The sequence below is a fragment of the Colossoma macropomum genome, unplaced genomic scaffold, assembly GCF_904425465.1.
Source record: "Colossoma macropomum unplaced genomic scaffold, Colossoma_macropomum, whole genome shotgun sequence".
Lineage (NCBI taxonomy): Eukaryota > Metazoa > Chordata > Actinopteri > Characiformes > Serrasalmidae > Colossoma > Colossoma macropomum.
In genome coordinates, this window is record NW_023494791.1 from 38,947,508 (window position 1) to 39,091,686 (window position 144,179).

A 144,179-nucleotide genomic window follows, 5' to 3' on the forward strand; every position below is an offset into this window, starting at 1 on the left:
ACTCAGATTTCTTTACAGTGGTGGTTTGTTTACTATCCAAAACTGCTAGTGAGACGCCTGTCTTCTGAGTTTTTATATGAAATGTTGATGATGGTAAAATAGTCATAAATCTGAAAAAATAAGTTTTCACTGTGGACTATTTTGCCTTACCACACCTTGCATGTACCCCTCCACCATAAATGGATTGCAATACATTTACGTTCTCTAGAAGGGATAATTTTCACATCAAACCACTCTGAATGACTTTGTTTATGTCTCAACTATTTATTTACCTAGAATTTTTGAAAAATCAATAGACTTTCCCTTTAGAAGCTAGCTAGGTTAGCTAGGAACAGAAAAAAAATGAAAGCTGGATACACAAAATTGAAAAATTAAAACTGATTTCATTCTTATCATTTGTATTTGCAACACTTTTTTGCAACACAAAAAAACCTAATGTTTTATTTGTGTTATTCATTTATTTTAATCTTTTGGCACAAAATGAAACATAACATACAGCTTTTATTTGAAAATGCTGAAGAGCCAAAAGATTTCAGTTCATGAATTCAAAAAGAAATTCTATCCATATTTCAATTTCCATATTGCAATCATTAATATGTAAACAAAGTCATTCAGAGTGAGTTTACGTGAAATACCATTCATAAGAAAACTAATTGAGTCAGAATTGTTTTACAGTGGTGCTGATAGGAACCAGACGTCTAAAGTGCTTAATGCCGTACAAGCTCCTTCACAGAAAGTTATTACATGAAATGGTTCGCTAAATCACTCAGGGCCAGTTTCCCAGACCCTGATTAACCCTAATCCTAGAATAAAAAAAAAATCAAAGGAGATTCACCAACGGCACTGCAATTTAGGCAGAGACTAGTTTTAATCCATTTCTGGGAAGCCGGCCCTTGAGTTTGGTGCATTTGCACACAACTTTGGCAAGGAACACACACAGGCTCAGCAACAGCTTCTTACCCAGTATTCCTTGAGATACAAGCAAGGACCAATCAGTGAGGAGGGTTTTGTTTACAGCTGTGTGACCAACATGGAGAAAAAGACATTCAGCCAAGACTTAAAATGCATGCTTTTAATCCTAGTGGCCCTGAGGTCTTCCTTTGAGGAGGACCGAGGGATTAGGGCGTCTTCTGGGACAGGCCCTAACATTTTATGTGTTGCTATGAAATTTGGAGAATGAAAAGTTCAAACAACTATTCACATTAAAATAACATCACACTTTAAAGACAATTGGCCTCATTCACCAGTATTTTCGTATTTTTTTCTTAAATGTCTTCTTGAGAAAGGTCAAAAAAAAAATCTACGTCAGATTTGTGACGTGTTCCTTAACTGCAGAATTGTTCACATTCCCCAAACAAGAAAACATTAGTGAATGTCAGAATATTCATAAAAACTGTGTAAGTGGGTTTTAAGAATAAATTTCTTCTTAAAAACAGTTGATGAATGAAGCCCAATGTTCTGAAGAGAAAACAAAAGTGTATGGTTTCATACACAGACTAATGCATAGACCCAAACCTTGTTCACAGCAGGCACACTGGATCATGAGTTACTACATTTATCCTTACAATATTCCAAAGAACATTGTGTGTTGTTCAATCTCTGTGGATTAGGTTTATAAACTATGTGTTATATGTATAACCATCACTGCTTGTAAACAAAGACATATGCTAACTAGAATATATGCTACATAGCCAAAAGTATGTAGATGCCCCTCCCAATTATTAGGTTCAGGTATTTCAGCCACACCCATTGCTAATAGGTGTATAAAATCAAACACATGGCAATCTCCATACACAGACACTAGCAGAATGGGTCATACTGAAGAGCTCAGTCACTGTAAATGTGTCATAGATTACCACCTTTGCCATGAGCAAACTCATGAAATTTCTGCCCTGCTAGATCTGCCCCAGTCAACTGTAAGTGCTACTATTGTGAAATTGAAGGCTCTAGGGGCAAAAACAACTAACTCACAGAGCAGGGCTGCTGAGTGCTGAAACGCATATCCAGTGTTGCATCACTCACTACAGGGTTCGAAACTGGAAGCAACATCAGCACAAGAGATGTGCATTGAGATCCTCATGAAATGGGTTTCCATTGATGAGCAGCTGCACACAAGCCTCAGATCACTATGCACAATGCCAAGCGTCGGCTGGTGTGGTGTAAAACATGCCATCACTGGACTCTGGAGCAAAGGCAGGCAGCCACCCAGGGCCCCCATCAGCAAACGACTTCATGAAAATACAAATTAGATAATGTCATCTAAATGTTAAATAGCCTATTATAAAAACGTATAGATCATTCTACCACATTGATTGAGTCATTTGTTTCAAACCCATTTCAGACTTTTAACTGACTTAGACTTTAGACAAAAAAAATGCTTTTGGTCTGAATGGCCATATGCCTTAATTATGTTTATTAAAATAAATTATAGAACATTCCATTTTGTCAAAAACTAAAGGACTTGCAAACAAAGTTTCAAACAGCTGTACACAGATAAAATCACAATATTTTTCATTAAATCACAAAAAATGATTACTTAGTCTAAAGTGAAGTTTGAACCAATTCAGTAAAATGATCCGTACAGGCTACTGACACTGGTATGTTTAAAGAAACTACTTGCTTGGCATTGCTGTATTTACAGTGCAACCATGCCAACCTTCAGACCTTTTACCTCTAACTCAAGTGTAAAGTAAGTTCAAAAGCTTTTTCTTATTCACTTTGTAATGTCTTGCAGTTTGGGTTTTGACCCCCATGTTGAAAAGGCACAATTTTCAGTTTCCCCTCTGGCTTTCATTTTGTGTAAAGGCCCACATAGCGACTCCACAGGTTGTAGACTAATGGATGGAATTCTACAAACTAGCCTCAAAAATGAATTTTATTTCGAATATTCATTCTTGATTTTTTTTTTATTTAAACTCCCTTTTGACAAGGTGTAATTTATTATTTGTCATTTTCTTTGAATGTCCTGCTCAGGACAAGTTCTCTTCAAAATAAAAAAAATCGTCCAGTTATTTTTAATAATAATTATTCGAATTTGTTTCATAAGTCATTCAATGTTATTTATCTTTTAACAAAGAAAGTATTATTTTACAGCGTCCCAGACTTTTGTTTTGAAATACATGGCCGCCTGTGAGCCGAGGTCTCTGCTAGGGCTCACATTTCTCTGACCGCTAATGTGAAGAAGCAAAACGCGACATGGAGAATTTCATGTGGTGAATTTGATGAGGTTGTAATGCTTAGGAAGTGGAAATTAACTGTCTCTTAATCGAGGTATTAATTTGTATTATAAGGAAGATTAATCTGTGTTTTCAAGGTGCCCTCAGGGTCCAGCATGCAAGGTTTACCCGCCTGCTAGGTTAGTTAGCTTATGTAGCTAATTTGTGTTAAATCACGCGGATACAGTGTCGAAAATACGTGACTCTTAATTTAACTTTAATTAAACACTGAGATAGGAGCTCAGAAAAAAAGCACAAATATTCAGTTAGCTGTCTTATCGGGACAAGCTAACGTTAGCTAGGTTAAATCGGGTAGTTCGTCTTCGTTTTCTGAGAAGGTATCCTAGCTAGTCATTAGCCACAAGTGTGTGTTGTTGCATGCTTCAGTAAGCTGTTGTAGAAGCTCTACACTGAGAGAAAAACATTTCACTTTATCATTATTATATAAATTAACGCTCAGAAGATTATTTAGTCATCGCTAACACCGTCTAGGTATCTTAGCTGAATAAACAATATGTTCAATGTGAATGAACACAGGGATGACCTCTAGCAGCTTGTGCAGTAGAACACTCTTAAAAAGATTTGCTCTTCAGGGTTTTTTATTAAAGACCATTGTTTTGTTTAGAACTAAGAGTTACATATAGAACCATTTCATGCTTAAATGGTTCTTTGCTTGGTGAAATAGGATCTTCAGATTGATGGAGAATGTGTTGTACATAATTCTATATAGAACGTTTTTGAAAGTGGTTCTATATAGCACCAAAAAGGGTTCTTCTATTGTTACAAGCTTGACATCATAACAGTAGAAGAACCCTTTTTGGTGCTACATAGAACCATTTTCAAAGAAGCATGTAGAACCATATACAGCACATTCTCCATCAGTCTTTACCATTTAAGCAAGAAATGGCTCTGTGTAGAATCATGGTTCTAAATAGCACCATTCCTTTTAGTAAAAACCCTTCTTAAAGAATGTGTAGCTCACATTTAGTGAATTTTTTGGTGTGAAGTCTTGTTCAATAACTGTGCTAACTGACCGTTTTGAAAGGAGGTGTCCACAGCAGATGCTGCAGGGACATTTAAAGGGACGCTCTGGCTAAAATGAGAAATTTAACTATTGGTACCTCTGTCGTAAACGTGCATATTCATCTTCTACATTGACTGCATTTCTTTATTGCGCTGGGGGAGATTTCCAATGGTTGTATGAGATTTTGTGCAGTGCATGCTGGGTATTGTAGTGAGAGAACATTGGTGGAAGAATACAAATTTTGAATTCTGTCAAACTGATGAAGTTGAGAGATGTAATGCTGCGCCACAAAATATTACATAACACAACAAACAACATATGTTAGTTTTGGACTGGACTGCCCCATTAAATACAGAGTTCACTGTAGGTCAGTGTTTTCCGACCTCCAGTGTTCCTGGAGGCCTACTGCCCTGCATGTTTTAGTGCTTTTACTCCTCTTAATACACCTGATTCAACTAATTAGCTAAGTAACGAGATGTTCCTGGGTTGTAGTGGGTGTACTGGAGTAAGAAAAGTACTAAAATGTTCAGACCAGGAGGGCCTTCAGGACCAGGGTTGGGAAACACTGGCGTAGAAGTGTCTTAATAAGATCCAGACATGCTGACACTGAATGAATAGTTGGAGCTAGATTTTAACTTGCACAAGAGAAAAGCATGATATTTAATAAAGTAACCACCAGAGAAAATATTCTTCCTGAATCTCTTTTATTCATTGCAGCCACATGGTTAAAATGAGTCACCATCATGGTTAAATTAGGGCATGGATTCTGCCTTGGTTGCCATCATAATGTACAAAAACAGCTGAACCAATCGAAAAACTGAAAAAGAGTTCACGCCACACATATTTATGATGTGTTAATGCCTTTATTTTCTTGACAGATCAACATGGCCTTCTCACAGATAATGCTTTCCAAGATTCCAGCAGCAACAACAACACACTGCAGGTCTTTCAGGTAATAAGTCATTTTTATGCCTCGCAGCTGTTACTAAGTTAGATTGTTTGATTTGATGCGGTAATGCTAAAAATCATGAGCTAGTCAAAGTGCCAGAAATGCAACAAAATGCAAAGAGGTGCTAACATGGGCCGAAATATTTGCATGCTGTTGCATTTCTGACACTTTCAGGTACTGTTAGGGTTTTCATATATAGTTGTCTGTAAAGTGGACCTGAACAAGAACCAGCTGTTCACACTGCAATGCATTTAAAACACAACCCCCCTCCTGAGTAATGCTGAATTATGGGGTGTCATTCATCATATACAGTCATATGAAAACATTTGGCCACCCCTGGTCGAATTAGGTTTTGTTGATTTTCTAAGTGAAAATAGGTCCACACATTTTAATGTGCAACTACTGTTTAATTACTGAGTTTAACATTTAGGGGAAAAAAATAAAATATGAAATGTGGCCTGTGCAAAAGGTATGGCATGTTTTATATATAGAGATTTTTTTAATATGTTAAATTCAGACAATTGCGCTAAAATTTGCAGAAAAATGCCATATTTCTCTGTAGAGGAAGTTAACTTATTTTCAAACTCTTGCATATGTCTAAAGATGATCTGATTGTTTGAACCATTATTTATTCATCATTACATTATATTTATAATATGTTATTTGTTTCCGTTTTCTAATAGGCAGTAAGCCACACAAGGCCATGCATTACATTGATCTCACCACACATAGTTCCTGGCCTCACCCTTTAACCACAGTAAAAACACTACCGTACAGCCTCTCGTGGCTTAGTGCTGTAATATGCTAGTGTGGTTGCCTATTATTGAGACTGCTCAAACCCATGGGCAACCATTCTTTTGTGTAGTTTGTTTTTTCTTTTGCTAAGTGCAGGAAGACTGTGGATGTGTATTAGGGCTGTGTCATATTGACATAAAATGCAAAGTTTGATAAAGCTGTCGGACATCACAATGACGATATGAGAAACAAAGAATTATTATTAATAGCCTTATTTATTATCAGATTATTAATAAAAAGCCTCTAACTGGATGTGACACAAGACTTTTTGGGATGTATAACATAAATCTAACTAACCTCTTCTTTAAGCAAAATACAAAATTACAAAAGCACCTTTCATTATTTTGCTAAATAAAAATAAATACTAATAGCTACTTATTTCAGAACTGCAAGCCCTTATTTTGTGCACTGAAAGGCTGAGAAACAATAGCAGGCAGTCATCACAATACTGGAGAACAATCCTAATGTTCCAACAGTTTGTCCTGGCAATGATATGATGTCTCCCTGGCGCAATGTGCATGAGGTGATTTGATCTATTCTGTCATTGCAGCTCTTAATGATGCGTTTATCACGGAAACTCATATTGTAATAACAATAAAAATACAATTTATCCTGCAGCTGTACTGTGTATGTATGGTAAGCTGTGAGGTTCTTTAGCTGTAAAACAAGCTGCAAAGTGAACTAGGGCCATTTTGTTTTCACCATTGGCTCACCAGAGTTCATTTTTAGGTTAAAGAGGTCCAAGTTAAGTTTGCCGTGCTCACATATGCTCTGAAAACCACAGTCTGAGACCACTTGAAATGCTGATATGTTGAAGTGTGAATTGAAAACAGCCTAAATTTCAAGATTTCATACAACACTGTTATGGCGTTTCCTGTGTGGTATGTGGAACTGTTGTCTTTTTGCTCCCTCATGCAGTTATCACAAGATATCCTTGTTGTCTTTAGTGTTTCAGCAGCTGTGGCAGCTATTCAGAAGTTGACGCGAGTAAGAGTGGTGGACAACAGCGCTCTTGGGAACACCCCCTATCACCGTCCTCCTAAAGTTATTCATGTATACACCAAGAATGGAGTGGGAAAAGTGGGCGATATGGTTTTATTGGCCATTAAAGGACAGAAAAAGAAAGCACTGATCGTGGGACACAAAATGCCTGGAGAACGAATGACGCCTCGCTTTGATTCCAACAATGTGGTTTTGATAGAGGAAAATGGGAACCCCACAGGAACACGGATTAAAGCTCCCATACCAACACACTTACGCAAAATGGATGGGGATTATTCAAAGTTATTAGCTATCGCACAGCGATTTGTTTAGGTTTGTGTTGTGTGTTATTATGACTGGATTATTGAGATGTCAGATTTGTACTAATCAAACATAATTTCCTTATTAAAAGAATCTATTATGATTAAAAAACTGGCTTCCATGCATTTATAATCAATGTATACTTTCATATAGCTAAAAATACCTCTTAGCAGATAAATAGCTTCACCCTTACCAAAGCCTAAACGGAATGGAACAGATCATGCAAACTATTTGTGTTCTGTAGACTCAGTTCTTTATTCATCCACATCTGTGAATTATTAGAGCTAAATGTATTTATTTATATACAGTCTTCCAAGTATTTGACATCTAACAGGCTTTACAATGGCAACTGTGATAGTGTTCTCTGTATTTTAATGTGTCTCACTTCTAAGTAAAACATGCAAGCAGACTCTTCATCAGTCAGGTGCAAAACTACTCGTTCACTACAGGAACTTAGTCCATGCCTATTACCTCTCAAAGATAAGACCACAGGCAAACCAGGCTTCAAATATAACCTCCATTCTGTGTAGCCAGACGCTTAAATCACTTCTTCCTGAATCATGATAAACAGAAAAATTTGTGGGACAGCAAGAAACAAATGTGTTTTGATTACTGGTCAGTGTAGAGCAGGTGAGCGCCGTCTTGGAGGTCCGTATCACTGTAAAGAAGTGCACACATACATGCAAACATGCAAACTCTATGGCCTCTAATGGGGGTGGGTGGAGGGGGTGTCTCAAATTTTCTACATGTTGGGCCTGACGTGTTGGGGCTTTTGCACCAGTTTCAGGCACAAATCAGACACGTTCTGCCTACAGTGTTAGGTATGAAACTGGTGCACATGCCTAAGCATGCAGTTTATAGGCTGTGTGCGTGGCACTTCTCTCCCTCATGCATATGCATTGAATTGCATGATTACATATACTGCTCGATTTACCTAAGTTTCAGCAACTCTCAGCAATCAGTTTTGGGTTTTTCCTTCACACTTTAAAACTAGGTGCAAATTTAGGACGTGTTTTCCAGAGACTTCCTTTAACAACAGCAGAAGATGAAGTGGTTACACAGGCATGAGCCTCAAACACATGATAAGAGATCATTTACCATCTGAGTAACACTTCAAAAAACAAGTTCTTTATGTCCAGTAGGGACCAAAAGTCTGAGACCACTAGAAAAAAACGCATCTAGTCTGCATTTTTCTCTAATTTTAAAGTTTGTTTTTCATTACAAATGATATCATCAGCAAAACAATCTGAGAGAACAGTAAAATCTTTGAATTTTCAACATGAATTTCAGAATTTCTTATTGTTTGTCCCCCTTTTACTTTAATGACAGTTTGCGCTCAAGCTGGCACAGACCCTGATCTGATGAGTAGATCAAATCCACCTGAGACCTGTCTGAGCATGAGCTTCAATGATAGAAACAAGACTAAAATAAAAATCTGACCTTTTTATACAAAGACTTCTGCATGGTCAATTTTACAAATTTGCTTTAATTTGAACAGTGATCTAGAAATAGTGCACAATTTCAAATATTTCTTCTTCCTTTTAATTTTCATAACTTTTCTTTGTTCAATTTTTTCCAAAATTCAGTAATTTTGTGTTGTTTATTTGGAGGATTAAATGAAAACAATCCTAGATTTTCAAAGTGGTCTCAACCTTTTGGACAAGGCCTTGATGTGGCCGAATGTGTGTGTGCAGACTGTGTCAAAAACTCTTATTTTCTTAGCCACAGTAAAATAACACGCTTCACCCTGTACATTATTTTGGTGGGAAAAAAAAAACATTTATTAACACTACTATCTCTGAGTTTTGTCTCGAGCTTGTTGACAGCTTCATTATTTTACTGCCTCTTTTAAATCTTGCGGCTCATGAGCGAGCGGTTAGGTGTGGCTATGCATAGTTTGCGTGATAAGCTACAGTCTTAGTAAATTGAACTTTAATTTCAAGTGCATTGTGGGTGATTATTGCACTCATATCAAGGTACAGTTTGCACTGCCCTTGCATGCTATTAGCTCATTGACTTTATATTTGAATGGTAAACAACAGGTGCTTAACAAATCAAAATGTCTGCATTTTTTTACATGCATTGGCATAGTTGTTGAACTCAACGAACTCAGTCGTTCTACAGTGATGACTTGTTTCCCTGTATTTTATTCTCAGAGTGCACCAGAAGTTTGTTTTCATGTTAAAATCACTAAAACGTTCCCCTGGACGACCAAGCCTACCGGCCCACTTACAGACAAGTTGGTTTCTGAACCTTTTTCCACAGCTCAATGGTTTGCATGTCTGGTACAGTGAAGTTGACTTCAATGACTGGAACTTCCCACCTCTCATGCAAAACATGACCAGGTGCCTTCCAAAGCACTGTATACTGAGTTGCCAGGTTATGTACACATATCATTGTCCATTTTATCAGGCAAACCAATCATACAGGAGCACTTTGTAGGTGTACAAAACTAACTGTAGTCCATCTGCTGCTGCACAATTTACAGTAGTGACACTGGCATGCTAGTGGCATATCAATGTGTGTTGATCTGGTACAGGTGTTGCTAGGTTTTTCAACACTATGTACACGTACTGGCCACTTTATTAGACACACGTGTTGATATAGCTTGCTGTTAGAGAATATAGCTTATCTTTTTCATGCACAATTTGTGTTTGTCATCCTCTGGCTCTTCATCAGTGGTCAGCCTCTGACCACAGGGCCATGGTTAGCTGGCCATTTTTGATTGGTGGACCATTCTCAGCCCAACACTGGCAATGATGTATAAAAAACCCAGCTCCACATGTGAACATGCCACTACCATGTCAGTGTCATTGCGGTGCTGAGAATAGTTCACCACTCAAACAGTATCTGGTGGTCCTATGGTCATCTGTTTGCACTGACCGATGTGGTAGAGGAGGACTGACAAATCAAGCAGCAACAGATGGAGTACAGTCAGAAACTGTGCACCTATAAAGTGGTAGGTGTTTCTGATAAAATGGCCAATGAGTGTGGGTACTATGTAGGTGCACCTATTAACTGGCAACTCGGCATATTTGAAAATGACAGCAGCGTTCAGTTTTTGTATATATATATATAGGGGTTACAATGATTGTACGGGTAAAAAAAACAGCACAGCTCCAAGGCTTATGGCTTCAGCAGTGAGGCACTTTTGCAGAACTCTGGCATTTTTATGCTGCATTATCTTCACTGGTGGTCCTCTTCAACCACACATGGTAATGTACAACCACTAAACAGAGAAAGCCAAAGGGAGAGGTGTCAGAAGAATTAATTAGCGCATAAACAGTATAGAGGAGTTACAGCTGGGAAAAAAAACATGGTAAAATGGAAATTACTTCAGTTATGTTCATCTCCACGTCTCCTGTCCCTTCCTTGTCCAGCTGCTGGAACGATCCTAAAAGCAAGGGCAGATGAGTGAAATCAACACTGGGCAGAAGGATCACTTACAAAAGCAAATAACACCACTGTATGTATTAGTCTCTCTCTTTCCTTTTAATTTTTGTCAGATGACAAAAGTAAACAAATAAAATGCATCCAAAATCATGCAAAATTAGAGTTTACAGGACAGAGGACAAGGAAAGGTCAAATCATGAAAAAGCCATGTGTGAAACAAGCATGTCTTGTTGTTAGCTAGCCTAGATAGAACATATTAGTATTAAGGTAGTTACTAAATAATAACTGAATAAAAAGCCTAAGGGGTTCAGCTAGTGCTGTCCAATTTGCTGCAGTGTTCCATAGCTTAGTGTTTTCTCTGCTCTAACATCTATAACAATTATCAAACCCTTCACAAACTATGGCAGCACGACAAGGATGAAATTCCATTTTGCTTTTTGTATTACTACATACTGGGAGGCTGACTTGCATTATTTTGACTGTTTTCATTTTTTGGGATCATGTGAATGCCTTGATTCATCAAAACATCCACAGAAACCCATCTGGAACATCTGAGGTTGGTCAGAATGCTTATAGCACATAATAAAACATTCAGTGAGGCCTAATTGCATATTATTGCCTTCTGTGATTTTGGCATAGCGTCAAAATAAGGCTAAATGTTTTGAAAACCTATAAGTTTTTAATTTTTTTAAAAATTAAATAATCAACTTTTTTGTTGACAAGAAAATCCACATGCCCCTCTTTATGCTTACATCTACACAAACCCTCAAGTTGTCTCCTGCCAGAATGACAATCAGCAAGCACACATAATCCTGCACCTGTGTCTTACAGTTGGCATTAACTGTCCTGTATTCTAGTAACCCACAGTTTAGTATAGAGTGTTTACTTAGAAGCAACAACCAAGTAGCTCTCCAAGTACCACTGCTAAAATAATGCCATTGTTAAGAGTTAGTGTTGGTGTACATTTACTTTCCCACTCTGGGTTTAAACTTTACAGTGAATCTTTTAACCTTAAAACCTAATAGGCAACACATCCCTCCATGATTTCCAAAGCTAAGCTTTCTAGTGTGGGACACTGAACCAACATCAGCAAATCCCACAGAGGTGCAGGCATTATTTTGACACCATATAGTGGTGCAAAGGCCAATTTCACATTAACAGTTAACAAACGCTGTAGTGTGCAGCCCTATCATGAAATGAATTATGTGTGCCAAAGCCATTAAACTGTGTAGGACTGGCACTCAAGGACTGGGTCTGGAGAGTTGAGAAAATAAAACAATGTTAAAATATGTGCACGTTAAAAGAGACATACTGAACATGGCCTCCAGTTTAACCAGGCAACAGATGAAGTTATCAAAATCAATGGCTTCATTCTCAGCATATCTGGCAACAAGGATCTGGTTCAGTCTGTTGTTGAGCTTGAAGCCTAAACAAAAAGAAAACAGGAAGCAGCAGTAATTACAGAGGCTGAATGACTTGGGTTTGTGTATATTTACAAACCTCAATTTCAAAAAGCTTGGGACAGTATGTGAAATGCTAATTAAAACAAAGCAGTGATTAGTAAACTCTGTGTGCATTAAATACCTGTAATAAATTGGAAACAGTACTGAAAAACAATATTTGATGTTTTATCCTACGAACTTTATTGCTTTTTTGTAAATATACACTTGTTTCAATTTTGATGATAATGGGCCTTCATTGTCGTATTGTGTACTTCATAATGCACCACACGGTTTCAGGACTGGACTGCAGGCAGGCCAGTTTAGCGCCTGCACTATTTGATTCCATAGCCATGCTGTTGTAACACATGCAGAATGTTTCTTGACATTGTCATGTTGAAATAAGCATGGGTGCACCTGATAAAGACGTCATCTTAAAAGCAGTGTATGATGCTCCAAAATGTATATTGCTGTGAAAACCTTTTATCTCCATTTTTGATGTTTCCCAGTTTTTGACATAATTTGAAAATACCTGTTACTCTTTATATTGTGTGTAAATTCCAAGATGAATGGACAAAAAGAAATGGCCCAAAATGACTTGGAAAAATCTCTGGTTCCATTGACTTACATTAAAGTAAAGTAGGTTTTTACCTTCTCCTATAAAGTTATCATTTTGGAGATACAAGGTTTTCTTCAGACAACAGCGATATCTATGTTTCAGTGCCTTCACAAATGTGCAGATTACCCATGCCATGGGCACTTACACACCCCCATACCATGATAGACCCTGGCTTTTGAACCTTACGCTGGTTACAATCTGCATGGCCTTTTCTTCTTCGAGCCAGAGAACACAATGTCCATTATTTCCATAAACAATCTGAAAGATGGACTAATCCGACCACAATACACGCTTCGACAATGCATCAGATGAGCCTGAGTCCAGAGAGGACGGTGGTGTCTTGGATGTTGTTGTCTGGGTTCCGCTGTGCATAGTACAGTGTGGATGCAGCAAAAAACAGCATACCAGTTTTAAATGCACTGACATCTGAGGGATTGACAGTCACAGGCATTCAGTTTTCTTGTCCCTTACATGCAGAGATTTCTCGAGATTCCCTGGGTCTTTTGATGATATTATGCACAGTAGAGGGCGGAATACCAAAAATCCTTGCATCCGCTCATTGAAGAACATTTTTCATTGAAGCATTTTTGGTCGAACTGGCAAGCCTCAGCATATCCTTGTTCATAAAGGACTAGGCCTTTCCTGTATGCTTCTTTTATACTCAAGTATGACTGTATTAGCTATTTAAGATGTTTCACAATGTTACTAGTCTTAAACTGCCCCTTCCCAACGAGTTTACATTCTTAATGAGGGTCATCCTCAATGTATTTGAGTGAAAATAAAGGTGATTGATTGACTGATTTACAAAAACAACAAAGTTGAGAAGATAAAACATTTCATATCTTGTATTTTTGCTGTTTTGCTGTTTAAATACAGGCCAAAGTGGATTTACAAATCACTGCTTTCTGTTTTTATTTGCATTTTACATCCAACTTTTTTGGAATTGAGGTTTGCATTTGAATGATGGAATGATTTGAATTAGCCTTACCTGCTGATTCTACCGCAAGACGCATCTCATAAGAGCTCATGGTCCCTGACTTATCAAGGTCAAATTGCCTGTAGATGACCTATGTGATATGGAATTAAATGTAAAAATGAGTGATTTACATGGTAAACATAATACCTTGTGTACTTGCATCCACAAAAAAGGGAACATAACATGCAAATAGCACATTTATTTGTACGAAAAATATACGTGGTGGTTTTTAGTTATAATGAGAGAGAAAAAATACTATCATTAAACTCTTAATTATAAAAAGAGCAGAAAACCTGTTGACCTTAAAACACATTGATAGTAAAAGCCATAGGCTGTTGTTCCAGCACCAGTGCTCATCACCAAATATAAGTGAGTGTCGAGCAAATAATTTTTTGTTCTTTTACTATATACGGGGTGATTCAAAAAGATTCCTCCGATTTCAAAGCACCATATTTTTACAATCGTGAGGCGCTTAGGAACCAATCACATACCAACTAAAAGAGGGGGTACAGAGTTTCTGACAGTCAGTATGGCAGTGAACCTTCAACAGCTCAGAGCATTCGTCATTAGTACCAACAATTCCAAGAAAAAGGTCACCAGCATCACCAGATCTCACGCCGTGTGACTTTATTTTGTGGGGGTACGTTAAGGATTCTGTTTATGTTCCACCGCTCCCAATAACACTGGGTGATCTCCGAAATCTCACTGAAAGAGTTGTGAGTACAGTGACACCCGACATGCTCAATCAAGTATGGGATGAATTTGACTATCACGCTGATGTTGTCCGTACAGCTGGAGGAGGTTCATACTGAGCACTTGTAAAATTACATAAGAAAGTCTATGGTCACTTAAGCCATTTACAACCTACTGCATTGTTCTGTAATGATTTACAAGTGAAATAAATCAGTTTGAAATCGGATGAATCTTTTTGAATCACCCTGTAATATAGGAAGTATAGGAAAATATATAAAGTATAGGAAGTATAGGCAAAAAGTTATTGTCTGTTCTATTCCTTTAAGCTCTATATACAAATATTAAGTGATAAGGTAATAACAAGCCAATGGAAATTTTAGGCTCTGACATTTTGTAGCAGGAACAAAAAACTTTTTATTTACTACCTAATCGGGCCTTCGGAAAACGCTATATAATTAGGCCAGCAGGAAATTATTATATTATTAAATTATTAACATGATTAAAATGATGAATATCCTTCATTTAACATATGCTAATATGATACAGTTGTCTGTAAAAGTCTAAAGATCCCTGGTCAAATTATGTTTTTGGAATTTCTAAGTGAAAATAAGTTTTATGCAGGGAACAAATTTAAATATTGCATTTTATGGTAATTTTAGACCACAATTTATATTTATTTGCTGAATTTAACATATTGAAATAAAAATGAAAAGTAAAATATAAAATGTGCATACCTTTTGCACAGGGCAGATTTTATGCTTTATTTTCCCCCCAATATTTTAAAATCAGCAAATGAACTTAAACATGTTCTCTGTAGAGGATGTGTTAATTTCACTAAAATGACACAAAATGTAATTTGACCAGGGGGCCCAAATCTTTGCATACGACCGTATGTTTAAAATGGCATGTCTTCTGATGTTAGGGTAAAATAGCTGTGTTTAATCTTTCAAGGGTATTTTAAGTGCAGTGAATCAACTGTGTATTAATATCTAGTAGTACTCTTTCATATATACTAGCATTTGCAATAGGTTAGCTACAGCAGAGCACACAAGCTATAAAAAAGTCTGTTCCACAGCTGAACCCTCCACTGACCGCTGCTCACTCAATGGTCTCTCAAGATGTCCAATGAGGTCAGAATGTGTGTCTAAGAAACTCGTACTGAATGTTCTAAAAAAGAAAGTGCATTTCTTTCTTCTCACCAGCCATTTTCTGATCTTGTTCCACAGGATCTGAAACTCCACCAAGCCCAGGCGTGCACTGCCATCTTTCTGAAGAGTGATGGAGTTACAGAGAACAACCAGACAAGAAGAACTGACAGTGGATTTTAAGCTTACAAATCTAGTGCACTGACAGTGGGGAGAATTTTAGTGGAAGGATACATCCATGAGGTTGACCATAGTCCTGCACGACTCCATGCTGAAGCCGTCTGTCTTCAGGTCTTTGTCTGAGTGAATAAAATACACCTTTTATTTAAAATTAATAGCGAATAACAATGGCCTACTCACACAGTCCCTTACTAAAACATATATAACATAGCGTATACTGACACAGGTGGGATTTCCAAAGATTTTTCAAAATATTTGAATAATTAAATGGTTACAAAGTCATTCAGAGTCACAGAAAGCTATTACACAAATTTCTTAGGAATAGAAAAAGTTTTATTTTTTTTTTAATCCATTTATGTTGGAGGGGTACATGCAGCGTGTTGTAAGTCCCTAAAGAAAACTTTTTTCAGATTTACCACTATTTTACCATCACCAACATTACATATAAAAACCCAGAAGACACGTGTAGGTTTAATTAAAAATAAAATGGTTATATTCATGTTGTAAACATTATGACTCCTGGATCTCCACTAAAATTACTGAAAGAAATCAGTCACATTTTCTCTATAATGCAGTATTTCACATGAAAGCTTTCGTAATGACTTGAAATTTTGGTGGAATTTTCCCTTTAAAAATGAAAGAAAAACATAGGAGGCAAAATTAAAGATGGCACCTTTGTTTCGTGGTAATTCCGAGAATTTCTGTTGATTCTGGACTGGTACTTTTATATATTTAGTCCCCCCCCCCACACATACTTATGGTTTGAGAACAACCTGCCATCAGAAAACAGCCAGCGATGGTCCTGTGGTCAGAAACAGACCACTGACTGAAGGACAAAGATCATCTGTAATCTCTGACTGTACATTGGTGTTGTCAGTAAGTGTAGCTGAAGTCTTTTGCATTCATTAAATTGCATTTTGGAGGTTGTTGGTGACTTCAGTTGTAGTTGTGTATGCAGATTTATTTACAGTTATGTCAAGATATTTCAGATTATTTTCTTTAAAGATCTAAATACTCATTTTTATACTAGTTTTTCCATTGTTATTATTTATTTAAGTGAATTTGTCCCTCTATGTATGCTTACCTAATATTGTATATTAAGTATCATAAAAAAGCGCCAAATGCCAAAACAAAAAGCAATTATGCCCTGAAATAAAAGCTGAAATGTAGAAATTTTGGTTCATATTTATCTGATTATCTTTAAACTGTGAAAAAGAAATAATGTGGTTAAAATCACAATGTTTTAAAAAGAATGAGCCTTACGTCTCAACACGACTCTGTTCAGAATGGTCCTGAGTTCATGGACAGATATCTCCATATCCTATAAAAGAGAAATAATATATGAAGCAGAATTGTTCCACCCATTAGTTTTAACAGGATCAAGTATGTGGCACCCTTCGTTTATTTAATTTCCTATCTAAATTGCCATTTTCTGTGCCAAAAAAACAGAACATATATATTTAACAAAAAATGATAGAGAAGCCTGACAAACTATACATACATTTTTCAGTATTTAGTGTGTCACCCTTTACCTTTCTTACAGCTTCCATTCTTTTCAGGAGACTTGCTTTCAGTTTTTCAAAGAAATCTGCAGGGATATTTTTTCATTTTTCATTTTATGTTTCTCTAGTCCAAGTAATCCAAAACACATTCACTGTTGTTGAGGTCTGGACTACGAGGTGGTCAGTCTGCTGTTCTGATAATATAAGCGGCTTCTTTGTTTGATTGGCAAATGTTTTTTCTTTTTGTCTTTTCCTTTTTCTTATTAAGGGCTTCTTGACAGCTACACATCCTTTCAGACTCATAGCGCTGAGTTGTCTTCTCACAGTGGAAGGATGGACAAAAAACACCTGTGGATTTCAGATCCAAAGCAAGAGTGGAACTTGATTTTCTCCTCTCTCTCAAAGATGAAAGCTTTAAGTGCTGTTCATCTATTGGTGACAGTTTTGGTGGTCTACAAAGGTGTTAGGAGTCCCAATTTCTTTATATCTTTTAATCATATTCTGAACTCCAGTTTTGGAAATTTCCTCACTTTTCATTTACTTTACTTTGCCTTTCACTTTTCTTATACAAATATCACCTTAAAAATGAATAACTTGCACTTAATCGCTGTTTTGCACAATACTGTATGTATTATTGTTTAGTGTAACATCAATTACAACCATTGTATAATAGAAAGAAAATGTATTACCACTGTCATGATAAATCCTCAACTCAGAAATGGTAACTTTACAGCAGAGTTATTGGTAAAGGTAATGATATTTTGTTGTAATTAATTTTGGACCAGTGAAAAGTAAAAAACAACAACAAAAATAGTTGTGAGGGTTTGATATGATAGCATTGATATTAAGGACAGCAAAAGGTACTAACTTCTCCAGCGAGCTGAGCAAACATAGACTTGAAGGAGTCATCTATGTCATCCTCTGAGATTTCCTCCTAAATGACAACATAAACATTATATACACACACAAGACTAAATCTGCTGAATCTATATTGTACTTTAATTTAATATGATCAACGTCACACAACACCCACCTCTTCCTCCAAGTCTGCAGATATCACATCATCCAGCTCCCTGTCATAAATCAAAAAAAAATCATATCAGACAAACAGTTTTAGGTCTATATATAGGTGCCATCTATAAAGCTTATACAATTATAAAGCTTCCTGCTGTTTCACAGTGAAGTACAGTACTCAAACATCCACTGCAGAACCAGTTAACAGTTGACATATTTCCAGTTCTGTGATTTCCACTACTTGACAGTACGTCCACACTTCACAAAAACTCACTCTGTCTCAGACTGCTTCTCAGTGAAGACCCGCAGGACGAAGTCGGCCTCCTTGCTGGGTTCGAAGGTGGACGGGACAATGAGGTACTCTCCAGGAGGCAGGCGCAGTCGAGTGCTCACCTCCCTCAGGTTGATGAAGGTTTCCGAGCGAGCGCAGGACGAGTGGGTCAGGAAGAAGTTCTTCTTCAAGTGGACGTTCTGACAACCCCTGAACTGCAGCCACACAGAACAGAACTGATTATGCTGACCAGAACTGATACAAGCAGGATTAAATGATGAGCAGCCAAAATTAGAAACATTGTAAATTTGAATGTGCATGGTGGCATCATAACAGACATTCTGTTGATAGACAAAAGAGTGGACATATCCACGGTCATCACATGGAATGTGCCAAGTAACTAGGTCTTAAACACTGTAGGTCAACCTGTTGAAGGGGCAGCATAAGTCCATACCTCCTCAGGAATCTGCAAAGAAGAGAAAACAAGAGCAGTCAAGAACACACCTAAATCAACCACCAAGAGCAGAACCTTCAGCATAGACATTGTATTTGGCTCCTTATGTGGCTTAAAGGGTAAGTTTTGTGACAAACCAGATTACATTTATACTGCTAATACTTTTCTGCAGCTAAAATACATTGGGCTAACCAAAATATTGTACTATTGCTGAATTACATAAATACTTTGATTCACTAAAAACAACAGGAACACTTATCTAAAACTGTTATATCAGTGCCAGTGTTTCCCTACCATAATATAGGCCAGGCAGCCTGCATAGACAAAGCTCACATAGGATGTAACTGTCAGGCTAACATTTGTTTTGTAGTGTTTGTTTGTCTGTCTGTACATTATGGCTAAATTTCCAAAAGAAACTAGAATTATTTTTACAAGCACGGGTACAACGTAGCTCTCCAGCAAAAGATACTGAAGTCTAACTTTTAGGGTACAAGAACTGGGGGAACCGAACTGTATCATGTTCTATTGCAAATTTGGTTACACACTCCACACACACAGTTTGGACTATTTTCCATTTTTAAAAAGTTCTGTTATGAAAAGATACAAATATTGACCTTCCACCATGAAAACTGAACGCAGTATACCTTATTTAAGGTACACAATTGAACGTTAAGGGCCATTCTTGTACATTTATATTGCTTGTACCTTATACTTTAGTAGTTTCATAAGTTTACAAGCAGAGATCTGTGATCCTTGATGCTGCCCAGTCCTTACCTCATAGACGGCAAAGCCAATGGTGTGCATGTCCTGTCCATGTCGGCGATGGCGTCTTCTGTCCTTCTGCATCAGAGCCACAAGAAAGCTGCAGGCAACCTCGTCATCCTCTGGATCATCATCCTCCTCCAACAGAGTGATCTTATACTGCGGGTTGATCCAGAACGTGTCTGCAAAAGAGAAGAACATTCAGATGGAATGCACAGTTGGCGAAAGTGCAAGCTAGCTCATGTATGTCTCTACGCCTGACACCTGTTTGTCCATTTGTACATCCATTCATCCAACTGGCCACACCAACGTTCTGTGTGTCTATTCCCTGGATGCACATCCAGCAGTAAAGTGAATAAGAACCTTACCTTCTTTAATAATTCACCACATAAAAGCTACATAATGTTTTTTACGAGGACACACAGGGCGTAAGTGTACAACACCACCTATAGTGTCCATTTCACTCATTTATTATCACTCGCACTATTGCGTTTAGCTCTCATCAGCAGCATAGCAGGCTGAGAATGCTGAAAAGAGTGTGCTCATGAGAATATTAGACCACGTCCAGACAATTCACTGCTTTTTTTTCTAGCTTTGCTTGATGTAAATATAACACTCAATTTTAGTATCATGCAAACATTTGGAATATTTCACATATTAATATTTATTCCCTGGGACTTTAAGTAATTTCAAATAGACTTGCTTATGTGTTTTTTCCACTTTTCATATAGTTAAAAGCACTAGCAGCAGCCGTCTTGAACTGTGAATTTTGGCTATACTTTTGTCACCACGTGTAGTGCATGACTGAATATTTATAGTACTGATAATTAAGGTTAAGGTCATAAACTGAGAAACACAGAGCTCTACAAGAACTATTAATAAACATTTCAAGTTTTCAAGATTTTAAGATTGTTGACGTTACAGGGAGTGCCTGATTTGTAAATTATGGTGTTCTGAAACACTGAGTGGTGACAGATCCAGCAGGTCAATAGCAGGTGGTCACAAAAGGCATGTCCTTAAGCAATCTTTCCCAACACTTTTTACATGGATTCTTAAGAAGAACTCGGTAAATACCTTTGTGTTATTGTATGTCATGAGTTGGTTGTTTTTCTCACCGTTACTAAGCTCCATTGATGGATCGAACAGTCCCATCACTAGTGGATGTATTTGTAAGTGATAAACATAAAGCACTGATTTTGTCTCCCAGTGGCGGCAACTAAGTTGCAAGTTGCACACCTAAACAGTAGCTACTTCCAAACAAAAGCTAAATATATACCAGACTCAGTCAAGTCTACAACATTTTGTTAAGGAAATATGGTGAATTGTTTGCAGAAAGTATTATGTTTTTTCATTAAACATATTTAAAGATCATCCAGTTTATTTCATATGTGAACAAGGTAAACCAAAAAAGGAGTTGGCTTGTTTGAAGCACTGGCATAACTTAAGCCCTGGTACAGCTCTCTATAATACAAGCAACAGATCACAAAGTTCCACAGTGTGCACTCACTGGGGTGGTTCCTGCAGCCTCCGGCTGTGCTGCCCCTCCTCCATGATCCGTGGAACGTGATGTTATTCCAGCAGCTCATCGCATCCTCGCTCAGGGCATCCGGAGTCAAGTTACAAATCTCCAACCTGGAGAACTGCCGCAAAAACTCACTAAAGGACATCCTACAGAGAGACAGTAAAACTGTGAGAAAATATTTAGGGAATTAAGAGTCCCGTTCTCATTGCGTCAGAAGATGTTTAAAAGTTTCATAGAGCCTATTGAAGGTAATTTACAAGTAAACAGTGGGGTCCAACAGCTGAGGCCACTAATCAAAATGTGTCTTTTTGCAAATTTTGCATTCTTCTAATTTAATACAAAGTTTTTCATTACAAATGATATTAACAGTATGAGTGAACAACATAATCTTTGAAATTTTGAGTGAATTTTTTAGTGTTTATCCCTCTTTTGCTTTAATCGTGTGCTCGAGATGGAATGGACTCTGATCACCAACAGTGACAAAAACCTCTGAGAAGTAGTAGCTGTCCACCTGACAGCCGTCTGAACACGAGCTTGAAAAAAGGGAAGAGGACTAAAAACTCATAACTTAAAATAAAAGTAATAACTTGTCTTTGTTTTACATTTGGTCGAAATTCTGTAACTTTCTTTTGTTTATTTGCAGAATTAAATGAAAACAATCCTAGATTTGGTGTCAGACTTTTGGAATCTCTGTATACATAAAACAGCAGGCTCACCAGAACTCTCCATCCTCCATCTGCAGACACATATCTTCTCGCTCTGATGGATCTATTTCATCCCATTCAGGTGAGCTAGTTAAGAATAGTGGCAGACAGAGAAGTTGCCTTTAGTTGTTGTTACATAGTCAGTGTCTTGTGAATGAATTCTTTCAAGTCACCACATTAGGTTAAGGCCCAGTCTGTGGGCTTTTATACTCACTTGTCACTCCAGGCACCTGTCCATTCCACCTGACCCCAAGGATTACGTATACGAATCAGTCTCTCCGTATGACCCCTGAAATTCACCTAACACAGACAAGAAAACAGTACTACACACTCATCAAGTAACCACGTGAAGCACTCGACTCCCATACAAAAACATAATATGCTGACAATACATTATAATGTATTTTACATTTTATATATTACATACTGGATTTTCAAATGGACTCATCCATAAAGACAAGCTCGTACCTGGCTAAGGCCGGTCACTGAGTAGGCATGGCCCTTTACCAGCTTCTTAAAAGTTACAGCTTCCATGTCAAATCGACTGGTGATCTGTAAATACAGTAAAGGCTCAAAGATCATAAGTAAGATTCTGTAAGCTATGCAAAATTCTCCAGGAACGCTCTGGGTTGAGATGAGAACAAGAACTAAAGTTTCTGTGAGTTTTCTCAGATCCTTTGCCATGTGTTCCACGTGCTTATGAAGCAAGTCCAAAGTTGGCCACATCAATTTGACCACTTTAAACTAGTACTTTAAAGGTTGCAAACTTTTAACTGAAAAAGAGATGATTAAACTGTTCATTGCAATTATTTACACATCAGTTGAGCCCCTTCAAAGAAAAACTATATATTATCCATTCCAATCTTTTGGACTCGCAGTTATATTGTTTTTGATTTTACTTTGTACAGCGTTTTACATTAAAAAGCCAAATTATGTTTTATTTATGTTTTAGTGACACCTATATTTTAAATACAGGGCAGGGCATCATACCACACTTTTTTTTTTTACAAAATTTTTACAAAAAATGTCACATACTGTTTTGCATGGCAAGGGCTCTATTAATAAAATAATAGTTGTTGTCTGAAAAGGTAAAAGCCATATAATCAAGATCTTAACCTATTACAGTGTTAGTTTGTATATTTATGTTTGTTGTTTTACACTGTCAGTTGCACAGTTACACTGTCATATATCTCACATCAATGGAGCACCCCAGCAGGGAGCCTCTCTCCAGGGCTTTAGAGATGATGCGGCAGAGATCTTTGGGAGCCTCGTTGAGCTCGTACATCTCTGACACACCTCCAGTGAAATCCTCAAACCCCTCAGTGGTGGAGCCACCTGACAGAGCCTCATAGGAGCCATTCAGTCTGTAGACACAGCATGCATATACATTTTTCATTATCATCTCATTTGTGTCATGGTGCTGAAGGAGATTTTGCACCCCAAAACATATATAACAATAGCAAACATCAGCACAGTATACTCTAAGTTGGCAATTTAGAAATTTTATCAGAAACAAAAACTTTCAAATACTGACTGTATCCCCTCTATTGCTGCATTATTTATCAGCCCCCTTTAATCTGCTGATTCAAATATATATTATCTGAGTGGTGATCAATTTTCTGCATTTCAGTCATTAACATGGAGTGGCACAGTGGTGTTTGGCGCTCACAAAAGAAATGTATCTTAAATAATGGTGACATGTAGAGGATACAGCACAGAGCCTAAAGAATTAATTTCCTTTTAAATGGTAGATTTAATATTTTTATCTAAAATAATGACATGCATATTTGTAAAATTATACTGTCTTTGAAGGCTATTTATGTGATGTGCAAGCAAATTGTAAAAGTGCAACTTACTGACCCGATAACCCCTTAACTCTAAGGACCTGAACTTAAACCCCTCACTCTTATAACCACATAACATATAAATTAGCTATATAGTAGTAACAAAATAATTCATAAAAGTTACAATTAGTAATCGAATAATAAGCCTTATTGATTATTAGTATACCAGCCTATAAGTAAATATTCTAGCAAATCGTTCAAAAACAAAAGCATTCAACAACATACTTGGCATAGGCCTTTTCTATCAAAGCACTCCAGAACTCGTTTCCCTCTGCAGAGTGCACAAACATGAGCTCTCCATCTTTGACCGGCAGCCGATCATCAATCACAATGTCCACCCACTCCCCGAACTGCCAGAACTAAAGCACAAGCGACAAAATGCTTTAAGTACATCAGCATCTGAATCAACGATTATGGACAATAACGATTTGTAGCCAAATTACTTTACTGGGAAATATACTTTGAGCAAATCAGAGAAGCTATAAATATGAATCCTATACCATCTCATAAAAAGCTGAGAGAGTTTTTCTGTAACCCCTTAAAATCACAGGCTTATTACATACTAAGGCTTATTGTCCAGTAACTATAAGGACTTCAATGCAAACTGGTTGAGCTATTTTCAGGTAATAGAAGTTTGTAATAAAACTTTGGGCCCTGGCCATGTAAGTGGTTAAAGAATCATCTAATGAATAGTTCTTAAGGGAGGCAAAAGTAGATTTGCTATGGCATCACTCCAAAGAACCTTTTTAACACCTTTATGTTTAAGAATGTTCTTGCAACAGCTGTCACTTCACATGGTTACAAGTGGCCTCTGCTAAGACTGAGTGACACTTAAAGAGATTTAAAAAGTAGAATATCTCTTAGCCAATTGCACTGCAAAGTTTAAACTAACAGTGTTAAATCTCCATTATGTATGTACATAATAAAGGTTTCCATGAAGAACACTGTAGTACCTGAAAATGGAAAATCCCAGCGTAGTCATCCTGGAAGCTCTGTCCATGAGGGACAACCCTGTGTAGGATTTTTTCATTCAGGGTGAGAGAAGCAATGGCAGCCAGAAGCCAGCAATCACCTGATGGGAGTATGCGAGAAGACAAGAGAGAGGACATCATTATTATTAAGTGCTGTCAAGTTGATTACGACTGCTGGCAACCATATGGGTAGTGTTTCTCCAGAATATACTGTCTCCTAAACAGAACCTAGAGGAAGAAAAAAAAATCAAAAGAGGAAGTTAAGTCAAAATGGATCTGTAAATTCTAGGGCTCAAGCAATATTAAATATGAAATATTCTGCCACTAATATTAACTTCAAAGTTGTAAAAGCTGATTATATCATTCAATGTTATTTACTAACCTCTTTTCCAAAAAGGTTTTGACATTATGTGAAATGCAAATAAAAACAGAAAGCAGTTATTTGTAAATCAATTTTGACCTGTATGTAAACAAAACCAATACAAAGAGAAGATATTTTATGTTTTATCTTAAACAACTTCATTGGGTTTTATAAATACAAGCTCATTCTGAAACTGTGCCTGCAACACATTCCAAAAAGGTTGGGACAGGGTCATTTCAAGATTTTAAGACTTGGATTGTTGTGAAATGTTCAAAAACACAACTTAAACAGGTGATGGAATTCTACTTTTTACACTTGGGTACAAAAGCAGCATCCAGGAAAAGCCTAGTCCTAAATGAGCAAGCAAAGGTTAAGGCTCCTAACTTTGTCAAAAAATGCATCAATGAATAACCCACCTGTTTAAGAACAAGGCTCCTCAACAAGTGTTTGCAAGGATTGTAGGTATTTCACCCCTTTACTGTGTGTAATATCATAAAAAGATTCAGGGATTCCCAAAAAGTCTTTGCGCGTAAAGGGCAATACCAAAAACCACAACTGAATGGCCATGACCTTTGACAACTTGGACAGGACTGCATTAAACACCAGCATGCTTCTGTGATTGATATCACCACATGTGCCTGGGAATGCTTTGACAAACTGCTGTCAATAAAATTGTTTGTTGCTGCATCCAAGTTAACACAGCAACATCACAACACCCAGAAACACCACCAACTTCTCTGGGCTCGAGCTCATCTGAAATGAACTGATACAAAGTGGAAACGTGTATTGTGGTCTGATCCTTTCTGATTGTTTATGGAAATAATGGACATTGTAAGATAAAGAACCATCCAGATATGACAATGTAGGCCCTGTACAATTGCACAGCTGTGGATTTGTGTCTGGATCAGTTGGTGTCTACAGTGGAATACAGTCGCAAACATGCTACATTTTTTGGAACAGGTTCCAGACGTCACATTTAGAATGACCACAATAATAATCCTGTTCAAAAATTAAAACATCAAACATTCAAATGGAATTTTCTAATTACTATTTTCTGTTGTAAACAGCATTTCACATACTGTCCCAACTTTTTCCGAAGCTGAGGTTTGTAATATGGTCAAAATGTGAATATACTAGTTGAACTGCGTTACTGATGGATGTGATGAATTTTCAGTTGTCAACCATCAACTGTCAGTTCTCAATGTCAGCTTTCTTGAACTCAAATAAATTCTTAAAGGGAACCCTGACTGTTAAGACATGCAAGCAATATGGGGGACGTGTCCTATACTATTAAGATATGTAGCACAAACCTTGCAAAATACTTTATTTTTGTTGCCATTTTTGTTTTAGCATCAGATGGTTGCTTTCGCTCTTGTTCACTGAGCAAGGAAGAGCGAGCTAAATGTGTAATTTAACTCAAACATATACTTCATATTCATTTATATATGTAGACACCATCACAGCACAACAGTGATGACTAGCAGAGGTATTCTGGATATTTCTCATGTTTTTTTTTTCAATAAAATATTTCCATTTGGTTTATACATTATATTTTTAATAGTATTGGACATGTACAATATTTTTCGTTTTAAGAGTCACGTTCTCTTTAAAAAAAAGTTTCCCAGCATAGTTGTTATGTTGGTGTCTGTTAATTTAATCTCTTATTTTTCCTACAATGTTAAAAATCGGTCAGGCCTCAATAAAGTCATAACTTTTTTTTACAGAAGTAGAACAGAAATACCCATTTTACCCAGCAGGGGGACTACATCAGGAAGGACGGGGTGTTTCTTTGGCCTTCCAGAGTCACAGTGAGGCCTCTGTGAATCACTACAGAGAGAGCCCACTGCTGTTTACCATCCCTGACAGAACCCGGCCTTGGCGCCAAAAAGAATTTTCCACACAAACAGAACTGAAAAATCGTTCATGTGAGTGGCTGGTGGACTGAGTACGCATGAGTTATTGAGTTATATATTATCTGGTTGTAAATGGGTGTAGGTATGGAGTTTGTCTGCATCCATAAAAGTCCTGTCATAGGAATCTGAGACGATAAGCTGACTCAACTCTGCACTTTGAAGACATGGACTGACTCCAGGTCTGTGGGAGACAGCTGAATTATACTGAGTACAGCTCAGAACAGCTATGAGTCAGCGCCACTCCCTCTAACTCATGTTTTAGGAATCCCATTTCTGCTTAAAGTATAGCATGGGTCACTAGGAATACCATGATAAATACACATAAACAGTCAGAGCTTCTTAAAACCTTGACAAAAGCTATTTAGCATATAGGATTCACAGAAACAATATCATCTTACCAAGAGCTCCCTGACAGATATCTGTCCTTGTAGCTCCTCCCAGGATGAACTGAGGATCATCACATAGCTCCTGATGGAAAAACAAGTTCAAACCATAAAAAGCAGAACTCTTTAAGAGTTTCACAGCAGTGTAAAATGGATAATTCCAGCTCTAAAATCTGATTGGCTAAGCCATGTATGAAGTCACTGTAAAATACTTAATATATGACTGCACACATCAGTTGAATTGTATATTAAAGTGCCAGGTTATTTAAAAAGTCATTATGCTGTTCACGGAATAACTTATGTTTTTTGGCAACCATAGCCTGTTGTCAACAAACTACATGCTTGGCGGAAAAGTCGTTTATTTGGGTTATTATTGACAGTAGCCTAAATTAAATTATAAGTGCTGTAGATCTGATTAAAATAACCGCTAGACTGGTCAAAAATGACTTCTGCTAATGTATGTTTACAAAAATTCTACATTTTCTACACTCGTAGTTAAAGGAGAGTTCCTCCAAATTTTCCGCATAATTAAATGGTTAAGATGTAAACAAATTTCTTTCAGAGTGGTTGAGTGTGAAATGCTCTGTTCACATTGGTGGTGACAGGAACTAGACGTCTGAAGAGTTAAAAAAAAGTTCCCCCATTAAAAGGTTTTAGGGATTTACAGAAAAGATCTAGGGAAAGTTACCCTAACTCCAGTCCCTCACCCAAAGTGAGATCCAATATACTTTTAAACTATACATAACTGATTACATTCTTGTCTTCATTTCAAATTTAGTAACAAAATATAGTCAAAATATATAATATAATGTAATAAACTGCACTTTAAAACTTCATTAAAACATGAATCGAATTCCCCCTTATCAAACTGGATTGCTTGACAGAAGAACTGTTTTTGTACTTATTATTAATAGTAGCCAAAATTACATTATTAGTGCTCCACATTTTATTAAAATAAAGTGGATCTATTCAGTTTCTAGACAGGTCAAAAATACTTGTGCCTGTCTAAAACACTTTGGTATTTCTTTACTCCACAGCATGTAAGCTGAAATTTAAAACACTTGGACCGCACACAGTCTGTCACATGGAGACAACAGCTGCAATGTAAACAATGAGAGGAGAGGGGCCCTTAACTCAGTCCTGCGCAGTGAGGCACGCTAAGCCTCCTACACTAAACTACTGCCGAGAAGGGCAGATCCAAGTGGCATGTTAGTGTTGAGATACTCTACACGACTAGTGTGGTGTTATAGGTCAGTACTTTTAATCCTGCCAGTGATCAACACAACCTGCCCAACAGCAGGGAGTCTCACATTCTTTGCAATTGTGAATGGGCTCTGGTCTGTTTATTCAAAGCTCCATACTACATTTTTCTTCTATTTTATCAGACTAAAGACTTACTAAGTACCAAAACAGTCATTCTTCAGTTTTCTATGGCCGCTTTCCAAATCCAATCTTTTCACACTTTCAGTTAAACCGGATGTTTTTGTTACTGTGCATTCTGATATGCTGATGTAAGTAAATGGCTTCTATTCTGATTAACTTCCTTTTATTGTGCTGCAATCAAAAAGCAGGCTGAGCCTAAAATAATTAACCTTTCAGACATCTGGATCCTTCACCAAAACCGCAGTGGTATATCTGCTTCAGCCAGGAACAACATAACATCTAATCGTTTTCCCCACATATTCCACTACAATACCTCTGCTACAGACTGGCTGCAGCAACAACTCTCCTTATCACTTCAACATGAGCCAAAATGGCTGTTATGATTAAAGATTGGCTCAGAGGTTCATGGTTTGTAATTCATGTAATTCTACTGTTTAATGTTTAATGAAAAAAAAACAAAAATTTCTTTTTTCCTCTTCTGACTGACTATAAAATGTGTAGTTAAGTGATTATTAGTCATTGACATGTATGTAACACGCCACAAAACACATGCATGAGTCTAGAAGCTTATCACTCATGAACATGTCTACAATCCATCAAAGGAGTTATAACTCTCAAACAACTGGCACATTACATTGATTTATCAGTCTACTCAGGCTTTACCAGAGCTTAGTAACTCTGAGATAAATAACTGATCTTCACACTGATTTATCAGTCCACTCAGGCTTTAGCTGGAACTTCAGTGTCTGTAAACAAGCCATTTTTTAAGTTCTGCTTTACAGCATGTCTTTACATGCTTTATGTGCTGATTTTAAAGTAGTTAATAAGCAAGCAGTGATGGCAGTTCTATTTTATATATCATTGTTTTCAGAACAAAACCTCGCATCTGCAACCTATTTTACTTTTAATGTAAGTCAATGGAACAAGATTATTTTCCAAGTCATTTTTTTTTCATTTAGATGGTGAGTATTCTAAAATTATTCTCCTGAAGAATTTAAAAGTTACTTGTATTCTGAATATTGCCTGTACAAAATGTAACTTGAATACAGATAATTAATTTCTGTATTTTGAGCACTTATTAACAACACCTGTATTCCGTTACATTCTCAACCTTGGGGTTATATGAAATAGGGGTACTGACACCACAACCATTTTGAATTAAAAATTATAGCTTAGTTTCCATATTTGGACTGAGTGGCCTGGGAGTAAACCTGCAGTAACAATCTTTACATTGTACATCAATCACTGTATTTAAGAAAATCTGGCTTCTCCATGATGTGGGCCCTTAAACATGTGTGAAAATGGCTTCTATGATTAGTGAACAACTTTCAAGTTCATCAGAAAAGTAAGTGATGTTTGAACTTTGGACTAGCTCTTTCATTCCTCCTCTGTCTCTCACCGTAGGTCTCATCCACTCGACTCCACGTGTTTTGGAGGAGTAGGGTCCAAGCTCCTTGAATCCCAGTGAGGGTGGCTCAGCGGGGAAGCAAGGGTCTTCAAACAGGAAGCCCCCCTCCAGACACTCCTGCTTGAGATCCTCAAAGACCTGGTTTTGGAAGTGGACAGCTTGCTCATAGGAACCAACTCCTTCTGCCTTTAGCCTGTTAGCACTGATGTGTGCTGAGATCCCTCCGTACGAGAACATGCTAGGAAGACAAAAAAAGACTGACAGTAAGGGGTCCAGGGGGAAGAGGGGGTATAAATAGCAGTGGTGCTGCTATATGCAGCAATGGAGTTGATGAGTACTGAGTCATACAGTGGGCTGACCAACATCCACAGTTCATTCACTCAATTAAATATACTTTGAGCTCACTTTAAGAGTGAATGATAAATATCACAATACACAGTAAGCAATTCAATTTTTCTTTTATTTATTTATTTTTTTTTAGCGAAGTCAGATGCCAGGAAGGCTCTTTGTGCTAGCTGAGTGTTTTCACTTGAGGTGGGGGTGGAGACAGGGAGATATTATTACAGGTGGCAATATCGTTTTACATTATTTTGTTTTTTTTTTAGGTTTGACAAGTTGTGCAGATTTAACAAAAATACCACAAAACACACAAATACAATAATTTTTATTCATTGTTTTACGTGCTGTGCTGCACTAAATCCAACGAAACTGGACTTTATCCACGTCTGGGAAATCCGTCCTATAAGATTTAGCACTGGAGATTTTGGTTTGTGGAGATTTACTCTATATGATGAAGCAAAAGAAAAGAAAAAAATCACAATCTTTCAATTAAAAGTACCACATTGCCAAATTAATAAACTCTTTCAAAAACTGTTTGAAAACAATCAATGATGAAAAGGTGAATGAAGTAATGGTCATCCAGGAGAACAGAGGCAAAAAGGAATGCAGAAAATCTTTTTTTTGAAGACCCAGTCAAGTCTTACGATACAGACTGCAGAATGGAGATGAATTTGAATGAGTTAAAACACTCAAAAGAAATTTATTTCAATTCACTCACCTGCTTACTGCTTTTAGAACACATGTACTGAAATCACTTTTACTAATTATTTTTACTGTACTAATTTAGCAAAGAGCAAACGCTGTGTTGGACACCTGCCAGGCCCAAAGGAACGAGTGGTAGCATCTGAATGGAAACTAGTCGACCATCACAGCAATCACATTTGATCTGAGAACAACAAAGTGCAAAGTGGAAGCAACGTTACTGTTTTTTTTTTTGGTGGAACACAGAGGAAGACCTTTGGGCTTTGGGGGTCATGCTCTCCTTTGAAAAAACATAAGCTTTAGTCTGAGAGCACAGGCAACAGCTAATAACACCACAAAATCCAGTTAGTTTGTTTATGTTTTTATTTTAATGTAAACATCTCCTATTTTGGCTGACACTCTGGTATGATATAGGTTCTTGGCTATAAGTAAGGTGTCTAGTAGTTCATCATCAATCAGTGTATAGATTACTATTTTGATGTTAGTTTCAGACATAATAATAAAATGTAGCGTCTACCAGCATTCAGTCATCAAATGGAGGGAGGGGGTTACCTTTCCTGACATTTGCAAATATCAAGGATCAGACAGAAGCAATCACAATTCACAACAGTAATCAACAGTAAAATGATCAGCCATTCTTAAACATATTTTATGGTAAGCAGGTCAATTCAGTTGTTCACTCTTAAAAAGAGAGGCCCTTAATTGGTTCCTGGCTTGAATATAAAGTTCTAGGGGAAAAAAAAACTTGAACCTTTACATTATATAAGTTCTCTGAAATCCACACTCAATTTATTTTCTTTAAAGGATCATTTAAAGGTTCTGTAAGAAACTAAACATAGTTCTTCCACGGCATTGGCCAAACAACCTTTTAGCACCTTTAGATTTAAGAGTCTTGGAAAATATATGACTTAAATGAATAGTGTTAAGATTTGAAAACACTGGTGGGAAAACCGAATATTCAGGCTTGGGAGAGCCGTTCACTGAATTCAGCAACATTTATGGCACCATAAAGTCATCATGCTTTTTAAAGTCAACATGAAACGGAAGTCATGACTCATTTTCCTTCTATAGCGAAACTCTGTATCAAGGAGGGTCTCTGAGTTGGCAGCATGTTTTTAGTTGATAAGAGGTGGGGGCGGTGGGGGGGAGGTGTTGAAACATGATATTATTGGTTACTATTATTTTTCCCTGCCTGCTGGTGCTGATGATGTAATCAAACTTCATAAGATGTTTTAGATGTCAGCAAAAATCATCACTAGCGTTGTTCGATTCCAGTAGGAGTCAACTCCAATTCCCATTCTAAGTGAAGGTAACTGTTGGAGCCATTTCCACACAATAATCTAAATTCCAAAAGACACATAGAAGGACATCTGGCAAAAATGAAGAGTAAAATATTAATTGTATGTTATCTTGGAAAGGAAATTTGCAGAGCTAATGTTAGTTAAATGAACTTAGCTGACTAACAGTTGTAACTAACTAAGTTGTACCTGATTCTCCTCTGTCAACTGCTGTAGGTGGGTAGATGTTTCAGCACTGGCAATGGTTGTTTGTACACCAATGGTTCATTACAAATATTACATTTTATTTTGTTTTCCATCTTGTGTAAAATAAAACACCACTGGACTATCAATGTGTGCGTTGTGGAAGGATGCAGGTTTTCATTCAGGGTGTCTAGACAGGAACAGCACAAAACCTCTCACTCTGTATGCATGAGGGCACACGCACACTTGACCATCGCTGTGTGGAATTGAGTCCAAAGCGTTGGAGTCAACTCTTCATTCCCACCTGACTGAAATCAAGGAATCGATATCTTTTGGGATCAACTGCCAGCCCTAGTCTTCACATTTTGATGGAAGATAGCAGGAATATGGTATAGCAAGATTAACTATGCTTAAAGACCAAGAACATAAATGATGATGAAAAAAAGGTTAATTTTGATTTTATGTTGACTTTAAAACACTCCACATTCCTACAGCCTATGCAAATCTACAAACTGGCATAATATTGTAATATAGCAAAGGTAATAAAAATGGCTGGTCCTGTGCGTTCATCAGGCTGGAATCCTCCTCTATGTGAGTGTGTGTGTGTGAGAGAGAGAGTGTGTGGTTCCCCCATACAAACAGCTGATTCAGGCGGCCCTTTGTAACGCTGACAATGAAAACAGATCACTCAAGAACTGAGATCCGCTCCCCCAGACGAAGGGCCCCCCGCTCGTTTCAACAAGCAACAGAAACGCATGCTATCAGCAACAGAGGCGCCAGTGTTCACTTTGGGAACCGAAGTGAGCAAGGATTTGCAGTAAAAGTGATTGAGGATCGTGGCTGAAACACTTTTAACACCTTAAAGTGCAAGGGCCTGTATGTGGGCCTCATAACTACATTACTTACATGTTAGTTTAGTTGTGGTGACCAAATAATTCATACCAGTTACTGAATAACAGGTTTAAATTTAAGTGGTTAAGCAAACTGTTCCAAATCATCTTAATTTAAAATGTTGAAATAATTAGTGATAGTGTGTCACTACAGAGTGGCTGGTTAAGCGTAACAGAAAGTTCAGGGGAGGGCTTTGTGCAGGTGTAACTGGTTACAGTTATTTAAGAATAACTTATGCAGCAGATATACTGCTGCTGCACATGTATTGTCTGTATTTATTGTGACTGGTCATTGTCCTGAGTCAAATATATTCTGTTGCACATGATCAGTACTGACCACCTTTGCACTCTAAGATAAGCTTTGCTTTAAATACTTATGAATATGTACAATGATATTAAAACTACTCTAACCAGTATTAGGAGGTCAAAAACTTGGTCTGCCTACTTGTTCATTTTTGCAGTTTCTTTTCTCCTATACTTTTTTCCAGTTGGTTTTTCTTCCTTACTTAAGTTAATGCACTGTGGAGGCTACTTTAAAATCCTAATTCACTACAGTTTTCTGAAAGGTAGAGATAGTTTGGTAAAGGTAATTTGCTAATTTGATTCTGTCTGCAGCCCTGAGAATGTGTGATTTCTAATCAATTTAATAAGGGATAATAGTAGTAACAATGAAAATAATTTCACAAAATTATAACAGCCCAATACTCTTGTTTTTGTTCCACATCGAGATACAAAGTGATGAAACAGGAGACAAGCACGTCACACAATAAGTACTTATCTAGCAGACGCTGTAATTTGGAGAAAAAATAGGCCACAATGTTTTAAACAGTGGAACCAAACTGATTGTTAAAGCTCCACTTTAAGGACAACTCCACCGATTTTCAACATTTCTGTTAAGGTGTAAACAAAGTCATTCTGAGCAGTTTGATGTGGAGACAAAGTTCTAAAGAAACTGACCGAGTCAGAATTGTTCACAGTGGTGGTCATAGTAACCAGACACCTGAAGAGTTTAATGTCTCGAAAAGCTCCCTCACACACACACAACATGGAAATACACTGCCTGATGCCGGAGACACTGTTTTCAAAGGTTTTGAGAAGGTTTTGGTCTAAAACATACATTTTTAAAATCCATTCATGGCAGAAAGGTATGTGCAGGGCTTTGTAAGGTCCAAGAAATGCTTTCCCCTCAGATTTGCCACTAATTGGACAACTATTTTCACTACACTATTATTAATACTACATATAATTATAAATATTACTCACGAGACAGGTTCACTTATCATTTTACATAATAAATAAAACTGACATCACAACTCCTGGTTCATATCATAACCACTGCAAATTAATCTAAGTTTGTACATTTCTCTACAATGCACCATTTCACATCAAAACAGTCTGAAAACAGGCTTTGTTTACATCTCAACGATTGAATTAGGCCCAAATTTTCAGAACTCGGTGTAGCTCCCCTTTCAGTGCACTCCACACGTCAAACTCTTGTTGATTCTTTCCAATGACAGGCTTAACAGTGGGTTGAAGTTTTGCCCAGAATAAATAGGCCTTTTATAGGGTTAGCAGACACACATATAACGCTGATTCAAGACTAAGCATACAGACTTTAAAGGAATTAGCCGAATTTGTTTGGCAAAACGCCCCGTCCACTCAGCCACAGAGCCTGTGGAGATCACAGTCCGTCAGTGGGCGCTAGCAGGGCTGCTGTAGCCGTTAGCCATTCTAAAAGTAGCACAAATCAAATCACCGCTCTTCGGGAAGAAATAACACACGAACAGCAGCAGCCTTACCTCTGACGGGCTGGTCAACACCCTCGGCGGACAGTGTTAGGGGTGAGGAACAGGGCTAACCGCTGTGTTCCCCTGAATGTGAGGTATTTGCTCAGTGGCGAGACGCGGACACAGTTAGCTGTCCAATCCGAGCCACACTGCACAGCCCAGCACAGGCAGCAGTCACTGCAGCCTGGCGACGAGCCACATAACTAGCATACAGCAAAAGCTACAGAGTGAAAACCTGACAACGTGATTAAAAATGATATTTTATTCAGTAAAATCAAAGCAGCAAATAATAAAACGCGATACAGATTCGGTGAGACCATGGTTACCTACGATAGATTATAAAACGTGACCTAATGTCACTTTTATATGGAGCCTTTGAGGTGACATGGTGATTATTTTTAGTAAGGCATGACCACGAATGAATATTTTGAGGCCACGAATTACTATATTGAGGCCACAAGTTAGGTTTCTCATATCTCATGGCCTCAGGATAGTAATTCGTGGCCTCAGTATTGTAATTTGTGGCCTTAATATATTAATCTGTGGCTACAGATTTAATTTTAATGAAAAATAATCACCATGTCACCTTCAAGCCTCCGTACTTCTAGGTTAGTGTACAAGTTAATGGTCAACCAGACGTGAAAAAAAGAAGTCTGAATTGCCTTGTGTTCCTCTAGATCATGGCGCATGACAGCCACTAAAAGAAGAAAAAGAAAGAGCACATAAATCAATATTCAGAGAAAAAAATTGATTAAAAGTAACAGCACATGCATAAATTATGAGATTACCTGAGTAAGGTCCAGCTCAATGAAGCCAGTTGAATGAGCATCTATCTTCTTGAACAGCTCTACAAGGGGGAAGGTAGTATATTAGGCCTAGTTAGTAATAGCAGGCTAGTTTATGAAGAAGTTTTGAACGAAATAAGGATAAAAATGTCTAGAAATAGTCAGGTGAAGGCTGTTTTTGGATTTATTTTATTTTGGATTGGAGCTTTATTTCACGCACTAAGCTTAACAAAACTGAATGGCATGAGCTTTAAGCCCACTTAAAAAGAATAAATACTAAAAAACATCATCTAAATACATATAATAGCAAACACTCTATATGTCTATTTTTGAAATTCTCACTAGGAGTGGGATGAGTGACTATCAATTCTCATTTTTGGGATCTTTAACTGGCTATTATTTATGGATGGTTGTGTGGGCAGTGGAGGGTGGTGGCCAGTCTCTTAAGGATGAGTTTAAAAGGCTGAAGGCCAGAGAGGTAAAGCAGCACTGGAGGTAGGTTTCTACTAAACATCACAGCCTTAGTGTTGAATTTAATGTGAGAACCCAACTGCCAAGTTTAGCTAGAACCATATGAGGGGTAATCACTTTGGTTCTTCTGTACACACGGATAGAGGTAGGTAATCCAAGTTTAAAATGTAAAAATCCTTTCCAGGATTTTATTCCAACTGCCAGACTTCTCTAGTTTACTCAAACCAGCAGCAAAGGTGTTCAGGCAGTACCTTCTAGACCTGGATTACCCACCTCTGCACATGGATGAGATTTGGGTCATCCACATATTTCTAGCCATTCTCAAATTCTGTGACTCACTGAGTTTGCAAGCAAAGTCTCTTAGAACTCTCTGACGTGTCCCGTCAGGGCCAGGGGCTTTTGTGTTTTGATAGTTTTACACTTTGCATGGGTTGATCAGAGATGGCAATGATTTTGTTATCGTCTGGATTACATGTTGGGATGTCAGTCTTTACATTTGGTTTCTTTAATCTAGCCATAGACTGAATCTCATTGCATCAACATTTTGGGTTTTCATGTCTGAGGTGGGGAATGTTTGTAGAATAAAACTCTTTATTTGTTTTACTGATTTATGTCTTTGCCACAAGCTCACCCACCTGGGTCTGTGCTGCGGCCCCCATGCCCTTCTGGTTTTTGTTTTTTGTAGTCCATGCTACTCTAAGCTCCGCCCATCATCTTTTCCGCTATCATTGAGTGTGTTTACATGCACTCAATAATCTGGTCATTATCGGATTTCTGCAGTTATCTGATTATTCAAATGGTCATGTAAACAGCATACTCTGATTTCTTAGATCAGAGTAAGGTCTAGAAATCTGATTAAGAAATCCGATATAGAGAGCTGGATTTTAGCTCAGTAATCAGATTTCTCAGTGCATCTAAACTCTTACTCGGACTTTTTTCAGATTTCTGAGTCTGTGCGTGTGAGTAACAGACCGCAGAACTGGAAATAAGTAAGCAGCGTGGCCGCGAGATGCAGCAAAACACTTTTGGAGCGATGCTAACACCAACTACATGTTTGACGAAATGAAGGGTTTAAATACTCTTTATCTTCTAGATGATTGGATTACTGACAAAATCTGATTTTCTGCAGTTATACTGTATATTATTATTAGTAGCATGTAAACGCGCTCATTGTGTCCACCTGTTTCAGATTCCAACTCCATCTAGTCTTTGTATTTATACCTGTGCTTTTCAGTTTGTGTGTTCTCTGTTCTCTTGTGATGGGTTTAGTTCTCTAAGGCTTGCATTACGTTTCCTCTTGTGCTTTGTTTCCATGTTTCTACTAGTTTTGGATGTGCTTAGCTTTAGCCATTGTATCTCCATGTTTTATAACCATTATGTATATATCTGCACTTGGACCATTCTAATGACTATAAAACAAGTACATATCATACTTTACAACATAAGAATGAGAAATCCTTACTGAACATCATCTCCAGTCGTGTCATACAGGCCACAAAGTTGTCAAAGTCGATGGTCATGTCTGTCTCGCCGTATCGGGCAGCCAGAAGCTGATGGATAGCGTTGTTCAGAGTGAAGCCTGTGTGAAAACCCTAAACTGTAAATTTCTCCCTTTTTGCTCATAAATATTGTTTATACATTTGATTTAAGTTTGAGCTTCACATTACATTATAAAAAAAAAAAAGATGACACTAACCTGCTTCCTTTAAAGCCATGCGCATCTCTGGTGTGCTCATGCATCCAGATCCATCCATGTCATTTTTCTTATAGATGATCTAAAGGAGAATATGATAAAAATTCATCCTATATAGTGTACAGTAATTTTTTCCACTATTCAAGATCAGTCATATACATACACTCATGCATGTAACTGTTCAGCAAAGAGACTCACCAAGTATTTTTGGATTTTCTTCCATAGGGTTGCAAACTCACCGATTCCTAGCTTGCCATTACCACTGTCCTGTTTTACAGTTAAGGAATGATGGATTTTCAGTAAATCATAAAGTAACAATAAGCTAATAAAACTTACGCCAAGCGCCATTCATGGTCATAGTTTTATGTAGGTTTAACTCATGTTGTGGGTCCAATTTTAAAAGGATACATCCATGAGGTTGACCATGATCCTACATGTGTCTAAACTGAAGCCATCTGTCTTAATATCTGTTCCTGTGGAGAAAGTCATAGTTAGCCTTGGTTAACTTTGGTTTATATGCTTAATTCATCATTACTCGTCCCACAGAGTAGAATCCAGACTTACTTTTGCTGACTACTTTATTAAAAATGGTTCTCAGCTCACTTGCAGATATTTCCATATCCTGGTGGAAGATTGAACAGTTAGACATCTCAAAGCTTATCTTTAATGTTGTGTTTATAAAAAAGAGATAGTTCTTACAAGATCTGATTGGACAAGACACATTTGAAACCATATCATGACTTAACCATGGTAAAGATCACTATAATGACTGCATGCTGACGGTACCAGGAAAAACTGAAGATATTTGGGTTTAGACTGGTTAAAAGGCTGGAAACTACACAAAAATAACCAAAAACCTTAAGTTATTCATTGACTTACACATTAAGGACTATACAGAGTTTGGGAAGATTGCACAAAAAATTTGTGGAGATATTTTATTCAATTTACTAAAGTTTGATTGTGGATTTTAAAAGAAAGCCTTTAGGCTTTCATAAATTTGAGTTAGTCTCCAGAGCATGCTGTTAGGAGATTTCCTTTAATATTGGCAGCAGGGCCGGGTTTTTGCCGCATAACTTGTCCCGCAGTTTTCAAGATATCAACACCATTCCAACTCCAGATTATCCGGTCTGATTGTGTTTTGGGCTTGTATACAGCTTTTTGATCAGATGCACAGTTTTCGTTACATCTTTCGTTAAATTTTTTTCTCATAGGAATAAATGGGCTGAAAAATTGCATGACCATCTACTATACTGTACTTCACCGTTTTACATATACTATCTCAGGGCAGGCCCCTGAGCAAGAATTCAATGTTGTTCTGACCCGCATTCATCTGTTTGTCATTTTTTCCATCACTTGTTTCTCCCTTAGAGTCCCATTCATTTTTGCCCCAGCACATACTCTTTGAATTCATTGCGCACCAAACTACATGTACTCAAATTCTACTGCACAGTAATACCGACCTACAATCCTCTATGTGTCATTTTTTCATCCCTCATTCCTCACCTAGACTCCCATTCATCCCATTCAACAATAGAATAACCCTGATAGCTGGAAACAATTAGTAACACTATTTCAAAAGTGGTCATTAAATGACTAAAAAATTATTTTACTATTAATATAAAGTATTTAATGTATCTACATCAGCTTTGTTTATAACCTGAATAGTTATAATGATCTACCTCTCCAGCCAGCTTTGTGAATAGGCCCCTAAATCCAGCATCAACTTCAGCCTCTGACACAGCTTCCTGAGAAGACAAAGATTTATCAGTAGCATTCAATGCATTATATACGAATATACAAAAACACAGATAAAAGGAGAGTTCCTCACATCTTCAATGTCTGCCTCTACAGGGTCATCACAGATTCTGAGGGGCAGAGAGTCAGAGTAAATGAACCAATAAGACACTTATGACTAAATATTAATGGGGAACTCCACCGTTTTTTTTTAAATATATATATATGATTAAATAATTTAGATGTAAACAGAGTCATTCAGAGTGGTTTGGTGTGAAATGCTCTGTTCTAGAGAAACTTACCAGTCAGAATTGTTCATAGTGGTGGTGATAGAAACCAGACATCCACCTCTAAAAGCTCCCTCACAGCAAGTTATTACAGAAAATGCTTATGAATATGCTGCCTGATGCCTAATACAATGTTTTGTGATAATATATATTTGTGGTAGAAACATACATGCTGGGCATTGTAAGGCAAAATAGTCCCTATTACATGATAACTCATATGTGCGTAGCTTCACTAGTGGTTTTGGACAGAAAATAAAATGGCTATATTTGCACTGTAGACACCATGAACCCTGGTTCCTATCACTACCACTGTAAAGAAATCCGACTAAGTGTGTCTACGATGAACCATTTTGTACCAAACTACTCTGAATGACTTTGTTTACATCTCAGCAATGGAATCATTCCGATTAAAATTGGTGGGATTCCCCTTTAAACAAATCTGTTTTGGACTTTCAAAAAAATGACCAATGGGATCTAAATGACCAGAAGGAGTTGAAATATATTAGCCAATATCTAACAGTATCTAACTGTCACCAATAGCCATACCAAATTTAAGGAACTTCATATTCATATAACCTACAATATTGGCCAATCTAATTTTATATGGCTAAAAGTCCAACAGTGTTAGTTAAGCTGTGCTTTACTGGCTGATATGGTGGGCAGATGTCAACTGTGAATTATGATTCATATTTCACATTTCTTAAATGAAGAGGAGAAACTCCCAAAGTCGTAAATAATCTAAATATTGCAGGATGGGAGGCGGAGCTTCACAGAATTCTTTGCGGTATTGTTGGTTTCTGTTCATTCTTATTAAGTCTTATTGTTACTCTTCAGCTCTTTTAATGAAAGTATTTTTATGTTGTAAAATGTTAGCGTCGTGTTATAGGTTAGGTCCGGATGCATTTTACGTTTTTTCAGTATTTTAACAATGATTGTTAAGCCAATTAAGTGCAGCCAAAAATGCAAGACTGCAGTTGTAACCCTTGTTTTTTGATAGTATTATTTAATGATATTGTAATGGTAATTATGGTATATTATACCATATATTTCCTTATTGTAATGACACTGTTATAAACAGTACAGATGAATTCAAACAAGGAAGACAGATTTCTATAGCTGTGACAGTTGTACCACAATAAGTCCCACGCTGACACCCAGTGGCTGAAGCTGAAACAGTCACAGCAACCCCTCACCCTGCTGAGAGCCTGGACACACTTATGCGTTTATGAGAAATGGAAAAGCACAGCAGGAAGCACAAATGACCAACACAAGATTACAGGAGTTCAACAGGTTCTCATTGTGTCTAGAGTGAGGATAATACCTATCCATGTTCTGCAAAGAAATGTATTATTTTCAGCATCTGTTGCTATGTTGGACAAGCTTTATCAAACACTGGCAAAAATCCCATTTAACCTAACATGATATTGTAGCACACAACCCTAAATTTAGCATAATCGCTTGAAAATACCTACATTTAGATTGGGATATTAATTTCTAATGATATTTATTTTGCATGTATGTGAGATGTCACACTGATAAAGTAGATCCGACGTATTATTTGTCATGTAATCAAGCTAACATCAATAATGTCAGCATGGTTTATATGGATGTTGTTTCCAACTTGCCTTGTTTTCACTGGCTGCAATAAAATAGTCCAGCTTGGCAGCACAGAATTTTGAACAGGAAAGTCAATCTAAGCATCAAAGATCACTATGATTTAGGTTGAACTGGATTTTTAATGTCCTTGTCCAACTTTGCAATAGTTGCAAGAAAAAGAACACATTTGTAGGCAGAGCATGGATGGGTCAACCGGGTGTCAGACATGGTACAAGGGTCACACCAAGAGAAAACCTTCTAGTAGAAATCTTATACAAGTGTCAGAGTCAGTGCCATAAAGAAAAAATTTTATGTTAGTCATATATATATATTGATCCATAAACCAAAATGTGCCACTTGTGTTTGATTGCTCACAGAAAATGAGCTAGCACTTCCATTATAATATCACCTAAAAACAGGGATTTACATTTCCTATGGTCATAGAAAGAAAGTTAATCGTAGAAGTCACAGTTATTGCAGAGAATAACAAGAGCATGTTGTAATTTCATAACCATTATTAATCACAGAATGCAAATCATCTGTAAATGTAACTCACTATATAACTAAATGTAAAATTATGCAGTTATGTAATGAAATAAAATAGCAAAACTACCATCATAACTCGCAATTTCTAGGAGTTTAGGTCTTTTCTGCATTCTGCACTACTTCTCTGAGAATATAGCAAATATTAACAGATAGGAGTTTGTGGTCCTTACTGCATTTCGGACTGTTTCTCTGAGAACACGCGCACACAGAAGTCTCCGTTCTTGTGTGGCTCGAAGGTGGAGGGAACGATGAGGTACTCGCCAGGGGGCAGCTTGAAGCGCGTGCTGACCTCGCGCAGATTGATGAAGGTCTCAGAACGAGCTTTCTGAGCGTGGGTCAGGAAGAACTCTTTACTGAGATGGACCTCCTTCTGCCCATAAAACTGAGATGAGATGAGAAGAAAAAATTATAAATAAAGAGTCAAATCAATACACATGAAAAGAGAGCAGTTGATATTAGGAGTTGTTCTGTTTTAAGAAGGTCACTCAGTATGTGTGTGGAATCTTCTCCATGCTGACTTCCAGCTAGGATGCTAACCTCTTTAGGGACCTGGAATGACATAAAACCATAGGTTTATATTGCACTGTGATATGTCATGAACCTGACAGAAAGTTGCAGTGCCCTCACCTCATAGATGGCATAGCCAACGGTGTGCATATCCTCCCCTGATTTCCTCAGCCTGCGCCGGTTCTTCTGGATGAGGCCAATCACTACGCTACAGCTAACCTCATTATCAGCAGGATCGTCATCCTCCTCCTCTAGCTTGATCTTATACTGCGGATTCATCCAGAACGTGTCTGTGGGCGACGTTGCGAGGCAGTGTACATTTAGTGCAGTCATTTTTGTCTGTTACAGCAAATTTTACACTGTAGAATTGACTGTGGTTCTAAGTGCTAATTCAAGAAAGGATGAAATCTGCACCACTTTTTAGTGACATGTTTATCATGGTGACCAGGAATGGAGTTATTAGACATCGTCTGGAAAAATGTGGATGGAACTGGGTTGACCAAGGGCATTATAGGGCATGTGTTTGCGGCATTGCTTGTTAATTGGGCGAGAGTTGGGGTCAGTCTTGACAGAATTCTTGAAGGGCTTGTGAATGTTGTTGACCTGGTCATTATAAGATATGAAATAACCTCTGTGAGAGAGGAAGTGTAAGAGTAAGAGAGATAAGGGATGTACAGAATATGTGATGTGGGTGAGAGATGCATGTGCTAATTTTTAAATGAAAAAAATGTGTTTTTAGCTGAAGTGACAGCAGAGGAGAAGGTATCAAGCAGCAATCAATATAGCCAGATCTGTCAGTGAGTCGAGTTTCTGCTTTTTCCTCTCAGCTCCCTGCATTATTGCTCTGTCAAGTCAGAGGCTATCAGATAGCAAGGGACTAGAAGTTGATGGTTGGGCTGGTTTGGAGATAAGAGGGCACAGTGATTCAGGGAATTCAGAGAAAGCAGAGTTGAGGAAGTAAAACAGCATTTGTGAAGATGCATGGATTGATGGTGAGGAACGTGGAGAGGGTAAACAGAGAAGGATTTTAAGTATTTCTAAAGGTTGTAGTATCTATGGGAAGAAATGGGTTAACCATGAATGACAGACAAAGCCACAGAATGGGCTGAGGAGCTGGCTGTGTGAGAGCTATTTGTGTCATGTCTCAAAGCAAAATATATCATTTCCAGTCTTTTTTAACTGGTAATTATGACTAAGGGGCAATTTTCCACAGTCACCTTGAGATCTGTCAATTCCAACTTTATTTAAATGTGACAATAAACTGAACTGTCAATGCAGTTTGGAAATTAGGTCCCAAATTTAATATTTATTCATTAACATTAAATAAAAAAGGCGTAAAGTTAATATAGAAGAACATACTTACACTCTTAGCAAAAAGCACCATATACTGCAGGTTTCCCATCATGGCAAATGTACACTATATGGCCAAAAGTATATGGACACCTGACCATTACACATATGTGAGCTTGTTGGACATCCTATTTTAAAACTATGGTCATTAATATGGAGTTATGCAGCTATATTTGCAGCTATAACAGCCTCCCCTCTTCTGGGAAGGCTTTGCATAGGAGTTTGGAGTCTGTCTGTGGGAATTTGTGCCCATTCAGTCAAAAGAACATTTATGAAGCCAGGCACTGATGTTGGATGAGTAGTCCAGGCTTACAGGATCCAATTCATCCTAAAGTTGTTCAGTGAGGTTGAAGTCAGGGCTCTGTGCGGGCCCCTGGAGTTCCTCCACACCAAACTAATCAAACCATGTCTTTATGGAGCTCGCTTTGTGCATGGAGCACAGTCATGCTGGAATAGGAATGGGCCTTCCCCAAACTGTTGCCACAAAGTTGGAAGCATTTAATTGCATAAAATGTCTTTGCATGATGTAGTATTAATGTTACCCTTCACTGGAACTAATTGGCCCAAAACCCTGAAAAACAGCCCAAGACCATTATCCCTCCTCCAACAAACTTTAGGCCCCATCTATTCCAATAGGTAGCTTTCTCATGGCATCTGCCAAACCTAGATTGGTCCATCAGGCCAGGTCAGATAGTCAAGCTTGATTCATTACTCCAGAGAATGTATTTTCACTGCTCCAGAGGCCAGTGACACTGTGCTTTACACCACTCCAGCCAACACCTGGCATTGTGCATAGCGATCTTAGGCTTTTGTGCAGCTGCTTGGTCATGAAAACTTCGCTTTGTGGCTGAGCTGTTGTTGCTTCTAAATGCTTCCATTTCACAATAATTGCACCTACAGTTGACCAGGGTAAGTCTAGTAGGGCAGGAGTTTCACAGACTTGTGGCAAAGGTGGCCTCCTATGACAGGGTCATGTTTAAAGTCACTGAGCTCTTCAGTGTGACCCAATCTGCTGCTAGTGTGTGTGTATGGAGATTACATGGCTCTGTGCATGACATAATATTCCTGTTAGCAATGGGTGTGGCTAAAATATCTGCATTTAATAATTAGGAGTGGTATCCACATACTTTTGGTCATATAGTGTATATGATATCTATGTACTGTAGGACAAGAGATAATAGGGAAAGAGTTTAACTTTGAGGATTCTTACAGGGATGGTTCCTGCAGCCACCTGCTGTGGAGCCCCTCCTCCAGCTGCCATCAAATTTACTCACACTCCAGTGCTTCACTGAGTCAGAAGTAAGGGTGTCTGGGGTCAAAGTGCAAATCTCCACGCGGGAATAATGCCGCAAAAAGTCTGAGAATGACATCCTGAACACATACACAAATTAGTGAATACATGAATACTTTATTATGTGCATCTACTTTGCATCTACACTCACTGATCAACTTATCACACCTACCTTGGAGGTTTTTGGTCAGAGACTATAGCTAATTTTTTTCAGTGCACAATTTTCGTTACCCCTCCTCTATTCCTTTGTCAGTGGTCAAATTCTGACCACAGAGCTGCTCTTGGCTGGGTGGTTTTGGTTGGTAGACTGCTCTCAACCCAGCAAGGACACTGAGGTGTCACTGTACCATGTTGGTGTGACTCCTTTGTTGAGAATGGTCCACCAGCCAAATATCTGGTCAGTGGTGGTTTCCACTGATAAACAGGGTACTAGGGGGCTGACAAAGTGTGCAGCAACAGTCAGCAAAAACTGCACCTGTAGGTGTAGCTGATAAAATGGTCAGTGAGTGTAGGTACACGGTAGATATACCTAATAAACTAACAATGCAATTGAAGTCAAAGAAATCAAGATGTTCACAAAAGTCACAACCAGAAACATTGCTTGACATAATGAGGTACAACAAATCATGACCCAACTGTTCTCAGGGAAAAAAGTAGGATTATCAAGGTAGGTCAAACTAGGTATACCAGAACTCTCCATCATCAGCTTTCACGTTCTCACGCTCAGAGGCATCTACAGAGTTCCACTCAGAGGAGCTGCATAATGAAAGAGATTACACAGCCAGTAAGAAAAACTTCAAGGATGGAATTCAAGGAATCAATATTAATACAGTACAAATACAGTACTCTGCAAAAAACACTCATTTATTCATTTATTAAATATCCAGTCAAAACGGTTATTAGGCACAAATTATTAATTTTTTAGTATCTATTTCTAAGAAGATTAGATTTAAGATAATCCACTTGCATAAGGAAGGAGAAAGAGAAAATAAGTGAAAAAAAACAGGTGTTTCCAAAACTGGAATTCAAAAATGTATTAAAAGACAACAAGAAAAGTTTCACTCCAAACAACATTACGAGACCAAGTGGACTACATCAGATAAACAGTAGTTAAAGCTTTCATCTTTAAGAGATTCTTTCACCCACTGTAAGAAGACAACTCAATCCAACAAAGTCTTCTCGGAACAATGGACTGACCACACCAGAGTCCAAACCGCAACATCACTGAATGTGTTAGGGATTACTTGGACTGTGAGAAGCAGAAAATTCAACCAACTCCTAAGACTGAACTTTGGAGATATGGAAAAATATCTCTTTGAAAAACTGAAAGCAAGTCTCCTGAAAAAAGATGAAAGCTAAATACTAAATGCTGAAAAAAACTGAGGTTTCTGAGTGTGTACTTGATGGCTCTTTTGTCTTTTGACTGGAAATTGTTAATGATGTAATAAAATACATAAAGCATAAATAACAGCATTGATAAGCAATAAATAAAACACATAAAGCATAAAACAGTTCAGCAGATCTTACCTGTCGCTCCAGGCTCCAGTCCACTCCACCTGACCCCAAGGGTTACGCACTCTGATAAGCTTCTCCTTTCGACTGCGGTAGTTCACCTAACACATGTGAAATGTTTCTCTTACTAAACAGCTTTGAATGCATGTATGGAACTATTCCCACAGTGTTTGTAGAGGAAGCAAGAAGCTCAGTCTGCTCACCTCAATGGCGCCTGTCACTGAGTAGGCGTGTCCCTTCACAAGTTTCTGATAAGTGATGGCCTCTGAGTCTGCCGCACTAGTGATCTGCAGTAATAGTCAGTAATACTTGAAATGTTTGACTGTATAACTTCACACTTGACTGTATACAAATTTAAACCTACAGTCATTACACTCTAACAATATCATAAGTGATGACAATAAGGATGAGACAAACATGAGAGTCGTATCAAAGCTGTTCTTATTAAGTTTTATCCAGCAAACACTGGAATGTCAGTAAAAAGCAATTCCAGTTACCTCTGCTTTCCCTAATGAAAACTCTGTGAAAACTCTATTACCACTACGCTGATAACTTATTACCACAATTCTTTCCCCTGTAAAACTACTTCTGGAAAATCCTTCTCTGGAAGAACAAATAATACGTATTTACAGCTTAATTTACAAACACCTTTGACTGAGTAATTAATTCAAGTGCTCTGCAAAAATGTATGTTTACTGACAGAAATCAGCAGCTGCCCAGTGGCTAGTAAGTTTTGAGGGAATGAGTTTTCTGTTTTTTTCTAAATCAAGGGAAACATATGGAAGCCCATTTCCACCAGGTAGAGGAGAACAACTGCAGTTTTCTCTAATAGCAGTAGGTCAAAAATTTGACTTCACATCTCAAAAAAAAGATTTATTTTTTTTTAAATCTTAAAACATTTAAAAAGAATTACTTATTTTCTCAACATCAGTTAGTATCTCAGAATAATGACTTATTTTTTGGAATTTTGACTTAGTATCTCAAAATAATGACTTGTCAACATAATCCCTTATTTTATCGAGACTGTGACTTATCTTGAAATTATGGCTCCCGAATGAATCCCAAAATAAAAACGTACTATAATACAATTTGATATGTCATTATTTCGAGATACTTATCATTATTATGGAATAGTACATCATTATTTTGAGATAAAAGTCAAAATTTTGCTGCCAGAAACAGGAAAACAAACATTTTTCTCCTCTACCTGGTGGGATTGGGCTTCCATAGAAACACCTGAAAATTTCTCTTCAAATTGCCTGATTGTACATCACAGACGTGGCACAGATTGAGATGACTCTGGAGCATTTCTTTAACGTAAAAACAACATGCCCACAGTTTCTTCAGTCATTCAAGTGTAGGTAATGCAAAATGAATAGATCCATACATCTATGGAGCATCCCAACAGAGCTCCGGACTCCAGAGCCTTCTTGATGATTTGGAACATGTCACGTGGAGCTGATCTTAGCTCATACATCTCCGCTATGCCTCCAGTGAAGTCCTCAAAGCCCTCCGTTGTGGAGCCCCCAGAGAGAGCCTCATAGCATCCATTCAGCCTTATAGAGCCAGAGCACAGGACAGAATTCAAACAGAAAAAACTGCAGTCAGTTAAGTACAGAGACTAATGTACACACAAGGCACATTACTTTTAAGGGTGAACATACTAGTAAGTGTAGAGGAAAGATTCCTATTCTACAAACAGACTTTTGCTGATGCTGTTCTTGCTAATATAATCTCAAATTTTTATACAACAGTTCCAGTCACACAATCTGATTAGTTGAAAAGTGTTCTTAACTCAAATAATTACAGCTGATAACAGCATGTTTTATTCACCATACCTGTATCATTCCACTAACCACAGGTTGCAAACTTAAAATGATTTTAATCTTAAAATGCTACCTGTAGTGGAACCATTTTTATCAGAAGAAACTGACCCCATTACAAATACAATCTTTCATGACAAATTGGACATCCATAACAAAACTAATGAGAAGTGGTAGTGCACTTAACTTTGATAAAATAAGGAAATTTGAGGGTGGGCTGCTAATCATTTCAGAACAAGTGTAGTTTTTCAAAAGCGTAATGTTGTAAATTGGGTGCTGCTGCTAGTTCTGATTGACCACAACACAGTCCAGCTCAGTAATATAGCATTTATACTATAAACTCAATTTTATGTAGGTATTCTAAATTGCAAGCTGGATTTATTAAGTTAAATGGGATCTTTGAGGGGTCTCCCAAGTGGCACAACTATTCAAGCATTGGACCTATCGACCAGGAGATAGTGAGTTCTTGGTCAGGGGTCCAAGACAGTATGATGGTCCTCCCAACACAGGCATTTGTTAGCTGATAAATAGAATTAGCAGTTAGAGCTCTTGTCCAAAGGCACTGAGCTGTCCTAAGAAGTTGGGTGAGCAACAGTTCAAAAAGTTATCTCCAGTGAAGGACATGCTAGTCTTCACCCACCCAACTTGGTAGCCTCAAGGTGGAGACCTATCTAGCATGTGAGAATAGAAAAACTGGGTAAAAATCTTTTTTTAAAAAAAAGAGACTATTGTCAATGTTCTAAGACTGAAGCTTGTCCTACTTAAAAGCAGTTGCTATGAATCAATGTAATTGTAGGTGGAGCATGGATAGGTTAATTGCCAATATTAAACACATTTTTAATTTGTTTTAATTGTTTTTTACTTGGCAAAATCATTTAAAATAATAAATGCATGGACTGTGTTTGGAAGACAACATAAAATCACTGTCCGAAATTTCTGATGCAACTAGGAGCATCAAAACAGCAAAACAGAACTAAATTCAGTCGAGCTCACAGGTGAGACTGAAGTGTACTCACTTAGCATAGGCCTTCTCTAGCAAGGCACTCCAGAACTCTGAGCCTGTGACTGAATGAACAAACAGCAGCTCTCCATCTCTGGTGGGCAACCGGTCGTCAATAACCACGTCCACCCACTCGCCAAACTGCCAGAACTGTGGAGAATGTAGAGAATGTACAGTATACAAAATTAAAGTCCAACATTAACAGCTGATTTTACTCAGTCTCACCACATCCAGACCTGTCTGGACACTGCCTACAGTGGAAGGAATGTGCTGATCACCCTTTTAAATATAACTTTTTTCCGCTTTCACATCCTCATATTAAAGCTAACAATACATCACGTTCAGTTAAAGACACATAGACCTCTAATATGGCAGGGTGTAGAGGAACAATAAAGTCCATGTGGAAAAGAAGAGGGACATAAAACTAAGACACATTGAAAACATTCTTCCTCTGGGATCTGAGGGTGTTCCTCTCTTCTGACTCAGCGTGGCTTCCTATCCCAAGCAAAACTTTCCACAAGCCACACCTCAAAACCAACTATGCATGTGGGAACTCCTCATCCTGAGTTCCTCATAGGATTACCCATGTATGTGTGTGCATGCATATATATATATATATACATATATATATATATATATATATATATATATATATATATATATATATACACAAATCTGTAGACATCTGTTCATCCAACATTTCAAAAATCAAGGGTACTGAAGTTTGTCCCTTCTTTTCTGCTGCCTCTGCTCTTGTGGGAAGACTTTACACTGCTGGAACACTGCAGAGAGAATTTGATTGAATTCAGCCACAAGAGGTCAGGTGCTGATGTTGTATAAATCACAAGCACCACTCCAGCTCATCTCAGAGGTATTGGATGGTGCTCCAACACTCCAAAGAACAGCCTAGTTCTGGGGGGCTTTATACTCCTAGCTAACACTTGGCATTGAACATGGTGACTTCAAAGCGTCCCATTTTATCAGCAGTGCTTTTCTATAGCGATTACACAAGTTGTGAGAGCCCAAACGGGTCACTTTTGTCAGCAAATGGTGCACCTTAAAGTCACAAATTAGAGGGGGTGTATATATAATTTTGGACCATTTCTTTTGGACCATGTCACATCCACACAAAATGCATCAGTGTACCTGGAAGTGGAAAATGCCTGCATAGTTGTCTCCAAAGCCCTGGTCTGTTGGAACAACCCGAGACAACACATCTTCATTGAGCGTGAGAGAAGCGATGGCTGCCAAGAGCCAGCAATCCCCTAAGACAGACAGACAGACAAACAGACAGAAAACAGAGAATCATGGTCATAATACTAATAACATTAACCGTAACAACACATCGACTTGATCTCTAAGTAACTACAGCATTTCAGCAAATTTCTCAGTTAAAGGAAGAATCTCTATCTGCTGAATCTGTAGCACAGGATCAACTACCATGAACAATAATTTCCCTGTTCTTAAAACTTATTGGCTCAAAACACAATCATAATAGAAGTAAGGTAAAGTTGTTCAGCACCTTCCCACTGGTTTATAAGTACTAGGTGACGCACTGAAATTAAAATTCCTGGCTAAAACCACAAATGAAATTCAAGACCGTGGATGAAAACCAAAACAAAGGTTTTTTCTTTTTTTTAATTTGACATTTTATTTCTGTTTTTGAATAAATATATTAAACATAAAAATGATGAGGTAATTTGGATAAAGTCTGCTTTCAATTAGGCATAATTGATGTACATAAAATAAACTTACTAAAATGATTAAAGTTTGTAGCCACAATTTCAACCTTCCTCAACAACAGAGAACAGCTGATCATTCAAAGTAATGAATTCCATTATTTTTGTTATACTTTGCAGTTTTTCATTTATACTTTGCAGTTTTTCATTTATTCATTTATTGTTTATGAATATTTTTTCTCATTTCTCAAAAACTGATGTGATTGTTGTGCTCACAGTCACTTTCTCCTTCTGTTGTTTTGCTGTATTCTGCGCATTGAGCAGGGTGTATTCAGGGGTGTCAAACCTGTAGTGGAGAAGTTCTTGGGCGGTGTTCCCCTCTTCATATTTGATATGAACATTGATAACAATTGCTTGTCTAATATCATAGAAACTGCACAATAGTTCCCTTATTTCTCATTTTCATTATCATTCAAATGATCTATGAAGTGTTGGATGCTGACACTTTGTTGTAGTCCTGTTTAATCTTTCGCAATTTTTTAGCTAAAATTTTATTGCCAAAAAACAAAAGTGCAACATTTGACCATTTTCGATTCACTGGTTTTAATGCCTGAAATTTCATGCATCCCTAATACATGCTGTATATTAGTCAAAATTATTGTCTTTGCTTATAGACTGTACGCTACATATCTAGCAATCAGAGATTAGGTGGAAAACCTTAGAGTATTCCTTTAATTCAGTTATGTGTCATTAAGACTACATTTCCCATAGTCCCTCAGTAAGTGCTAAAATTATTTCCAGACCTTTTGGACGTAAGAGTACACTGCATGGTCCAGCCTCACCCAGAGGGACTCTGCTCACCACAAACGACTCAATGTTCTCCACAGAAATATCTTTCATTTCAGAACAGCTTGTCTTTGATAACATTTACAGGCATATCCGTACCACTCTGAACAAACTAGGCCAGAGATTTAGGTATTTTTATGTCTTTTGAGACATGAATCTATCACTCCACACACATGCCAAATGCTAATGTGAGCTCATATCTGTTTTTCATAGTGTTTGTGAAGGCTGCATGAAAATCTGATGATTTAGCTTCTATTGAACAGAGGCAGCTTCAATGGTTATTCAGAAGAATCATAACACAACGAAAGAGACTGTGGCGTGTGGTTTTAATCACACTTCATCTAAAGCACATGGAAGGGCCTGGACTGGAATTAAAAAGCATTGAAAACAACACTGCCCGAGGCTGGCGTAACAGTGTGCTCATGTAGCCAGGACCCTTTAACGTGACTCACTCAGCCAAGCGCTTTTTTTTGGTTCAGCTCATACATTTGTCTTGTGACCTTGTACAGATGAATCCATTGGTTACAGAGCTCTCCACAACAACGGTAACAACAACAAACTAGTAAATAAAAGCAGGCCGATGACTTATCCTTAGTGATCTGACTATGGAGGGCATGTAGACACAATAGAGAAGCCACTGAGTTACTATGCAGTTACAAATTGCTTGTATGTATTCTTCAACACCACCTACACACGTAGAGTCTGTTCCACTCATTTCTCCTTGCTTTGTTCATGCTATTGTGTTTAGGTTTGCTGCAGTGGAGTTGCAGGATGGGAGTGATGGACTGAGGCATGCCTGTTAGAATATCAGGACTACGCCCTGACAGTTCTCAGATAGGCCTAGTAAGTATTATTTATGCCGTGTTTTATTATCTTTCTATCTTGTGTTTTTCCCTTCACACTTTGCTGGATGTTTAACATAACTCTGACTTTTAATAGCATACAAGCATTTTTATTTTTTAATATTTTACACTGTGTTCACTGGGACTTCCACATAATAAGGTTCTATACTAATTAAAGCCAAGAACCAAGAACCATGGAAACTTTCCGTAATTGACTGACTGTTAGGCAGTAATTTTATTTCTTATTTATGATGTCACTGTTCCCTCAGAACATGTTGAATGATATCATGTTTAATATATTTAGCTACTTGTTTGAATTATTTAACATTTGAAGAATTTCATATGGATAAAAATGTGACTGAATTCCAATATTCAAAAAATGGAATATGTTTCTGTGTTTAATCGATGTTCAAGTGAGTGTGTCGTTTTTTGCCTTTGCATCATTTGGTATCTATATTGTAATACAGAAAGACTGAAAGATGGTGGCTGTAATGCTAGAAAAAATACATCCGGACCTCTTTAGTTAAATCTCACAGCATCAAAACAGCCTACTGGATATTTATTTTCTGGTTTAGACTGTATCTTGTGATCTACACTGCAAATAACTGTAAACTGTAAGAAAACTGCAAAAAAACAACAGTAACAATGTCAAACCAATAAAAAATTACAGTGGTGACTAGAGCAACAACCAAAAAAGATGCCAAACTCATGCTCCATGGAGATTATGGGTCAGTCAGTCTGTCCTCTAATCATTTCCAAGCTGACTCCTGTTTGAAGCAGTATTTCCAGTGGTGGTAAAAAGTTAGAAAAATGAAGGACAATGAATAAAACAAGGCCTCTAAATCCCATAATCTATACTGTTACCAAGAAGCATTTGGGGCTAGCCAAATGCTTTACAAACCTTATTTGCTCAGTCAATACTTTATGTTTCCTCAATTCAATTTTTTTGTACAATGCATTCATTGTCAAAAAGCTTTGCTCTGCAGAAATCAGGGCCAAGACCCACAGGAAAACTCCTGGAGCTGGCATGAGGAAGAGACGCTGAGAGGAACCAAGACTCAAAAGAGGAACCCATCTTCCTCTGGGTGGCACCGGAAGTGGAGTCATAATCATAGTCATAGATGACGTTTACATAAGTGGGATTAACAAAGTAGAATCACACTGAGAGAAGAGCGGCCAAATGAGCCAGCAAGTTACCCAGCTGATGTCAATGAGCAAAGTACCCACACTATCCTTGTAAGATTAATGCTGGTATCACAGATAAACATCTTCAGATACGACCAATTAAGCATCTGTCAAGTTACTGAATTCTTTTTTGTTTTGAAATATGATGCCTGTGTGGCACTTCAGCGCTAAAGAAATGACACCATAACCTTTCGGAAACTGTGGAATAACAGTGGATCTGCCTATCGGATACGCATTTTGAGGTTTAGATGTTTTGGAATCTTCTAAACTCAAGGCTGATTCACATGGTGTGACCCAGGATTCATGCTGATATATACAGTGTAAAGGCAGCAAATGCCCATCTGGTTGCACCCTGCAGTTATATGTGAGATGCATGTTTTAGGGAGATACAAACTGTTCTTTATAACCTCATCAGGACTGTTTAAGTTTACTAAAATGACAGACAAGTTAAGCTTACCCAAACTTCCTTGGCAAATATCAGTTCTTGTTGCCCCTCCAACAATAAACTCCGGACTGGAGGTCAACTCCTACAGCAACAGAGCAGAATAAACAGTGAGGTATGATTGCAGGGCACAGCCTATATTCAATGTGTGTATCTATATACAACCCTGTTTCCAAAAAAAGATGGGACACTGTACAAAATGTAAATAAAACAGAACGCAATGATGTGCAAATCATTTAAACCCTATATTTGATTGAAACTAGTACAAAGACAACATATCAAACATTAAAACTGGGAAATGTTATTGTTTTTTTTTTTTTAAAGTATATGCCCATTTTGAATTTGATGCCAGCAATACATTTCAAAAAAGTTGGGACAGGGGCATGTTTACCACCGTGTTTCAACAACTCTTCTTTAAACAACACTCTGCAACATTTGGGAAGTGGAAGGATTTGATAAAAGACTAAAAGATGGTCTCAAGCTCCCGCTGACTTAAAGTGAGACTGAGAAGATAATCATCGGTTAACAGGTTGCTTTACAAAGGTTTTCTTACATAAAATTGAGACAACATGCAGAACATAATCCCATAATAATAATCCCATGTATGAAGGTACCTATATCTCTCATATTGCGATTCTGACAGAGAGGACTAGACAGACGCTTCACTTTGAGTAATGTATGTGGTGGCATATATGCTTTATGGATAACTTTATAGTAATGAGTTTTAAGTGATGAGCTAGATTTTTTACTACTGTAATCTGTTGCAAAAGGACAGGAGCCCTCGCTCTACAAGGCTTATAAAATCACACTATTCTATAACAAGCATGACTAAGAAGCAGATCTGTCACATCTCACCAATATTCAATTTGACTAAGGGGTTAGTATTGATGCTGATAGTGATCCAACATATCAGATCAGTGCATCACTGATACTTTAATCGAATAGACAGACAGACAGACAGACAGACAGATAGATAGATAGATAGATAGATACACACATTAGAAATAGACCATTCATGCTTTATGCCTATCCTTTTTCTATGACCTCAGTCTGAGTCATCAGCTGGCAGCATGTCAAACCTGAACTTATTCTCCGAATATCAGATTTAGCAGTTATAAAAGACTGTAGTCCTATAGATCATCTTCAACACCTCATTCTGCAGGTTACAGAAACCTAAGTGACTGACCAGCTGATCAGGGCAGCAGTGAGTGCAGACTGCAGCATCTTTCACATCACTTATCAAACCAGGTTTACCTTTGCATCTTTTTTTTTATTTAAAACAAAAAAACATAAAGAATAACGGAGAAAAACTCACTCCGGGTCTTTTCCACTGCACGCCCCTGGTTTTGGAGGACCGCGGCCCCAGCTCGTTAAATCCCAGAGATTCAGGGCTGGCCGGAAAAGTGGGGTCGCAGAAAAGCTGTCCGCGGCTCAGACACTCGCTTCTCAGACTCTCGAAGTTCTGGTTCAGGTACTTGACCGCGTTGGCGTTGGTGCCGAAGCCCGCGGCCAGAGCCCTCTTCTTGGCCAGGGTGGACGCAACTCCGGACATCCTGCGAGTTTAAAGCTTTCTCTGAAGAGTTTTCTTCCACAGTGCTGGAGTTTTCAGCGAGAAAGTGCGTAATTCCTGTCTCTCTCTCTCTCTGTGTCTGTCTCTCTGTCTCTCTGTCTCTCTCTCTCTGTGGAAAATAACAGGCATTCCTCTTCACTCCTCCTCTGGAGTGAGTTTGTCAGGCGTGGCGTCGCTAAACAGCCTTTTTACTGTATTTCTGTGTTTGTGTGACTCTGGCTGGAGAGGGAAGTGGAAGTAGAGAATGAAAGTTTGGTAAAATGTTGCGAAGCCTACTTTTTGGCACGCGCTGCCAAATGTAGTGTTTCCCACCAAAAAATGGGATCCACCGCCCTGCTGAAAAAATCAGAGTAAAAAGTTTCTGTTGGTTCCTGGTGGTGTTCAAGGCCCAGTCCCATTTCTTATTTTCACCACTACTCCTTGTTTTCGAGTGTCACCTTGCCCCTTGGAACTGAGTTATTATGGGTAGTGGTTGAAATCATCCCCTACGAAATGGGACCCTCAAATAAAGAACAGCATCACTTCATTAACAGCTACTAGCGGTGCTCTGTAGGCGACCCTGCCAGTCTGCAGTGATAGAGGAGGGTAAAGTTCAGCTCCTCACTGCTGGGCTTTAGTTAAATTTAGGGCATCATATGCTTTCACAGAGCAGTAGTATACTCATGTCTCGGTAGCTAGCTAGCAGGACACTAGTGGTCTCTAATGATAATCATTAAGCCAATTTACATTTAATCTAAATGATTCTGATGATCTTGTTTCAGCAGGGTGATTTTATTTGATTCAAATGTGTTCATAGTTTGCACATTAATGAAAGATATTACATCAACATAGTTGTTGCCAAAGGTGAGTAAACTGAAAGACTAATCTGTGTTGATTTAGTATATGTATTAGTTGTTACTGTTAGCTGAATGAATAGTAACAGTTATGTGGTGTGGTTAGGCACTGCTGTTATTCATCACCCTAAAGCAATGGCTCAGACTCCTTATTATGCCCTGCCTTGTTCCCACATAGCAAGAGGATAGTGAGCCACACCCAATCCTAATTTTATTCTTTCTTCAGCCTGTATTTACTGTGTTTATTTATTTATTTATTATATAAATTCATTTAAGTAAATAATTTTAACAGTGATACGATAAAGTCAGTTATTGTTCAGTAATGAAACCAATACACTTAAAAATAACAGAAAAGATGCTGAAATTAATGTACATACAATAAACATTAAAATAACACAAATACATGTACACGTACACATGATATATTAATTTCTCACTTTACTCTCCTTTCCTTTTAATCCCCCGCGGAGCATTCTTTACAAAAAGTGTTACTGATGCAACACACCAGCTTGTAGTACCCAAAAAGTCCTAGAAAGCAAGTGTTCACTATGCTGAATAGACTCAGCACTTTCAGAGAACACAAGATTGCTTTCACTCTAGCTACCAGAATCCCATTAGCTCCCCCCTGTGGACAGTCTTGTTATACACGAGTGAGTGAGTTAGTGAGTTACTAGTCAAGTCCATGAGGGGCTTCACATCTAAAAAACGAGCTAAGTTTAATCCAGAGCGTGTGAGCAGAGCGTTGTGATTCTGCTCATAGCGCGGATCGTCAGATTCTCTCTCGTTCCAGTATCACTTGTCTGACTTGCAAGTCAGACAGTCCGTTTTTCCCCACTGACTACCTCTACATGACATGAGTGATGCGGCAGTGACTCTCCAGCTCAAACACGACGGCCATTCATACACAGAGCTGTTCATCAGACCTACATACTGGAAATTCTCACTGATTGCAACAAAAGTCCTACAGACGTTACACACACTTTTGCTGCATGAATGACAAAAAAAAGCTGCACATTTGTTTACCCTCAGCAGTTTTCTAGCTTGTGATTGGGCTGTCTCTTCAAGCCTATAGCTTCCGAAAAAATGGCTGTGTAGCACAGAATGTTTAACTTTTTTGTGTAATAAAAATAACGTGTGTAGTGTCTTGTGCATACATTCAAGACATAAAATAAATAGCACTCCATGTGAATCATATGGAGTGCACATGGTACAGGGTTTCTCTGGCATGTGAGCGAGGAGTGGAGAGATTACAGAACCTTTTAAGTGAACAGCTCTGGTTTAATCTGAAGTGTTACATTACTGTGAAAGACTTACTTTTAGGCTATTCAATCTGATATATTTTATGAGTGGTATTCTCAAGTCTAAGCTCAGCATCTGACTTCAAATCAATATCAACAGAAGACAGAACCTCTGCTCTACTTTTTAATGAATTTTAGATCAGTCAACATACAGACACAGTAGTTGGTTAAACTATAGTACTGACCTTTAAGTTCACTGTTTTGAGAAGGTAAATCATTAACATAAGCTGTTAGCATATTGCTAACAACAGTCGCTTTAATTTCATGTTTTTTTCCCACTTTGTCCAAATGACTTCTCACTTCTGAGCTAGGTCAAGCGCAGCAGTAGTCTTACTGTGTCAGAGGAGTTTCTGTATCTGTCCGTTGTCTGTTGAATGTCTGTCTCTACCTGGAACAGCTTAACAAAATGGCTCAACAAAAAACAACAGAATCATTGTATCATTTAATTTAAAATCAAACTAGTCAGTTCTTGCATGCAGGATGATAGTCTGGGTAGTTCGAGGCTGAACCAACAGTGGCAGTAGGGAGCCGGACTTATAGAGCCAGCAGACTGAGCTCACAGCAGCACTGCTGTGTCTGATCCACTCGCACCGGCGCAACACACACTAACACACCACCACCACGTCAGTGTCACTGCAGTGCTTAGAATGATCCACCACCCAAATAACACCTGCTTTGTGGTGGTCCTCTGGGGTAATTGTAAAACTACAAAGTGCACCATATAGGTGACAATGAGTGCAGAAACAAGGAGGGGTTGGTGGTTTTACTATGAGGTGGCTTTAATGTTATGGCTGATCAGTGTACACTCGCTGGCCACAGACTGTAGTCCATCTGTTTCTCTACATAAATTGTTAGCCCCCTTGAATTCAGTAATTTTCAGGACCCCAGCAGGTATTATTTGGGTGGCGGATCCCTCTCAGCACTGCAGTGACACTGACAATGGTTCAGAATGGTTTGACAAAAAAGAAGTACACAGTTTTCCCCCTAAATGTAATCAATGAGCTGAGAGGCGTTTGGCTTCCAGAGTTTGCTTTTTTAATTTTGCACTGAAGCTGTGAGGCTAATGTAGCTTACAAGTAATGGAAGCTTTTAACCAGTAATTAGTATTGTGTAAACTGCATGCCTCAGTAATGACAGACTTGCCTCAAACCATGTGAAGCTGTTGAACAATCTCAGACTTGCTTATGTATCTGTTTCTGACACTGTATAACACTGTATACCATTGTAGAGCAGGCATGCCAAACTGGGAGCCTCCTGGGCCAAAGTGCTGAAAAGATTAACATTTACCCTCATCTAACGCTCTGAATTCAGTTCATGAAGGCCTTGCTAATGAGCTGATGACCTGAATCAGGTGTGTTTAATGAGGTGGTGCTGATGTCTGCAGTGTTTTGGCCCTCAAGGACTGGAGCCTGACACATGTTGTATACTGTAAAATACACTGTTAGTGACAAAAATGGACAAAAGTATGTCACATAAAACAGAAGTAGCAACCTCACTGAAGCCTGAATTGTGTCTAAATTATATCTATTAAAATACTAAACATATAAAATGTTATATAATTTTGCGAGAAAGCTGGCCAGCATCAGTGTTCTGTTCCTGATTGCACTTTCAAACTTAAGTTTGTATCATCTGAACATCAATGTAATAATAAGGTTCTGTAGACACAGACATATATAATAATGCTATTATATTGTATAATACAGGGGCTGCTGTGAAACTGCAACATAGTAAAACATATGTCTGTTTGTTAACAGATTCAAATCACTGTTTTTAAGCTTCACCTGCCAATAAATGTGAATATAACTACTGCACTGCTATCTTGCAGTAGTGCAGCATTGCAAATCCCATAGAGACGTCATTCCAATAGGTAGCATTATATTTGTAGTGATGGTAATAGGACTGTATCTGGCTCCTGTCATATTTCATTCTTTATTTTTTTGTTTTGTTTTCGGCCTGAATGCCACCTCAGAATTTTGTTTTTCCAAGTTCAATTTACATGTTTTTTTGTGTTTTCTAAGTGAAAATAAGTTAATACATCATATACAGGGAAGGAACTTAAATATGGCATTTATCTGCAATTTTTGGAGCACAATTTTTATTTATTTGCTGGTTTTAACATTGGAGGAAAGAAATAAAACACAAAATATAAAATGTGCCGTCATTTTTTTTTACAAACCACACTTTGTGTTATTTTCTTTACATTTTTCCATGTTAAATTCAGCAAATAAACAGTAATTATGTATTAAAATGTGCAGAAGTGTGTTCTCTGTATAGGAAGTGTTATTTTCACATGGAAGATCAATAAAATGTCATTTGACCAGGGGTGCCCAGACTTTTGCATACGACTGTATATGTGTTGAGCAGCATAGGCCAGTGAGCTTTAACTGAGAACCAGATATGATCATAAAATCAGGAACATGTGCCAGCCATGCAAATCACTGCGTAGCAATGTTTAATTCGGAAACCTTGAACCTCCTTTTAAATCTTTTGTTCACTGCTAGGTTCAGTGTACATGTGAGTTAAGAGTTGAGTGTTAAGTATAGCTGTGGTCTATAAGGTTAGGCTAAGTAAAATTAACACAGATTAAAGTTTACTAATGGTATGCAACTCATAAAGCTGATGTTAAAAGAACAAGTAAGTAATAAGAAAGCCTATTGTCCTGCTTGTGGGGACCCAGAGGGTTTGGGGTCCCTATATGGCAGCCCCTAAGCTCTATATTCTCTTTAACTACCAGTAGCCAGTGGTCTCCACTGCAGTCCCAGCTCTTCAAACTTCTGCTGCTGAGCCTCTACCAGTGCTTGAGCCTATACTTCCCATTGACCCACACCTAACCAGAATTTTGCAGTAAAACTACAGTACTGTGGAAACATTTCCAATTACAACAGCCATTCTGTATAAGTTATACATTTATTAGTGACAGTAGAAAAACAGGAAAATACAAAAGCCTCAGCAGCTCAGCATTTAGTGTGTCCACCGTTTATCTTTATTACAACTTTCATTCTTTTCGGGAGACTTGCAGATAGAAAAAAATAAATCAGCAGGGATATTTTTTCACACCTCCAAAGTTTAGTCTTAGAAGTTGGTTGTACTTTCTGCCTCTCAGAGTGCCTCTCACTCTGTTGTCCAGACCTCCAGCAACTTCTTTGTTTGATTCCCAAATGTTCTTCTTTTTTGTCTATTAACTTTTCTAAGTAAGGGCTTCTTGACAGCTTCACGTCCTTTCAGACTCATAGTGTTGATTTGTCTTCTCACAGTGGAAGGATGAACAGAAACACCTGTGGATGTTTTCAGATCTGAAGCAGCTTGATTTTCTCCTCTCTCTCAAAGATGAAAGTACTCTTTATCTGATGATGACAGTTTTGGTGGTCTACCAGTTCTTGCACAGCTGTTAGGAAACCCATTTCCTCGTATCTATTAATCTTTTAATCTATTAATTTATTAATCTAAACTGCAGTTTTGGAAACTCTTGGTTTGTTTTGTCACTTATTGACTGTCTCTCTCCTTATGCAAGTGGATTATTTTATGTCTAATCTCCTCAGAAATATCTTCTAAAATACTGAGAAAAGCTCTACTGAATAGCTGTTTTGACTAGAAATACTGTACTGTATGTTATTTAGAAATGCCTCTTCATGCCTAGACTCTCTGCCACTCTCCCAGTTCTGCCTCTGATGTGAATCCCACACATTTGGTTGTGGTTTTAGTCTCGTCTGCTTCTGACCCAAGCCCAGTCACTGGGCCTAGGGTTATCCTCCGTCTGCTGACCCTGCCCCTCTGATTCTTCTACAATGCTACAGTGCCTCCTGCTGTTTGATAGGGGGCATTACATCTCCAACTCAGCTCTATTTGCCTGGTGCTCTAGAGTCCTTGAATCCGGTACTGGAGTTTGTAATCACTGTAAGATATCAGATCAGGTGGCTAATCGGTTACATCAACAGTTCAGTTAATCATCTGCGATTACAACATCCTGGGTCAGAAACTAGATTCCAAATTAGGTAAGGTCCAAGTGTGGAGACCTCTGTACTAGAGCGTGTCACTACCTTGTTGGGACAGTGTAGTAGGAAGTGCAAGGTGGGAGCAAGGTTTCAGATGACGACATCCTGTTGTAGCTTCCAGGAACCACCTGATGTCCAGGGTAATAGCATTAAAGGGGAATTCCACCACTTTTCAGAATGTCTGAATCATTCAATGGTTGAGATATAAACAAAGTCATTCAGAGTGGTTTGATGTAAAATGATTCATTTGTAGAGAAACTTACAGGCTCAGATTTCTTTACAGTGGTGCTGTTAGGAACCAGGAGTCCTGATATCTACAACACAAATATAGGCGTTTTATTTATTATCCAAAACCACCAGTGAACCTACACATGCCTTCTGAGTTTTTATATGTAATGTTGATGATGGTAAAATAGTGGTAAATCTGTTTTCTTTGGGGACTATTTTGCCTTAGAACACACTTCATGTATCTCTCCACCATGAATAGATTAAAATAAATTGATTACAATACATTTTAGATCAAAACTTTATCACAAAACTACCATAAAACAATGTCTCAGACATCAGGCTGGGTATGAATAACCATTTCATCTCATAACTTTCTGTGAGGGAGATCTTAGAGGTGGACGTCTGGTTCCTATTACCACCATTGTGAACATTACTGATTCTACAAGTTTCTCTAGAACAGAACATTTCACACCAAACCACTCTGAATGACTTTGTTTACATCTTAAACATTTAATTATGCAGAAATTTGGAAAAATAGGTGGAGCTCCCCTTTAATCCACAGCCATTGGTGGTAATGCTTGGAATTCCTTCAACACCACTCATGCTTCGTCAGCCCTGCATTAATCATGGGTTTGTCATGTATCTTCCTGCCTGGTCTCTTTCTTCTCTGTCTCCACCGAAGCTTTAACATGCGTCCCCCACTTTTAATTAAGCCTGTATTCAATGAGCCTGCCTGTATTAACTGACTACAAGTACACCAACAGGCCACTTCATTAACTCCTTGTTTCTACACTCACTGTCCTTTTGACCAGCTCCACGTACCATACAGAAGCACTTTGTAGGTCAACAATTACAGACTGTAGTCCATCTGTTTCTCTGCATACTTTGTTAGCCCCTTTTAACCTGTTCTTTAGTGGTCAGGACCCCCACAGAGCAGGTATTATTTGGGAGGTCGGTCATTCTCAGCACTGCAGTGACACTGACATGGTGGTGGCATGTTAGTGTGTACCACGTTGGTCCAAGTCAGAGACAGTAGCTCATCTGTTGCTGCACAGTTTGAGTTGGTCATCTTCTAGTCCTTCATCAGTGGTCACAGGATGCTGCCCACAGGACACTGTTGGCTGGATATTATTGCTTGCTGGACTATTCTCAGTCCAGCAGTGACACTGAGGTGTTTAAAAACCCAAGCTGCACAGCTGGGTGCAAGGGGAATTCCACCGATTTCTCAAAATGTCTGCATAATTAAATAATTGAGATGTACACAAAGTGATTCAGAGTGGTTTGATGTTAAATGTTCCTTTTAGAGAAACTTGTAGTGTCACAGTGCTGGAGAAAGAGACCAGAAGACTCTGAAGAGTTTAATGCTCCTAAAAGTTCCCTCACAGAAGTTATTATACTGATCGGTTACAATACATTGACTGATGTCTGAGACATTGTTTTATAGCGTTTTTGGGACAGGCTTTTGGGAAAAAAGTATTTTTTACTACATATATACATTTTTTATGACTACATGTATGTATAAAAATATATTTTATACATATGTAAATGTACTATTTTACAATTACTGATATATTACATACAAAAATTCAAAAGACATGTAGGTTCCCTGGTGGGTTTGGATGGTAAGTAAAATGGCTATATTTGCAGTGTAGACATTAAAACTCCTGGTTTCTATCACCACCACTATAAAGAGTTGGTAGGTTTCTCTGCAATGAACCATTTTACATCTCTGAGTGTCTCTGGTTACATCTCAACCATAGAGTTATGTGGAAATTTTGCAAAAACAGTGGAATTCTCCATGTATTAATATCACCCCCCACCACCACAATCACCTATCAAACAAGAGAAAACACTCAGCTAGAGACCTACAGTTAACTCAGAAACACATACAGCAGGAAACTGCGTTCTGGTTCAATCTGACTTAAATATAACATACGCTGTATGGAATTTACTGCTCAAACTCCAGTTGAAATAATTATTGTTGTCTTGGTAGATGCATAGTGAAATAAGTAAGAACTGGCAACCCATTATTACATCTAAGACGACCTGACCGTGAGTGTTGCAGCCCATGAATCTTACGCCAGCACTCTTATCCTTCACCATCTGAGTGACACCGCCCTCTGCTGACCACATCCGAGATCTGACTCCAGTACAGGTTAACATCTGTATAAACAAACATGATTCTCACACAAGCTTATTTTAGTTGTATACTAACATCACTGTTCTTGCTGTGGCATAATGTCTCTACAGGGCATTTTAACAAAGGGCCCAGCACTGTTTAATGGTGTAGAATCATCTGTCTTTTTTAACAATATTTGTTGTTTTAGGTGTTAGGAAAAATATAACAAGTTTTTAAATAATAAATTATTTACATTTTTTATTTTTTATTTTGTAATATGGGTCATTCTGGATAATAAATGTATTCAGACTTAATAGTAAATACATTTTACATGTATACAACTTGATATATTGCTGTCAAAACAAAACCTTGTATCTCCAAGCAGGTAATTTCATTGGTCAGTTCATCATAAAATTTTGACACAATATGAAAGGCAACTAGCTTTATGTCAAAAAATGAAAAATGGAGATATGAGGGTTTGTCCTAACAGCAACCCTACATAGCTTTTTCGGTCATTTTACAATCATACACAGCTCAATTCATCACTCTGGACACAACTAACATTTCTTATTGGTTTATTTATTGTTTATTTGTTTATTTATGCTTCCAAACTGCTAATTCATTATAAACAGAAATAGTGTAAAGACCTTTTATACATTCCAAAGCAATAAAATTGGTGTTATATTTTAAAAAATAGCTTTTGAACAGTAGCACATGCAGAAGTCATTGTGCTACTGCACAACAAGGTTGCATCAAAGTGGCTGCTACCATTAAGAGCTATTTAAGCTGTGCAGATCAGTGTCACAGTCTGAAATCGCATAAGCAAGTATAGTCAACATTACTCAACAACTCAAAACAGTTTCAGGCAGGTTGACTCAGGTGTACAGTTTGCATGAGGATAACTGACGATGGGGTGGCGGTGGGGATTATGAACACCTTGTCACAGGAATGGAAGGTTAGGATGTGAATTTATAGGGTGTTAGACTGGAAGATGGAGGGGTTTCAGGCATGCCCCCCCCCCACACACACACAACACATAGTTTGATGAAGATATTTTACTGATGATCTGAGGTAAAACAAGAAAAAAGGCAAAAATGACCCAATTTTTCAGCCCTCTGACAATTAATAGTCAATAGTGTAAACTTTCTGACTCACAAATGACAGCAACCTTTTACTGTAGTTCCTGACTAAGTTAGCACATGTGTCTTGAGACATCTTAGTCCATTCCTGCATGACAAATTGTTCCATGTGATTCGGTTTTTGAGCATTGACCTTAACCTTGAGCTCCCACCATAGATTCTCAATAGGACTGAGATCTAGGCTTTGAGAGGGTCACTCCAGGACCTTGATTTTGGTGTCCACCAAAATGTTTTAGACCAACTTGGGTCATTGAGTCACTGTCTTGCTGGAAAACCCAACAGCAACCTAAAGCTAGACTGGAAGGAGTTTTCTTTAAATTATCCTTCAAAATGTCAATAAAATCTTCATTCTTCGAAGAACTGGGATGTGTCTTTAGGGTTGAAGGCCTCTCCCTTCTTTCACCAAACAAAAGCAACATCCATGTGCCCAACCAGCTCCAGTTTAGTCTCATAAGACCAGACTTCCAAAACTAGTTTCAAATGGTCATAAGCAAACTTCAGTTTTGCTTCAATGTGCCACCATGTGAGCAATCAAGTTTTCCTTGGGCAATGACCTTGAACCCCACCACGATGAAGAGCCCTAACAACAGTCTTCCATACAAAGGTTTGTTTCTAACACAATGTATCTCCTTGTACTTTGCGAGGATGCAACATATAACTGGTCTGGACACCGTGAAGTGCTAGGAAATGGCAGTATAGCCGTCCCCCCCTTAAGATGTGCATCCACTACCTTGTTTCTAAGGTCCAGACTTATTTCTTTGCTTTATGGCATGATGAAATTACTTGTTACAAAGAATGTAAGAGTGGTGACTCTCAATCTAGTGCATCTAATGCCACTAGCCTTGTTCACTGAGCTCCATTTAGTAGAGTTCAGTGCTAATTGATTGCACCAGTCAAGTCAGATGGGGTTCAGGTGTGGTTTGAATGTTAAAAATGTCAATTTGCTACATTTTCTTAAAGAAGAAATTTTCAATACATTAATTTTACAGCAATCTTTACGATTTTTTGTAAAAATCCAAAATGTACCAAATGGGGGCACTGAAGAATGTTTTACTCTTTAAAGTTTTATGAATGATGTTAACATTGGACTGAATTTTGTGGAATTCGAAAATTAGGAAAATGTAAAATATCTCCTTGGGACTAATAATTTTGACTTAACTACTTAACTGCTTGGTTAAACTCATTGCTGCATTACTGTTCCTCAAGGAACAGTATTTAGAGTCACCATTCGATACTAAGTTTGCGTACTACATTAAACGAAACCAGTCGTGCTGCTGATGGCCTGTAACAAATCCATAAAATGGCTGGAGTTCACCAAGAAGTCAGGAACCATACCTGTGTTCTGACTGTATTCTTCTAACCAACACCTTAATAACTTTTTAAAACATATTTACTATGTTTTACTGTTAATGTTCTGATATGCTACAGAACTTTTACTGGCAAAACACACTTACTGCTGATACACACAATTCCAAACTATTTTCTTGGCTGCTTGACTTTACACAGTACTATAAATATCAGCCACTACGTTTGACGACATACTTTTGACAAGAAGTGCATCTCTCGTTATGTTCAATTCCATTTCACGCATTTTTTTCTCTCATTTGCTTTCAACTTTTACAGTAACAGTTTTTCGAGTACTATATTTTTATAATTTATATACCTTATTGTTATAATAGTGCTTGAATGACCAGCTACTGTGAGGGTCAATTTGAAGGTCAAGGCCTTCAACATAAAGGACAGATCATTGCTGGTTACCTTACCTTTCTTGTTAAGAAACATAGGTCTCCCCACCCAACTTTACCTCAGGACACGTCACTAAGAATGCACAAGCCCGCATTCTTCCAGCCGAGGTTAACCTGCCCCAGCATGCTCCGCTGAACATTCCTCTCTTTAAACGTGAGGACGTGTCTTATATGCAGCTTAGCATAAAAATATATTCACATTTGAAGTAAGTAGTGGATGAAACAGCTTAGCAGCCAGAAGAAGGCCAAGAAAAGAGAATGTTGGCTGCTTATTGAACTGTGATCTGTAGCGTGATATACCCAAAACTATGATTTTTAATCAACAGTATATTACAATGATTTAATCAGGGCCACTGAGGGTAGTATAACATATCTTTGTTGTCCTTCAAACGTCTCAGCATTAGTCACATAACTGTTGTGGACATTTTCATACTCCTACTTCCCTACTTGACACCTTTATTTGTGCCCCTCTTGCCAAATAAGGATGAGTTTCTCTTAAAAAACCCTGCCTTGATTTGGTTTTCCATATATGGGAGGTGTTTTCTGTCTCTCTCTCTTATTGGCTCATAGTCACCTGAGTTATAATTACCTGTAAACTAAGTTTTATTATGATAAAACCCTTATCTTATCTCAAACTGTATATATAATAAGCCAGGCTTCAAGATTAGCTACAATTGCAAGTGTTCATTTGAGAGATTGAATGCATCCCACAGCTGCAGAATCATAGATTTATGCTCGCGCAGTGTTCGTCAGGGCAGAAACGCTTCGAGACAGAGCCGAAAGGAGGTGTGTTCAACTCTTCAGCAGTTGCGTCAACTTATCTTCTCTCTGTCCCCTCTTTTCCACCCAAGACAGCAACTCTTTGTCCCTTCCCTCCAACAGAAGAAGCGTGAAACATGGTAAGTAACTGGCCTTTTGAAACAGATTTATGGTGAAGAGTTATTTCGTTGTGGCTCTTATGATGTTTTTTTTTTAACTGTAGTTCTGTTGGTGCACAATTGTCCAGTCCAACTCAAATGTGACTGAAAAACAACTTAGCCAGCAATAGTAATCTAAATTTATCAATTTGCCCAGTTTTCCCGACAAACACTATTTACAATATGGAATATTAAGGTATAAAATGCCCTTTTGAAAGGTTCCTAAAACAGGAAGTGAACTTACCTGAGCGCGTCAAGGTGTGCCTACCAGTGTCGACTTGTTTTCAGTTGAAAGGAATGTGGAATTGTGAGTGAAACTGATGAGTGTTTTATCACATATACACTCATTTCTTGTGCATTTTTTGAAAAAAGTCAACTCACAACAGGCCATGATCTCACAATGCGAATCTTGTAGGCCTATTTTTTCCCAATCAGGGTTTGAGGGAGACCTTTTTTAGGTTTTTTTTTCATTTCTGTTTGAGTACAGTGTTTGAATGTCCTGGCTCTTGGCCACTCAAGTCTATCTTAAGGCTTGGAAAAATAATCTTTTCATAAGTGTTATCTGTAATAACATGTAGTTTTGTTGATCTGAAACACAAGCTGAGTGCTTTTCAAGTTTTCCAATTCAGGTGCTGACTGAGTCTGCCTATAAACCCTCTGTTGCATGATGCTGCCTCAGGGCAACAAACCTATCTTCCTCTCTTTACAATGACATGATACATCTTTAATGATAATTAAAGTATTAATAATGAAGGGAAGAGATGAACAAACTAAAATAATGCTTTAATTGGGTCATACAGTCTCCTAGTGGGTATTTTTAAACCTGTTCCTGACATTTAGCTAGGACAATTGCCCTAAGAAAAGCAAATTTTCCTAATTTTTTCCATCCATAGAAAATATGATTGGCATCTGTTGAAATGACAAATTATTTTTAGTGTATGAGAAACTGCTGAAATATGGATGTTGCCTAGAAGCAACACTGTGCAGCTTGATACAGTCAGTAGCAAAAGAAGTGCCACTTATTAGAACGCTGCAGTTATCATTTATTTTTCATTTAGAATTATTCTTTATAGAGCATTTTTTAGGACATATAACTTTCTGAATATTAAAAAAATTACTTGATTCTTTTTGTTTTAGCTTGTTCATAGTTTTAAATGTTAATTGTGGTCGTAAATGAAAGTTTAGAATGCAACAAATGCATCATGGCGCATGGTGACATTGTAGCGATGAAAAGAGAGTGAAAGTGATTTTTTTAAAGCATGTTTGTACTTATATATTGTATATTTAAAACTTAGCAAGTTGTGTAGCTACTCAAATTGGTTCCAAATATTTAAATATATAAAATCCTACTTTCATACGACACGTACATATGTATGTTCTTCCACCGCCACACAACGTTGCCTCAAGGCAACATACTCCAAAAGGACCATGGAACAGAGCTTTGATTCACTTAACATCTAACATAACTTGCTCTTAAAGGGTGTGTCTTTTGTGAAGAACTACATTTTGCACAAAATGATTTAAGGCACATCACTAATATATGGCTTTGTTATGTAATTAGGCTTGCCCTACTTGTGACATCACTTATATACGAGGTGTACAATCTGGTAGGAATTTTAGGCCTTTTACACAGTAGCTACAAGGAGAGCTCTACTCAGAAGTGCCAGATTTCACTTTGTGTGTGAAAAGAAAAGCACTCACAGGTACTTTGTTAAAAATAAAGGTTCCTATATGGTTCTTGGGTCTGTGGCTTTATGGAAAACCCTCTGTTGGTGTAGAACCTCTACATTATACATGAATTCTTTGAACTTTAAAAAGGTTCTTCACACTTGCACACTTCACTTACCGAAACACCTTCAGAAAGAACCATGCATTCAGGTTTTTTAGGGAACTACAAGTGGTTGTTCTAAGGCATTTCTCCAAAGACCCAAGAGGGAACTCTTAAAAACTGCATTTTCTTCACACAGAAACAAACTGGAAAGTCAATGTAAGGCGGAGCAAGTATGAAAGCGTTAGGAACCACTTTTTGAAAAGATGCAAATCATCTTCTCTCTTTCACCTCCAGGCCTCTGGTATAGCGATTAGCGATGAGGTGATCAAACACTTTGAAGGAATCAGAGTGCGCCTTCAAGGTAGCGAGGAAAAAGAGAGGTTTAAGCTAGTGGTTATGCAACTCAGCGAAGACCAAAAGAGCATCGTCGTGGACCACCAGTCCTCGCTGAAGAACAAGGATGTCGAAAAAGAGGAGAACATCTTCAAAAAGGTCGTCAGCATGCTACCTGAAAAGGAGTGTCGCTACGCCCTGTATGACTGCACCTACGAGACCAAGGAAACTCTTAAGGAGGATCTGGTCTTCATCATGTGGTACACAAACATTCACAACCTATATTGCATAAGAATATGAACTTTGATTGAGTTGTACATCCTCACTGGTATTCATCAGAGCTTCCTTTAGCTTCATTCCATTGGAAAAGTAATCAGATTCTGATCCTGATAGCATATTACTTTCAAAAACTGTTGTTCTGAATGACTGAGAAAGTTTAGATTAAAATGTTAAAGACTGTGCAGTGCTCTGTCTATGGTTAGTTCCTTGGAATCTCTCAGATTGTTCTCTTTTGGTCCAAGTTTGGTCTAAATTTGCATAATGAGCAAGTGTAATCATCCTAAATCTAATCAATATATCATGTATTTCTCATTTTGAGATGGTTGTAGCACTGTTATAAGGTTTTATAATATTTTTTCAAATGCCTTTTACTTAAGTCATTTTATTTGGTGAAACTGTCCTGCTGTATTGTCATATGATTTTGCTAGTTTCAAGACACAAGGCAAAAAATGTTGCTTATTTCAAGAAATTATGCTTAAATCTAACAACATTATCTGCCCATGGAATTAGACAGTATAACCAGACTTAACTAGATGACCATGTTAAGTTAAATAATCTTACAATATTTTATATGTGACCTGGATTTCAGATGCCAAGATATATATATATATATATATATATATATATATATATATATAAATAAATATATATATATATATATATATATATATTTTGCTATGCCAGTTTTGCCCATACTTGTTTGAATTGCAAGTTCATTTTTTTAAAGGAAGTTTTTGGCAGTTGTTTGTCAGCCATGCTGGAGATTCCTTTTTATTGTATCTCTGTGATGATCATCACAAGATGATTGTCAAGACTTGTAGTTCGTAGCAGAGGTGTGATACATGGCTATTAACAATTAGTCTGTTAACAATGTATGTTTTTTCTCGATTTATTTATTTATTTGTATTTGCACAGGGCCCCGGATGATGCATCCCTGAAAAGTAAAATGGTCTATGCGAGCTCAAAGGGCGCTCTAAGGGCCAAGTTCCCAGGTCGGTTATGGTGTTTCCTTTTCATAGTCATGACCTTTAGCTTTTCTGATGAATCTTTGACTCAATTCTCTGAACTTTTGCAGGTCTGAAGCTTGAATGGCAAGTGAACGACCCGGCCGACAAAGAAATATCAGCTCTGATGGAGAAGCTGGGTGGAAAAAGCAAACTGAAGTCTATAGAGGGAATATGTCTCTAAAGCTGGAGAACGACCAATAACACCAAATCCCAATGAATCGCCAATTGGACTGTCTTTACAGAGGCAGTTATTTTGCTGATATAATGGCTTTTCTGATTTGAGTACTCGATTGTATACATGCACATGTGAAACCATCTGTAATCAAAAGATTGTGGTCTTTTGATTACAGTAACAGTTTAACATGTGCATGTATACCATAGGGTACTCCTCCATATCTGACATAATTGGTTGATGGTTATATTTTTCCACATAGGAAATATAAAGTTACTCAGGAGTCTCAATTGTATTTTCATTGCACCACCTTAACCTGACTTTCCATTTTGATTCTGTTGGGAAAAAAAACTTCCAAGTACCTCAGGATTTCCCCTTTTTGTCGTACATAAATTGAAATCTGCAGTGACTTTTTAAAGTTGTGTCAGAAAAATTTTGTTTGTTTTTATTTTAAATACAGTTTTTTGGAGTTTTCTCACCACAGTGATTTGTTGATGGTTGTGTTCTCATAAAGGAACATGCAACACTACTATATTGTCATCATTCATAAACAATGTTCATAACCAATACAATGTATACACTACATATATACACTATATGGCCAAACGTATGTGCACATGCCTCCTAAATATTAAGTTCAGGTGTTTCAGCAACACCCATTGTTAACAGGTGTTTAAAATCAAGCACACAGCCATGCAGTCTACATAGACAAACATTGGCAGTAGAACAGGTTGTACTGAGAGATCAGTGACTTTAAACGTGGCACTGTCATAGGATGGCATAAGTCAGTTCTGCTAGATCTGCCCTTGTCAACAGTAAGTGCTATTATTGTGAAATGGAAGCATCTAGGAGCACCAACAGCGGTAGACCATGCAAACGCACATGGCTGTTGGTGCTGAGGCGTGTTAGTGCCTAAAATCTTCTGTCACATCACTCACTACACAGTTCCAAACTGCCCCTGGAAGCAACATCAGCTTAAAAACCTGTGTCGGCAGCTTCATGAACAGGGTTTCCATGGTCGAGCAGCTGCACACAAGCCTAAGACCACTATGAATAAGGCCAAGTGTCCTGACCTCACAAATGCTCTTTTGGTGTAGGTGTGATGCTGGGTGTCCACATACGTTTGGCCATTTAGTGTATACTGAAGACACCTGCTTATTCAATGTCTCTCCTGAAATCAAAGGTATCTATGAATAGTTTGTCTCAACTTCTGCAGTAACAGCCTTTACTCTTCCAGGAAGGCTTTACACCAGATATTGGAACATTACTGTGAGGATTTGATCGCATTCAGTCACAAAACCATTAGTAAGGTCAGGCTACTCCAACTCTTCCCTAAGGAAACAGATGGAGAATGTCACCCTTCCAGAAAACGCAGTTCCACTGCTCCACAGCCCAAGGCTGGGGGGCTTTATACCCCTCTAGTTGACGCTTTGCACTGGGCATAGTGACCTTAGGTCATCTTCAGTCTTAAAGGGCCAGTGTTTAGCACAACTGCCCTAACTCAAACATTCCCAATAAACTCTGCAAATAAAGGATGAGGAAATCAGGTGTGTTTGATGAGGAAAATCAAAATTGTGCTGGACACTAGTTTAATTTTATGAAAGACGCTATCATCAGTCATTTGATCACACCCCATAAGCATCCGGGGGAGGGGCATCTTCTTAATGGATATCTGTATATGCTATAGTATAGAATGCTATAATTCTCTACAAAATATTTAGACTGCCATGAACATGGAATAAATTACAGCATTTCAAGACACATTTCTCCATTTTAAAGTTGTAGACGGTGAGTTTTCTGACATTTACACCATTCAACCGTTTTGCCAAACACAATAGATAAAATCTATCAGCCTTCCCTGATACTATCGTCAGTCAGCTAAAGCCTATTAGGCATACAGTGGTCACAAGTAAGGAACCTGGCCAAAATTTTATTTTTTCATTTTTATTAAATTAAATTTTTATTAAATTAATAATTAAAATTCTTTTTTTTTTCTTTATGTATGATATCCTTGAGAGCCTCAAAGTTTAAGTTTTAGCACAGTTGCTAAGTGAACCTAGTCATTAGTAGTAAAACAGATCATATTAATGATCATATTAAGTGCTAACATTAGCAATGTGGGCTCACCATGCTACATTCTCAACAGTTATGTCTGTAAACGGCTGGCGAAATTCAAGGAAGACCACTACATACATTCGACAGAACAAATTATAGATACAGATTATATACTATAAACAGTCATAAGCAAATGTTTGGGCACCCCCTGGTCAAATTATGTTTTGGTTTTCTAAGTGAAAATTTCAACTACTTTGCATCCAAGATTGTGCGTGTTGTAAAATATTGTACTGGCTAAGAAACTGATGCTGAGGATTTAGAAATCAATATTTTTGGAAGGTTAAAATTTTTCACTCGTGCTCCATTAGAGTCGCTTAAAAACTTCATATTAAAATGACCAAATAAAGTCACAATCTGCACTGATTCTTCAAATATTTTGTACAACGGTGAAAGAAGATTCTGATCCTGAACCAATGAAGTAAACTGACTGACAATGTTCATGTCAGTGAAATATGGTCACATTTGGACGAATAATAAAAAAAGTCTTTGTTGTATTAATACCTGATAGATGGTCTGTCATTGATCTGCAACAAAAGATAATATCATACAAAAATAGTCATTTATATCTGACATCAAAATTATTGATACTGCTGTTCAGAAAGATGTGTAATATGCAGCGTAGTTACTCAGCAACAGACAAAATATTCCAAATACTAATCAGAGGAAACAGCTGACATTACCTGTGTATGTAATCAGTAATATCTGAGCCAACTATCCTGAAACCCTGAAAAACACTGAACTTGTTGCAGTACTTTTGTGTATAATATATAAATGCTCAATAGTTTTCAACACTCCTGTTTCGTAATTTCAACACTCCTGTTTTGGTGTAATTAAATCCACACAAAAGGTTATGAAACATAATTAAAGCAATAAGCCATTTTAATTTATTCATTATCAAATTTATACAGTGGGGTCTGGCCAGCTACAGACAGCAGGGGGCACTCCAGGTGTTCTGTCTGTACCATGAAACAAAAGTAATTGCACTAGTTGATGTACATTTAATGTACAGACAATTTCCCTTTTAACACTGAACAAGAGGGCAGAACAAGATATTACGAAATATAAGGCAGTTAAAGTAATTGTTTCTGACATAGCCAGAAGTTTCTCAATGGAATGTTCATTTTTTGACAAGAGTAAAAAACGTTCCAGCATAAATCCTAAACAAAGTTAAAGATATCAGATTTCTTAGATGGGTGCAATTGTTGTGGCCTACCTACAGTACAAGGAAATACTCAGGAATGCAATATTTTGGTCATTTTAAGGCAGTTTTGGCTAAATGTAGTGTCCTCCAACTCAGACCGAAGTGCCTTCCTTCAGTTCTGTGCCTTCCTCCTAACAGCAGAACACAATCATAAAAAATGCTGTCAAAATTCACTCTAACGTTAACTGATAACTTTGTTGACATCTCAACCACTGAATTAGGGAAAAGTTTAAATAAATCAGTGGGATTCCCCTTTAATAGAGTCATTCAGAATGGTCTGATGTGAAATGTTGCACTGTGGAGAAACATTCCAACTTGGATTTCTTTCCTTATGGTAGTGTTAAGAACCAGAGGTCTATAAATAGCGCATTTTTTATTTACACACGTCCTGAGTTTGTATATGTAATGTTGATAATGGTAAAAGTAGTGATAAGACTAGAATAATAGGTTTTCTTCAGGACTGTTTTGCCTGACAGCACTCTGCACTCTGCAAAAATTGGTGGAATTACCCTTGAAACTCTTCAGATGTCTCGTTCCTATTATCACCATTGTTAATAATTCTAAAGCAATAAGTTTCTCCAGAATTTTGTATCATTTTACATCAAACAACTCTGAGTGACTTGTAGAAATGCTGTAAAATTGGTGGAATTCCACTTTAATATACCAGGGACATGAACTAACGAGATAAAAATTTGTATTTCATGGGTCACCAATCTTTTCTGCAAACAGCCATCGTAATCTGAAAAAATTACTTTTATTTGGGGAGTTTTGCCTTACAACAGCCTGCACGTATCTACATATGAACAATTAGAACTTGGTAAGATTCTCTAGATTGGAGTATTTCACACCAAACCACTCTGAATGACTTTCTTTGCATCTTAGCCATTTAATCTAAAACCCCTTTTCAAATCTAAAAATAATGTTGGGATTCCTCTTTAACACTAAACATTTTCCATGCAAATACCTTTTCTTGCAGTTTCTCCTGAAGGATCCTGACAGTTTCCTTCTCTTTGGCGAGCTGGTCCTGACTGCTCCTCAGCAGCTGCTGGAGTTTGGTTGCTGCTTGGCCCAAGTCTTTGGTCAACTTCCTCTCCTTTTCCAGACGCTCCTTTGGCAAAAGTTTAAAGAAAAAATGACCAGTGTGGTGCAGTTTAGATTAGAGCTGGCACGATATACATTATTTTCTGATACATTACTAAAACATTTAATGTTATCATCTTACTGGACATAATCTGTCAGCCAGTAAGCTAATAGCAGTTATAACGGCTAACTTTAGCAAGCTTAAAAGAAGTTCTACCACTTATTAAAAAAAATACCAATTTACATTGCATGCCCCACTGCTGTGCTGAGCTAGCTACAGTAGCTACATCAGCTAACTTTAGATGAGTTCTAACACCCTCAAAATACAAATTTAACCCCTGATTATAGGCTTGTGTGTACACAAAGTACCTTAAGCTCAGTCACATCTTCTGTGTCTGAGGGGTTTTCCCCAGCTGCCCTCAGCAGATCGAGTTGGATCTGAAGTTCAGCAACTGCCCTGTGAGCCTGAAATGAAGAAAAGATGACAAGTTGAAGAAACAGATTAAGGCAGAAACCCCTTATTCCTATGCGTTTGGATATATATCACATATAAACTGATAACTGAATATACAGTACTGTGCAAACATCCATCAGAAACCACCCATCATTTATATGATCTCCAGTCAAAACAGCCATAAAGTGCAAATTGTTTCAGGAGATATTTCTGAGGAGATTAGACATAAGATAATCCACTTGCACAAGGAAGAAGAAAGTCAAAGAAAAAATAAGTGAAAAACAGGAGCTTCTAAAACTAGAGTTAAAATAAATAATTAAATGCTGTAGAAAACGGGACTCCCAACAGCTGTGCAAGACCTGGTAGACCACCAAACTGTCAGCATCAAACAAACAGTACTTTCAGCTTTCACTGAGATTTCATAAGGAAAATCAAGCTCTCCTGCTTCAGATCTGAAAAATAGACTGAGGAGCCTAAATTCTAGCTGGAATTATTTGGATGGTGAGAAACAGAAAATGCAACCAACCAACTTCTAAGACTGAACTTTGGAGGTGTGGAAAAATATCCCTGCAGCTTTCCTTGAAAAACTGAAAGCAAGTCTACTGAAAAGAACAGTGGTTGTAATAAAGGAAAATAACAAACCAATAACACAAAAAACTGAATTCAGTTTTTGAGGTGCATTTTTCACTTTTCTCCTGATGCTGAAAAATGAATAAGTCCTTCTTAATGGACGTTCTGACTGGAAATAAAATAAACGAAGGTGGTCTCTGACCTTTGCACTGTACTGTATTTCAGATAAAAACTATCCCAAAAAAACAGACATTTCTCAATACTGGACAGATTAAAAAACAAGTGTTATAAAAACAAACAAGCGTGTGAACAAACTTTCAGAAGTTTGTAAGAAATGTGCTTTTTAAACGGATTTGAAAGTATTTTAGACATATTGTAGTATTAAATGTAATGTGTAATTACTAAGATAATTACAGGCGTAATACCTGCTCTGCTTGCTCAGAAAGCTGTTGCTTCAGAGCCTGCTCTGCCTGCAGCATCTCCACAGTCTGTTCCAACTCAGCCTGAACCTGGACACACCACCGTTACAGACACCATTTAAACATAGAGTTGTGGGAAAAAAATTAAGACACCCCATTAAATGTTTAGTTCTTTATTAGGAAATGTCATATCAATATTTGATCTTCTTTCAAATGATATTTAAAGACAAAGGTGATAAATTGCATCACCTTTACAAACACAATGAAAATTGGACTTTTTTTTCATTTATTTAACAAACAAATGAAAAAAGCTGCCAATTCCTACTAAGGAAAAAGTTAGGACACCCTATGCCCTAATATCTGGTATTTCCTCCTTTGGCTGAAATGACCTAAATCAGACGTTTTCTATAACTGTCTACCAGTCTATGAGGAGAACGTTTTTCCCAGTCGTCAATGCAGAATTCTTTCAGCTATGAGATGTTTGAGGGGTTTCTTGCATCCGCAGCCTGTTTCACGTCACCCCACAACATCTCAAACAGGATTAAGACCTGGGCTTTGACTTGGTCATTCCAAAACTCTCAATTTCTTGCTTTTTAACCCATTCTTTGGTGGATTTATTGGAATGTTTTGGGTCATTGTCATGTCGTAAAGTCCACCTGCTTTAGCTTCAGTTTTTGGACAGATGGTCTCACATTTACCCCAAGCACCCTCTGATGCAATAAAGAATGGAGGGCTTGCCAGGCCCTGCTGCAGCAAAGCAGCCCCAAATCATGAAGTTTACCTCCATGCTTCACAATTAGAATGAGGTTCTTGTGCTCAAATGCTGTGTGTGGTTTGCACCAAACATGTCTTCTGTTACTGTGCCCAAATAATTCAACTTTGGATTTGTCTGTCCAAAGCACATTGTTCCAGAAGTCCTGGTCTTTGTCTAAGTGTTCTTTGGCAAACTTCAGTCTTGCTCTGATTTTTTTTTAGATAACAAGGCTTTTGTCCCCGCACACCTCCCATGAAAATCAAACTTGTGCGGTGTCTTTCTAATGGTAGATGCATCTACTTTGACAAAAGCCACCTGCAGGTCCTGTGATGACATTTTAGGATTGTTGAAGACTTGTTTATGCATCTTACAGTCTGCTTTTGGGCTGAAATTGCTGGGACGACCTGATCTGGCCATGTTGGCAGTTCCTTACTTGTTAATTATTTTGTGGACAGTGATTTCTAATTGTTTTGAGATCTTTTGAAATCCCTTCCGTCTGAAGGCCTTAGAGAGCTGGATCTCACTTCACTCACTTCAACAATCAAGAGCACACCAAACTAAATATATGAGGTTTAAATAAGACGGCCTCCTTCAAACTCCTTTCTAATGATGTTCTAATCACTGGCAGCTGATGTGGTGCACCTGATTCTAATTGTAAACATATTTGTAATAAATGTGGGGGTGTTCTAACTGCATTTCTATTAATTACATTTTACCAATTAATTTTCCAAAATATTTCTTCAGTTTTATTACTTTAGTTATGTTACCTTCATCTCTCAATATTGTTAAAATGAAGATCAAACATCTATATGTTGAAATTAAAACACACAAAGGATTTCATGGGGTATCTTTTTTCACATGACCGTATATAGCATAAACATCAGCAGACTGATGCAAATGTATAGAAAAACAGACACAAAAGATAAAAGTGTTAAGAACATTATACAGCATCACTGAATTTTTGTTCAGTGCTTCTCTCATTCAGCGATGCTAAGCTCTTCTGCACAAGCCAACACAAAACCCTGTTAGTGCACATTCCTTTACAAATCGCCAGTGAAAAAAACAACAGCTACAGAAACAAAAGGCAAATATTAATTGCAGAAGCCTTCAAAACAAAAGTCAGTACACCAGTTTTCTAGACACAGATTAATGCAGTTTCGTGAACTGAAAATCCTAAACTGTATATTGAAAAGGCTTTCAATGTAAAGTGTCTAGGAAACAAGTACGACATCTCAAAGTGTGAGAGAAAACACGCAGTAAGTGAAGCTGCTGACTGAAGCAGGTCAATGTATACAGGGACCTGGTTAACAAAAGCAGAAAGGTTGGTTAAACACACATGCAGTACCACAGTAAGTGAGCTCTGCCCATGAACAGCACTGGACACAATGTAAGTGCCTCCTGTTTGTAGGGTGAAAAACAACTGGTCTAAAATCAGAGACAGGACTTGGAAATCTGGGCTTTATCACAAAATTGACTGACTGATTATTTTAGATTAGCAGTCAGGTGTCAAGGTGGTTTTAGGCACCCAAGTATTAATTTAAAACCATTTATCTGGAAAATAAAGTATTTTGCTTGTAAAATATACAGTCGCATGCAAAAGCTGAACACCTTTAGTCAAAGTACGTGCTGTTTTTCTAAACAAATTTTTTTTACTGGACAATTTCAGTTTTTAACACGAAAAAAATGGGAAAAAAACATAGATAAAGATAAAAATTGCCATAACTTTTGCATAGGCTACATTTTATATTTGATTTTTTCCCAGTTTATTAAATTCAGGAAAATAAACAGCAACTGTGCATTGAAATATTTAAAATTGTACTCTCTGTAAAGAAGAGCAGGATTCAAGCCTAGCGCACACGCTACTTGCGCTTCTGATAATTCCTTCTTGCCAGTCTAATTACGTACCACGTGTGAGGAAAAATGATCCATTCTGTCATCGCTGCTCTTAACTATATGTTTATTTTGGAAAGTCGTCTTTTAATAGACCAAATCAGAATGTTTCTAAACATAATGATTGGCTATATTTCTGGGTGGATATCTTGCATCCAGCCAGCATGGAAGCAGCTCAGTTTATGGCACCATTTACGATAAATTCAAATATAACAGACAAAACATTGGCAACTGTAAAATCTTGTTGTGTTTGTGGCTGTAATGTCAAATGTACCCAAGTATTTAATGGGGTTTACTTCCTATTTTCCAGCTGTATTAATCCCTCAGAGAGATCCTCTGTCTTTGTTAGCATGTGCAGCTGAAGCTAATGACAATTTAGCAAATCTTTCACCCCTCCAGACAAAGATAAAGTGGCCAAGCACTGTAACACAACCAATAAGAATGTAAACTAGAACGATGTGTTGATGTCTTGAATGTTTTTTTAATTATTTGTAAGGTTTGTAAGTTTACATTCTGGTTTGAGGCAACATAAGATATAAGAAGCTAACACTATTAGCATTTATGCCAGCAGCCATAGAACAACTGTTCTTGTTTTTATTTTTACACTTGACTGAGAAAAAATGAAGCTTTTTTGATTTGACACATGATTCTGTGTAAATGTAGACATTCGTGTAAGTTTGTGTGTAGACTACTGTAGCTAACGTTTCTTAGCCAACAAGATAAGCTAACTAGCCAAAGTAGATTCTTTAGAATGACATAAAAGGACCACAAAGACCATTTTATCGATCATTAATCGCAGTTATTATGAACAGCTCCGGCTCTCTCTTGAGCAGGTGGGAAATTAACTGGCACTAGAACCGTGATTTCAGTTGGTTCATGTTTGTGTCAGTTCTTGTTTTTGTACGTGATAAAGTGAATCCTTCTATTAAACACTGCAATAACATCTCAGTTATGTAAGTATATCTTGGTTAAATAAGTCTCAAACTAGTACAAAATCCTTCTTCTTTGCTGCTGTGACGCAACTCTGATTTGCCCTTTAACAATAAAAATAAGATTTATTGCGCAGCATCAAAAAAACGACTACAATTATTTTAATTATATAAAGATATGTATTTTTTCCTGTACTGCACAGCACTACATCCAGCCAACCAGCTATGCTCTTGTGGACTTCGGGCATCGTCAAGACTTTCTATCACTTGACAATTAAGACTAGGAAAACTACGCCACTTGGAAGCCTTTTCTAAACCTCTTTTTAATTAAACATGCAGTTAGCAGTTAAAGTACTATAAACAACTATAATATGCCTAAAAATCTTGTGACATAATTTATCATAACAGTATACTGTCATCTCCCACCCCTGCCAGTTTCACCCAATACAGTGTTGGAGTTTGCTGCGCACATTTATTTAACAGCTAAATCATGTGTAACCAAGTCCAGCCATGGTGATCTACCAGCCTGGAGAGTTTAGTTATAACCTTTATCTAACATCTACAGTCATAGTGTGCATTTAAATCAAAGCAGTTTTGAGTAGAGGTTCTAAAGGCACCCTGTATCCATTACTGTACAATGGGCACAATGCTGAGTATGGGGTGACCCAGTGGGATCCACACCCTAACCTGACATGGCTCAGGCTGGCCATTCTCCACCCCTTTCTCTGCATACTCCTTCATCTGGCTCAGCTGCTGCCTGACCTGAAATAGGAAGCTGTTACTCCATGTGGCTCCATTCTGCAGCAAACAAGGCCACAGTGCCTCACCCTTGAGGTAGGAATGCATGCTGCTAACATCAGCACAAAAAAGGTTTAACTTAAGGGAGACTATTAATGTAGGCTAAAAAGCATGAAAGGAAAGAAAAGAGAAAGAGAAGGATAGAGAAGGATCAAGGCATATTTCTTGAAGGAGCAGTTCAGAGAAACTGTAATGAAATGTAATTTTACATCTAATGGTACATTTATATATAATTTATATATATCATATATAACATATTTTACTGGTTTAGCTAAAAAATCGCGGGAGTTGTAGTCATATAACACAATAACTATACTCAATATTTAGATTTCTCTGGAATTTTTTAGCTCAGTTTTGGTGTTTTTCCTGGACAAAGATTAAGTCCTGAACTGCAGAGAATTCCGAACAGAGATTCTCCATTGCAAGAAAAATGTAGTCCAGAACAAGGCTTACTCTATCTGAAAAAAAAAGACTCCAAATGAAGTCAGTTCTGGTAGGAATAAATATTTATTGTGCTGCAGATTAAAATGCACTTTCCCCACATAATTAAACACAACTAGTTTCTTCTTAACTGGCCAGAATGGAAGACATCTGCACAGCTGTAAGTACAGTCCTTCATTCATACTTATTCACTTCTACTGGCTCGATATAACTACATCCACACTAGCTATAGTCTTCTATGCAGGCTGTATTTATCTACTCTTAATTAAAATCTACTGGAAATTTCATTAAGTGTATTTTTTGGGGTAGACTCCTACATAAACATAATCAGGAAAAAAGATGTCTTAGAGATTTAAGAGAACAGAATTTGAGTAACACTAATGAAAGCAAGAACTGAAGTGGTATAGCCTTTAAAGTATTATGGCTTTAGTTTGAAAGATGAAAGAGCTGTAAGGGTATAAAACGGAGGAAAAAAAGAAGGATGAGGGATGAGTGAAAAAGCAGAAATTTAAATCAAATTAGGCCAGCACAGTTATTTATCAATTCAGTGTCTCTGGTTTACAAGAAGTGGAAAACAGTTCTGTAGAAACCCTCACCTGTGCGAGCTCCTCTCGGTGTGAAAGTGCCTCTTTCTGGGCTGTCTGTAGCTGGTGTTCAGATTCTGATAGCAGCTGCTTCAGCTGTAAAGAAGAATTAAAGTGAATTTTCAAATAAAAGATTATACTAGATTGTTATTTCACACCTTTAAGTTTGTGAGGAATAGCTATTTCAACAGAGGAATGCTAATAAGCTCACAGTAAATCACATTTAGATGTATTTAGAATTTCACATAGAACTTGTGCACATTCTACTTCATTACAAGCAATTTGTCATCATGCGATTAATTACCAGGTAGAAAAACTGCATAGACCAGTGGTGCGAACAATAAGGGCACACACTCAACCTTGTCATCATCTGGGAAAATTATCCTTTATCATTCATTGACGTTGCCTTTTATTGCCTATAGTCCATAGACTAGTTTTATTTACCATCATCATTTTTTCAATCATTAAACATAGCATTTTTATAATCTCATGCTGATTTTGTATGTTGTTAATATTTTTGGGTGGTCCAATGGCATTCATTTATCACTATCAATATTGTTTAAGGCTATTATAGCTATGCTACTAACTAGTTTACTATATCTAGGTCAGGGGTCGTCAACTGGCAGGCACAGCAAAGTATTTCAGCGGACTGAACTGAGCACTCTTTGTTTCTACGCTCATTGTCCTTTTTATCAGCTCCACTTACTATACAGGAGCACTTTGTAGTTCTACAATTACAGACTGTAGTCCATCTGTTTCTCTGCATACTTTGTTAGCCCCCTTTTACCCTGTTCTTCAGTGGTCAGGACCCCCATAGACCCTCACAGAGCAGGTACTATTTGGGTGGTGGATCATTCTCAGCACTGCAGTAACACTGACGTGGTGGTGTGTTAGTGTGTGTTGTGCTGGTCTGAGTGGACCAGACACAGAAGTGCTGCTGGAGTTTAACACCTCAGTGTCACTGCTGGACTGAGAATAGTCCAGCAGCTAAAAATATCCAGCCAACAGTGTCCTGTGGGCAGCGTCCTGTGACCACTGATGAAGGACTAGAGGATGACTAACAAAAACTGTGCAGCAGCAGATGAGCTGTCGTCTCTGACTTTACATCTATAAGGTGGACTGACAAGGTAGGAGTGTCTAATAGAGTGGACAGTGAGTGGACACAGTATTTAAAAACTCCAGCAGCACTGCTGTGTCTGATCCACTCGTACCAGCACAACACACACTAACACACCACCACCACTTCAGTGTTACTGCAGTGCTGGGAATGATCCACCACCCTGCTCTGTGAGGGTCCATGGTGGTCCTGACCATTGAAGAACAGGGTAAAAGGGGGCTAACAAAGTATACAGAGAAACAGATGGACTACAGTCTGTAACTGTAGAACTACAAAGTGCACCTGTATAGTAAGTGGAGCTGATAAAATGGACAATAAGTGTAGAAACGTGGAGATGGTCATAATGTTATGCCTGATCGGTGTAAACACGTGTGATAAAAGTATGTTCAAAATAAAACGTTTTTTCAAAATGTATTTGATATTTCTTATTTTATTTTATTAGTTGACTGGACGCAATTAATGTTAATGTTTAAGCATTTAAAGGTAACTCTTGTCACTGTTCACTTTAGTTTATTTGAACCTTTGTAAGCTAGAAATCTGATGTAACCGGACCTTCCCAAATTTTAGTAGAATACCACTGATCTGGGATATTAAGTTGTGACTGCTAAAGCAGAAGGTTCAGCCTTAAGACTCTCAAAAACACTACATGCAAAGAGGCAAGGTACCTATTTGTGGCAAAAAATGTGGGTTCTATAACTGGTTTTTAAATATTTTATTAATAACTGTGACTTTTTTTATTGTACAAAATGCAATAAACATCTATGAAACTGAATCGCAAAAAACATGTAAATGTGGATGTAGATGTACAGCACACCCTGATAACACTTAGACAGCCCACATCATGTAAGAAAGCCATAAGGGCAATCTGACCTGTTCCATCTCCTCAGAGTGGCTTAGGTTGTTGGAGGAATCAGACTGATGCTGTTTCTCCAGCTGGGCCTCCAGAAGCACCACATGTTCCTTGAGCTGCACAAAGGAAGAGAACAGCTGTGTAGCTGTATTACAAAGAACCCCTTTAAAAGCCTGACTCCAAATGTTGGAGCCTATTCTATTAGCCACATTTTCTGGTTTGGACTGTTGGAGCCCATTAAAATAAGCAACTTGGAGTCTATTATATTAGTACCTTATAAGCAGAGTCTACTAGTAGGGCTACACAATATAGGCAAAATATCATATTGCAGTTACATTGCTACAGATTGCACTTGCATACAATATATTAAACAGAACGGTAAATTTAACTCTTGATTTGATGTGGTAAAAAATTGACCTGCATTATTTTGAGCAATTTAGGTTTGGTGGATCACATGAGCTTCACAAGACTCATGTGAAGTCACTGTAGGAGTATACAGATTTATGTGTCATATCATAAATAAACCCATCTTCAAAAGCTTTTCTTCTTTCATCGTGCTACTTCGTGGACTAGCAGCGGACATTGTTAAACCGCTCAAAATCCCATAAATAAACGGATCAGAAGAAAGTAAATGAGTCACAACAATATGGCCTTACAATGGATATACAGAATCATTCAAAAGTAAAACAATGTTTTCCTCCAACTATGGTAGGATCATGAAAACACAATGCAAAAACAGACAAAGTGAAAGCACGTACCTGCTCTGTGGTCTTGTTCTCAGCTCTTAGGTTCTCTGTCGTCTCCTCCAACACCTGCACCTTCTGCAATGCCTTTGGAAGAACAAAAGAAAAGCTGTTAAGAACATACAGGGTAGTTGATAAGCAACTGGGAATGAGTATCATCATTATGTTTACAGCCTGTACAGGGCAAGAGAAGTTACTACCCTAAGCTGAAAAACAGGTACTACTGTATAGCAAATATAACATCATGATACACAAAGGCATTTTCACAATGTACAACATGTATCACGATCTTCTGAGACTTTCCAAGAAACCAAAGACTGTGCCTGCAAAAGATTTAAGCAGGAAACAACTAGTAAAGATTAAGTAATAAAATAAGAACAAACAAAGTTATATGTAACCCAAACCACTGCATCATTTTGGCCAAAAATATGTTGTTTTGTTGGGAAACGCTGTTTTTGAGGTACACTGCCAGCTTCACAGCTTTGTAGTTTATTCAGTTATTGTATGCTTGTTATTGTTTCTAGGCTCTGTAACTGGCCAAAAAAACTTGCAGTTGTTTAGTGTTGTTTGAGTGTTTGTTGAAATATCAACGAGTATCTGAAGCTTTTAAAATGCTGTTCAGGCATCAGATTTAGGATATAGATTGGTTTTCATGACATCACAAAAACAACGAATACAAAACAGGCAGTTTTTACAGCTCAGTTTCCAGACATTGACTGTATGGACTGGGGAATAAACAGTACACTGTGAAACATTTACTGTCGTGAAAATTTTAGTTCTTTATTAAGTAATATGGACATATCAACATTTGATGATCTTTCAAACAATATCTTTAGATAAAGGTGATGTAATTGTATCACCTTTGCAAAAAAAAAATTTAAATCCGATGAATCTTATCATTAATTTACCTAAAAAAATGAATGCCTGTTCTTACTGAGGAAAACGTCAGGACACCCTGTGTCCTAACAGCTTATTTCTAGTTATTTTTAGTTATTTCTAAGTAGTAATAAATGTGGGGGTGTCCTAACTTTTTCCTCACAAATAATTGCATTTCTATTAATAACATTTTGCAAATTATAATTTGTCAAAAACAATCCTTGAGTTTTATTTGTTTAGTTTGTATCTCTCAATGTTGTTAAAATGAAAATCAGATGTCCATATGTTGAAACCTATGATAAAGATTTCATGGGGTGTCCTAATTTTTTTCTGACTCTGTGTATGTAGTAAGTAACAATGTTTACATACTACATCACACCCTAGCTCACTTTTCCATGATATGGACACAAACAGGTGTTTGTGTGTTGATGTCTGAATGGTCTCACCCTCCTCAGCTGCTCCTCCAACTCTGTGACCCTGGTCCTCCACCCAACCTCCTCCTCCTCTACACTCCTCTGAAGGGTTTTGAGCATTCCCTCCTGTAGCAGAGCAATTAAACACACCTTAAAGATAGTCCCAGCTCCAGTCAGGCAACACTGAACTAACATGAACAGCACTGTCATCTCACCGTTTCCGCCAGTACGTTCCTGTACTGTTCACAGTCTGCCTGTAGTGTGCTCTGACTCTCCTGAACCTCACTCAGTCTCCCCAGCAGCTCCTGGCGAAAGAAAAGGACACATTAACAAAACAGTGACAACAGAAGCTTCCTCAAGGGGGCGCCAGGGAGCTTTAACATAGAATGAGATGAATATGAATTCGTCCTTACTGTCACTTTGCTTTGTTGTGATTCTAGGCACTGTTCTCTTGCACTCAGAGTCTCCTGTGCTTTCTCTGAAAACTCTTGTAACCATTTGTCCTGGAGGAGAGAGATTGACAGCAATTCATTAAAATGAGCAAATGTGGAATAGAAGTTGAATAGAAGTTTATTAGTAGATAAAAAAACAGAAAAAAAATTCAGGAGAAGGAATGATATGTTATGGCTAGGTTTGGGTGATATTTTTTTTTAAGAATTACTAATCTGCCTTTTATAAATACCTTGACAGATGACATTATTAAAAAAGACACTCATGGGGCTCCTGAGTGGGGCAGCCGTCTAAGCATTAACAGGAGTCCAAAAGAGCATAACTGGCCTCCCTGTCTCTTGGTGGGTGAGATGGCCCTACCTAGCCAGCATGGGTGAACATGGACCTCAGCTGAATTAGTTCAAACTGTGGTCCCACAGTAAAAAAAAACTGAGTATTCAGACCTGAGATATTTACAAGAAGTATGTTGCGATCTATTTAAATTTAACGCATAACTGAGATAAGATAAATATATACAAAATCATCTTGTATAGGGTACTTTCTGTTAGGAGGTGGCTGTCCCAAACCCTAACCCCTAATAAGTGATATCATATCGGCTTTTTTAATATTGTTGTTTCTTTAAGATCTTTTTAATTTATGTTAAACTAAGGACAAAATATTTAGAATGATCATCAGTTTACTTTCTAAACAAAAAAAAACTTTATTCAAAAAATGTTCTCCCATGTTTTCATGTCACTACCGAAACACAAAGTTTTAGTCTGTAGATGGAGACTTATTTTAGCCACACCCCTTTAGGAAGTGAGACTGCATGGCTGTCCCTCATGGCCACCTAGTGAGCAGTCAGATCCCATTGTTTTGATGTAAATGTGTCCCAAAGTCTGAAAATCAGTGTAAAACCTTAAGAACAGTCATTACCGATACATATATTTTATGCCATTAAGTAAACGTTTTGTATGTTTTGATGAATTTTGATGATGATTTTATGTGTGTACAGCTGTGCAAAGCTGTGTTTGCTAGTCATGCACTGGCTGGTGTTTTGAGTTGTGCTCAAAATGAGCTGAAACTGTCACTACCGAAACAGTAACTACTGTAAAGTTTTAGAGGCGTTATGTTTGTATTGATGGTGTCAAAATAGAAAGTTCAATCATTAGTTTTAATAAAATAAAGATAATTAAGGTATAGGTTCACTCAAAGCAAAAGGATTTTAGTCTAAAGTCCAAGTCAGTTAAAAGTTTGAAATGTGTTTTGAACTGCGACTTTGAACCAACTTGACAGAATTATGACCATATAATATATCCAATGAGGCTGTTTTAGCTATAGTTTGGATATTGGCTGGCTGCACATGTCTCAGAGGAAGTACATGCTAGCCTTCAGTCTCCCACCTTAGCAGCGTCATGTGATAAGAGACCAAAATAGCGTGTGGAATTGCACATGACTGGGAGAAAAAATGAGTTAATACAAGCAAAAATCTGTAGTCCATAGGCTTAATAAATTTATGCTTTTAACAAATATGAAAAATACATTAAAAGGTTTCCTACAGCTCCTGATCATTTTTCTCCACTGTGATGATAATTCACGATATTTGAGGTTGATTTATGGATAGCAATGTTGCACTTTTACATATTAAACTATAAAACAACCAAATTGTTCAACACAAATAAAATAAGCACTGCTGACACTGTGATGATAACACTGCCCAATCACCCAAGCCTAGGAAATTGCTTTTCCATTACACTCCTATCATAACCTTAGTCTTATTTAAGGTTACAGTGGTGGGAAGTACAGAAGGCTAAAATTAGTAGCTGAAGTCTAAAATGATGTGAAAAATAGAAGTTGTGTTAAAGGGGAACTTAGTCACCTGTTTGGTGTTTATGTTGATGTGTGGGAAAAGTGACTGTAGTGCACTGATGGTCTCAGTCTGGAATGCCTGCAGATCCTCTGTGTTGTGCTGGAAAAACAAGTATTAACATTTATTTACACAAGATGTGATATTCAGTGTTTATACAAACTACTGCAACAACATGTCACAAGAAGCACAAACATTAAGGTCCATTCAAATACAGGACAATGATTCAAATATCATTTTATCAATGTAACAGTTGTTAGTGAAAATGGCTCAAAAATGGTTGCTAGTGAAAACTAACCAGTAATGCTTATAAGCAACCAAATATGGATTTTTATTATAATGTCTTAAAATTTAACCTTACAAGTTTTAATTTATACAGAAATCAATATCCTCAGTGAGTTGATAGTTTCATCAGTCTAAATGAAAACGAACTACTGCTGAACCAGCTTATGTAAGTATACTTTAAATTAACCAAGTGTATTTCACTGCTCAAAGCTCGCTTCATGCAGGGGACCAATCACAGTCAAGGGGAGGTCTCAGAACAAATGAGGCAGTGATCAGGAGTTCTGTTAAGCAAGCAGCGTCCACTGCACCATTACGAATTGAAACCACTGCATTGGTTTGGCCAAAAAGACTTGTTTTCCGCTGAGATGTCATTTTCGTTTGAAGTATCCTGCTGGCTTAAAGCACCTAAGCAAAATTGTTTAAAACACAGGACACAGAAAACACGTTTGGTTGCAGATTTGCACAAGCAAGATTTCACTGCTGATGTATGCTGATTTATTGAAAAAGACTATACCAGAGCTTCTTGATGTTCCAATGAGGAACCTCTACACTGATCAACAAGACACAGTCATTACAGAACAAGGCTGCATACTATCACCACATGTGTTCAACCTTTATGCTGAACACATAATAAGAGAAGCAGGACAGGAGAAAGATGACTAAGGATTCAACATTGGTGGAAGAAACATCAATGACCTTAGATAAACCTGCGGATGACACAATGCTTATATTGGAAAATCTGAAAGGCCTGAAAGCCCTTAAAAGGAAAGAACAGAATGAGAAGATTAGACTTCAACTCAATGTTAAAAAACATTGGTTATTACCACAAGAAAGACTCTATCATTGATGGTGAAGATGTAGAAGTGGTGGACAGCTTTTGCCTACTTAGATCAACTGTTAACAATGAAGGATCCAGCTGTCAAGAAGTAAAACACAGACTGGCCTCCAGAAGAATAAGAATGAAGGAGCTTGAAAAGATTTTCAAAGGTAATGATGTCTCTACAAACAAAGATTAACACTTTCTATGCATTGATCTGTAGTTTCTGTAGTTCTTTATGGATGTGAAAACTGGACAATTGAAAAGCAGGACAGGAAAAATACTGATGCCCTTGAACTTTGGTGTTGGCGAAGACTTTTGAAAGTCCCTTGGGTGGAAAAGGCCTCACCTCTGACTCGTAGCCCAGATAACTAAACTGAAGCTCTTATATTTTGGACATATAAAGAAAAGTTATGCTTGGAAGAGGAAGAGGAAGAGGATGGCTAGTATGGTGGATGGCCAACAAAATGACGGCTATCTGGACATCCATCCAGATATCGTGAACAAGATACTTTTGCATAATACTGTATGTACAATATACATGAAAACATAACACTATAACCACACAACAATAGGCAGTATGGTAGTAAAGACTGTAAAAGTACAAATCAAAAGCACAATATTTGCAATAAGTTTTAAACAAACTCACTTCACTCTTTTCCCTCGCCTGGTGTGCTTCCTCAGTCAGGTATTGCAGCTTTTCCTGTAAAGCTGTTACGAGCCTTTCTTTCTCACTTAGACTGAGAGCAAAACCAGATTAAATAAACCACATGCCAAGTACCATCAAAACTTCTATACCACAACAAGAAAAAGAACTGAAACTCAGTGCATTATTTTGCATTGTTCATGTCAGATGGGAATCAAGTATGTGAAAACAGGTTGTAGTGGATGGGTGAAAGGGCTGTGTAAAAGTGGGTACCTGTTCTGCAGAGACTCCAGCTGTGCTGAGGCGTTCACCTGCTAAAACATGGTGGCTAGTAACTAATTACATTTACTCAAGTGCAATATTTCTTTATGTAATTTCTGATTTTACTTAATCCAGCAGAAGTGTATTTACTGAATATCTGAATATTGGCAGATTTCCTGCATTCCGCTGGTATCAGTTCCAAAACTCCAGTATTGGTCAATGCCAGTGAAAAAGGCCACAGCATGTGGTTTGACAAGAATTTGGCAAGATGTTGAACGCAACTTACACTTGTGTTGTGCTCTTTATGCTGCTTCAGTTCCTCTTCAAGCGAGTAAAACTGAGCTTCCCTCTCTCTCAAGCTTTACAAAAGCAAAAGGGATGAATTGAAAGGCCGTTATGATATGAATAAGCAATAGATGTTTTCTATCTATTCTATCAATGTTTTCTATTATGGCTAAAGTAATATTTGGACAGGATTAGTTTTACATAGAGGAAATAAGGCAATGTAATTTTTACTTGTGTTGAACAGTAAAACATGTAAAAGGAAATAAAACAAAACTGATTTTATGCAGTGATATTGACTGTTGGCTCAAAATTCCCAAGCTAATTATAACGTTAATTACACACTGCATTCACTTAAGACAACTAAGTAGACAGTTAGGGTCAACGAAATAATGGCTAAAATAAATGTTCTGACACATTTTCTACTCTATATTGGAGTGAAGGCAGTCGAAAAGCCACTCCCATCTCGGTAATTTATACCGGGATTTCTTATCCAGCGCAAATCGGCCATAAATACTGCACACATTCTCTGGTGCAACTGCGTTACTCCACCTCCGCATGGAAAAGTAACCCTGTCCAAATTACAGACAGGTGTGTTAAACTTGCTTACCTGTTTTGCATTTGTTCAAGCTTTGTTGTGCTTTCATGCTTGAATGAAAAATAAAATTAATTAATAAATAAATAAATAAATGATAAAGAACAAGTCACAATGTTATAAAGGTATAAATAAGCTTACTTTGCTGCGCTCGAGGTGTTGCTTGAACTGTTCAAGGTCTTCCTGAAGTGATGCTATTTGGTTGTCTTTCTCCTTTAAACTGTAAAAAAGATCAAATAATACAGGCAGTAAAACCTTGTTTGATAGGTACAAGATTGAAGTGTGAAAATGTATGAAAACTGAGGTAAAACACATCCATACCGTTTTCTGTAAATGCTCTACCTCTGCTGCTCTGTTTTCAGCCTGATGAGAAATATTTGGATTTTATTATAGAACACAGAAGAAGGTGGTGAATTTCAGAGACGTGGCAACTACAGTTCACTTACAGTTTTGAGCCTTTCCAATTCCTCTGTCAGGCTTCTGAGCTCCTCTTGTAGTGATTCAATTTGGCTTTGGTTCTCACTGTGAGTACAGAAGAAGTAACCTTCAGTTTTCATAATCAGCTTGCCCTCTATCTGATCTTTGCTGAACCCCTGGTTTATTATGTACACCTGCCTCGTTCCTTTGCTCGTTGGTCATTTTATCACTTTGTAGGTTTACAGTTACTGATTGTAGCCTATCATCTATTGCTGAACAATTTATCACCTCCCTTCTACCCTGATTATCAATGGAAAGGGACCATGATTGGACCACCACTAACCAGATATTGTGGGTGGTGGGCCATTTGCAATACACATAACAAATAATTTCTTGAAAGATGCTCACATTCATCAAAATCATGCTACAGAAGTTATGTAAATGAAACTGTGTTTCAATTTTATCAGGCTGATACTACCTCGTCTATAATTTTGTCATGTTTGACTCTTCAAACAACATAGAAGTGTACTGTATTTTAATATTACTGTATTAAAGTAATTGCTTGCATCAAATTACCACACTTCTTTTTCCCCCTCAACTAGTGGCATTTGTTACTGTTAACCTCATCTATGGGGTAAGAAGTAACTGTGTTTGCGCTCACTCTGCTTTCGGCTGAATTGGTAATTAACAGCAGGTGCTCGAAACAAAGGTTTTATTTTTAGTAGGGATTAACAGAGAGTAGTAAATAGTAATCCTGCTAAAACAGTGGGTTGTGGCCTGCTACATAAATTCATCAGTATTTATGGCAATAAAACTGTAAATACATTAGTATGCACCATAAAATAAGGCATACATACTTGTTTGATGGTGGCTCTGTCTCTGTTGCAGCCTTTTCCTGTTGAAACAATACTTTAGTTAATGAACACTGCTAAACAATATAGTACTGTAGATAATAAAGCACAAGGAGAATGTCTTACCAGCCTAGTGACTGTATCTCTCAGCTGAGTCAGTTCCTCTTCAAGCAAAGCCACCCTGCTCTCTTTCTGCTTCAGGCTACAGGAGGGAAAAAGAGACAGAGTAAATGGGAATTGATGTCAAAATGAGGATTTTAGTTTTGCAGTAAATTTCTAAATTAGAATTAAGATTTGTTGCCCTCTATCAAATCAAATTTAAACCAAAAGTGGGCAAAGGTCAGATATTCATAAAGAGGACCTTAAAGCTGGCCAGCATTACAAAACAATAGCTTTGGATATTTAACCCTTGTATTTAGATAGGACATTCAAACCCATACTCTCATGCACTTAGTCACAAGTGGTCTTTTACACCATATGCAGCAGTTCTGTATTTGCTCACTTTATGGACAAATACTGGGTGGTTATAGACGTGGGCAGGCATGCAACAAAGTTGCAAATGTGCAGCAGAGAAAAACAAATTAGTAATTATCACAAGCTGCAAAACACATGAAGCTTTTTAACATCCAGCACATAACTTATGCACAAAATCAGATTTTTTTCAAAGAAAATTATTTTGGCATCTCAGAGCATGCATCAGCATCTATTTTGACTTAAGTTGAATTTTAATTATATTAAAATTTGTATTCAAAAGAAATTTAAATCAGTTCATTCACTAGATAATTCATAAAAATGTATAATTGCATCTCATTTTAAACCTCCCTATTAGTTGCTTTTTTCCAACAAAGGATTTTGGCATCTTTTAAATGATGTGCTTGGTTTGTCACTGTTCAGCATAAATCTGATTTTATTGTATAGGCCTTTTTTAAAACTCTGATAATTCTGATTTATATTTTAAAAAAAAACTGTCCATGAGCAGTAATTCGCTCAGAAAAATGCTAATATTTTAATAAATACATATGACATCAATTCAAATGTAGTTCAATACAAGTAGTGACTCAATGTATGGTGTTTATATCTTTTAACTTCTTAACTTGAGGCAGCCCGATACTGCTTGTAGTTTTCATCTAATACCTGGTTTGGCTAATCAATGCCTAATTAAGCATTAAGTGTTTTGGAAACTACTTTTGTAAAATCGAGAAATTCTTACTTTTATTGCATCTTTGTTTGTTTGCATTTATTCTAATGTTTTATGGTGTTTTTACAAGTAACAACACATTAATTGCTAAGATCAATTTTAATCCATGTACAGTACTATCTGTACTGTACTGTAGATAAACTTTAAAATGAGCTATTTTCTAAAAATGTCTCTCATGATCAAACTACTCAATCACTCTACTACCCCACAGGAAAAAAACACAGCTAATGACATCCCACAGGGTGAGTGTGTGATAAGATACACTGTGTGCAGGATGGATTTTTTGCAGTATTGGATTAAATTCATTCTTTTTCCCTCTGGTATCCGATTCAAAATATATGCTGGTAGCGGCCTAAAAGTATGTGGACGCTTCTCCTAATTATTGATTTCAGGTGTTTCAGTCTTGCACATTGCTAACAGGCGCATAAAAACAAGCACAAAACCAACCAATCCCCACTGACAAACACTGATAGTAGAATGGGTTGCACTGAAGAGCTCAGTGACTTCAAACATGGACTGTCATAGGACGCCACGTTTACCACAAGTCAGTTCCTGAAATTTCTGCCATGCTAAATCTGTCCCTGTCAACTGTAAGTGGTATCTGTATGAAATGGAAGTGTCTAGGATCAACAATATCTCAGCCACAAAGTGGTGGACTATGCAAACTCACAGTCACTCAGTCACAGCATCACTCACTACAGATTTGCCTCTGGAAGCAAAATTAGCACAAGAACTATACATTGGGAGCTTAATGGAATGGGTTTTCATGGCTGAGCAGCTGCACACAAGCCTAAGATCATTATGCACAATGTCAGGTATTGGCTAAAATGGTGTAAAACACGTCGTCACTGGACTCTGGAGCAGTGGAAACGTTCTCTGGATTGATGAATCATGTGTCACTATGTGGCAGTCTGATGGACAAATCTGGATTTGGAGAACGCTACCTACTGGAGTGCATAGTGCCAACAGTAAAGTTTGACAAAGGAGAGATAATGGTCTGGGGCTGTTTTTCAGGGTTTGGGCTCGGCCCCTAAGTTCTAGTGAAAGGTAACATTAATGCTACAGCATAAAAATATGTTTTGGACAGGTGTCCACATACTTTTGGCCATATAGTGTATATACAGACTGATAGTGACAGCCCTACACTAGATACAACAATAATGCCCTAAACATGCATTCATGATACACTTAGTATCATCATTAGTAGTTTTACTTCTATCTTTCATAAATTGCAGCATGTGTGACAGAACGAGGCTTGACACAGCAGTTAATCCTACTTAACGTCCTTTCATTGGTGAATGAAGAATCTGCAATAACTTCAGAAGGAATGATATGAACTTCAGAATGAATGTATATGAACTTCACTCTGCGTTTTCACTCTGTTAAATCCTGAGGAACATGACAGTAACAACTAGCTGTCAGCTAGATATACCCAAGAAAATGATTCTATCTGACATGTTAAGGCTGCCTGGAGGATGGTGGCTAGGTTTGAATATGAGTTGACATTACAAGAATACATTTACACATATTTATCTAATATAAATTCAACACAACTTACCTGTTTTTTGCTTCCTCCAGCTCTGACACCACAGCCTGTCCAAAGATCCAAACTGACATTAGTAATGATGATTAAGGACCAAAAAGGAAGAATCATTACTAATCCTTACCGGTATCAATAAGTAATAAAACATAGTGCTTTCAAAGACAATACGTCCCATGCTATCCCAATGCACTAATGTCCACTCTTTTTAACCTTTGTGTGGTGTTCGGGTCTGTGGGACCCATTTTTGATGTTTACCAAAAGAAAAAATTCTGCGAATTATTATTATTTCAAACCCAGATTCCTTGGCCTTTACTCATTTTCTGTGAAGAAAATTCCACGAGGAATAAAAGTGTGGAGGTGCTGTGTCCTTCACTCTGTTCTCCTCCTACATGGCCTGCTGTTAGTGTGTGTGTGTCCGTGTGTGTATGTGTTTGTATATGTGCGCGTGTGTGAGGGTGGACAACATGCACAGGCTGCTGACTGGCTACAGCTGCTAAAGGAGAACCTGGCTGCTTGTTTTACACATATTTTACACATCTGGTATTTTTAAATAAATTGCTATGGCTGTATTGATTAAAAAAAAATAATAATGTGGTGGGTCCACCAGACCACTGAGTAAAAAAAACATCAACACCACACAAGGGCTAAGATTGCGTGATACTCCTTGGCATAAAAAGCTTCTATTCAATATTAGCTAGATTAGCTACATTAGCCCTGTAGCTCCAGTGCAAAACTAAAGAGGTAAACATCAGACACCAAACATGCTGACTGACTACTTTTGGGTTAAAGGGAAATTTTGTAAATTAGTAACATTTTACTGAAGAGCAGCACTCGTAAGGCTATAAGATACGATAAAAGGCTTCCGACAAGCATCAGTTGTCCCAAAGTCTACTTTTGTTCGTTTTGATGTCATTTCACCTCACATCTTAAGACTTTTTTTTATTAAAACAAATGATTGAACATTCCATTTTGCCACTAACAAAGCAATCATAACACTACCAAAACATTTGGCAAAGTTTCAGTAGTGACAATTTTAGCTAATTTTAATGTTACGCACTGATTTTCAGACATTAGGACACATGTACTTCAAAACAACGAGATCTAACTGCTCACCATGTGGCCATGAGGGACAGGGACGCAATCTCACTTCCTGCTCTAAAGTGCAGGCGGGTGGCTAAAATAAAACAAGCCTCCGCCTACAGACTAAAATTCTTGCTGTGTCCGAACCTGTGCCTTATTCACTATGTATTGCGCTATTTTGCAGAGTTGTCTGAAAACATCCAGTGCACTCAAACAATCCCACAGTGCACTGCAATAAGTAGTGTGCAACCAGTGCACCCTAGCGGAGAGAGGATACCCATAAAGCACTGCGTTGTTGTCTTTGAAGATTCATGAGCTAAAATGGCAGCATCTCCAGAGACCTCCCTTCAAACTTGTTACAAATGAAAGTAAACTCTCTTTGTGTGGTTGTACTGGACTGGTGGCAAGATGTTTTTGCGATGGAATCTGCTTTCGCACAGTAATAAGCAAACCCATATGACGTAGTGTCTGAAATCATTTACCACCATCAAGATTTCCGCTCCAACCATTAAAAATTCCGCTCCAACAATATCTATGTAGTGATCGAGATTTTTAAATTTAGGGTGATTACAGAGCCATTTCGGACATGGCATATGTGTTTTGGTAGTAACATGAAAACGTTGGACAGCGATTTTTAAAGTTCTTTTATTTGAAAATTAAACTAATGATAAATCTAAATCTTTCAACTTTGCTTTAAACAGAAATAAAAAAAAATCTTTAAAAAGGTGTTAGGGTTTAGAACAGCACCTCCACTAAAAAGGACCCTGTATATGATGTTTTTGTATATATGTAGCTTATTATTACCTCAGTGAATGCCTTGGGTTTAAATAGATCAAAATATAATCCTTGTAAACATCTAAAGTCTGAATACTTAGATATTTTTAATAGCTGTAAGACTGCAGTTTGAGCTAATTAGGTAAAGTGGTCCATAAACGTGTCATGTAGCCCTATGAATACCTCCATTCAGTAAAGTGTAAATTTGTAAATTTGCCAAAACCTGTAAACCTGTAAATTTGCCAAACTATCACTTAATTTGTATGCAATGTTTGATTCAGGAGTGTTACCTCAGTGTTTTGCTCCTGCTCCTTGCTCTGGCTGGCCTCCAGCAGTGTGCGGACGGAGCCCAGTTGTTCCTGCAGCTGCCTGTTCTCCAGCTCAGCCTGGCTCAACTGCGCCCGCAGGCCCTCCACTTGCCCCACCTGCTCCCTCAGCTCCACCTCCAGGGCAGCCACGCGCCCACGCACCTCTGTCACACAGAACACAAACCAACATCTATTAAACAAGGTGTAGGACAGACCTGGTAAAGTGGAATGTATGCATAATGCCAGGGGTGGGCAATATGGCGATATTTTAATATGATAACTTCTGTCATAATATGATTTTCTGGTTGTATTATGGAAATCATCAGTACTTAGTTAGTTGTATTAAACTGGATTTAGTGTCAACGCAGTCTGTCAACTATTCAATAAAATTGACTGCAGTTCAGGTTCATTATTGTTGTTGTTATTATTATTATTACCCTGGCGGTTGCTATCATAGTCCTCAAAGTTGATGATACTGATCTTTAAAAAACACTGATTTTTACATGACATGTCATTTACTGTAAAAAAGTACTCCACAATGCTCTATAATGCTCATGTGTTACATATGGTCATTCCAACAGATTGCAGTGCACTAGAGGAAATGTATGGGGCAACAGAGCAGCCAAACAAGGCATAATATCAATATAGTTTTTAGCATTTTTTGATGTTTTAAATGAAGGGGTAATTTGAGTTTTATGAGAGCATTTTTTATAATCTTAAAAAAGACAGATAATGTAAGCAAAGTTTTGCAAACACTTCACTACATTCATGGCTGTTTTCTATTAAATTAGCATAAAAATCTAAAAGTGCTTTGCTACATTACATGCTCAAAGGTATCCACATGCTTCTAATTAGTGAATTCAGCTATTTTAAGGTGCACCAATTGCTGACATGGGTATTCAAATGCACACCTTGTATAATCTCCATAAAAAAAAAGCATTGCCAATTTAATGGGACGCTCTGGAGCAGCTACGTATGAGCCTAAGGTCACCATGCCCAATGTCAAGCATCAGCTGGAAGGGTACACAGCCTCCCAGCACTGGGCTGTGGATAAGAGCTCCTTTATTGCTGCATTATCAAAATGCCTGTTACTATGTTTAGACTTTACGCCATCATTTTGGAGGAACAAGACAGGCGCAGGCAATGAAAAAACACATTTCAAGGATATTTTGAAAAAAATAAGAGATAAGCAAAGGAGTCATATAAGCCAGATCAAGTGTCTTTGTGCAGTATAAGTTATATACCTGTTTTGGTACCAAGTTTGTGTCCCTTTGCTAGCATTTTTCTTAATGACAGGCCAATAAAAGAAGCTGAGCTCTGATTAAACAGCTTCCATAATTAAAACAAGCACAGAATTTCACATTTTTCTACTCTTTTCTGTTCACCGAACACAACCCTACCTGTGAGGGCGACGCTGTCTCGCTGAGCCTGCCCCAACTGTGTCTGCAGGCTGCTGTTGCTGCTCTGAGCCTTCCTCAGCTCCTCACTCACCTCTTCTAGCCTCCGCTGCAGGGCCTGCTCACTGGACACCCTGCACGTCTGAAAGACGCAGCACACACACAACAACAAAATGATATAAGAGATGGCAAATATTGTTTCAAGTCCACAGTGACACAAAAGTCATTTTATCAGTTGGTAAAATTACACAGCATAACAAGGACATTTACCATCCCTTATATGATTTTTTGCAGTGAAGCACTTTGAACATAATTCACTGTAATAAGGCACAAACTTCCATTGTTACAAGTAATTAAAAAAAGTGCAATGCAGACAAAGGGTGGGCGATACAGAAACAAATATAACATCACGATACTTTATGATACTTTGCATCATGATATTGAGTCTTTCTGAGAAAAAATGCACCGACAAAACAGCAGTGGTACATCTAAAGCCTGTGAAAACCTAGGAGTGCAATGTGTTTTCTGTTTTAAAATAAGTTAATAAAATAAAATTGCATAATTGGCTGACATCCAGTCAGCTACTTGTTTTTATCCAGTATACTATAAACAGCTTATTGTGTACAGGCTCTTTTATGATGTATCAGAGATATTTGACTTTCTTTTCTCACACACAAACACACACACACACACACACACACACACACACACACACCTATAACCTTATCCCTCTGAGTCGCAGGGGAGCTGGAGCCTATCCCAGTCGTCACTGGGCGGAAGGCAGGATACACCCTGGACAGGTCGCTAGTCCATCGCAGGGCATACAGACAGACAGACATACACATTCACACACACACTCACCTAGGGCCAATCTAGCATGTCTTATTGGCCTGACTGTACGTCTTTGGACTGTGGCAGGAAAACCACACAGACACAGGGAGAACATGAAAACTCCACACAGAAAGGACCCTGGTTGCCCAGCCGGGAATGGAACCCAGGCCCTTCTTGCTGTTAGCTGACAGCGCTACCCAATGCTCCACCATGCTGGTGTATTTACCTCCTGTCAAGGCATCAAAACTGAACAATTAACTGTATAGTTATTTCTTGGTCAGCTGTGTGTTGGCGCATTTTTAGTTCATGCACAAGAGAGATTAAAAAAAAAGACTTGAGTCGATTCCAGATGTGGCATTTGCACCCGGAGTCTGCTACTGTTGACTTTCAAACTGAGGGTCAAAGAAATGTCAACAGCTGCGAAAGCAGGCCATTGTGAGGCGGAAACTGAGACACAGCCAAAACATTGGCAATAACAACCTCGGTGAAAGAACAGAGCAGTAGATGACTGTTCTGAAGAAAAGGCACAGATGTATTAAAGATTACCATTAAGAGAAGAACACAGCAGCATGACTACTAGGATTTACTTATCGTTGATCAGCCTCAGGAACAGAAATGGTCAGTCACTTCACCTGAAGCTCAGTGAGCATGAATTTTACTTACTGAAGGCAAGAAAAAAGGCAAAAAGCCCTGAACACAAGCAGGAACTGAAATGACAGGTGAAGGCTACAGACTGCATTATATATCTGGTAGAGCAACACTACATAAGATGACCAGCGCCTGGTAGTGTCTGTAAGTCTGTAGCTGTATTTACACGACTACATGTCTTTATGCTACAGCCAATCAGCACAGAGCTCATTTACATGATATCAGTCTTAAAGGCACGTTACCAAAAAAGCCTGCTTAAAGACGTTAGAATTAAGACAGGTAGGAAAATTGGCATGTAAAAAAAACCGGTACATAAAACCTTAATTGAAGTTCAGGAAAAATGTAAAGTACAAGAAGAATGCTAACTTTACGTCTAGCACTGTTCAGACAAGCTTGCATTCCACTTTCCAACTTTCCTCCCTAATGTGTAGGGCTGCATTGCAAACCTCCGCCCAGTGCAAAGCAATCAAACTAGCAATCAAATAATGTGCCAGCATGCAAACAATCGCATTAGCAAGGCCAACCCTGCCAAGGGGCAGAGACTATGCTTAACCTAGCAAGCCTAATCAAGCCTAATCACAGAAACATACAAACACAGAAGAAGTTCAGCAGATACACTGCCAGGCCTGAGAAAGAAAATCAAAATGCAAACCAGCAAGACAGCAAGGCCCAACCTGTTCGCTAGCTACTTAGCATGCTATCAGTTGCATTTATTTTAAGGAAAAGGAGAACATCTTAGCTAGCTGTCTGAAGGTAGGAACGTTTCTCAGACTGCACCTGGTGATAAGCACATCGTCTAGTAGAAAGTTCTGGAACAGCTTAAAAAACATGATCACACAGGAAATGAAAATAATTTTTGGGTTACGTTGGGCTACATCAACGTGAGCTGGTAATCGTACCACGCTTTCCTTTTGTACCCTAACATTTATTTCCAGGTGAATAGCGGTCTTAGGGGGCATCTCAGAGCTAGATGATCGTTATTTTTAATAAAATGTGGGGGTGGGGCGATTGGAACTTCAAACAAGACATTACTGGTTAACATTTTTACCCCACCTACTGCATGGAGACATATTCAAAACCTCTTATGACTTTTCAAGGCGGGCAAAAGTAATTCAATTTGATAGAAGATTACAGGAAAACAAGACATTTGTCTTTTAAACGGTATGGTATGATGAATCTTGATTAATATGACCAGGGACATAAACCAACAAGGTAAAAAAAAAGTCCATTTTGATTTCAGGTTGACTTTGAGTTTCATCCACAAACACAAATAATAAGCAAAATAATCAATACAATTAAAGCAATAACAAATAATTCAGTTTCGGTTTTATATGCTTTTCAATCCCAGTCCTTGACAGACAATTTGTCATTGGTGGCTCCAGCTGGGATGAACCAATCACAAGTCTTGTTGTGATGCTCACCTGAAGCTGACAAAGTTGTTTCTCAGCAACAGTGGCCTTAGTCTCCAGACTCTTCCTGAGCTGTTCCTCTGAACGTAAGGCCTCTGTCTTCTCACTCAGCTCCTTATTCAGCCTGGCGCAGTCCTGTCGCAGCTTAGCCAGCTCAGCATTCTGTCTGTACAAGTACAAACCAACAGCTGTGCTCACACTGCAAACCTTACTGCTCATGTTGGCTTTATCAGGTCAGATCAGATCTTTCTGCCTTGACAGTTCACATATATATGTTTGTTCGAATTAATTCTAATTCGACCAGCATGAGCCTTCTCATTAGGGTCACATGGCCATATACCGAACAAGTATCAGATCTAGGATAATGTACACTACATGGCCAAAGGTATATGAACACCAGACACCCATCTGCTTGTTGAATATCTCATTTCAAATCTACAGGCATTTATATGGATTTGCCCCCATACAACAGCTTTCACTCTTCTGGGCTTTCCACAAGATGTTGGAGCATGGCAATGGTCTTCGATGGGTTTGAGGTCAAGGCTCAGTGCAGGCTGGTCAACTTCTTCCACACGTAATTTGGAAAACCAAGTCTTCATGTACCTCAATTTGTGGAGCACTGTCATGCTAAAACAGGAAAAGGCCTTCCCCAAAATGTTGCTACAAAGTTGGAAGCACACAATACTTTAGAACAGCATTAATATTTCCCTTCACCAGAACTAAGGGGGCCTGCATAAACCATGAAAACATCCCCAGACCATTATTCCTCCTCCTCAAAACTTTACCTTTAACACTGTATATTCAGACAGATCGTGCTCACCTGGCAGGTGGCCTTAGGCTTGTGCGTAGCTGCATGGCCACATTAACCCCATTCTTGAAGCTCCCAACGAACAGTCATTGTGCTAACGTTGCTTCCATGAGCAGTCTGAAACTCTGTTGTGAGTGTTGCAGCTGAAGACAGACGATTTTTCTTACTACCCACTTCAGCTCTGTGAGCTTGCTTGGTCAACCTCTTAATGGCTGAGATGTTGTTGCTTCTAGACGTTCCTACATCACAACAGCACCACTTACAACTGACTGGGGCAGCTCTAGCAGTACTAGTTTGAGGAATTGACCTGTTGAAAAGGTGGCATCCCACGACAGGGCCATGTTGGAAGTAACTGGGCTCTTCAGTATGACCCATTCTACTGCTATTGTTGGTCCATAAAAATTGCTTACTGCTGCATGCTTAATGCAACTGTTAGCAAAGAGTGTGGATAAAATAGCAAAACCAACTAATTAGAAGAGCAGGTGTACATACTGTTGGTCATATAGTGTATGAAATGAAATCTTCATGCTCTTTAACCCTCTTAACTCTCTCCAGCCTTGGAAGGCCTATGTTCAGTCCGAGCTCAAGACAGGTCTTCTTTTTTTCAATTTGATTGACCGACTGATGGATTGATTGATGATATGCTGTCTTATCTTGGTTTGTTTGGCAGTATATGGCTCAACAGCCTTTCAAGCTAAGATATAACATGACTGACAGGCAAGGAGATAAACCTCCTTGTCCTGAATGGGTTAAATGTTGGTGGTCCACTTCATTTGTTTTTTCTCCTGTTTATAGAGACTGAGGCAAGTACAGAGACTGTTTTTCCCTCTAAGCATATACTTTGACAGCTGCTGCAACGTGAGGAGAATTTTGCCAAATATTACAAAAAGAGTGCTGACTTAAAAAATCAATGACATCAACTTTAAATGCGCAACTGAGACGTACTTGCTGTCTGTCTGGCTGGTGGCTTTGTTGAGGGCGTCTCGGAGAATGGAATTCTCTTGCTGCAGACGGGCAAGCTGAGCATTGGGGCCTTTCTCCAGCTGCTCCTGCAGAGCTGCAACCTGAGAGAATCAGGGATGAGATGCACAATACTTAATAGCTACTATAAGCACTCAGACGAAGTTAACTTTAATATCTCAAAAATTGACTACTAAGCCACAGTCGGCCTTATGTGCAAATTCTCAAGCAGCTAAGCTGTCAAGATGACAGCAAACGACAGTTCACTTCATGCATATAATGCACTGAAACCACTTTCACCAATGTGGCTTCAAATTTGGCATGAAAGTGTCCCAAGTCAACTGCATGGGAGCAAAATGTTTTGGAAAAAAAAATCTGACAATCATCAAATCTACACCAATGCACACTCAGGACCAGTCACAAGATTGGGCGCACTTGACAGAATGTATGTTTTTCATAATCTTCAGACATTCTGATCTAAAGCCTCACGCTTAAATGCTTGTTTCTGTTTCAAAGATAAATATGAATAGTGAATGTGACTGCTTTGTATGTGTTTGCTTCCAAAACGGAAGTTCAGAAATTACAAATCAACAAGTTCTCAGCATACATAAAACATGAGTTTTTAAATAAAAATGAGAAATCTAGAAAAAAGTAAAAACAAGAAAACTGTTCTACACTGTAAAAAAGTGGAAGAGGGCAGATGTTAACGTTAATGGCGTTGTTGAAGCTTTTGTTCATCTAATCTTTTTATTTTGCTTTGTATTGTTTCATTCAAATTCCTTATTTAAGTTGAATAAAAACACATTACATTGCTTGTTACCACATCAAGTATTTTTCCAGGTTGAAATGACAAACGCTTTTTTTGAGTACAGAGTATGAGTAGGTGTGTCCAAACTTTTGATTGGCACTGTATGCTAAATGTGATCGTTCATTAAGAACTAATGATTCTGCCTGCATGGAAAAAATGTGCACCCTAACTTGAATTAAACAAGCTGTCGTTTTTGTGTGATTTGGTCGGACTGTGGTTACTTTAGCATTGAGCTGCTGCGTCTCAGCGAGATGGTCCTGGTAGCTGGCTTGCATGCGGGCCTGCAGAGCAATCATCTCCTGCTCACGCTTACTCAGCTGAGAGCTCAGCCGGGTCTCCACTGAAGCCACCTTCGACTTCTCTGCGGACAGCTCCTATCAAAAACACACACACACACACACACACACACACAGAGTTCAGTACATTATATCACTAACCAGGGCAGGATCATATTAGGGATGTGCATATGTACTCAAGTACTTCTAAATAAATCTTTTCGAAGTTTTCCTGGTTCATCTTTTTTCAGTAAAGTATTCTGAAATCCTAGAAAGTGCACACATGAATTGTTACTGTTCAGTTATGGCCATTTTTAATGTTTGTCCTTTTAAAAACTCTGATTACTTAATCAAAATAATAGATTTACTCAATTATTGGTATAATCTACAGTGACAACTCTAGTCATCAATGCATTACAGTACCAACTCAGCTAAAAACAAACTAAACAAAATACAGTCTTCAGCAACGTGACTGAAAACTGATTTTGTGTATGATTTGTTTTGTGAGATCTCACTTTAGACAGCTCTCTCAGGCGGTTCTTGGCAGCAGTAGCGTCTTCCTGTGCAGCAGACACCTGCTTCTCCTTCTCTTCCAGCTGTTTCTTCAACACAGTCACTGGATCTCCCTTCTGAGTGGCCTACAAGCATGATATTACATCAAGTACATCTAAACAATCCAATCTCCCAGTGTCAATTTCTGATGAAAAATCGATATTCGTTCGATATTTTATATCAAACGGCATTCACTATAAAAAACAAATTCTTATAAAAAACAGAAAATGTGCCGGCAAAAAATTACAGTACAGTATATTTTCCGTAAAATTAACAGGAAATTAACAGGAAATGCTGTTAAATTACAGTACATATTTAGTGTATATACAGAATTTTTCCTTCACTTCATATACGCAACATTCTGTAATTTTACCTTTTTATCCATAAAAACACCCATAAAAATTCAAAAGTGATATCCTGACAATAGAGCAAAACCCTTTAATTTTGCCTCCTGACAGCCCAGTTTGTGAATGCTAAACTTAAAGTTACCTCTTGTTTGCTTTTATCACAGCAAGACAAGCTATATTGGTAAATCTGAACATAAAACACGACCAACAAAGCAAAAACACGTTAAATGCATCCAGTCCTACACTGTAGCATGCAGATGACATGCCGTAACACAAAAAAAACATTTACTATGAAGAGAACTAATGAAAAATAAGAAAATAAGAGGTAATTAAGATAAACTAAAACCTCAAAGGATTCTGGGTAACCTTGTCCTCAGTGATTCGTGAAACTCAGTGAAACATCTATTGGATAACTAGCTTTATTTAAGGTACAGAGAAAATTGTGTACATTTCTAATTTTTTACTGAACTATTTGGTGTTGGCCATACCGTGTGCCAGGTGTCCTGTACTCCAGCCTTTTCAGACAAGATCTCAACGAGCTGCTGGGCTTCACTTTCACTGAACATCATGCTCTTCAGTGTGGACAGCAGGGTCTTGTAAGACAGATGTAGAGGAGCATCCACAGCATCCACTGCTACTGCTATAGAGAGGAGACATGCAGAAGATTCATTGGCTTTACTTTGCTAAGCACATTAACTGAAATACCTATGAATGGCTAAATACCTTAATTCAGAGTCCATTATTCATTTCAAAAGATATTTATTTTTTGTGAGTCTGAAAGGGCACACTGGGTATAGGTTTTTTGTTACGCTGTTGAGATGATGTTGGCATTTTGGATCTGGCATATACCAACTTTATCAAGAAAAAATGATGCAATGATTATTAAAACCTAAAAGAACCAGTAAGACATATCGTTCTCACGCTACTTAATAAATTTGTAACCTAATTAAAATTTTATCCTCTTTGGGGAGGTTGCTTCAAAAAATTGTACTACAGTTTTTCAAGCACATCCCAAACACCAGTTCACAAAGTCAATCAGTCATATTTAATGTTACTTCATATGTCATCAGTAATAGGGATAAGACAGTATAAATATTAGATATCAGTGACCAAAAAGATCATGGTTTTCAATATTGTGATACAATCAAATGTGTCACACTGAAATTATTTCAAGAGAAGTATTACACTGATAAGACTTTACCAAAGCTTTTGTATTTCTTTATAACACCAAACAATCATGTGCAGTTTAAATAAACAACTTATTATGAACACTACTATCGGCAACACTAATAATGGTTACTGGTCGGATTTTAACAAACACTGGCTATTTAGGCTATCGTGCTGTTCAACAGAAATGGCAGCCTACTTTCTGTAGTACCTTATGTGTATCTGATGGTGCCTAATGTTCTTTCATGTTTTTGAATGTCTAGGCCTAATAACAATTTTCATTTTGTTTTTTTGGCTGTATGCATGCTCATTAAACATTTATGATTATACGTTTCTAACCATTTTAGACCTAAATTATGGAGACAGTCTTATTTAACCCAAAACGTTATTGATTTTGCTCAACGGTAAAACCTATGATGGGATTTTACTCATTTGCCCAACAAACTGACTGAATCTATCCCAGACACACTGACAGGTTCTCTGCTGTCCAACCCATAGTCAGTTATATTTATCTCATTAATATTCATCTAAGTAATATATTTTACTGATGTTCTGATTCCATCAGCGCTGGCACCTCTAGCTGGCATGGGAGAAGGGTGGTGGGACACCAGGCAGAGATGGCTCTCCAATCAGGGCTGATGATACACTCCCATTGTCTGGCCTCTGAGAGTCTTTGTGTGCACTCATAAAGGAGTAGCAAAGGCGAGTGGATTGTTTGCACAGGACCTGTCACCCTCTGTCCCTGTAGAAATGAGTGAAGCCCCGCACACCTTTACACTCGTGCCAGAATGTCTTTCCTCCCACATTCCAGCTTCTATAAAGAGGCTTTGGGGCAAATACCACATCACAAGTGGGTAGAAAAAATTTGATAGGCTGCCAGTGTGTGTATGTGTGACACAGAGAGAGAGTGTGACTAACAGGGATGTGCTAAAGTTGCATGCAACACATTTGAGTCCTCTCTGGTTAGCCAAGTTAGCAGCTCATATTTTTGATACATTGCATCGTTCTTGCTGTATGAAGTCATCTGTGTGGTGTTGTTTTTGCAATATACGTCCATTGATCTGTTAAGTAATTTTACAGTATGTCGCTCAACTTGATCACATGATGTGTTATTATGTGTCTTAACTGGCTGTTTCATGAAACTTTTTTCACGAAATTGAGATGCGTGCATCTGTTGCACTGAAGTTTCAAGTGAGTTGCAGGGTGTGTTACAAGCTTCAAGTAACTTAAGATGCACCGTGTGAAGTCAGCCTAAAACATTATGAATCTCCAAAAAGTTGCCAAATAGTTTTTCACTTAGATGTATGGTTCTTGGGAAAATAAAACCCTTTTAGATGCTGAACCTTTACATTACTACATACATACCATTAATACCCTTACTTCAGAAGTGAGTTACTTAGCAAAGCCTTCATGCGATGAAAGAGGGGCACCCCACTTATTGGTCGTAATTATAGGCTACAATTCCAATATCAGACTAAATGTTATGGAACTCTTAAGATACCACAGGTCTGTCTACTGGATTCTAAGTTCCAAGCATCCTTTCACTGTTTAGATTTAATCATACAGTTGACTGAGTTTATTTTTAAGTCAGTGGCAGTTACTGATACTCTTGTCTTTCACATCTGCTGTCCTGTTTTTGCTCCTTAAATGTGGAGTTAAATCAGTAAGTTATATATATATATATATATAAGCAAATATTTTAAAGAAGCTTTTCATATTATCACTCTGTAACTTCTAGTCCTGTCAGCAAGAAATGTCTTCTAGTTAAATTCTATTTAGTGTTGATCTCTGTATACCTTTCTAGTTTATTCCCTTGCTTGTTTGTTAGTTTAGACTAACTTTATGTGAATGTAAACAGTATATTACAGTTTTCATTATCTATTCAAATTCTATATTGTTCTTGTAGTTTCACACTTTTCATCATTAAACCTGCCAATTACAACACGCTGCCTGTTCCTTGAAGGACTTGGTGATGAGAAGAGTTTAGCTGCCTGTTAAAATCAATAACACTCTTGGAGTACATTGACAGAGAACAGTACACTAAATAATAAAATCGATAGGGCTCCTTAAATTAATGACTCAACACATGCATGACAGGTCAATTTTACTCTTCTGGACACATCCAACATAAACCCTGTAATTAAAGTGCAATCCATAGTGCTTGGGTAGGATTGAGGTTATTAATCACTTCAGGGTGGTGTGGTAAGTGCTTGGTAAACAATCAAAACTCCCAAGTCTTTCTCCTTCAAGTATGGCTGTAGGACACACTTGACTTTCAGCAAGATTAAAGTATTGGGTATGAAGTGTGTATTGCAGTTTTACACTGTTTTTTTTTCTACACTTGCACCTTTTTCGTTTTTTCTTTTCTGTTCTAAATGCCTGCGTTGTCTTTTGTTGGCCAAATTAGATTAAGCATCACTCAAATGCATTTTCTATGATATTATTGCACTGTATTACATACAATTTTGATCCTTGTTTCCTGACAGCCAGTATAACTCAGCTTGCATTTTGCTGGAAATCTACTAGAAACCTAGAAATCTACTCAGTAAGATATTTACACCTCAAATTTGGAAGCTTGTGATTTCAGTGATTCAACTTAAATGTCACATTTTCTTCTCAGCTAAGTGGAGCTAAATGAAATTTTATCCACCACAGGATGTATGTAGTTTTCAAAAATGCTGATATTTTTTCAGGTATATGATGCTTTTTTTATTTATAAAATAACCCCTTTCTGCAGGCCCCATATTGGCTATTTCACAAGCAGAATGGAAATCAACTTCCACATTTTTGATTAATATAACAAAATGAAATATTTTCACTATAACTCTGTTACCAAATTAACTAGGGACCTGTTGGCTCTCTGTGTGTAAAATGCTGGGACTCTGTTGAGCTGCTAGAGAGCAATGAGGGGTGAAACGGGAGAGGTGAGACCCTCCTGCTTTAAAAACAATTCACACTTCTCAACAAAGACACCCGTGTCAAGATAAAACGGACAACTGCAGCTTTCTTCATAACAAAAAATAATCATGCACAACAGCCACAATAAAAACAGCATTTAAACACAATAAAGCCATTTGATATAAATGTTAACTTGTTTGTTTACCTACAAAAATCCAGTTTGCTTCCAGTTTTGTATGTCATACACACTTCCATTGAAATATATTCCATCACATTCCTGAAAAACAAAATTCCCTAACGCTTCAACAAAGGGACCTCCAATGCAGATTAAAATTGCATTTTTATGAGAAAAGGTTAATGAACTCAAACTGACTCTATGCTAAAAGAGCTTTGGCCAAAACCGAAGCTTGGTTTCACTGGGCTGTTTTGAACAGTTCTCTTAAAATTACACCAATTACATTCAGAATGTTTCTCCTTAAAACAAACTGTAGCACTTACGCAGGCTCTGCTTAGGATGTGAAGTGTCTGAACCGCTCTTTGAAGTAGTCAGAGACAGCTAACATCAGCACATGCCAGCAGTCACAGGAAAAGAGCTTAGGGCTGTTTTCCTGAAGAAACAGTCTAGACAGGTCTCAGAAATAGACCTATGAAATCATAAATTAAGAAAAATATATTCAGGTCAACAGTAAGAAATGTGCAATAGGTACTGAAGTACTCATTTAACCATTCATGGTGGGAGTATTCAAACAGATGGAGAAAATCTACCAACTAACAATTCAGCAAAATGTCAGTTTTCTGTTTTAACAGAACTGTAAAATGTGAACGTTTTGCTTGTTATTTTGTGCTTTGCAACTCTGAAACAAGAGTGCCTTAACATGAGTTGTTAAAGACATGACTGAGAAAGCTTAGATAATTTGGCTTTTATTGCTAAGCAGGCAAGGCTGATGTTAGGCTAAGCTGATGTGAAGTCCAGAAACCGTTATAATATACTTCTTTGACAAACTAACATGTCGGTACATAGTTGACTGAAGAGGAAAAACATCTATAAAAGATAACAAGACCCCTTCAGCATCCAGTACTGTGCTGATTAGCTGAATCTCTGTTATGTTCTGCATGAAACAAAAAGCTAATGATTTCCATTTGCTATTTTGAATATGAAAACATGTTTTGTGTTCATCTGCCTGAACCTTTTTTTGTGCAACACTGTGCAAAGGTAGGCTGTTGTTTTTCCTTCTCCACAGTTAACTGGATATCCATTCAGGAACTCTTACAGATACTCAAATACCAAAATTACTCAGAACGCACTCGCCTGGTCAATAGGCTTAAAGAATTTGTTTTGGTTTCTCCTGCCATATAGATGAAACCCATGTGTTACAAATCTAATTCTTTCCAGAATAGCCTTCTCTATCTGCTCACACAGCTAATTCAAAACTGCTTAGGAAGCTAATTCTCAGCTACTTAACACTGGCACCTCTTATTGGCACACCTATCAATGCCATATAATCCCTTGCTCCCACAGCCTGCAGCAGGTGAACAGGAAAGGCATTCACTCAGTGCAGCTTCTCTATTGCGACTGGTAAACCAAAGAAGCCTCCAGCAGCCTGTCATTCACCAATGCAGCCAGTGCCAGTCCTAGCTTTCCCGGGGCCATTTTAGATTCACTCGATGGTAGAAAATTAGCTAGGACAGTCCTCTTGTGAACTCCAGCAGTAACAAGCCAGTGACAGAAAGCTTTCAAACAATACTAAACAATCACTCATATTTAATTGAGACCATAATGACTTATATGAGCAATTCAACATGCATTACAACATTCTGTTGGCTCATTTCCCTGTCAGCAGCTTTGTTGCCATTTTCCAGCCCCTGACAGTTAACAGAGTTACGAAGCCGACATGTCAGATCTGCCGCTAGTACGTCTGTATGGATGGCAAAAAAATAACGCAACTCATTGTTGTTACACCTTGTTACACATTAAAACTGATTACCTATTAAAACTCACATATTAAATAACACTGAGCCTTACCTTTTGGTAACAAACTATTTCTTTTTCTCCAAACTATTTATCCAAACTTTTCTAAATCGCCAACGGATTGCCGATTAAGTTGGACGATTTATATGTCAGAAAACATACAATCCATGGCTTTAAGATGCATTAATGTAATCATATTTGTCTCATAATCTTTGATTTTTATCCATGTCTTTTTTTAATGTGCAGTCCACGTCCACATCAGTCTAAGTAAGTTGTCTGGCTTGAGAACATTCTGTAGAAGTTTGAGGCAGCACTTTTTTTTTACTGTGGTCAGATATAACCGTGCTGCAGCCGTCCAAGCAGAATTTCTTCCCTCATGAAACATGAATGAGGGCTTAAATGATTTTCACCTTACATTATCTACATTACATCAAAATGAATAAAAACAAAAAAGACAAAGCCTGTAATTATTATGAATAATCTGATAATAACAATAATAAAAAGCTACAATAACAGTACCCCATAGGCTGACCTTACAGTAAGCTTTAGGCACTTAATTATTTTATTTAATTTTATTATTTTATTTATTTTAGCAATTTAAAAGCTGTAAACACTGTTAAACTTGTAGCAAAATCTACCAACCCATACCAAGAACCACCAAAACATAGCAATTCAAGTTAACTTAGAAGTTACTAAACAGAATCTCAATCAAGTTTATTTTCTCTGATTTAGGCAGGCTACTGTGTGGTAACCCACCATGCCATGCTAAAATCATTAACTAGAGAAAGTAATAGCCTCTTAGTCAATATTCGTGACACTTTTTTGAGAAAACGTGCCCACACGGTGTGCTGGTGATGCAAGAAAATGACACAGGAAAGCTTTTAAAGCAGCTCTCCTTTGCCTGCCATGATCTCACATACCTACTTGCAACATTTCTAGCACCAGCGCTACCTGCTCAAAAAGTTTACATACAGCCCTGCTGCACTTTGAGAACCTGGGGTCAACTAATATTTCAAACTGAGAAATAAGTGGACAAAAAGTGCTCATACCAGATTCTGTGCTCTTCTTTGATCCTGCTTTCTTCTTGGATGGAGCTGATGGCTTTGGCTTCTCTGCTTTAGCCAGAGCCTCGGCCACAGGAACACTCTTCTGGGATTCCCCTGGAGGCACCGCCATCACAGGAACCTCTTTAACCACGGTTTCCAGCATGACAACAGGTGGTGCCTGGGTCGGGGCTGGCTCCACCTTGGCAACTTTCTTCTCCTTTTTCTTCTTGTCCTTGGGGGAAGTGGCAGATGAAGCCTCTGTAGGGGCAGGACAGGTGGGGGCAGAAACTGGGGATTGCGCAGGAGCAGTCGGTGCAAGAACAGGGGACGGTTTAGTAGCAGGGGTTGGGGAGGTTTTAGCGGCAGCGGTTGGGGAGGTTTTAGAGGCAGGGATTGGGGAGGTTTTAGAGGCAGTGGTTGAGGAGGTTTTAGAGGCAGGGATTGGGGAGGTTTTAGAGGCAGAAGTTGAGGAGGTTTTAGAGGTAGGAGTTGGGGAGGCTTTAGAGGCAGGAGTTGGGGAAGTTTTAGAGGCAGGAGTTGGGGTGGATTTAGAAGCAGAGCTTGGAGTGGCGTTAGAAGCAGAGGGCTCCACAGATTTAATGGAAACAGCTGGGGCAGGTTTACCAACTTGAGCCGGAGCAGATTTGGTAGCAAGCATAGGCTCTGGCTCTTGGGCTTCAGGCTCTGGAGAAACATCCTGGTCTTCTGTTGTTTCTATACTGGCATCAGGAGTTGTTTCTGACTCCTTGGGCTTCTCCTCCTTCTTCTTCTTCTCACGGTTCTTCTTTTCAGCTGCCTTGTCCTTCTTCTTCTTGTCCGTCCGCTGCTGGGGTTGGGTCTTAGCCAACTCTTGGCGCTGCTTTGCCAAGGCCTCTTCATAAGAGGTCTCCTTCATGGAGAAAGTGGAGACCAGGGCGATCCCGATAGCTGAGATCACCATAAAGCCACCAAAAACAACAATGCCAAGGGTTTGGGGGTCATAGATATCCATGATCGCAAGCGTCCTTCCTTTTCAAACCTGCCAAGACAAATAAAGGTAAATAAGGACAAATGGCACTTAAGTATCAATCCTAAGTTGATCTGTCCCATGTGGTCACTTGCATAGACAATAATGTCAATAATTTATTTTATGAAGAAGAGAAATTTTGTTGACACAAGATTATGTCAAATCGACACTGATGACCTATTTATTGTACTCCAGAAGAGCAGCATGTTTACGTGATGCTGGGCTGTTGTGCTAAAATTTCTGCATTTTATTCATGTTGCCGTATTTGTAACCCTACAGAAATAAATGTTACACTTCTCTGTAATGCTAATCCAGGTAGATCTCCTTTTCTAAATGTTTATGTACCAGCATCAGCAAATATGTATGTGAAAAATATTGGAAATTGGTATCAGCCTACAGTTTCCATATGGGTGCATCTCTAGCTTTAACAGTTTTGCTGTTCTTTAACTAAATAAAAGGAAATGTGTCTAAATGCATACAGACACAGCAGAAAGAAGAAAGAATGAAAAATGCCAGACTGTCCCTTTAAGGTTATTCTTTTGTTGTACCCAATTCTCTGTGACTGAATGTTTGAGCCAACTACATAATCCTTATGCAATCACTGTCACTCACTAATGAAAATGCACAACAAAAGGTCAAAACTCCAAGTTCGCCAAAGGTCTAACTCTGGAAAGCAGAGAGTGCACCTAAGTTTGCAGAGTCGTCAATATAACGATGATCACCAGAGAAAATGAATTTAAATAAGAACTCTTGATTCGTGTACATTCTGAACATCAGCTGAATCCCCGAAACGTGTTGACTGGTGTAATGGTAAACAGGATAGGCCGTGCATAAAGTTATGCCCTGCTATCATAAGAATCTTTGTTTTCTGTTCATAGTCCAAACACACAACACTAAAAGGCTTTGCCTTGTGATTTCATTGCGTTTCTCCTTCAAGCCTATCTTTAATGCTTTACCTCCACTTATCCATTAAACAAAGTGTGATCAAAACAAAAGCAGCAGACAAAGAGCCGAACATTGCTGTCTGATTTTAAAACATGACTCAAACCAGCCTAATTTATAAACACTGAAACTCCAGGAGCAGCTTGTTCTAGCTTGTAGCCTATAATTTGTTCAGATCTGATTTTATACCATATAACTGGAGCTTCATAATAAGACTGGGACCCCCAGTGTGCTCCAAAGCTGCAAACAGAGAAAAAGAAAACACTCAGTACTTAACTGGAACATGTACAGTGCCTTTGCCAGTTGTTTTCATATTACGCAGAACATTTTTTCTTTGGTAAAGGACTAAAAAGAAACATGCTCACAACGTGTGGATTGTTTCTACACTCTTTTATACACACTGAGCATTCATAAAAAAAGTAAATTAACTACAGTAATGTACCTCTTGGATCAGTAAACATACAATGTGCTATGATAAAGACAACTCAGACCGACCCGGCTCGCTAATAAGAAATCCACAACCAGCAAAAGGTCAAAACTAAGTTAGCCAAAGGTCTAACACTGGGAAACACAGATTCCAACTAGTCTTTGCAGACTAAGCAGGAGAACTGCACAATACATTGTTTGTTCACTACTATCTCAATATCGGTCTGTGCAATACTGACATCACAGAGGACTTGATGAGTGTTGTGTTCTGCAGGCGTTTGAAGAATCGAGTAGTTCATGTGAAACAACAAACATGAACAATTTTGTCAAAATAATGAGGGCGAGTCTTCCACGCAGGCCAGTCACAAAAGGTTCACAATTGTGTTCTTAACATATTGCAAGGCACAACACAATCACAGTATAATGACAATATGATATTTTGTCAGAGACAGCCAGACAGTAACATACATTTTGAGAAATATATCTAAAGTCATCAGTGCAAACCGAGCAATTTCAGTGGACAGAAGCAGGTGTGTATATATATATATATATCTGTGTGTATGTGTGTGTGTGTGTGTGTGTGTGGATGCATTCTAATATTTTATGAATATGCAAAAGTTTGAACATATTTGGTCAAATTACATGTGTGGTTATTGAAAGGAAGAAAATATTCTCTGCAGACAATAAACTTAAACATGGCATTTTTCTGCTAATCTTAGTACAGAATTTCTTTAACATATTAAAAAAACATCAAATATAAAATGTGCCAGAACTTTTGCACAGGCCATGTTTTGCATTGTATTTTATTCTCAATATGAAAAAATTCAGCAAACTGTGCATTAAAATATGTATACATCTACTTATTGTGTATATGTATATATAGTTCAGTGTCCAGAATGATGATCAGAGCCGTAGCGTAATTAAATAGCTACAGAATATTATTTATCATTTTATTGTTTACAGAATTCTTGAATAAAATATCCAAAATGCCTTTCAGTAAATAGTTTGTAATATTTAAACCCCCACTCTCTAAGTTACTGTTGTATATAAAATGACTGTTAATATGGCAAGTTCTTCCAAACATCTGCAGATAATGTATGTTTGACATATTGTAAAAAAATCTAAATATCTGTGTGATGCCAAAATTTATGTATGTATGTCTATAGATAAAAGCATGAGGAATCTCAGTTGCTTGGCTGAAGGCACTGCAGAGGAGAGAAACACTGAAAGCCTACACCAGCAGAGAGTATGAACCATGCAGGAGGAAAAAGTTTCACAGTCTGACAGCAACAGAGACTTTTTGGGCAGCTGCCTGTGATTCAGGGTTGAGTGCCGAATCCAGTGGAGTATGCTGAACAAGAGTTTTATGGCACAGCTGTAGTAAACTAAGCCACCACAGCTTTGAAAAACTGCATTCAAATTCCTGAATAATTCTGTCTTCGAGATGTCAGCAGAGTCTTTCAGAGTGGTCTCATGTAAGGTGGTACACTGTAGAGAAACTTACAGACTCAGATTTCTTCACAGTGGTGGTGATAGGAACCAGGAGTCCTGATGTCTACAACACAAATGTAGCCATTTTATTTACCATCGAAAACCACCAGTGAACCTACATGTCTTCTGAGTTTTTATATGTAATAGTGATGATGGTAAAATAGTCATAATTCTTTGGGGACTATTTGAACTGATGAACATAAACTGATTAAAATACATTTTAAGCCAAAACATTATCACATAACTATCTGAAAACAATGTCTCAGAGATCAGGCAGCATATATCTAACCAATTCATGCAAATAACTTTCTGTGAGGGAGCTTTTAGAGGCGGACGTCTGGTTCCTATCACCACCACTGTGAGCAATTCTCATATGGCAAGTTCCTCTAGAACGGAGCATTGCACATTATGAATGACTCTGATTTACATTTTAAACCACTGAATTATACACAAATTTTGAAAAATCGGTGGACCTCCCCTTTAAATGCCTTCGCTACAAGAAGAGGAATGTCAGCCTGATCTGAACTACAGACAGACACTAAAACAAAGTCTCAGAGTTTCTCAAACGACACAACAGGAGTCTATTCACACCATAGTCCAATGTTAGATCCTAAATAATCAAAAATATTCCTTTAACAGAGAGAATGTGTTAGCTAGCCACACATTTAGGTTACAGCCTACTTGTTCAGAGCGGCTCCAGGGAAGCGGGCAGACAGTCGCTCCACATAACTGTTCTGTTCCCCTTATTTTCAGCATCTCCAAATCAGGACATTTAAAAGCGCTCTGCTGCCAAACAGATCCGTTTCTCGAGGTTTACTTAAGCAGCCAACACAGTATAAACTCTAACCAACTCACAGCAAAGACTAAAACTATGGGAGAGAGAAAAAGAGCGAAGTTAGAGGCCAGCAGCTGCTCAGAAGCGGGTATGTATGAGAATCGTTAACGTTAGCTAGCATCACACTCAAGCCTTCGTCTTCACCTTCGCTTTCAGCAGAACAGAGTTAGCAAGCTAACTCACTCACACGCTGAGTTTAAATCCAAAAATATTAGTCCAACTCGGAAGAGAAAGGTACAAAAATATAGATAAATATATGTCTCTTCCCAAAGCTCCGTCTCCCAGCCTCTCAAGAAGCCGCTTGTCTGTGGAGTCGTGGCACTTTCTCAGCGCTGACATTACGAACCCACCTACTGTTCATCTAAACAAGCTCTGATTGGCTAGAAGGCAATCAATCAGAAAATCGAGCCAATACGATTGGCCGTCCGCTGGGCGGGCTCATCATTGTAGTGAATATGGGAATTGTAGTTGTACAGGGAATTATTACTTTCTCGGACTGTCATCGTTTTCGGAAAGTGTAGAAAATGGATCGGACCAGATAAGAACCTTAAAAATAGAGTATATGAACTTTCAAACACATCTTTCCCTTCATTTTAATGCCACAAAATACATTAAATACCTGTATAGCTACAGTTAGCTGGGTTTCGTAAAAAAAAACAAAACAAAAAAAAACAAAAAACGATGGGCTGTTTAGCTACAGATGCAGTTAAATAAATTAGACTTAAACCTTCCTTTTAATTTTTATTAACCTGAACCTTTTTTATTAACCTGAACTTTTTGACAGGTCAGAGTGGTTACTGTCACTGCTTTTAAAGCAGGTCATGTGTAAATATCATTAAGGTCATACACCTTGGGGTACAGCCTAAAGAAAAATAGTCTCAGGTACAATTTAACTCAGCATGAGTGATGAATGAGCAGCTGTGAAGAAATGAGACAAGGCAACCAGGGAACATTGTGTGTCCTTTGCTTCGCAGCAGGATTTTATCTGCCTCATCAGCACTGGGGAATGCTATGGAGACCAGGATTAGGCATTAGGACAAACAGGCCTGTTGCTCAGAGGAAATCCAGCTGATGGTATTACAGTTTTGGCTGACACTGAAAGGCTGCCAAATGACCAAAAACCACTGTTAACCTTTTGTAAGCATTCTTTCTTGTCGTGGTTAAGAATTTGGTAGCTTTTTGGCTTACACAGTGCATAAAAGAAAGCGTCTTTCTTACATTTGGAGTCAATTCTTTATTTGAACGTCAGTCTCTCATCATTATAAAGGTACAGCTCCACCAGTGTCGACAATCCTATGAAAGATTCTTCATTCATGGTATTTCAGTTACCATTAAGAAGTTTTCTTTGGTGGGGTTCCATTGTGTTGGGTGTGCAAATGTCACTTTCATTTGTTTGCTGGAGGCGTGGACGTGGTGTGCAATAGGTGTTGAGATATGCCACGCTGCAAGCTTTTAGTGAAACGAACGCTTTTCTATACTGAAATTATACTATTACAAATATAGATCCATTACACAAATCACCCCACCCATTTTCCCATCCACCTTGACCCATTCAGATTGTTATAAGTGCAAAACATGTCAGTGTAGTTTCAAATTTGAAATGTAATAGTTGGGTTTCCAGATGCCAATTAAGCTGTTTTAGTCTTGGGTTTAGTTGCGCTGCCTGATTCTCAGTTCAGTATCTTTTTGCATCTAGGCCTGACGCAATTCTAGGAGTGGAAACAGAGCCTTGTAGAAGTTAACATGCCCACCGACAGGTCCAGGCTTCCATTCCTCACTCATATAACTTAAGAATAATTCAGTCAGTTTGCATTGTTTTACAGGTAATTACTGGGTAATAAGCTTAGTTAAGCCAAAGTATATCACACCCTCTATCAACAAAAGCATGAACAGGTTCCTCCCTCAGTTTTTCAGGCTTGTGCTCCAGAAATATGACAAACAGCAACTTGTGTTACCAGATAATTAAGTAACCAGCACATATAATGTACAGTGCACATGGTACACAAGTACTGACACACCTCTAGCACCTTTATATGTAAGAGTCTAGTGTAAAACTAAGCGTTTCAGATTGAGAAGTTTCTTTCAAACACTATATATCCTTCTCTGTGTTAAATGCAAGCACATATTTAACAGTATCCTATGCTTCAAGATCTTGCTGAGTCATGTCAGCTGAGTTTTGCTTCATGAATTTCCATGTGCTGAGTTCTCTCTGAAAACAGAATGAACTGAATCTAACGCCTAACTTAGTCCTACTTCCCATTTATCCATTTCCTCTGGTCATGTGATAACAGCGTGAGGGACAGATGGACTTTGCTTTAGGCCAGTTACAGTGTGAAAAACTGGACGATCCATACAAGAGTCTGCATTCTTGGTCACCTGGTCAAATTACGTGTTTTGTTGATTTTCAGCATTAAGCGTTTTTGTTGAAGTGAAAATAAGTTAGCACATCCTTTACAGAGTTATGCACAATTGCTGTTTAATTGCCGAATGTAACATATTTGGAAAAAATAAAACATAAAATGTGGCCTGTGCAAATGTTATGGTACGTCATATATGTTATCCAATATGTTCAACTCAACAACTATAAAGAATATGTACATTTAAAGATGTGCAGCTTTACACACAACAGTGAACAGACTAAAGCTCAGACAAACAATAGAACCACTGGTTTCCATAGTATCTGAAAACAGTTCATAATGGTCACAGAATCCTTTATGTGCTTTTTTAAGCTTGTGTTTCTTGTCTGTGTGGGTAAGTTAGTGCATTTAGCAGGAACCTAGGAGTCCTTTGGAGAGTCCAACACAATCAAATACACTCACTCAGCACTGTATACAAACCTTACAACTTTCTGGTGCACAGTTAGAGAAGGCCTAATGATTTCTGAGACCTATTTCTGCATGCCTATTTTTTTCTGCCCTTTTTACTTTTTGTCAGTGTCCCTGCTGTGTTGAGAATGGTCCACCACCTAAATGATATCTAAAATATATATGATATCATATATATATATATATATATATATATATGATATATATATATATATATATATATATATCAATAGCAGTTCTGTGGTCAGAAACTGACCAATGATGAATGAGGCAGAGCAGTGGTCCACCTAGAGATCTACTTTCCTGCAGAGTCTAGTTGTATCTAACTACTTGAGAACTTCTGCAGAAGTGAAGTAAAGCAGGTGTTGCAGGTTGTGGTTGGAACAACACTCTGCAAGAAGGTAGATCTCCAGGACCAGTCAGGGTTGCTGACCTACCTATATCTGTACCTAAAAGGTAGGTGGATCTCAAAGTGGTCATTAGAAGTACATCGTAGGAGTTCCTAATGTATTTCTTTATGTCTGCATGCTGCTTTACAGACAATAGTCTGTGACTCACAGTCGGTACTGTCATTTTTTCAGAATAGAGCTTATTTCATGATCTCAGTTCATTTTTACAGCCCTGTTGTGGTTAACACTTACCAGCAGTTCTGTTGAAGTGCTCTGTTTATACATTTAGAGCCTTGTTCCTGTTTAGTGTACTGTAGCCTTGCCCTGATGGGCTGAGTGACAGGTGGAAGAATGTGAAAATGAAAGGGTTATCTTCTCTTTTACATTATTAAATTTATCACAAACAATTTTGTGCACATATATATATATATATATATATAGAATGGGGCAATTTAAGACTAAGAATGTTGTAAAATGTTCAGAAAACTTTTGAAAACAGGTGATGTAATCGTGCTTGGTTATAAATGGAAAATCCAGGAAAGGTGGAGTCTTTTATGAGCAAGGATTGGTCGAGACTCGCTAGTTTGCTAAAAAAAGCCAAAAATCACAACTGAATGCCCATGACCTCTGACCCCTCAGACAGCATCCTGTTAAAAAACTAGCATGCTTCTGTGATGAATATCACTACATGGGCCTAGGGGTAGTTTGATACTCTGTTGTCATTAAACACTGTTTGTTTGTTGCTGCACCCACAAATGCAAGTTCTCCAGGCTCAAGCTCATCTGAAATGGATTGATGCACAGGGGAAACATGTTTTGTGGTCTGATGAGTCAGGTTTTCAGATTGTTTATGGCAATAATGGACATAGTGTTCTCCAGGCCGAAGAAGAAAATGGCCAACCAGACTGTTACCAGCACAAAGTTCCAAAACCAGGGTGTGTCACAGTACGTAGTGGGTAACATGCACATCTGTGAAAACACCAATAATGCTGAAAGATAGGGGAGCGTGGGGAACAACGTAACACAGGGAACAAATTAACACAGACATTTTAGGTTGTTAAAGAAGGTCAAGCACATCTGGCCACATTACCACATTTCCAAGCCACAGTCTCCCACCAAAATTCTGAGTGATTTGCCAGCATTTTAAAGAAATCTGTGCCAAAGAGTGTTTTCAGGGCATGTAAGTTTGTTTGTTCAGTTACTGAGCTGTTTGTGTAAATTACAACATTCAACCTTAATACTTTAATCACCATCTTGTTGCCTACAATGTAGCATCATTTTGAAGCAGATAACAAGCTCACAGCAAGTGCAGCTGGGCTTAAGTACAGCCTCTGTACTACAGGGTTAGCTGTTACACTATGTTACACTCAGCCACCTTTAGTAAACAAAGACAAATAAAGCAATGTTGTCTTTTTGTTCCACATGTTTACACAGATTTTAAAATGAAAAGAGAAAACATCTGAAAACAGGGATTTTCTTCTACTTTATTAGTATCTTTCAGATGTTCAGATATTAGTATTTTGGTTTTAAATAACTGTATTAATGAAATTAACATTAACATTTGGTAAAGCTGTAGTTATTCAGACATAATGTTCCATACTTTACTGATGTGTGATGTTTGCTGTCCTACATTGGACAAAAATATGTCAGTTTTCATACATAATTTGATGTGTGTCAATCAGTTGAGCTGTCTGTCTGTCTTATAGATAGATGATATATCATGCAGTACAGTTGAAAAATTTGTTTGTTTCTTACAACATAGAATTATATTGAATTAACCCCACCCATGAGATAAATTGTAACATTGTGCTTCCCATCATTTTTGGTGGAATTGCACTATGAATGGTAGGTGCTAGAAACAAAGTTTAACTGTTTGTTTGTAGTGGAGAAGAATTTGTTGGTTGGATAAGAATATGATTATTTATGTTTTGGAGCATCGGGGCTTTTTAGACATGATCTTTTCTAGTCCATGCTTATTTCGACATGATGATAAGAAATGACAAGAAAAATTCTGCACATGTTATAACAGCATGGCTGCGTATTCAGAGAGTGCAGGTTCTAAACTGCCCAGCCTGTCTCCTACTGAAAACATGTGGTGCATTATGTGCAAAATACAACAAAGGCCTCATACGGGTGTGCAGCTGGAGATTAGTATAACCGAAGGATGGCAAAAAATTCCTCTTTGAAAATTGGATCAGTTAGTGACACATGATATTAAAAAGAAAAGTGATCTAACACAGTCGTAAACATGCTCCTGTCCTGTTTTCGGAACGTGTTGCAGAAATAAAACATTAAAAAAATACATCATAAGGTAAAACATCAAATATTGTGTTTTTTGTACTGTCTGCAATTTAATACAGGTCAAACGCTATTAACTAATCACTGTTCTCTGTTTTTATTGCCATTTTTCAAACTGTCCCAACATTTTTGGAATTGGGTTTGTACATGGAATCATGAAGTGGACAGGAAACCAGTGCAGTTAGAGATGAGATTTGTGAGGGGTGGTCTTTCTCAAGAGGTTATTTTGGAAATTTATGCAGGTACAGATCATTCCTTACTTCACTGACTGAAAAAATGTAATAGATTACACATCTCGTTATCTTGTGGATGATTGAGATATTACATATTAATAAAACAATAAATTACACAATACAGCAGCAATGACATTCCACTAGGCCATGTTTGAACAAGCCTAAGTTCTGTTTAAAGGCTCGATAATGAAGTAGGAAGTTCTTCTTTAGAAGTTCGGGCCTCTTTCTAATCTTCTCAGTTCAACTTAATTTGTACTTTTTAAAACTGACATTGTCCAAAGCAACTTTATATAATGTAAAATATGAAAGTCAGGTCAACTTAAAGCAGATTTCAGCCCAAACATAGCATTTTAAGCTGCTTTGTGCAAGATTTTTGTTGTTAAAACTGAAAGCAGTAGCATTACTGAGTCAGGAGAAAAAAACAGGATAAAACATGGTGTCCATGCGCTGCTGCAAGTTGCCCTGTAAATCATGAAATGGTAGTAAAAAAGTCAGAGGCGTCGGGTCGGATTTTGTGGGAGTTTTTAGGACCACATCATACATCCTTATGTATTAACTTCACACGCACAGGCTCAGAAAGGTCAAGCTTGTTGTTTAGGTCTCAAATGCAAAATCAACATTTTACTGATGAAGATATGATAAAAACAGTAGATCATTCACTTACATCCTCAAAAGAAACGCTCTTCGCTAAGTTTAGACTTAGTTGAATACTCTTTGAATACTCTTTCAACACTCTTGCAGTCACCACACTCGAGGAAAAGATCTGAAGAACAACATGTTTCAAAATATTTTTCCACATGTCATGCAATTACGCATTTCCACCAGAGAGGTCTCCAAATCCCCAAATCTTACATAGTGCAGCTTTAGTATGTTGTCATGTTATGCAGTGTTCTGTAGTGCATATTAAATCTCTTAGACTACAATACTCAGCATGCACTATACAAATATGTCATACAACCATAGGAATAAAGAAATCCTGGCTGCTAGTGCAGCCACTGATGTAGAGGCTCATTAATATAGACGTGATATTATAGACGTCACAGAAAATCTTGCCCTGGACACTACTGGGACATCACTGTAGGAGGTAAGTATGGATGTTTAAAACATCAGGCAAATTCAGGCTTAGTTAAGTCAGAAGTTCTACAAAGTCACATTTTTAGTATTAGTAAACAAGACATTTTAAGTTGGTCCCCTTATAATTTTGACCTGACCTGTCTAGACACCTAATAAGCAAGTCAAATCTAGACAAAGCCTCATACATAAGAGAGTGTCTACTTTAGTTCTCTCAGATTTTACCAGTACTTCCATTTATCCTTTGTCCACATTTTCTTGCACTGAATGGAAGAATAATGCCTGAAGTTTTATACATATAGGACTGAACACTATGCAAGTAATCATGCTTTGTTAACAGAACATGGAAGTATGAAACATGGAAAATGACTGCATACATTTAATCTGTTCCATTTATATTACTCATACCTATAGTTGCTTGAAAAAGTACATGCATGCTGATGCCACTATAATGACTAATGAGAACTACATTTTCTTGCTAGTGCTTAAAGGGGAATTCCACCAATTTTAAAAACTTTTTGCATAATTAAATTGTTAAGATGTAAAACTGACCAAGTCCGTATTGTTCACAGTGGTGGTGATAGGAACCAGATTTTGCAGGGTGTTGTAAGGCAAAATAGTACCCAAAGAAAACTTGCATTTTCCAGATTTTCCAGAAGTTCACCATTATCGATATTACATATGAATATTACACAAAAGACACATGTAGGTTCATTGGTGGTTTTGGATAGTAAATAAAAATGGCTATATTTGCAAAGTAGACATCATGACCCCTGGTTCCTATCACTACCATTGTAAAAAAAATCTAAACCAGTATGTTTCGTTCCAATGAACCATTTCACATCAAAACACTCTGAATGACTGATTTCATCTTAACAGTTTAATTATACAGAAACTTTAAAATATTTGACTCAGATGACTCAGATGACTCATGATTTATCTATGAAATGTTGTGAGCTACACTTGCTTGTAGAGTCCCACTAAAAACAAGGAATATATCATTATTTCTTCAGTTTTATCCCAATAAGTGAACACTATGATAAACCACTTCTGGCAGCTGTTAGCCTGATATTCAATTCAGATTTGCTCAAACCATTCTGAGGTACTGTGATACAGGAGTGGTCAGCAATGTGGAGGAGTCACCCCTAGATTTTCATTTGGATTTAGGTCAAGTAATCTGATCTTCATAACTTTATACCGTAACTTAATAACTTATTATCCAATGTCATGGTAAAACCTAAAGGGCCACATCATAGAAAATGTAATTTTCCTTTCCTTTTTCGGATCAAAAGATTTTAGGTAGTATGCAAACATCGTTAAAATTTCAAGTTCAGTAGTGAATTAACTGTAACTGTTTTGGATAAAACCCACACAAACAAGAAAAAAAACAAGTTACAAGAGAAATATCGGACATAGCCCCTTTATTAATATTGCAAAATTCAGCAGGCATTTAAGCTCCTAATATTCACTATAATCACTGTGTAGTTTGAATAAACCAATGTCAGATCCTTCTCACATTCTGCATAAAATGTCTTATACTTAATCCTAAAAAGCCAACCTGACCCACCTTTACTGAGAGTATGTGTCATCAAACCACTGACTGGGGGAGTTCAGTGGAAAAATGACTGTTATCATCAAAGCGAGACGTGCTAACCAAAGTTCCAATACATTTCCCTGAAGTCAATACAGGGCGACTTGAAGCAGCGCACAGACATCATACTTCAGCCTGTTCTTTTTTTTCTTTTTGTTTCACAAAACATCTTATATAGTGCAGCTTTAATGTTAAGCCTGGGACCACTGTTCTTATCATGTGACCTAAGCTGTATGCCAGGGGTTCCCAAAGTTTTGTCGGCCCAGTCATTTCAAAGGTAAATGTAACGCAATAATTAATGAAGCATGTCAAATTTCACTTGACTGTTTAATCACGCAACTTAGTGAACACCAAAAAATTCATAAACTCTCTCTTTGTAGCCATTCATCCATGATGCATGAATTCCATATGATTAAAAACAGAAATGTTGTATATTGAATTGCACTGAAAATATAAACATATCAAGCGAGCTGTGATGGTCATGCATTTTGTCAGACCCATCACTAAAGCTCCTCCTTAACATTTAGGCATTTTTGATGTTTTATTTTTGCAAAATATTTATCACAAGATTATTATTTGTCATGTTTAAAATGACTGGTTTGGCTAAATGTCTATATAATGTAATGGAGATTTGTGCTTTAAAAATGACTGTCAGCGGCCCCTAGTGGTACCACCATTTCTTACTGGGGTGCCCAAGCCCACAAGTTAAAAAGCACTGCTCTACGTCATTTTGAGCTACAAACAATTCTATTAAATGTCAAGCAATCATTCGTTCATTCCCTCAGATTTCTAATACCAGCATTGTGTGTTCGGCCTGATACTGATACTGGGTATCAGATCGGTGCCATCTCTGCTTCCCTTCTCTAACATGCCTCATCCCACTAACTCACTAGTTTCCTCATTAAGTCTCTTTTGAGCCAAAGTGGGTACGGCGATAACTGTAGTTTGCATGCATGGAATTTCCTCATTGTTCACATGCTAGCTGCTTGTCCAAAGCTCTGTACCAGCGTAACTTCAGATCCTGTCACACCCAAACCTTTCAACACAAACGTCAGTCTATTTTTGTCCTCTCCTCCTCTCCTTTAGTCAGCTTCTAGAATATCCACCATTCAAATGTTGTCAAGGCAAGATATCCGCCCCATAAGATGACCATCATCTAACGAGGAACAGCACTGCTAATCACTTTTTAAAATAGAAGATTACCAGGGTTGTGGCTTTTGGGTGCAAATAGCTGAAGTAAAAGCCCCATTATATTTTCACACTGGAAAGTATGTACACATTGGAATAGCATAGCTGTGACCACAAGGCTGATTTACTAGAACAGAAACTGCCCAAGAAATGGACATTTTCAACCAGACAACTAGTGGTCTGTTGCAGTAGCGGCCCCGGCGGTTGAGTTTTGTCCTGTGTTAAAACAAGCAGAGGATTTCCTGTAGTCCATGGCAACCTCATCTCCTTTACCCTTTACAGAATAAACAATGCCCAGCACGAGCATTTATGTTTGTTTTAACAAATGAATCTGGCGGTTAATTTATGGATTGAATAAAAGTGGAGACCTGATAAATGGTGGTCCTGTGGTGAGCAATTAAGGAGAAATTATAGAACTACAAAGTGCTCCTGTATGGAATTACAATTACTGACTGTAGTCCATCTGTTTCTCTGCATACTTTGTTAGCCCCCTTTCACCCTGTTCTTCAATGGTCAGGACACCCACAGGACCACCACAGAGCAGGTATTATTTGGGTGGTGGATCATTCTCAGCACTGCAGTGACACTGGCGTGGTGGTGGTGTGTTAGTGTGTGTTGCGCTGGTCTGAGTGGATCAGACACAGCAGTGCTGCTGAAGTTTTAAACACCTCGGTGTCACAGCTGGACTGAGAATAGTCCACCAACCAAAAATATCCAGCCAACAGCGTCCTGTGGGCACTGTCCTGTGACCACTGATGACGAACTAGAGAATGACCAACACAAACTGTGCAGCAGCAGATGAGCTGTCGTCTCTAACTTTACATCTACAAGGTGGACTGACAAGTTAGGAGTGTCTAATAGAGTGGACAGTGAGTGGACACAGTGTTTAAAAACTCCAGCAGCACTGCTGTGTCTGATCCACTCGTACCAGCACAACACACACTAACACTCCAACACCACGTCAGTGTTACTGCAGTGCTGAGAATGATCCACCACCAAATAGTACCTGCTCTGTGAGGGTTCATGGGGGTCCTGACCACTGAAGAACAGGGTAAAAGGGGGCTAACAATGTATGCAGGGTAGTCTGTAATTGTAGAACTACAAAGTAGGTGGAGCTGATAAAATGGACAAAGAGTGTAGAAACAAAGAGGCATGTTTTATGAAGTGGCCAGTTGGTGTACACACTTGATGGCCAAGCAAACATAGAAATTTGTGATTGACATGTTTACAATAGAACCGTCATGTCGCCATCCCTGCTGTGATGAGGATGGTCCACCACTAAAATAACATGAAGTCACTGGTAAGTGGTGGTCCTGTGATGAGCAATCAGTGAGAAAGTGTAGAACTACAAAGTGCTCCTATATGGAAGATGTTTCAAATAAAATGAGTGTAGGTACAGTGTGAGTCCAGTTATGGAATCTTTTGTGCAATGCTACACTAGATGCTTAGTGGAACTTCTCATAATCTTGATTATAAAACAGTATGACTGGATAGCTTAAGTACATTCGAAGCCAAGGATCAAACGTCAACAAGCTAAAAGTTCAAAACCTCAACAAGCAATCAAGTCATTGCTGGTCATTTCTGACAAGACAGCTTTGTGTAGCTCAGCAGAGAAATCAGCACCATACATAAGCACACAAAAAGTGGCCACAACCTACATTTTCATTTTTCTTGCATTTTTGTTTGCAGATGAGGTCCACTTAGGACATTTTGTAGGACTATGCACAGAAAACAATCATAATTCATTTTTCCTTGATTGTTTTCCAACCTCTCTTTATGGCTTGGAATTAACCAGGCTGTTTTGTTACTGTGCCTTTAAGACATATTGTTGCTGTCGGAACAAAACTTTTATCACCAGAATGGTAACTTTACAGGACTTTGCATCATTCTCCAACATCTTCCGAAGTTTGCTCTTAAATGTGTTCTTGAGAAATGTCCTAAGAAAAAGTCTACGTCAGATTCATGACGTGTTCTTAAACCGCAGAACTGTTCTCACCTTTGTGCTCTTGAGTGTGTAGATTCTGTTCTTATTCCAAATAAGAAAACATTGGTCAGAGCTTGGATTGGAACAGAGTTGTCCAAAGTACATTAAAATACAAAAATTGACATACAAGGTTTTGCATGACAGTGATGTGTAAATGACTTCTGTTCTGATTAGTATGACTAAAACATGGGCTGTTTTTGCTCAAAGGTACTACAAAGGTTTTAAGGTCTAATTGTGTACCTCATACATTTTTCCCAGGGAAGGGGTACATTTGCACCTTTTCATAATGTAATGTTTTAAAACAGAACAATAAAATGAAATGGCTAGAGACAAGACAGGTGTGTGGAGTCAATGCAACTTAAAAACATAATTTCAATGGTTTATGGTACCATTATGTTCCCTAACTAAAAGGTGCATCTCTTCATGGCACCACCCCAGTGACAATTTAGTATAGTTTTGGACTGTATGGACTAGGGGATTGAATCGGCACAGTTTTTCATAATATGGGTTTAAACAAACGATACTGAAAATGATACAATGGGATTGAAGTTTGAAACAAGTCTCATTTAATGCAATTCTTGCAAGTCTTTTTTTCCTCCTACAAAAATGGACACTCCATAGGAAAACACAACTTGAATCCATTAGAAATACATTCAGTTATCAAAACATCCACACATTTTCAAATACCTGAACTCGAACATGATTGCATGTATCTGCTTTGATAGTGCTTTTACAAAATCTCAGATTCTCAGATTGAGCAAAAAATTTGTGCCATTATACAAGAATTGTTTTGGTCCACTGGTAATGCTATATGCAATAAAGCAATGTAACTAACATTAGTAACAACAAGAGAAAATGTTTAGTGTAAGGAAAAGCAAAAATCTGTTTAAATCAAACACAGCAGCAGTTGAAGCAAAGATCAGTTCTTTAGGGGGGAACGCTACATAATGTAAACATAAAATAATAAATTGCATGCTGAGTACATCTCAGGCAAAGGCTGACCATTGTACTGGCTAGTCTGCCTCATGAGTTACAGCTAATTATGTACAGAACACGGAATCAGGAGATTAATATTAACTGTACTTAAAAAATAAGTAACGAAGGTGAAGCAACTCCTCTTTCTAAGTATCTGGAGTTCTTGTATTGTGTTGCTCAGACACACCATTCAAGTGGGTCAATCAAATACTGGGTACTGCCAAAAATATATACCCACAGTTCAAGTTACAAAATTATTTGATTCAATTCTGAATCAAACATTTGTTACACACCATAAATATTTCTAGGTGGCTCGTTACAAAGTTTTTCACATTTCCCGATTTCTTCCATTAGGTGAACATCGTCAGTTTTTGCTTATGAATGTAATTACAAAATGTAAACTCATCAGCTATCGAGAGTGATAATGTAAGTGCTGCGATAAGCAAAGGGAAGCTACAGAAAGAGGAGAAAAAACACAAAAAATAAACCTGCACCTCTTCACCTGTCTCAGTCTCATGGTGAGCTGCTCTTATGGAAGTTTTCAGACACAGAGGAAGAGAGAGAGAGTGCAACAGCTGAAGTCAGGCACTTCTGTAAACGTGGAGGAGACGTCTTGCATATGGTGCTGTCCTGTCGTAGGCCTTAGCAGTGGTTATTGATGATTAATGGAGCTTAAGGAAGCTTATCCTGATTCCCTTTTAATAGGCTGGCAAACAAGATCAGGCTTGTTCAGTTGTGGGTCAATTCGCCTTGAGCAGTTCAATGCAGCCCTGCAGAAGGGATATGCTGTTCTGTGAAGGTAAGGAGAGAGTGAATGAAACCTATTTTAGGGATTAACAGATGTAGGATTTCTAGGTCGATAATGATAAGACAATTAACACCTCTTTCTGGTCGATACAAAGGCCAATAACTGGCAATCTTACAACCTTTTGCTACTAGAATTAAAGTCACTGCCTGACTGCCTGACTGACTGACACTCACTGTTACATGCATGCATAAGGTTTGCCAGAGACAAACAATTAATTAAATGAAGCAAAGTTGGCACCCCCTGGTGTACAGCTGAGATATAAATAATGAAAAAAAAACAGGGAACCACATTTACTGAAATCTTACAAAATCAACAGCTCTTCCTATAGCAGGGATGCAGGAAGGGCGTTTTAAGCTGGGGGTGCTAAAATTTTAAGCTGCATATATGTGCCAAAATAATGTGCCTATGTAATTGAACATTTTTTTTGCCAATTGCTAACGTCATAATGCTCTAAATGTGATGAGAGATGACGTTTATTATTATTGTTTATTATTTTTAGCAGTTATTTTCAGCATTTTAAATCTGAAATCCACATCCTGCCTCCCTGTCCTGTAAAAAGTGCAGTAACAGCAACGAGTACTGTGTGTTCATTTGAGCTCTGACTGTGTCTGTATTCTGTGCTAGTAAGGGACTTTAGGCACTGCTCAGTGTCTGAGAACTACATCAGCTTTATTACTGCATTAGGTTTCATCCACAACCAGACCACAGAAAGCCACAGTAGGTGGCCTGAAATTTACAATGTGAGAGGCAATCAATATAAATAATATAAATAATATAAATACAATATACGTAATTGCCTGTTTAACTGTCTGTTACTCTGGCTAATGTTATTAGCCTATTAACATTTCACCTTGTACCTCTTACCTGGACAACAGCGAGGATGTAAAGAGTCCATTAAATCTAGCTCCATTAAATCTATACAAGTAGAATGTAAAATAACAGTGCTTCCTATGTGGTGCTGATATGCTGTGCACACCTACTTTAAAATGAAACAAAACCACTACTTAAGCCTGATTAGCAGGGAAAGTGTGGCAACGTAATTTGTGTGAATTAACTGGCTGATTAGTACAGGACAAAACACAGTAAGAACACAGCGCCACAGTCAGGTCTATTAACAAGTTTTGTTATTCCTTTTGTGCGAGGTGGATTGGAACAGGTCAAGTCAGTGGGTGTGTACACAGACACACGTACAAACACACACAGGAAAACTGTTCATGAATCAGCTGCTGCTCTGCTTCTCACCTTGGCATGTTTTATCTCCAGCTCAGCCATCTCTATCAGGTTTTTGCGGAAAGCCACCACCCGCCTGCCCTTAAAACTGGTGAGTTCTGTTAAATCAAAATTTGATTGCTTAATCCAACAAGGACGTCATACATGGAACACTCTGTATTTACAAAAAATATAATAAGCGTGGCTCTTAAACACAATGTGCACCTTTTTTGCCAGACTCTGAGAGTTTGTCAAACTTTAGCAGACACTGTTTCTGGTTCTCCTCGGCCTGTGAAACATCCTTGCTCTTCAGACGAGCCTTATCGAGAGCCTTGTTGGAATTCTCATAGTCAGCAAGGGATCGGGCACGCCTGTATAAAAGGTCCTAAAGGAAAAACATACTATGAATCTACCAGGCTATTTAAACACAAGCTAGTTAGCATTAGATGAAACACAAGCATGAAACTCATTGTAATGTTGCAAAATTGTCCCAATAGGGCATAAGAAATAACGAGTTAGCATGTCAACATGTATATATCAACAATTCTCAATGAACAACAGTTAGTTGTTGTGTATAGAAGCCTAAGCTACTATTGCCTCCCTACATAATTAAATCTTTAAAATAATGAATAATTTAAAATTATACACATCTACAGTGAATTAGGTAACGACTTCTTTGTAAGAGATAGACAACCAAGAGTACTTCTCACCTTGGCAGCTTGAATGTCCCTCATGTAGTATCTCAGCAACTCAGTTAGCTTCAGCTCCTGATCCGAAGCCACTCTGCCTTCCACTTTCTGCGCACACACACACACACACACACACACACACACACACACACACACACACACATTTAGATGATGGATCTAGCTAGTAAATCAAATCATATGTACGTCATAAGGATTTCCAGATTATCTTACCCTAAGTTTCTCCAAAAGTTCAGCAAACTTCTCCAAGTGTCTGCAAAGAGAAACATCACTTAGAATACAAACAATTTCTTAACCTTCAGTTTTTTAGGTTTGCTTTTTACGCCTCTTGGAAAATTCTCTGCCTCTGAAAACTGTACAGAATACAAGTGTAGCGGCATAACTTATCAGAACTGCTGAGACTGCAGGATTTGAGGTAACGTAAGTGTTAAATGAACAGAACACAGAGGGAGCTGCTTGACACCAAACCAGAGAAAAACAGAGCAAAATAGATCTGCTTGTATTGTAGCTCCCTCTACTGGTTCAACACCAAGAGATTCAAATGAACAATGTTGGCAAATAACAAACAGCCTCACATGATCAAATATAATTCTGAATATCCAAGATGCTGAAATGCTAAAACCGTTGGAGTGAAACTGCGGGTGTAAACCTGCGGCTCTGTGGCTCTGCAGTCAGACCCTTCTCCTTATTCACATATCTAACCACAGACCGAGCTCATACAGACATTCTTTTACGGTGAAATTAACTACGATAAAAGGAATCATTTTATTCATTTTTGAGGTTAATCTCAAAAATTACTATCCAAACGTGTAATGTGTACCAAACTGATATTCAATTTTCTAAGGTCAGCTGTAGATATATGTGAAAAAAAAATGTGACAATCCTTATTCCTTATAAATCCTCATAAAATAATACTGTCCTAATTTTAACTGGTTATTTCTAGACCTCATAGACCCACAATGTGAGACCATTACAGAAGGCCTAACTCATTTATGTCCTCCAAAGCATGGAATAAGGAAATAACTCTCACCTTGTAAATGGTGATTCATATGAAACAAGTGGGGACAGAGTCAAGAAATAAAAGGACACTGAAGTTCTTATTCTTATCTTAACCGTCTGAACATAATGAAGCTAATTGTGTAGCAGGCCCAATTTACTTTTAAAGACCTAGCCTGCAGTTTATCACAAGCAATACTAACACCTGCCAAACAGCACTCACTGCTTTAGTGCTGTGTTGTCATCAGCGGCGATGCTGTTCAAAGTCGCAGAAATATGTATGTAATCGTCAGCAACATCTAAGGGGAGGAAGCAAAAACAGTGAGACAATAAGCAGTGCAGTCCTTTCCCGGCAATACAAGCAGTACAAACTGCTAATGGCTCCTAACTTTTTAGATGCACAGGTAGCCATTAGAGTTAAAACGTAACCTACTTCTTTTACTCTCAATTCACCCACTTCCTCCTTTTAAAATGATTTGATTTGGTATGAGGTGATGATACTGTCTGAGGAGTATGTGTGGAATGTGTTCCTCAAAGTGGCATAAGATGCAAGAAGGTAAACACTAATCAGCATCTATCAGCTGTGGGGCAAAATACTAGTTTCATCATGAACCCATGACTAAAATATAAATGATTCCACCGGTTAATACAGACACTTAATATATTTCAGTAAAAAGCATCTGTATTCTTCGGCGTTATATAGCACTTCTGAAAACAGTCAGCCATCATCCACTGATGGTTAGAGATGAGACACCATCCTACTGCCTTGTCTAGAGCAGCACAGTCATAAGTGGTGGTGTAAAGCACATGGCTTTTGAACTCTAGAGCAATGGAAACGTTCTCTGGAGCGATGAATCATGCTTCTACCAGCAGGCTGACAGATAAACCAGGGTTTTGTGGTTAGTTAACTGTAAAGTTTGGTGAGGAAGAAAAGTCTTGCAGCATATGATGACTTTCTAAAGAGTTATGTGGTTCCAACTTCATGGCAGTTCAGCATGCCTCCATGCACAAAGTAAGATACAGTAAGAAACAATTTTTGTTGTGGAAGAATTTGACTGACTTGCATGCAGCCTTGACATCAACCTCATCAAACATCTTTTGGACGAGATGGAATGCCACCTTCAAGCCAGGACTTATTGCTCAACATCAGTGCAGATCTCACTAAAACTCTCATGGTGGAAAGAAAATCAAACCCATCATGTTCCAAAATCTAGTAAAAAAGCCTACAAGAAGTGAGGAGGCTGTCACTAAACCAAAATTGTGGGTGGGACTAACTTCCTAATAATGTCAACAGAATCAGATGTTCACCAAGCACTTACGGATGTGATGTCCACATACTTCTGACCATGTTGTGTATGTTCAGAACAATTAATTGCAGTCGAATACTGTGATGCTGCATTTTGAGAGCTTACTTTTATGAGATCGTGTCATTTTCTCAGCTTTGGCAGTCGAGTCCTTGATCTTGCTGAAATAATCTAAGAGAAAAGTCTTCTCCTGCTCAAAGAACTCATCGACGTCCTGTAATACAGGATTTACAAAGTAAGTTTATATCTGTGATTAATACTAAACATTTAGCAGCACAGTCTGAGTATTAGCTGTGGATTTGGAGCACAATAATTATTACATCCAAAATACAAACAAAAACACATTCCCTTAATTGTATGGACAGACAAACACATACCTTAATCCCTGAGATGAGCACTTCATCAGCAGACTTCACCATGTTCTTAAAGAAGCCACCAAACATTTCTTTAGCATTTTTCCTCCTTACGCTGAGCTAAAAGACCAAACATAGGACAAGAGAGAAAAAAAAATCAGGAGACCAGAACTTCAGAAGCAGATTTAATAAGTGTTACAGAGTAAAACACTCAATCCTAAACAGCTTCATCCACGGGCAGTCAAAGAAGTACTGTACAACTGCATACAATGGGCCTCATTCACCAGTATCTGAATGTCAAAATCATCATGAAAACTGTGTAAGATGGTTTTAAGAAGAACTTTCTTCTCAAGAATGGTTGGTGAATGAGGCCCATTGATGTTATCCACTCATGTTCAGCAACTGTTTTCATTGTGTTTGAAGGGATTACGGCCCAACCAATATATTATATGGACGGCAGAATATCGGTTGATATTGAGGTCCTACAGACACGTCAGCATCAGTGATAAAGCCCTGATAACTAGCGGCTCGTCTTATGCAGTACAGAACCTCTTATGTGAAGAAAACAGAAAACAGGCATGTAACCTAACGTTTCATCTGAGTATCACAAAAAAAAAAACTTTTTTCTATGAAGAACTTTATTTTAATATATTATATTATATTATATTATTTAAGGCTTAATTTTCTGCTTTTTATTTAAGTTTGTGTGGCATTAAGAACTGTTTGAGAACTGTCAATCATATCTGACAATTCACAGTTTACAACTGATAGCCAGTGAAGTACTGTTAAACAACTATTGAGGTATAATATTAAAATCTAAAATCTAACTAAATCATAAAACTATTTTGGACAAATATATTGTGTAGCTCCTTAAAATGTTCATACTGATGAGGCTCTAGACGGTTCACATAAACTGTTCACATAAAATGAACAACTCACAAAAAAGAGACTGAAACTGCAACCTCTATTTGTCTGACGTGTGTGGTTAGTAGCTAGTGACGTTGTATGGACTGCACTGGAAGGATGTGGGGAGCCCAAGCCTATCTGCACAGGCCCAAGCAGTTGTGGGTTTTTATTCAAACCAAGCGGTAGCACATCTGATAAAACATCAATTATTTAAGGTTATCTGAATTATTAAACAAGAAGAATTAGCTCGTGTTTTGTTGGAATAAAATCCCACGACACCCGCCTTGACTGATTCTCCATACAATGATTGCAGACATGCTCAAGTAGTGCACACTGCTCCAAAATTTTGCGGGAAAGTACAGCTGCTAAGTGTTAGTCAATAAGCAGTGACAAGATGTGAAAAATGGCTCATGATTTAGTGGTGGAGCAAAATGAATAGTGACAAAATAGATTCAAATCCAAGAGTAAGCCTATAAGAATGGAAAAACAATTGTGTTGCTAGAAGAAGAGCGTTATTAGTGCTGCAGTTAGAGGAGTGAATGGGATTCTAGAGAAGCACATGGAGAGCGGATCAAGACAAGGTCTGTGGACATCAGTAAAGAACACATGAGAAGCAGCTGTTTTAGATTATTAACAAAAAAAAGAAAAGTATAATAAAATGATAAAGCAGTGTTAGGTGGTCATCAAAGGTAGAAGGGGACCTACAAAAGTACACTGATACGAGGAATTCATACATTAAAACAAAATTTCCATAAAAAAGTGGAACTGCACAGAATTCAATGACATGCTCATGCTATCCTGTTCCTCATTCTGGTATTTGCACTACAGAATTATACTTTGAACAACTGCTACTTCAGTAAATTATCAAGGCATTACCTTGCTTTTTATTTGCTAAACGGGGAAGAAGAAGTCAGCTACCCATTCACTCCCAGCAGTCAGATAGAATTAAAGCATCAGAAAACACTTTCCTTCCATAACATGATGCAAAAAAACACTGTGAAAATTCCATAAGTGATGTAAAAGCATTCACGTCACTTTTGCGCCATGCTGTCCTGCATTATTTCAAATTGGAAAATAATCAAAAAGTTTAGTTCATTTACATGGTCACCAAATAAGTGAATGCAGTGCATAATTTTCAAGGCATCATTCAGTAAATTACAATCATCTATCTATCAACTGCTAATTGTTAAACAGCTCTGCTAATCAGGACAGAGGATCATTAGCATTAGCTTAGCAAGCATGATAACAGCTCTGCTCACCACAAATGTTTGATTCTTGCTAAATAAAGCAGACACAAGCTTAAGGTTATCATCTAATAAAGGGTCATCTCGCCTATTAAGCACATAGAATCAGTGTTAGTGGCTGACAGTGAGAGAGAGTTTTTTGACCTGGATGTTCTGACTTTTATATCATTTGGTACAAAAAAATATAAACAAAGCAAGCACACTGAAATGGGCACACACTGAGATTAACTTGATATTTCAATATCATCGGTACAAGTATTAATGGACATTTTAGATGATACATTTGGTGTAACAGAAGGTAAAAATTAAAAAAATTCAGAATTAGAGGGAAAAAAAGTCCCAAAGAGCTTTTGAATGATTATATACAGAATTAATCAACAGTAAACACCACACATTTAAGCTTAACTAAGCAGGATGTGGCCCTGAGTTCACCATCTTCCTGTCTGTCCACCCCTCCTCATTCCATGTGGCTCTATCCTGCCAACACTGCAGCTTCTCAGGAAGCGAAGCTTGTGAGTGCCCTTTTCTCTGTCTTAAAACAAAAAATACAAGGAGAAAGGAACTCACGTCCTGGTCGTACTCCAGGAATATCTGGAAGTTTCTGTCCTTGCTGAAGATCGGGTGGGAGGACAGACGCTGGAGAAAAATTTCATGCACCTGCACAGTCTTCTTAAAGACGGCCAGGTACTCCCTGAAGACAACACCACCACACAAACTGAATGACTGACACTGTAAAAAGTACGTAATGGTCAGTTAAAGAAATTTAATGGAAAATGACTCAAGCAAAATTAAAATAACCCATTAGGAAAACTACCTATGGAGAACTTTTAAAGTAACTGATATCACATGTACATATAACAATTACATTACATTAATGGGGGTAGTCAGGGGCTGGATGTTAGGGAACCAGCCTTGTGACCGGAAGGTCGCTGGTTCGATCCCCTGAGTGTGACTGAAGTGTCCTTGAGCAAGGCACCTAACCCCCAACTGCTCCCCGGGCACCATGGATAGGGCTGCCCAACGCCCTGAGCAAGTGTGCTCACTGCCCCCTAGTGTGTGTCTTCACTAGCGTGTGTGTGGTGTTTCACTGCACGGATGCGTCAAAATGCGGAGGTGAAATTTCCCCTTGTGGGACAAATAAGCGTCACTTAACAAACATTCCAATGAATGGCAAAAATAGTGAAAGAAAGCAGGAATTTGTCCTTGTTTGGTAACACTGTATTTGAAGGCGACCTATTTAAGGCCTTCGTAACACAATAACACATGCAAAAGCAATATTTGAGAATTCATAACCAGCTTATTCCAGTAATCGCAAGATTTTTCAGTTTTTGACATAATTTGAAAATGTCTGTTGCCTTTTACATTGCGTGCAAATTTCATGATGAATGGACCAAAAGAAATGACCCAGAATTACATATATATATGTATACACACACACACACACACTATAGACAGTGTTATATATGCACAGTCCTATACTTACAAAGTACATACTTATAAGTACAAATACATAAAACTGATATTTTGGGTTCTTAACTAGGCATAATTAAAAATCCAGTGAAGTATTTCTACACTGTTACTGCACCACTACTGAATAACTAGAAAGAAAATAACTATAGACAGGCACCGATTAAGGCCAAGTCTGCCTAGATCACATGCTTATAACTCACGCCTCCAATTCCTGCTTCATTTTAGTGTACTCTTCCTTAGTCATAGTGGCTTCTCCCTCTCCAAGCTTGTGCATTTTCTCCCTAGGGCTCTCAAAGTCAGGCTTGGGTGGAGCAGGGGGAATCTGCAGAAGAGAAAGATTAGTGTGAAGAATGTACTGTGAAGACTGGTGAGGAAGATTGTGAATTATATATGACAACTCACTGAGCACCCAGAATTTAACAAACTGAAACGCAGGTCAGTACAGACAGTACCAGGAAAAAGTTTAGCTGATTTATCAGAATCATCAAAACTCCAGTCATAAAGCACCTACACTGCCTTTAAGTCACTTCTGCTATATTACAGCATCTGAGCGTACACTAAAAAAATCACTAATTTGTAGTATTATGCTCTTGTTCCATTATTTACAAAACAATAACTTGGCTTTCATTAGCCCTTTACCTCTTTTACAGCAGTATAGGCTGAACCAGTAAACAAAAACATGTAATCTTCATCCAAATCTAATCCAAAACCTGAGAAAGTATGCCTCACCACTACAATTTTTATTTTACTTATGACTTTGTGAGCTTCTGCTGTTGGAGTTTAAAGGGAGAATTCCATTTACTTTTCATAATTGCTGCATAGCTCAATCACTGACAAACAAAGTATGTGGTTAGATGTGAAATGGTGCATTGCAGAGAAACCTACTGACCTAGATTTCTTTTTAACGGTTGTGATATCGGGTTGCAACGTTTATAATGCAAATATAGCCACTGTATTTGCTATCCAAAAGAACCAGTGAACCTACATGTGTCCGGGTGTTTATATGTACTGCTGATGATTGTAAAACAGTGCTAAATCTGAAAGAATAAGGAAAAATTCTTTGAGCACTTTGTCTTACAACACTCTCCATACACAATTAATTTATAAATATTTAAATACGTTTTTGCCCAAAACTTTCTCAAACCTGTCGTAAAACAATGTCTCAGGCATCAGACAGCATAATGCTAACTGTTTCATGTAATAACTTTCTGTGAGGGAGCTGTTAGAGGTATTAAACAGCTTCAGACATTTGGTTCCTATCACCACCACTGTGAACAATTCCGACTCCAGGTTTTTCTAGAATGGAGCATTTCACGTAAAATCACTCCAAATGTCTTTACTTGCATCTCAATTACATAATTATGAAGATATTCTGGAGAACTCTGACAATTGAGAACCGAGTCATACTTTAGCTTTCATATACACTAAGCCTTATTTATGACCTCTTAACATTACACCTATTTGTAACATTAATATGTAACTATCTTGTTTGCACTCCAAAATGAACCCATTTGTGTGTGCTCGGCTGCAGAACCAAGAAACACAGCTAAATGTTAGTTAACAACGAGCACCACAAAGAGAAATGGTCATTCAGAGAAGAACCTCATTCCCACGGTGGATCACAGAGCCGTTTACTTTCCAAAGGCTTAGAAAACCCTGTTGGAACGGCCGGAAGGACCTTTAGAGCAAAATTTGGCTGCCGCTGTCAGCTAAAACTAGGTCATCGCTGGACTTTCCAGCAGAACAGTAATCTAAAACATTCCTGCAGATCCACTAAAATAGCAGACTTACCACAGAATCAGAGTTCTGTAATGGCTATTCCAGGATAGCCTTGACATAAAAATGACTAGAAACCTAAGGGATATGCTGGTATCCAACTTAAATTGAAGGTAAATTTGTTTTCCCTTATCCTTAATGCAGCTGATCAGCATTCTGTTTGGTGTTGCTTTAGTTTTGCAGCAGAGTTTCAAGGAAGCTACTGTGGCTAACAAGTTATGGAAGTTTACAGCCACCAGTTATCATTGTGTAAACTAGATAACAGTTATTACTAGATAAATAACAGTATGTTATGCACTGTCAGAAACTACATAAGCAAGTCTATATGACTAAAAGTTAGTCTCTTCTCGTTAGATATTAGATCATGCAAGAGCCCCCAAGAGGGTTTGATGCAAACATTGTTAAAATAGCAAAACGTGTATATTTCTATGTATGTTTATAAAACTAAGTTGTATTTTTTAAAACTAAGTTTAACGTGATTTCACAAAAACTACTGCATTTTCATATATCCGCCTATTCAGTCAACAGCAGTTTAGCCCCATCCAGTCCATTCAAACTTTCACGCAACTAGTTCTATGTTGTAAGTTGCTGCAACATAATTTGCACGCAACTTGACAGATACACAAAGGAATTTAAAAACAAGGAAACATGAATGCAACACAGTTACTCTACTAGATTAAATTATCTAAATTAGCTCGTATTTTTTGAAACACCATATCATTTGTGCTATAAAAAACTTACAAAACTTGTAATTTACATATTTGCAGCATTCTTATCATCTTCGTATGTTTTTTTCAGCTGTCATTGCCATTAATTTTTCCATATATCTATATATGTGTTATATTTATCTATGTAGAATTATTTACTATATATTTTTATCTGCTGTTTGCAGCTTTTGTCATAGAAGCACAATTTCACAGCGGACCATGTCTCACTCTCCTCTTCGGTAATAATTTTCAACATTTGGATCTAAAATGAATCTGAGCTCTGTGAAAAATTAGGGGCATTAAGAGGGGAGAACATAAATCTAGCTAGACAGATCATATTAACTGCAGGCAAAAGAAGAATAAATGCTGGCACAAGTAGCTGTTTAAACAGCTATTATCACTAGCTGGCTACCAACTTTTTCAACCACTCAGTAAACCATTTTCTAATTTATTCTCTTGTCCATTGATCCAGTAAAATCAATGGTTTCATGAAACTTGTTCCATGAAGTTGAGACACTTGCAACTGTTACAGTTGAGTTTCACAGAGTTGCAGGACGCTTAACACTATGCAATTCAAGTGCAATTTAGCTTCATGTAGGTTTCAAGCAACTAAAGTTGCATGAAAGTTTCACCATGTAAAGTCCACATTTAGTGTTATTTCAACAATAAAATAGCTTTAGTTAGCAACACAGTCTTTTTAGTCATGCCATGTTTTTGTCTTCTTTGTGCTATCTATGGTTGGTTTCACCACAACCAACAGGTTAACAGTTGTAAATATTTAGCAGCTACTAAGCTCAATTGAGAAACTACTTTATGTGGTGTAACCCATTTTGATTAATTAATGTGTAAATCTGAACACAGTAAACACATTAAAACCAGCCTACATTTGAACTTACTGTACGTAATGACCTGCATTCTGAATTTATTTATTTCAAATGCGGTTCTGCTGAACTCACAATGAAGCCAGCATATTCTTCTGTCTCCACAAGTGTATCATGCAGCCAGATGAAATCCTCATGTTGTCGTGACACAGAGAAGTCTGGCTTCTGGAAGCTGTTTAGTGTAGTCTGAAACAGAGAAAGGCACATTATTAAGCAGGACAAGGTGTAATCTATGGTCTAATTCAGTGTTACAGAGCTAAACCAAAACCTAAGCCCAAAGTGGTACAGGTACTAAAACTCTGAATTTATAAATACCTTGGTGTGGACAGTAAACTTGACTTTGTCACGTTCACAGAGGGCATCAGGAATGTCGATGAGAAGCGAGGAATCATTGTTCAGGTCCACGGATACAGAGCGCAACTGGTCAAAAAAAGAAGAACAAAGTTCATT

At 37.9% G+C, this 144,179-nt stretch overlaps 6 protein-coding genes across 11 annotated transcripts in view; 2 read left to right on the forward strand and 4 right to left on the reverse strand.

Moving 5' to 3' along the window:
* Positions 1-3,109: 3,109 nt before the first annotated feature.
* On the forward strand, positions 3,110-7,394 carry mrpl14 (mitochondrial ribosomal protein L14). Of its 2 annotated transcripts, none has more exons than XM_036575054.1 (3): positions 3,110-3,270; positions 5,118-5,191; positions 6,931-7,394. In XM_036575054.1, exons 2-3 carry the CDS (start codon positions 5,124-5,126, stop codon positions 7,295-7,297), a joined length of 435 nt encoding a protein of 144 aa, XP_036430947.1. In that variant the 5' UTR covers positions 3,110-3,270; positions 5,118-5,123; the 3' UTR covers positions 7,298-7,394. The 2 variants fall into 2 exon arrangements, with proteins under 2 accessions (XP_036430947.1, XP_036430948.1); XM_036575055.1 differs by having other exon boundaries at positions 3,110-3,226.
* A 2,012-nt stretch (positions 7,395-9,406) lies between these two features.
* capn1a (calpain 1, (mu/I) large subunit a) lies at positions 9,407-35,596 on the reverse strand. The gene is made up of 22 exons (XM_036575052.1): positions 35,434-35,596; positions 30,214-30,460; positions 27,447-27,516; positions 24,757-24,875; positions 24,029-24,162; positions 23,155-23,323; positions 22,428-22,511; positions 22,174-22,259; positions 21,972-22,046; positions 21,241-21,401; positions 19,746-19,915; positions 18,972-18,983; positions 18,521-18,732; positions 18,266-18,305; positions 18,101-18,166; positions 16,994-17,051; positions 15,785-15,849; positions 15,605-15,673; positions 13,725-13,803; positions 11,991-12,104; positions 10,621-10,679; positions 9,407-10,514 (listed from the first exon to the last, which is right to left on the reverse strand). The coding sequence occupies exons 2-22, from the start codon at positions 30,457-30,459 to the stop codon at positions 10,488-10,490; spliced, it is 2,115 nt and encodes a 704-aa protein (XP_036430945.1). The 5' UTR covers position 30,460; positions 35,434-35,596; the 3' UTR covers positions 9,407-10,487.
* Positions 35,597-35,665: 69 nt separating this feature from the next.
* On the reverse strand, positions 35,666-56,808 carry capn2a (calpain 2, (m/II) large subunit a). Its single transcript, XM_036575056.1, has 21 exons — positions 56,326-56,808; positions 55,026-55,095; positions 51,163-51,281; positions 50,033-50,166; positions 48,581-48,749; positions 47,397-47,480; positions 47,209-47,294; positions 46,369-46,437; positions 45,601-45,761; positions 43,161-43,330; positions 43,071-43,082; positions 42,704-42,915; positions 40,199-40,235; positions 40,050-40,115; positions 38,935-38,992; positions 38,779-38,843; positions 38,569-38,637; positions 38,374-38,452; positions 38,140-38,256; positions 36,210-36,268; positions 35,666-36,118 (listed from the first exon to the last, which is right to left on the reverse strand). Exons 1-21 carry the CDS (start codon positions 56,560-56,562, stop codon positions 36,095-36,097), a joined length of 2,097 nt encoding a protein of 698 aa, XP_036430949.1. The 5' UTR covers positions 56,563-56,808; the 3' UTR covers positions 35,666-36,094.
* An 11,889-nt stretch (positions 56,809-68,697) lies between these two features.
* On the forward strand, positions 68,698-72,898 carry cfl1l (cofilin 1 (non-muscle), like). Its single transcript, XM_036575062.1, has 4 exons — positions 68,698-68,833; positions 70,917-71,215; positions 72,150-72,226; positions 72,310-72,898. The coding sequence occupies exons 1-4, from the start codon at positions 68,831-68,833 to the stop codon at positions 72,420-72,422; spliced, it is 492 nt and encodes a 163-aa protein (XP_036430955.1). The 5' UTR covers positions 68,698-68,830; the 3' UTR covers positions 72,423-72,898.
* A 2,491-nt stretch (positions 72,899-75,389) lies between these two features.
* On the reverse strand, positions 75,390-119,159 carry rrbp1a (ribosome binding protein 1a). Of its 5 annotated transcripts, none has more exons than XM_036575058.1 (31): positions 119,003-119,159; positions 114,119-115,133; positions 107,524-107,675; positions 106,652-106,774; positions 106,083-106,235; positions 105,039-105,157; positions 103,298-103,451; positions 100,401-100,539; positions 98,983-99,164; positions 96,854-96,888; positions 94,224-94,299; positions 94,104-94,141; positions 93,276-93,351; positions 93,154-93,192; positions 92,971-93,051; positions 92,845-92,882; positions 92,239-92,311; positions 91,965-92,005; positions 91,695-91,785; positions 89,956-90,045; positions 88,061-88,150; positions 87,863-87,952; positions 87,681-87,773; positions 86,374-86,445; positions 85,636-85,731; positions 83,661-83,744; positions 82,513-82,587; positions 78,259-78,342; positions 77,179-77,274; positions 76,694-76,837; positions 75,390-75,860 (listed from the first exon to the last, which is right to left on the reverse strand). In XM_036575058.1, exons 2-31 carry the CDS (start codon positions 115,104-115,106, stop codon positions 75,822-75,824), a joined length of 3,651 nt encoding a protein of 1,216 aa, XP_036430951.1. In that variant the 5' UTR covers positions 115,107-115,133; positions 119,003-119,159; the 3' UTR covers positions 75,390-75,821. The 5 variants fall into 5 exon arrangements, with proteins under 5 accessions (XP_036430951.1, XP_036430953.1, XP_036430950.1 ...); XM_036575060.1 differs by having other exon boundaries at positions 91,965-92,002; positions 118,960-119,159; XM_036575057.1 differs by having other exon boundaries at positions 118,960-119,159.
* Positions 119,160-130,936: 11,777 nt separating this feature from the next.
* The window catches only part of snx5 (sorting nexin 5), a 21,424-nt gene continuing 8,181 nt past the window's right edge, over positions 130,937-144,179 (reverse strand). Inside the window, exons 2-13 of the mRNA XM_036575063.1 lie at positions 144,045-144,149; positions 143,805-143,915; positions 140,566-140,687; positions 139,463-139,586; positions 136,770-136,865; positions 136,501-136,606; positions 135,312-135,387; positions 134,306-134,345; positions 134,096-134,182; positions 133,611-133,770; positions 133,419-133,504; positions 130,937-132,159 (exon numbers count right to left, since the gene is read on the reverse strand). Of these exons, the coding sequence (XP_036430956.1) occupies positions 132,109-132,159; positions 133,419-133,504; positions 133,611-133,770; positions 134,096-134,182; positions 134,306-134,345; positions 135,312-135,387; positions 136,501-136,606; positions 136,770-136,865; positions 139,463-139,586; positions 140,566-140,687; positions 143,805-143,915; positions 144,045-144,149 (1,164 nt within the window). The 3' untranslated portion in view covers positions 130,937-132,108. The remainder of the gene's footprint in view (positions 132,160-133,418; positions 133,505-133,610; positions 133,771-134,095; positions 134,183-134,305; positions 134,346-135,311; positions 135,388-136,500; positions 136,607-136,769; positions 136,866-139,462; positions 139,587-140,565; positions 140,688-143,804; positions 143,916-144,044; positions 144,150-144,179) is intronic.

What these genes read in the sequence shown, in the direction of transcription:
- mrpl14 (XM_036575054.1), top strand. Translation starts at nt 5,124, where the DNA reads ATGGCCTTCTCACAGATAATGCTTTCCAAGATTCCAGCAGCAACAACA. An exon ending in ACACACTGCAGGTCTTTCAG is followed by an intron (nt 5,192 to 6,930) that starts GTAATAAGTCAT and finishes TGTTGTCTTTAG; the next exon opens with TGTTTCAGCAGCTGTGGCAG.
- capn1a (XM_036575052.1), bottom strand. Translation starts at nt 30,459, where the DNA reads ATGTTCTCGTACGGAGGGATCTCAGCACACATCAGTGCTAACAGGCTA. An exon ending in TATCTGTCAGGGAGCTCTTG is followed by an intron (nt 24,876 to 27,446) that starts GTAAGATGATAT and finishes TACTCCCATCAG; the next exon opens with GTGATTGCTGGCTTCTGGCT. An exon ending in TGGAGATGAACATAACTGAA is followed by an intron (nt 10,515 to 10,620) that starts GTAATTTCCATT and finishes TTCTCTGTTTAG; the next exon opens with TGGTTGTACATTACCATGTG.
- capn2a (XM_036575056.1), bottom strand. Translation starts at nt 56,562, where the DNA reads ATGTCCGGAGTTGCGTCCACCCTGGCCAAGAAGAGGGCTCTGGCCGCG. An exon ending in TATTTGCCAAGGAAGTTTGG is followed by an intron (nt 51,282 to 55,025) that starts GTAAGCTTAACT and finishes TGTCTGTCTTAG; the next exon opens with GGGATTGCTGGCTCTTGGCA. An exon ending in CTAGAGAAGGCCTATGCTAA is followed by an intron (nt 48,750 to 50,032) that starts GTGAGTACACTT and finishes TGGCTCTATAAG; the next exon opens with GCTGAATGGATGCTATGAGG.
- cfl1l (XM_036575062.1), top strand. An exon ending in GATCTGGTCTTCATCATGTG is followed by an intron (nt 71,216 to 72,149) that starts GTACACAAACAT and finishes GTATTTGCACAG; the next exon opens with GGCCCCGGATGATGCATCCC. An exon ending in TCTAAGGGCCAAGTTCCCAG is followed by an intron (nt 72,227 to 72,309) that starts GTCGGTTATGGT and finishes GAACTTTTGCAG; the next exon opens with GTCTGAAGCTTGAATGGCAA.
- rrbp1a (XM_036575058.1), bottom strand. Translation starts at nt 115,106, where the DNA reads ATGGATATCTATGACCCCCAAACCCTTGGCATTGTTGTTTTTGGTGGC. An exon ending in AGACAGCGTCGCCCTCACAG is followed by an intron (nt 99,165 to 100,400) that starts GTAGGGTTGTGT and finishes TCTGTGTGACAG; the next exon opens with AGGTGCGTGGGCGCGTGGCT. An exon ending in AGGCGAGGGAAAAGAGTGAA is followed by an intron (nt 90,046 to 91,694) that starts GTGAGTTTGTTT and finishes TTGTTTTTCCAG; the next exon opens with CACAACACAGAGGATCTGCA.